We start from the raw sequence: 144,179 nt of genomic DNA, 5'->3' as shown, positions 1-144,179 counted from the left end.
ACAAATAACCCAATTAAAAGTGGTGCACTGAATAGACATTTCATAAAAGAGACTATTTAAATAATGTAGATACCTCAAATTAATTTACTTTAAAAGTTTTTCCTCTTTGACTATGCTTTCATTATGTTTTATTTTCCCATGATCTTCTAAGTGCTTTATATATTTTAAATTTAATATAATAATTTCAGTTGAAGTAAACTTAGTTGTTCTTTGTCAAAGTCATTTTTTCTATTTTAGGTCTCTTACCTTTCCACATATGTTTTGAAAGCAGCTTGTGAATTTCTACAAAATTGCCAGTTGGGACATTAGGGAGCATTGACATTTTTATGGCAGTTTATTGACAATTTATGTACTTCCTTGTTATCTACCATTTCTTTTGTGTGCGCCACTTATTACCTGTGTCAACTCAGACTTTGTGTCTGTGGGTGAGAATGTCTGTTTTGACCATATTATCTTCCACGGGGAAAGGAAGCAGAGTAGTCTTGCTAGAACATCCTTTTGTCATTCCTGGGAAGAAAGCATAAGGTTAAGATGACAGGATTCTCTCTGCCATTAGTAAGTAGGGCAGTACTCATGGTTAGTTCATGGTTACTTGCATTATCTGAAGCCAGTTTCAGTCCATTTTTTTCTTAGACATGTACACATCTAACAAGATAAAGTAAAATAGTGTCCTAAGCAGAAATGTCTTATTCTTCTGGCACAAGAAGCACAATTTCAGTACAATTGAATATGATAAAGTAAAATAAACATTTTCAGAAAGGAGAAGACAGTGCTGTGTAATTGCATCCCCAATCCATCAGGCTTGATCACCACATCCCGAAAATTTCCTGCAGGTGTTCCCTCTTCACTACCATCATACACAGATGAAATGCCCAATTATACAGTTGATCAAATTAGTCTTTCATGTTCCTATTACCAGCCCATGACAAATCTAGGATTGTCTGAATCCACAACAACTTTAGAGGCAATATTTTACATTTCCATATAAGAGATAACATAAAATCTCTCACCTTTAGAGAATTTATAATCTGGAATAAAATACATAATGTAAATGTTTACCTCAGATATTGTGCAAAATGAGCACCTGAGTGAGAGGCAGCAGTGCTATTATAAGAAAACCAAAAAAGAGAAAAGATGATTTGAGGTCTAAAGAGAAGAAATCATGGATATAAATATGGAACGGGAGGTTGTATCAGTGTCCCAGGGAAAACACAAAAAGTACCTAGAAAATTGTATATATTCAGTAACCAAGATGAAGATACTAAAATGTGAGAGACATTGTACCCTGACCTCAAGAATTTGATAGTTCTTCAGACAATATAGGATAAGCTAAAATATCAATGATGATGTCAGGTTATAAAAGTGCACATTGGGTGAAAAGAAGTTGAACAAAACTGCAGCTCCTTTTGGGTGCTGGATTACACCGGGTACTAGGAAAACAAGGATTTGGGAATCTAGCTCCTGAATATTTAGGGAAAGTCTTGTAATGCAATGAGCTAAGTGCAACAGGAGACTTGGAGAACATGAAAATGTAGTTTATGGATGCATAGGATTAATACACCTTGCTCTGTCTGGGGAACCATTTCCTATAGAATTTTGACTGAATACAGAGAATAAAAGAGTTTTTTAAATGACAAAACACATTAACAAGTGATGGGAAATATTCTAAGTAGAAGAAATAGCAGACAGAGAACATATATAACAGCTTTTCCGAGAGTTATAACAAGTGGACTGGTGGGTAGAGGACAGACCCACATGGTGTTTAGAATGAGGAATTGATAGGGTAAAGACTGAGAAATAATGACTTGGATTTTTAAATGGGAGAGTAGATGGAAGGTGGTGCTGTTTTCAGAAATAGAGTGAAGGAGTAAAACAAGACAGATGAAGAACACAATTAGAAAATAAGTTTAAGACTAAATTTACAATAATCTTGAAAAGCCAAATGGATGTGAGATCAGCAGTTTAATTTTACAAAAGTATCTGGACTGGAGATATTGGTGGCATCTATATGCCAGTTTGTTTAATATTCTTCTATCTAAATCTGGTTGTTGAATCATGCTGGAAATATGCATATTCATGCTATAACAAATATTATATTTATTAAGTTTTTACTCTAAGGCAGGGCATTGAGGAGAAAGCAGTGAACAAAACAAATATCCCACTCTTTTAGGGGTTACATTCGGTGGTGAGGAACAGAATAATAAATGAATAAATAAAATATGTCATATGGTGATAACTGTTTTGCAGAAAAATAAGACAGGAATTGGAATTAGCATGAGGCACAGGAGAGTAAATAAGGGAGGTGCTTTTACTGGTCAGAGATGATGGAGAATATGTTCTTAGTGGTGTAGAATAGACAAGCTGGTTATTCTAGTATTTTTGGATAGCTGTCAAAAAGAGGAATAAAATGTAAATTATGTTTGTCTTGATGGTCTATAGGAGAGAGTGGTGGTGAAGATGTGTGTGTTCAGTGGCAAAGAGGAAGTCAGGAGAAGAATGGTATTATACATGAAACTTTATTTCCCCAGAGCACAGGAACACCCTGGATGTGCTCTTAAATATTATGCACCAAATTTTGGAGTGTTGGGAAAGGAAGAAGCTCAATGACGTTTCCTTTCCCTAAAAAGTTCTTTCATTTCAAAAAGATGATTTTAATTCCTCCTTTATATCCAAGCTCAATGTGCACTTTTTTCAGGGAATTCTCTGATTTTTATTACTAAAATAAACCTTTATATTAAATCTGATTAAAACACTCCAATCTATCCCTCTATAGCAATGACCAGAGTTATGATTTTTTTCTATTTTTTTTAGATTTTATCATTTGACCTCAATTATTAGCTTCATAAAGTAAGAGAGACATTTTATTTCTGTTGTCCTTTGGCTTACTTTAAAAAATCTCTTGTGCCTATAAGACTTCATGGTATATAGATGTCATCAATATTTATTGAAACAAATGAAATAAACAGCCTGAATAGAATGGAAGCTAGAAACAAAACGGAGGAAAAGAAGAAAAGAAAGAAAGAAGAAAGGAAGAAAGGAAGAAAGGAAGAAAGGAAGAAAGGAAGAAAGGAAGAAAGAAAGAAAGAAAGAAAGAAAGAAAGAAAGAAAGAAAGAAAGAAAGAAAGAAAGACAGACAGGGTGGGGGGAGGGGGGAAGGACAGAATTAGGAGATATACCTAATGCTAAATGACGAGTTAATGGGTGCAGCACACCAACATGGCACATGGATACGTATGTAACAAACCTGCATGTTGTGCACATGTACCCTAAAACTTAAAGTATAATAATAATAAAATAAAATTTAAAAAGTAAAAAAAGAAAGAAAGAAAGAAAGACTGGGAGAAAATATGGAGTGAAAAGAGAAATGGAAAAATATTATCTCTTCCAAACATATTTAATACTAAGGGCAAGAAGAATGAAATATGAGGGATTGTAGGAAGAATTTATCAGAAAATTAATGAGGGTAATGAGTAAAAAGTAGATAATGCAATATAAAGATCTTGAGTCAATCAATTGCTGTTTTTAAAAACTATAGTTTGAAATGGAGGCTGTGGGACTTGCTTTGTAACGCGAATTATTAAATGAGAAGACGTAGTGTGAAGTAGTGAATCATGCACATACTTCTAGGTTTTTTAAGGCACAGAAAGAAGGCACACACACATAAACACACACATAATCTGAAATGTAACTGCCGATGCTATTTTTCTGAAGTCTTTGAAGGATAAACGTAGAGGTGAAGCGTGCACTGTCTAGGAAGTGTGAGTTAAAGAGGACAGTTCTGAGAACCTTAGAGGTTGTCAGTTCATGTGAAGTGTTCCTAATGTGCTCTTTCAAAGATGAAGCAGGCAGCTACAAGATAAGATAGAAGTTGTCAACTGCACGACAAACGGTGTAAAGTAAGTGGATAAAATTGGGGATTAGGGCAGGTATGAGAGCAGGTGTCTGTGGACTTGAGCAAGTGGGTGAAGGAACTGAGTTCTGAATCCGGAGGGTAGAGGCAGTGAGTAGTAGCCAAATATCCTGCGAAGGAGAGTTGGAGTTTTTGGAAAAGCTAGAGATTGGAGTGGAGATAACTACCTAACCTGTTTTCTACACACACACACACACACACACACACACACACACTCAACTTAGCCGTGGTTCCTTCTCTAAAAAGATTCCTTTTAAGTCACTGTTTAAAAGGAAACTTCAGCTTCACCAAGAAAGACATACTCATGTCCCACATACACACCAATCACATTATCATAGGCAGGTATGAAGCTGATTTGAAAACAAACTTATCTCACCTGTACAATTTTACATCCCTATGGGGTAGCTATGATTTTTCTGTCTGAAAAACTCCTTCAAGTAATATGGTAGCATCTTAACATCTTAATCCCACGTATATATTATATATTTTGATAAAATAAGGTAATGCGTCTCTTTTCTTCTCTAAATGATGCTCCATAACAGTAACATTATGTACGACACTGGGCCTCATCCAGGGTCATTAATATGTTCTTGTTAATACATACAGTATTTCCCCTTTATCCACAGTTTTGCTTTCCAAGGTTTCAGTTACCTGTAGTCAGCCCCAGTCCAAAAGTATTATATGGGAAATTCCAGAAATAAACAATTTATAGGTATTTAATTGTGCAGCATTCTGACCAGCATGATTGCATTTCACACCATCCATCTCCATCCTGCCGTTGATATGAATCATTCCTTTGTCTAGCATAGCCATGCTGTACACACCACCTGTCTGTTAGTCACTTCACAGCCATCTGGAGAATTTGATTGTCACTGTATTGCAGTGCTTGTATTCAAGTAAACCTTACTTTGCTAGTAATGGCCCCAAAGCATAAGACTAGTGATGCTGGAAATTTGGATATGTGAAAAAGAGCCATAAAGTGCTTCCTTTAAGTGAAAAGGTAGAAGTTATTGATTTGATAAGAAAAGCAAATAAATTATATGTTGAGGTTTCTAAGATCTACAGTGCAATAATATAATTTGGGAAGGAGAGAGAGATATACATCATTCACATAATACTGGAGTATATTGTTATTATTGTTCTATTTTATTATTGTTCTTGTTAATCTCTTCTTGTGCCTAATTCATAAATTAAACTTTATCATAGGTATGTTTAGGAAATATTATAATATACATGGGGTTCAGTACTATCTGTGGTTTCAGGAATCCACTGGAGGTTTTAGAATGGATCCCCCGCACATAAGGGGGAGTACTGTAATCCAAATCTCACAAGCTCTAGTTAAATCCTTCTTTGTCTTGTGCTTCCTTTTTTGAATAGGAATAACAACTCATTTTCCCTGGGATTTGCTAGACCAGGGCAGGTGCAAACATGGCAGAAACTTTCTTCATACAGGGTACTACTAATTCTGCAAGTTCACCACTTTTCTGACTAGGTCTATGCCGAGGCTTTATATCCTTTTGAGGCAGTAAAACGATTGCAGTTGTGTGAAACCCTGATCTTATTTATTGGCCAAATCTACAAATGACCATGTTTCCCCATAATGGAGTATGAAATCGCTCTACCATTTTCCATCTTTCTGGAATACTTAAGGATCCACTTGTGTTTTGAACATACGCACGTTGCTTTTTTTTTCCCCCGGGGAAGAAATGTCCCAGAGGCTCTACTTAGATCTAGAGCCAAGAGCAATAAGTAAAGTATTCCCTATTCCCATCAGACACATTGTCTGTCTGTTTCCTTCCTACTAAAACCCCTTATATGCTTCCTAATCTGCTATATCAATAACACTACACAGAAAGGAGGAGAGGCCCAGAGGTGTTTTTCTCTACTCAGGAGGAAGGTGGACAATTCAGGGGAATTAGAATAAAAATAAATAAATGTTGGTGCAACTCATATGTAGTGATTGCCGGAAGCATTGGCTTCCATATGAAGAGTGGGCTCCTGTCCTGTAGCTAAGATGGAAGACAGAGACATTGGAAGAGACCTGTACAATTCTGATTCTCCTTCAGTAACAGAAAAGCAGGTTTTTTTTTATATTCACATGAACCCAAAGGCTGAGAGCAATCTCATGAATACAGAATTGCTACAGATACATGGCTCCTCCTTCCCAGGCAAGTTCTTAATTCTAATTCTTGATTACTCTGGCCATTTATTAACTTATTTCATCCACAAGCATTTATGACTTGCTTGCTATGTAACACCACCTTTGCTAAGTTCTGGTTAAAATAATGTATTCTCCTCCCATATTCTGACTACCCTTCTTTAGGTAAGAAATACATTGAATAAATAATTACTTGTGATGAATGTAACAGTGTAAAATGGAAGGTCAAACAGAAGGTTATAAAAATGAACACAATCTCTCTTGAGTTGGGAGTCATTGAACCATTCTTATTTCAGCGATATTTGTACAAGGCCATAAACGCTTCTAGCAGTTCAGTGAAATGAACCAAAGGGAAGATCCCTGGGAGAACAGCAAATACAAAGGCTGAGAGAAAGCAGGCCCTTTTGAGTTAAATGTAAACAATATATTGGATCTGGCATGCTGAGGGTAATATGTTGGATCAGCACAATGTGAGTTAATCTGAGGTTGGATTTTAAATAGGCAACATAAGAAATATTCTCTGTATTGAAAGTCAATGGGGCTGGGAGTGGTGGCTCATGCCTGTAATCCCAGCAGCACTTTGAGAGGCTGAGGTGAGCGGACTGCTTGAGGCCAGGAGTTCAAGGCTGCAGTGAACTATGATTGTGCAGAGACCCCGTGTCTTTAAAAAAAAAAAGAAAGAAAATCAATGAGAGTGTCATAAGAGTGCCTTAATCAGAACTGGATTTCTGATTCAATTTCCTTACTAGTTAAAGGTCTGTTCAGATTTTCTATTTCTTCATGATTCAGTCTTATTAGGTTGTATGTTTCTAGGAATGTATCCATCTCTTTCAAGTTATATAATTGATTGGCCTGTAATTATGCATAGTAATCCTTTTTGTTTCTGGGGCATCAGTTGTAATGCCTCTATTTCTTTTTTGACTTTTTTATTTTTTACTCTGGATTTTTTAATTTCTTAGTTTAGCTAAGGATTTGTCAATTTTGTTTATGTTTTTGGAATACCAACTGTGTGTTAGTTTTATTTTTTCTAATTTTTAAATTCTCTATTTTATGTTTGCCTGCTTTAATCTTTATTTCCCTCCTAAAATCTTTGGCCTTAGCTTGTTCTTTTTCTAGTTCCTTTAGGTTTAGAATTAGATTGTTTATTTGAAATCTCTCTTCTTTTTCTTAATTATTTTTTAGTCTGTCACCCAGGATGGAGTGCGTGGCATAATTGCAGCTCACTGCAGCCTCGAACTCCTGAGCTCAAGTGATCCTCCCACCTCAGCTTCCTAAGTAGATGGGACCACAGGTGTGCGCTACCATGCCTGGCTAATTTTCTTTATTTTTGGGGAGATGAGGTCTCACTATGCTGCTCAGGCTTGAATATTTTCAAAATACCTTTCTTAGACATTTTTTCCAAGTTAGAACACAAATGTGTTCTTCCAATTTAATCATTATATCGTCTAATATTTTTCCATTCTATTACAGACATCCCCTGCCTTTATCTCCATGTGTTTAGCTTAATGTGGAGTTCGAGCAATTTTTTCCCTTTTGAAATGTCTCACATTCTACATATGAATAATTGATTCCTCTATATCTCTCTAACACAAATGGAATAGTCAGTATGCCTTTTGTAATTTATAATAGGTATGTCAGGGTTTCAGGAAGTTTGAACAGTCACAGATTATTAGGATACTATAGGGAAATTACATGACATCTTAAGAGTAGATAAAATATAAATTTATAAAAGTAGCCTTATCAGGAGAAGAATCTGTGGCTGTAAATTCGCCTCAGGAATGTTTATATTTCATAAACTCTACCATTTTGTTAAAGGACATCTCTGTCCTGAGACTCTTGGAAACATTACAAAAGTTGATCAATTGGGTTGTGACAGTCTGTTCAAACTTCTTTAAACTGTGTGTTAATAGTTCATTGATTATCCATTTATTCTCTCTCCTGAACGACATTCAAAGGCCTCCAGAATAACTTTGTGTTGTCTGGGCCTGGTATCTAAATATGGATCAACCAACTAGCAGATTCACATATCCAAGGGATCCTAGTGAGCCTAGAAAAAAATCCTAAATCCTCATTTAAAAACAGATTAATTTAACAAATGAAAATAAACAAAAACAAATACACCCCACCCCCAATATGTGGGTATATGCACACACATACACACACACACACACACACATGCCTACACACACTTTGGTATGCTGTAATAGATAAGTGAGTTCTTTCTTCTGCACCCTCACAGAAAATAATTAGGGAAATGTGGATAGGCTTTACCATTTGTCTTTCACTATGCATCTATTTCTCTAGGCTGTTGTCTCTTAAATAAGTGAAGGAACATACATACATATGAACATGCATAAATGTTTTTACACCTTCAAGTCTGTTTTCGAGTATTCTAAAATATTTCTTTAGTTACTTACAGTGTTTTTCTATATCAGCCAAGATAATTACATTTATCTAATTGAATTTACAAATTAATTTGATTGTATTATTGATATTGAACCATCCTAGATCTCATAGATCATGTTGTGCTTTTATGCAGCATTATTTTAATACAGAGTTCACATTGATTTACTGTTATTTTATTTTCATGCAGCTAGATTATAAATTGGTTTGTGTGTGTCATTTTATTTTTTTATGCCATTCTTGGTTTTTCATAGCAGCAAAAAACAAGATGTGATTTTCAAGAGTTTATATTATAGGACATTTTTCATCATGGCGATTTGCTAAACTTAGGCTAAAGACCTTAACAAACACCTCACCAAAGAAGATATACAGATGCAAATACGTGTATGAAAAGATACTCTACATTATATGTCATCAGAGAAATATAAATTAAAACAACAATGAGATACCACTGCACACCTATTAGAATGGACAAAATTCAGAATCCTGACAGCACCTAATGGTGGTGAGGATGTGGAGCAACAGGAACACTCACTCATTGCTGGTGGGAATGCAAAATGGTATAGCCACTTTGAAAGACACTTTGGCCATTTCTTACAAAACTGCTCATACTCTTACCATATGTTCCTGCAATCATTCTCTTTGATATTTACCCAAATGAACTGAAAGCTTATATTTACATAAAAATCTGCAAAGAGATGTTTATAGCAGCTTTATTCATAATTGTCAAAACTTGAAGGAACCAAGATGTCCTTCAATAGGTGAATGGAAAAGTAAACTGTGGTGTATTCAGGCAATGGAATATTATTCATTGCTAAAAAGAAATGGGCTATCAAGCTATGAAAAGACATGGAAGAACTTAAATTCATATTATTAAGTTAAAGCAGCCTATCCGGAAAGGCTACATATTGTATAATTTCAACTATATGACATCTGGAAGAAGGGAAACTGTAGAGACAGTAAAAAGATCAGTGGTTGTCAGGGCTGAAGAGAGGAGGAATGAATAGGCAGAGCACAGAGAATTTTAGGGCAGTAATAGTATCTTTATGATACTATAATGGTGTATACATGGCATTATACATTTTTCTAAACCCATAGAATGTACATCAAGACAGATCCCAAACATAAACTAAAGACTTCAGGTGATAATGTACCAATATAGGTTCATCAACTGTAACAAATGTACCACTCTAGTGGGAAATATTGATAATGCGGGAGGCTGTGCATGTGTGGGGACAGAGGCATATGGAAAATCTCTGTACCTTTTACTCAATTTTGCTGTGAAATTAAAACTGCTCTAAAAAATAAAGTCTTAAAAAAATTAACTATACTTTGACAACTGAAGTATTTGTTAAATTTCTTAATCTTGTATTTTCCCAGGAGTAATTTCCTTTAAAATAGGTTTTGAATTCCTTCTGAAAATTTTTATCTCTTTTTCAGTTGATTAGATGTCAGTGGATTCTTTATTTTAAAATTTTGCAATCAATAATCCTTGGATTTACATATTTTTAATGTAAAAATTGAATGAAGTATAATATCATAGGAAAATGTTCACAGATTATATGCATACAGCTTGATGCATAAACAAATTGAATACAACTTTGAAACCAGCAATCAAATTGACTTTATAGAAATGGGATCATTCAGTAAGAGTTATTTTGTGTTTATTTTCTTTCATTCAAGATAATGTTTCTGTCATTTGTCTTTGTTGTTGGTGTACAGTTGTAATGTTTATAATTTCCCAACTAAATAGTATTATACTGAATAAATATACCACTATATCATTCTCCTGCTGTTGAGTATTTTGGTTGTTTTCAGTTTTTTAGCTCTTACAAGTAGCTGTTGCTGTGAACACTCTTGAAAATGTTTTCTGGTTAACATAAATATGCATTTTATTGGGTGTACACCTAGATAAACATTTGTATATATTTTTTTGTGTATATGTTGAAGCTCAGAAAATGATACCCACAAAAGAAGGCCTCAGAAACAGCCTCAGATAGTTTCTCTCCAACCTTCTTCTTCCCTCCTGTCATTCCTCATTCTTCCCCAAGGCTAGCCATGGAAACTAGAATCCCTCTTCCCCGAGATGGGTCACAGAAACCAGAACACCTTTGCCCTAAAACCAGCCATAGCACCTAAACATATTATCTAACTTTCCCCCACCTTTCTATATAAGAACTAGCCATAAAGAAATTCTCTGATCTACCTTGTTCGATTGTAGGTCATAAGACCCTCATTCCAGAAAAGGTCCTGCCCCATACCTCGGGGGAAGGAGTGCTGCACGGAGAGACCAAGAAGAATCTAAACAACAGTCCTTGCTGGGTTTCCTTCCTCAGTCTTTTCCTGTTAGATCATACCCTTTTTGCTGTCCATTCTTCATTGAAGCTAGCACAAAATTTGATAGTTTTCTCTGTATCTTTGTGTCTTCATTCTGAAGGCTTCTGTCTCATGTGGAGCTATGATTAAATAAATTTGTTTTTTTTCTCTTGTTAACCTGTCTTTTGCTGTAGGGGTGTCAGCTGTAACGCTTATGATGGGAAGAAAAGACATTATCCCCTTTTTGCCACTATATATAAACCTAGAGGTTACACTGCTAGGTCATCACATATACATAAGTCCAGTTTTAGACGACATCAATAAATACTTAGATGACAGCAAATATTTTTACTGATTTACACTACCAATAGAAGTATATGTAAGTTCTTTTTCCACACTCCTGCCAACACACGGTGTTTGTACCTTTATCCTTTTAGCCACAGAGTATGTAATGATATTCACATTGTAGTTTTAATCTGCATGTTCTTTGTGACGGTTGAAGTTGATGCCCTTTCATATGTTTACTGTCACTTTGCATATCCTATCTTGTGATGTGCTTGCTCATATATTTTGCCAACTTTTCTACTGGGTTGTCTCCATTGTTGGTGGAGCTGTGGAAGTTGCTTATATAGTCTGAATGTTAGTTCTTTGTCAGACATATAGTATGGAGCATAATTATCTTCTTCCATTTTTGTCACTTGCATTTCCACTAACACTGGTATTTTTTCATGAGCAGAAGTTCTTGATTTTAATTTAGTTCCATTTAGTCTTTTTTTCTTTGTTTTTTTTTATTGTTAGAATGATTTTTATTAAAAATAAAAGAAAGTGTTGGCATAAATGTGAAGAAAAGGGAGTGCTTCCACACTGTTGGTTTTAATGTAAATGAGGACAGCCATTATGAAAAACAAGAGATCTCAAAAAAAAAAATAAAATCAAAACTATTACATAATACAAGAATTCCAATACTGGACATATATCCACAACAAATAAAATCAGGATGAAGAAACATTTGCACTTCCATATTGTTTGCAGCACTCCTCACAATAGCCAAAATACAGAGTCAATAGTCTGACATCTAATGAGCAAATAAAGACAATATGGTATACATATGCAATACTATTCATCTTTTACAAAAGAAAATTCTGCTACTTTCAATAACATGGATTAACTTGGAGATCATTATATTAATTTAAATAATCCAGGCACATAATTAATAACATCTTATGAAATCACTTACACATAAATTCTAAAAAACAATCTTATTGCTGTAGAGAATAAAATGGTGAATGCCAGATGCCAAGGTATTTAGAAGAAAGGAGGTGTTGGAAAAAAAAGAATATAAAATTATAGTTGAATAGGAGGAGTATGTTCAAAAGATTTGTCATACAGCACAGTGACTATAGTTCATTATAATGTATTTCTATTTTTGAAAAATGTTAAGATAATGCCATGTGACCTCTCAACAAAAATGTTAACTATGTGCGGTAAAGCATTAATTACCTAGAATTAAGCACTTGACAATGTATACATACTTCAAAATATTGTTTTTGCAGAATACACATTTTATCTGTCAACTTGAAAAATATATTTTTAGCTTGGCATGGTGACTCATGCCTGTAATCTCAGTGCCCTGAGAGGCAAAGGTGAGCAGATCACCTGAGGTCAGGAGTTCAAGAGCAGCCTGGCCAACATGGCAAAACCATGTCTCCACCAAAAACACAACAACTAGCCAGGAGTGGTGGTGCATGCCTGCAGTCCCAGCCACTCAGAAGGCCGAGGCAGGAGAATCACCTAAACCCAGAGGGTGGAGGCCGCATTGCACTCCAGCCTGGTGTACAGAGGAAGACTGTCTCAAAAAAATAAAATAAAATAAAATAAAAATAAATAAACATATATATATATATATATATATATATAAAATTAACTGTATGCAGTGGCTCACACCTGTAATCACAGCTACTTGAGAATTTGAGGCATAAGAACAGCCTGACACTGAAATGCAGAAGTTTTAGTGAGCTGAGACTGTGCCACTGCACTTCAGCCTGGGTGACAGAGCAAGACTCTTGTCCAAAAATTATATATATATATATATATATGTATTATATATAATACATATACTTATATATAATATATAATTATATATTATAGAGAATATACATATTATATATAATTATATATATTACATATGAGTAACAATGTTTCAAATACTGTGTCTTTGTCATAAAGAGCTGAATAGTATCAAAAATATATAGTTTTTGTGCTTTTTGTCATTTAATTTGTCAGCCATGAACATAGGAACTCTCATACTTATTTAGTTATTTCATTTTTTTTTTAGATGGAGTTTTGCGCTTGTCACCCAGGCTGGAGTGCAATGGCAAAATCCTGGCTCACTACAACCTCCACCTCCCGGATTCAAGCAACCCTCCTGCTACAACCTCCTGAGCAGCTGGGACCACAGGCGCCCACCACCACACCCAGCCAATTTTGGTATCCTTGGTAGAGACAGGGCTTCACCACGGTGGCCAGGCTGGTCTCTCAAACTCCTAACCTCAGGTGATCTACCCGCCCTAGCCTTCCAAATTGCTGGGATTACAGGCATGAGCCGCTGTGCCCAGCTTAAGAACTCTGATATTTAACTGCATTTTCTGGACCCAGCAGAGTGTATGGGAAGAGCCAATGTACATTAGGGCTTTTACTTTGAGCATGGGGTACCTGGAGTTTCTGTTGTTGATAGTGATAGTATGAAAAACACTAAAAGGTGAAGCTGTTGCTTATGGTCCCATGAATGGCCACTCTGTGAACACAGTAAACTAGTTTTTATGCAAAGTAACAGGAAATAGTTTAACCCAAAAGCAGCTGTGTTCTCCAAAAGTTTTCCAGAGAAAATGACCAAGAAGTTGACTACAGTTAGGTGACTAAGAATAAAAATTGTAGACTAGAAAAAATGAGAAATTCCTCCAAATTGTAATATCAACATGAAAACAAAAAATATTACCTTCAAACATCAAATCCACAGATGCCATTTTATTATTTTGCCAACTTTAACATTCACACTTAAAAACTGAAAATTCTGCATAGGAAACATAAGTAGTGTGCTATATGATAAGAAAATTTGAAATTGTTCACTTACAATCAACTCTTAAAAATTAAATTTCTAAGATACATATTTTTAGCACACTATATTTTTCACACTTTGTGTGAGAATCTAATAAGGTTATTTATTTATTTATTAGATGGAGTCTTGTTCTGTCGTTAGGCTGGAGTACAGCGGCACGATCTGGGGTCACTGCAATCTCTGCCTCCTGGGTTCAAATGATTCCCCTGCCTCAGACTCCCAAGCAGCTGGGACTACAGGCATGCACCACCACACAGGGCTAATGTTTTGTATTTCAATAGAGACAAGGTTTCACCACGCCAGCCAGGATGGTCTTGCTCTCCTGACCTCGTGATCCACTTGCCTCGGCCTCCCAAATTGCCAAGATTACAGGCTTGAGCCAACGAGCCTGGGCGGTTTTTCTTTTATAAACAAATAAAACCATGATTCTCTGGTTAAAACCAATTTTTCAGTGCATTAAGAAGTATCAACTTTCTCATCAGAACCTGCAATGTAACATGTGAAATGACATGGCATATAGACAACAGTGAGAAACCTGTAGCCATAACAGGACAAGAAGAAAAAGGGCTGTGATGCATACATAGTTAGAATAAACATAAAAAGTGGGGAAAGAAAAAAGGAAAATAATTAGGAAATTAAAGCAGCAGAATTTATCTTTAAATTCAGCAAGATTCAGCTTTACAGCCTGGAAAAAAGTGTCCTTTCCACGTGAAAAATCAATGTTATATCTTCATCATTGATTTTTTTTTTTTTTTTTTAGACAGAGTCTCATTGTCACCCAGGCTACAATGCAATGGCGCCATCTCAGCTCACTGCAACCTCCGCCTCGTGCATTCAAGCAATTCCTGTGTCTCAGCCTCTCAAGTAGCTGGAATCACAGGCACCTGGCCATCACGCCCGGCCAACTTTTGCATTATTGCAGAGCTGGGGTTTCACCATGTTGGCCGGGCTGGCCCCGAACCCCCAACCTCAGGCAATCCACCCACCTCAGCCTCCCAAAATGTTGGGATCACAGGTGTGAGCCACTACACTCAGCTGAAATTTTGTATATCTGACTCAAAGTTATGAACTAACTTCAGCACAAATATTTCTGCCTTACTATGGAGCATCTGTTACACAGCAAGCACTGCCATGGTTGATATATTCATGTATAAAAACATCCCCATGACTTATGAAACTTCCCTAGCACTTAGCGGAACAAAATGACTCAATAACTAAATTTACTTACGTCAATTATAAAAATTTTTAAAAACACAATAACTAAATAAAAGTAGGCTTCACTGGATGCGGTGACTCACATCTGTAATCTCAGAACTTTGGGAGGCCAAGGCAGGCGGATTACCTAAGGCCAGAGGTTCGAGACCCGCCTGGCCAACATGGCGAAACCTTATCTCTACTAAAATTACAAAAATTAGCTGGGCATGGTGGCAGATGCCCGCAATCCCATCCACTCAGGAGGCTGAAGCAGGAGAATCACTCAAACCCAGGAGGCGGAGGTTGCAGTAAGCCGTGACCGTGCCACTGCACTCTAGCCTGGCTGACAATAGTGAAACTCCACCTCCAAAAAAAAAAAAAAGTAGGCTTATATAAGTTTCTGCACTTAAAAGAACAAAATGGAATGTTCTAACTAAATAAAACTTAATACACTAATGGAATTACATTTGAAAATTATTTTGTGTGTACTACTAAACTTCATAAAAATAATTCCGATAACTGAACAGCTAACATAACAAATACTTTATAACCTATAAAACAAAAGGAAATAAGAATCAAGAAAAATCATGCGTCTGAGTACCAGAAAAGTAAAAACAGGATTTGCATGAAGAGATTGTGAACTGTAAGCCATAAGAATTTACAGCAATAAATTTAATACACTTTAAAGGCTTATATTTTCTGAAAGATCTTTTGACAGCAGTTGCACCTATAATGCTTGTATTAACTCTCTGATGTTAAGATATGAGCAGATATTAATAGATTTGTCACATTCTTTATATTTGTACAATTTGTCTCAAGTATAAATTATTTCCTGTGCATTAGGGTGTGAGCAAAAGTGTGACATTTAGCAAACCAGAGAGTTTGCTTATCACGCTTTAGGTGTGAGCATTAAGAATGTGTCAAAAGTTTTGACTCATTCTTCACACTTGTAGAAGTTGTCTCCGGTATAAAGTATGTTACCTACAATCATGTGTGACAACATATTTCTAGGAGTTCTCACCAGCATTATGTTTAGAAAAGTTCGACATTTGGTAAAAAGCATTGTCACATCTTTAAGCTTTATGGTATCTCTTTAGTATGAATTATCTTATGTCTGTTAAAAATTAAGGACTTGTTAAATGCTTTGCTACATTCTTCACATTTTTAGGGTTTTTCTCTAGCATGAATTATGTTTACTAAGGGTTGAATACTAGTTAAAATCTTTGCCACATTCTTCATATTTGTAGGGTTTCCTTTTAGTATGAATTATCATGTTTAGTAAGGGTTGAGGATTGGTTAAATCCTTTCCACATTGTTTACATTTGTAAGGTCTTTCTCCAGTATGAATTATCTTATGTGTATTAAGAGCTGAGGACTGGTTAAAGGCTTTGCCACATTCTTCACATTTGTAGGGTTTCTCTCCAGTATGAATTCTCTTATGTATAGTAAGGTGTCCAGAGAGGTTAAAAGCTTTGTCACATTCTTCACATTTGTAGGTTTTCTCTCCAGTGTGAATTACCTTATGTCTAATAAGGTGTGAGGACTGGCTGAAGGCTTTGCCACATTCTTCACAGTTGTAGGGTTTCTCTCCAGTATGAACTCTCTTATGTGTAGGAAAGCGTGAGGACTGCTTAAAGGCTTTGCCACATTCTTCACATTTGTAGGGTTTCTCTCCAGTATGAATTCTCTTACGCTGAATAAGGCTTGAGGACACAGTAAAGGCTTTGCCACATTCTTCACATTTGTAGGGTTTCTCTCCGGTATGAATTCTCTTATGTTGAGTAAGGGCTGAGGACCAATTGCAGGCTTTGCCACATTCTTCACATTTGTAACAATTCACACTAGTACGATGTCTTTCGTGTCGAGTTAGGTGTGAAAGCATGCTAAATAATTTGCCACATTCTTTACATTTGAAAGAATTATTTCCAGTATGTCTTATCTTATGGCTATTTGACCTTGAAAATTTATGAAAGACTTTCACATATTTATCACACTGAAATATTGTGCTCGGTGTTGTCAAACGTTGGTTAAGTTCATCATAACGCCATTGGTGCATCTTACACTCATCCACACTTTCACAGCCTTTTCTTAATTGTAAATTGTCATGTCCATATTTTCCATATCTTCTCAGTATTACTTTTTGGAAAGAATCTTTTATGCCCTGCTCTGGCCGTAGGTCTGTAATCCCAGCTACTCAGGATGCTGAGGCAGGAGAATTGATTGAAGCCGGGAGGCGGAGGTTGCAGTGAGTGGAGATTGCACCGCTGCACTCCAGCCTGGAGACTCTGTCCTTTCGAGGCTTCCAGGGAGTCCTGACATCTTAGCTGTGGATCTCCCAATACTTGCAGGTCACTAGTCCACAGAGCTTTTCTTTGTTGTTAGCACTTTTTTGCATCTTAAGAAATCTTTGGTGTATTAATTTTGGAATATTAAGGAATACACCAAAATCATGATGATATTTTCCTAAATATTTTTCAAAATCTTTTTTACTTTGTCTTTCACATTGAGATATGTAATCAATCTGGAATTAAGTTTTGCATATTGTATAAAGTAAGAGTCATGATGCAATTTTTTGTTGGATCCATTATTTTTTGTTTAATACTACTCTCATTGTTCCAGTATCACTTACTGAAAACAAATAACTTTATTCTCTGTATTGCAATTGATGCTTTTGTTATAAACCAGGTGATTGCATATGCCTTGGTGGGCTTCTGTACTCTCATCAGCACTTTGGTCTACTTATCTGTGCTTGCAACAATTACTGCACCTCAGAATTACTATACCTTTATAATTGCTAATTTTTGATAAGTTCTTCAGCCTTGCCTTTTATCTTCAAGAGTGCCATTACTATTTTTGGCCCTTCTCATTTTCATATAAATTTTAGAAGGTTCTCATCAACTTCTACCAGAAAACCTTCCTAGTTTTAAAAATGAGATTGTATTCAATCTATAGATCAATTTCTAAGATTGCAATTTTCAAAATATTAAGTTTTCCAATCCATAAACATAGCATATCCTTGAATTTCTATTTTATAGGTGTTTTTAAAATTTCTTTTTTATAATGCTTGCATTTTTCAGTAAATATATCTTAAAATATTTCATTAGATTTATTCCCATGTATTCACACACCTATTTATTAATGAAGAAAGGACTCAACTATCCTGTTTAAATCTACAACATGGGTGCAAAAAACTGATTACTAATGTTTTTTCTCGTTTCTTAAAATCAACCTCTCTCTTGCTTTGGGTTTTCCTAAAAGCAAAGTATAAAAGCTTGTGCATTTTATACCACAAGGATTTGGGTATAAAAGATTATTTGGGAGCAAGAGAGAGTGAGGAAATGAGGGAATAGGGATAATGTAGCAACACAAAAAAGACAGTAAGATGTGAGTTATTCAGCTGAATGTTAATGTAGGTGATGTCACTCAGTCCCATTGGAACCCTTTGAAGAAATATCTAGAATGTATGTCGGAAATGCCTCTGAATCCCTCCTGCATATATATATATCAGAGTATTAAAAACACACCAAGGACTTAGACTTGATCTGACCAAAATTTTGCCACAACTCTACACTTAACACAACAAACATGACATCGGAGAATGACTTTGACGAGTGATTGGATCATCAGATGCCTTATAAGTTGGATTCCTAGGTATTTTAACTATTTCAAAATTTGCGTACCGTAGCATGCCATTTTGGGGCTTAGAAGATAATGCCCCAAAATATGGTGTTTTGGTATGCTGAGTGCTTGAATTAAAGGAAATAAAAACCCTCAGAACCAAGGTATCTCTCTGACTTTCCCCTGCCTTTCTGATCTTCTTTCTTTTCCAAGTACTGAGAAATTGCCTCTTCTGAGTAGGGGAGCTTCTTTACAAAAGAAATACAATTGTTTTAAGATTTTCTCCCTCGTAATCTCATCAAATAACCAGGAAATATTAACTACCAGAGAAAAGACTGGGAGTCATCACATCCAGACAGGCTTTTCATTTATTCTTCTGAGGGTAACTCAGAGGGGTTACATGGGAAAGTTTATCTACATAATGAAACAACTTTTGTTTACTGTGAAATTCTACTCTTCCCCTTCCTGCCACCTCCCCTAGAGCACATTCTCCCTGAAAATCAATTACTCCTATACCCACTCCCCATCTCACCTTCTTCTATGAAGAAGGGTGTATAAGCATCTGGACCTCGTTGGGTTATTGGATAATCATTCCCTTGAAATTCCCTGGTGTGTATGCACATTAAATAGATCTGTAAGCAAATTTTTACATCTTAAAACATTTAGCAGAGATAGTATCTGATCTGTTAAACTAATTTGAAGATGTTTCTATTTTATTTTACCAAAGATTTAAAAAAGATCTTTACCAAAGATTACTAAAGTCATGTGAACTGAAAGGTATTTGAGTTAAAGTTTTAATTTTTCTGATAAAATATTTGATTTAAGTACTTTTTTCTTTAAGCCAATTAGAGCTCTTTTATGTATTTCAGTAGTAAAATGTTATATACCCCTGACATATATAGACATATAGTAGCAGACCGAAGTGGATCTTATAGATTTATAAGATTATTATTTTGTCAGTTTTCAAAATTTCTCTGCCCCATTGTAGACTTGCAATTTTTTTGAGAGCCTGTCTCATTGCCCTAGGCAATTGTCAGCTAGACAGCTCTAAATTTACATTCTAAAGCAACAACTCTTAGGTGAAATCAGACAGAGAATTTACATCTCAAGGTACAGAGCTAAGAAGTTGGGCCTAAAAGATCATTATATGCTCAAACCAAGGAAATAAAAAAAGAAATGATGTAAGTACATTTTCGTTAAGAAAGCCAGGAAAAGCACTTTAAATGGAGGCCTGACTTATGACAATAAAGAGAAGTTTTAGATTTAAGAATCTCTCTGCTTACAACTCTGAGGGTTCCATGAGGAAAACAGAGGTTCGTCCTAAAATGGAGTTTGTAGCGACTTTTCTGTTTCTCCCAAAGGAATCCCAGGCTGTTGAAAATTATTTTGGGTCCTCTCACGTGGGCATCCAAGATGGCAAGAGGAGAGGGAGGCCAAAAGCCCGACCGGTAAAAACTTTACCCTTATGTGGGCATGTCAGGCTTTTGGGTTCCCTTCCCCTGAGCCCAATCCTAAGCCAACCAGTTTAGGGTTTGGGAAATCAACTCTTTCCAGTTTGGAGAATGCATCTGAGGGGAGTATCCCACAGTATGGAGACACAATTATCAGTGAAGAGAGAACAATGGAGGAGCAAGGAAAAAAGGTGCTTTTAAAGGGAGTCCCAGGATTTCAGGATGCATTCGAGAGGGGTACAGACTGAAGATGAATGGCTACTCATCTAAGAAAGAAGTGTACTGTATGAATCATTATCAATCTATTGCACAGGAAGACATAAGTAGTGAAAATAAGAGTGAGAACTTCCACTAATAAAAAGTGAGAGTCTCAAAGGGGGGAAATGAGAGAAGAGAGACAGACCCTCGCATATTGTTTTATACTCAGAAAAAGAACGAGAAGTGAAACTAAAGGCAGGTAGCCCAGTGCCTAGGAACCAGACCTGAAACCAAGGAACCAGACCCAAAACCAGGCCTGGGCCTGCCTGACCTAAGCCTGGTAATTAAAGATCGATCCCTGACCTAACCGGTTATGTTATCTATAGATTCCAGACATTGTATGGAAAGGCATTGTAAAAATCCCTGTCCTGTTCTGTTTCATTCTGATTACTGGTGTGTGCAGCCCCCAGTCACGTACTCCTTGCTTGCTCAATCAATCATGATCCTCTCACACACAACCCCTTAGAGTTGTGAGCCCTTAAAAGGGACAGGAATTGCTCACTCGGGGAGCTCAGCTCTTGAGACAGGAGTCTTGCTGATGCTCCCGGCCAAATAAACCACTTCCTTCTTTAACCCGGTGTCTGAGGAGTTTTGTCTGCTGCTCGTCCTGCTACACTTACGGGTTTTGGGATAGGCAGTGGAGTTAGGAGCAATGTTTTGCAGGCAGGGGGTGGATCTCACAAACTACATTCTCAAGGGTGGGGAGAATTATAAAAAACCTTCCTAAGCGTGGGAGAGATTACAAAGTACATTGATCAGTTAGGGTGGGGCAGAAACAAATCACAATTGTGGAATGTCATCAGTTAAGGCTATTTTCACTTCTTTTGTGGATCTTCAGTTGCTTCAGGCCATTAATAAGAAAAATAAAACAAAATAGTGGTGAAGTGTTGGGGCAGCAAAAAGTTTTGGGGGTGGTATGGAGAGATAATGGGAAATGTTTCTCAGGGCTGCTTTGAGTGGGATTAGGGGCAGCATGGGAACCTACAGTGGGAGAGATTCAACTGAAGAAAGATTTTCGGGTAAGGGATTATATCGTTGGGTTGTTAGAAGGAGCATTTGTCATATAGAATTACCAGTGATGGCCTGGATGTGGTTTTGTATGAATTGAGAAACTAAATGAAAGACACAAGGTCCAAATAAAAGAAGGAAAAAAATAGGTATTAAAAGAATAAGAATTGGGAGTACCCAGGACATCCAATTAGAGAGCGTCCAAGGGGGTTCAACATTATTGTTTGCTTGGTTGTGAATTTTTGGGCTCTATGCTTGAGTTTTTTTATGTTGTCATATACCAGGCCAGATTGATTTAGGTAAAAACAACACTCTTCATTTAAAAATATACAAAGTCCTCCTTTTTCAGCAGTGAGTAAATCAAGGCATTGGCAGTTCTGGAGGACAACTGCAACTAAAGAGTCAACCTGGGCTTGGAGAACAGATAAAGTTTGTGATATATCTGTAATGTTAGCAGAGAAGTCATTAGAGAGGGTACAGAATGTCGTGGCAGTGGTTGAGATGCCTGCTATTCCAGTTCCAAGTGCAACAGTGGAGGCAGAAAGTCCTAGACCCACAAGTAAAGGGATTAGTGGGATGACTCTTTTTCGTCATGTTGATGTCATGAGGGGGACAGGCAGTTGTTCGTTCCCATCTGCAAACTGGATTTTGGGGGTAAGGAAGACTAGAGTACATGTGCCCGTCCAGTTGGCAGGTAGGCACATGTAGGTGAAAGAGCCACATAAAAAATAGAGACCTTTTGCCAGGCAGAACTGGAAATTTAAAGTGAAAAGGTGAGAGGGTGTACTGAAAGAGGAATCCTGCACCCAAAATCCTAGAGATCCAGCAAAGGCAGCAGCTGTTAGAGGCTGTAATGGGGATTGATGGTGCCACTGTGTAGAGGGAGGGGTTCAGTTTTCATGGTGTATGAGAAAGCACATAGTGTCTACAAGTAACCTTTCACTGCTATTCATGGGGCTGGGTATAAGCAAGGAAGAGGAGGGGCTAGCAGGAGATTCAGATGAGCAGGCGGAGGGTAGCCAAGGATGGAGTGAGATGCAGGGTAGGTATCTTCCTAAACAATAGTCACTGCCAATGTTTTTTAGTTTGTCAGTAATGATAGAGGTCTTATCAGTAATGTGAAGTGGGAATGCTACCATCTGTTGATAATGTGTGTGGCTGGGTTCTGGAGATAAAGAGTAAAGGAACATGTGGACAGTGGAAGGTTGCCTAAAGGGATTCCAGTAGGCTGTTGTCGGGAGATGCACAAAGGAGCAGCAACAGGGATAGGATAGTTGTTTGTGTGGTTAGGGGTCCAAATATGGGGTGGGGGGGGTGCAATTGACATAAGGAGAAAGGTGCTGTAAGTAGATGCAGAGAAGTGTGGCAGCTTGTTGGTGTGAAATGTCTGGGGAGTTCTCACCAAATCTGTCTAGAAAGTAGAGAAGTTCCTGAGGTGGGTAAAGATGAGGGCTATTTTCACTTCTTTTGTGGATCTTTAGTTGCTTCAGGCCATCCGGGTGTATACGTGCAGGTCACAGGGAACATGATGGCTTAGCTTGTGCTCAGAGGCCTGACATTCCTGTCTTCTTGTATTAATAAGAAAAATAAAATGAAATAGTGAAGTGTTGGAGTGGCACAAAATCTCAGAGGCCTGACAAGTAAAGATTTTATTGGGTGAAAAGGAGGGAAAAATGGAAAAACAGAGACTCTTGGTGAAGTGAAAGAGTGTGCTTTCTGCCTTGCAGACTGAATCCCAGGTTCCACCCAGGAAGAGGAGATGCCAGGCTCCTCCCCACTGCAAATGGCATGAACTTCTGTGCCTCCACCCCAGAGTGCACTCCTCCCAGTGTGCAGGCCAGCTGGAGTTTTGCCAGGGAGCCCTTCCCACCTGGCTGTCTCATTATTACCAGATTTTAGCTGAGGCAAATAGCTGATGTTTCTGGCTTTTGAGCATCTTTACAAAGGGTAACCTCCCCAATGAAGCCAATAAGCATTAATAAGGTTATTAATAAGGTTATGACTTAAGTATGGAAGGGCTCATACAATTTATATGATTACTGAGTACTCTGATTGTAAGGAGAAGTTAAGAATAGCTGGTTGTCAGTCTTTATGTTGGTGGAAAGAGGGTTCTCAGATCTCACGAAAGAAAAATTAGGGGTGAGTCCACAGAGTCCACACAGTAGAGTGAAAGCAAGTTTATCAAGAAAGTAAAAAAATAAAAGGGTGGTTACTCCATAGACAGAGCAGCCCTAAGGGATGTTGTTTGGCTATTTTTATTGTTATTTCTTGATTATATGCTAAGCAAGGGGTGGATTATTTGTAAGTTTTCCAGTAAAGGGGAAGGCAATTCCCGGAACTGATGGTTCCTCCCCATTTTAGGCCATACAGGGCAACTTCCTGACATTGCCACGGCATTCTAAACTGTCATGGTGCTGTTAGGAGTGTCTTTTAGCATGCTAATACATTATAATTAGTGTATAATGAGCAATGAGAATGACTAGAGGTCACTTTCATTGCTATCTTGGATTTGTTGTGTTTTGGCTGGCTTCTTTACTGCATCCTGTTTTATCAATGGGATCTTTGTGACCTTTATCTTGTGCCAACCTTCTTTCTCATCGTGTGACTAAGAATGTAGCCCAGCAGGTCTCAGAGTAATTTTACCCATCCCCTATTCAAGATGGAGTCACTCTGGTTTGAATACCTCTGGCACTAACTTAGTCATTAAAGAGAATTTTTAAGACAAAATCTCAATTTAGCTGTTATCCAGGAATGAGGCTCAGGCTAAAACTGCTCTCTACCATTGCAAAAGCAGGAAAAGTCACCTTCCTTTCCAGAAGCAAGCAGAACTCCAGAATGGAACTGTAATAGGAAAATAAACCTTAGATCTCACTCCAGTTTTGGGGGATCAAGGCTTCACTGGAGAGGATGAAGCTCCCAGACCTCAGCAAGTTGTCCTATTCGTTTGAGCAATAAAAATAGCCCAAGTTCGTATCAGGCACTGTTAGGAGATTTGCCACAGGTCAAGGGCCACCTCCACTCAGAATTTCATCATGGTTGCCAATTTGTAAACCAAAATCAGTGTCTCTATTAAAGGTTCATTTTGTCAAGGTTGAGGTTGTCCCTAGGAAGAAGAGACACAAGCCACGGTAGGATCTGTGGCCCACACTTTTTCCAAAGAGCATTTTGAGGGCTTCAATATTTAAAGTGGAAAAAGTGGGTGGGTGGGGAAAGGAGGAAGGAAAAAAAAAGGGAGACTATGATCACATTCTTGTGTGGCTTGGGTTAGCCATCACTGAATCTACCTGTTACATGTGAAAAGGAAAAGATAGAGGAATAGCCAATTATATATTTGTCTTGCACTTCATAAATCTGTACTTTGCTTAAGGTAAAGTAAACAAAGAGCAGAAGTCAAATATGCATTCATCTCAGGGTGGACAGGGGGACAATTTTTAGTTTCCTTTTGTTCCATACCTGTAAAGATAAGCTGTCAATTTACATTGTCAGGGTGAGGGAGGCCCCTTGAGTAGATGTATGTCCTCCTGTCTCATAACTATTTGTTTAGGAACAAAAGTAAAGTCAGCATTTTACATGACTCAGTTTCAAAGGTTTATTTTTCCCTTTGGTATAGTGAGTTGGGGTCCTGAGATTTTATTTCCCTTTCACAGGGGTACAGACACATTGAGGATGAAGAGGTTTCAACCATTTTTCTTCTAAGAAGAAAGTATAATAGACTCTTGGGTAGGACCTCAAAAATTGATCATCAGGAATTAATCATCCCTTTCTACTCCCAATACTTCTACCTTTCTACATGCATATTTGATTTTTAATCACATTTTTTTTTTAAGACAGAGTTTTGTTCTTGTTGCCCACACTGGAGTGCAATGGCACAAATCTCAGCCCCCTGCAACCTCCACCTCCCAGGTTCAAGTGATTCTCCTGCCTCAGCCTCCCGAGTAGCTGGGATTACAGGCACCCACCACCACACCTGGCTAATTTTTTGTATTTTTAGTAGAGACCTGGTTTCACCATGTTGGCCAGGCTGGTCTGGAACTCCTGACCTCAGGTGATCCACCTGTCTCGGCCTCCCGAAATGCTGGGATTACAGGAATGAGCCACCACGCCCGGCCCACATTTCTTAATTGCCATGAATTCTTAAAGGTTTTTCTGAACTCCCAGCCTTTTGAATTCTATGGAAAATTTTTGTTTGCAAGGATTTCCAAAGCAGAAGTTTTTAGCACTTGCTCAGTAATCGTCATGTGCTTCCTTATTATTACTGACAGTTAGTTCCCTTTTGGGTCCTGTCTTAACTTTGTTATACTGAAATGTTAGCTCTTTCTCTCCTCCCATTCTCTGGCAGGAAGAACATCCGTTCTCCGTTCTTTGCAGGTAACAGCATGGCTTAGACATGTAAGCAATGACTCAGTTCCTACTCAGTCTGCTCTTTCTTCAGCTGAGTCATCCTGACACCCACTGGACAAACTGAAATAGTCTTTTAGTCTTTTTTGTGTTGCTATAATAGAATATGTGAGGCTGAGTAATTTTTATAAAGAACAGAGGTTTTTTTACCTCACAATGCTGATGGCTAGAAAGTTTGAGATTGGGCAGCTGTATCTGGTGAGGGCCTCAGGCTGCTTCCAATCATGGTGGAAAATAGAAAGGCAGGTCGTGCAAACATATCACATGGTGAGACAGGAAGCAAGAGAGAGAAAGCAAGGAAGCCAGGCTCTTTTTAACAAACCACTCTCCCACGAACTAATCTATTCCTATGAGAACAAGAGAGAACAAGAACTCGCCCCCACAAGAGAACATTAATCTATTTAGGAGGGGGTCTTCCCTTATAACCCAAAAGCCTCCAACTAGGCCCCACCTCCCAACACTACCACACTGGAGATACAATTCCAACATGAGTTTCAGAGGGAACAAACTCAAATCTATAGCACAGCCCAATGCATTTTTAAGGCATTTTTAGTAACAGATAAACTTGACAAAAAAATAATCTCAACCATCTCTTTGCAACTGGGCAGGATCAGTTCCTTCTGAAGAACTAGACTCCTCAAGGACAGGAAATGGGCCCAGGCTTCCCTCATACTGTTTCATCAGGTAGCTTCTAAGGCTCTACTTTCAAATTGCTTACCTTGTTTCTTTGGGCATATGTGTGAATAGAAGGGCCCAGTGCCTGCATTCTAGTAGTGATATACATTGAGAAACATGTTGTATTCAAATGGAAAAATTGAGATCTATTTCTGTTGTAGGAACTGACGTAGAATTCATTTCAATGTATAAGAAAGCCTTTAGATCTAACTTGAGTCATTCTGGCTGTTTTTAAGCTCATTGAATGTGGAAGTATTTCTTATAATTCATTTGGGGGAGGATAATGCAAGGTAGAAAGAAACCACATGGAAAAATACCTCATGATTAAATCAAAGATTCAAACAATTAACGTTGGTAAATCTGAGGTAATCTAGTTTAATATCTTTAGTCTTCATTCGTTCATGTATTTAGTCACAGAGCGACTCAGGCATAAAGCACTATTCTAGCCCTTGAGGATACAGTAGTGGATAAAAAGGACAAAGATACCTTCCCTCATGAGCTTACATTCTACTAAAGAGAAAGAGACAATGAACACATTAAATAAGTAAACATAAAATGTGAAATAGGGTAAGTTCTATGGAGAAAAATTATGGCAGGAAAGGGGTAGATAGAAGATGTGGGCTGCTGCAGGTGGAATTGGAAGTGGATGAGAACACTGAGGCTGAAAGATGGAGAGAGACTTGTCCAGGGTCAGGAAGCAGGTTGGAGCCATGATGAGACAAGAATCAAGGTTTCTTTACTCTGAGTCCTGTGTAGATTTCTCTATTCCTCCTGCATGTGCCAAGATCAGAAGGCACCCTTACACAGATCACTGCATCCTGACTCACCCTGTTGAAAGTCAACATGTTAAAATGCAGAACAATGTATTTTTTTCTTAAAATGTTGATACAATAACTGGTAAGTTTAGGGAGCAGTGGAATATGAAAAAGAAGTAGCTGTGCCATAGCTGCAACCTGTAAAAAAAATATAATTCCCTGGTATATATTTGACTTGGTTTAGAAAGCACTCTCTTATTCTTTTGTCTGATCTTCACAACAATAACTTGAGAGGAAAGCAACCTTTCTATTATTATCCCCATTTTAAAAAATGAGGAAACTCTCAGGGTGCTCTTGAGATGCCTCTGAATCTAACTAGAGCCAAATACCTGAGCAGAGCTAACTTGAAATAAATACCCAATCCCTAGATTTCAGCAACTCTGGAGACCTTGTTAAAAATTTACACAAATTAGATTTAAAAGAATTTATTTGAGCAAAGAATGATTCATGAATCAGTCAGCACCAATGTGATGGTTAACATTAGGTGTCAACTTGGTTGGATTGAAGGATGCCTAGATAGGGGGTAAAGTATTGTTTCTGGGTGTGTCTGCGAGGCAGTTTCCAGAGGAGACTGACATTTGAGTTAGTAGACTGGGAGAGGAAAGCCCACCCTCAATGTGTGTGGGCACCATTCAGTTGGTTGCTAACTCAGCTAGAACAAAGAAGGTGGGAAAATGTGGGATAAGCTGGCTTACTGAGTCTTCTGGCTTTCATCCTCCTCCCATGCCGGATGTTTCCTCCCTTTCCTCCTGCCTTTGGACATCAGCCTCCAGATTCTTTGGCCTCTGAACACTTGGACTTACACCAGTGTTTGCCGGGGGCTCTCGGGCCTTTGGTGACAGACTGAAGGCTGCACTGTCGGCTTCCCTGCTTTTGAGACTTTTGGACTATTGGCTCTTTTCTTCCTCAGTTTACAGGGGGCCTATTGTGGGACTCTGCCTTGAGATCGTGTGAGCCAGTTCTCCCTACCCAACTCCTTTCATATATACATATATCCCATTAGTAATGTCCCTCTGGAGAACTAATGTTGACTAATGTCAACTCTGTTGACTAATACAACACAGAACCAGACAAAGTTCAGAAAGCTCAGCCAAGCAGTGTGAGCAGTGAGATTTTACAGGCTACACACAGAAGCTGAGTAGAGATATCATCTGATAGCTAGGAATCTGCCTTATTTGGACATGGTGTGATGAAGCATTTGCCTTTTTTGGGCATGATGTGATGAGTTGGCTGCCTGTGATTGGTTGAAGTTTAACTATTTGTAATTGGCTTTTGTTACAAAAAAAGTTCCAGGCATACTCATTTTGTTGTGTTTTATTTTATTGTACTTTGCAGATATTGAACTTATTACAAATCAAAGATTTGTGGCAACCTTGCATGGATCAAGTCTATTAGCACCATTTTCCCAATAACATGTGCTCCTTCATGTCTCTGTGTCACATTGTTGATATTCTTGTAATAGTTCAAACTTTTTCATGCTATGGTGATCTGTGATCAGTGATCAGTGATCCTTAATGTTACTATTGTACTTGTTCTGGGACATCGCAAACTGCCCAAATATGAGGGCAAAGTTAATTGATAAAGGTTGTGTGTGTTTTCTGACTACTCCGTCGATTGGCTGTCCCCCCACCTCATCTTCCTCCCTTTCCTCCAGCCTCCCTATTTCTTGAAACACAACAATATTGAAATTAGGCCAATTAACAACCCTGCAATGGCTTCTAAGTGTTTAAGCCAAAGGAAGAGTCACATATCTCTCACTTCAAATCAAAAGCTGAAAATGATTAGGCTTTGTGAAGAAGCCATATCAAAAGCTGACATAGTCCAACAGCTAGGCCTCTTGCACCAAAGAGCCAAGTGGTGAATGCAGAGGAAAAATTCTTAAAAGAAATTAAACTTGCTACTCTAGTGAACACACAATTGATAAGAAACTGAAACAGCCTTATTGCTGATATGAAGAAAGTTTTAGTGATCTGGATAGATCACATAAGACACAACATTCCCTTAAGCCAAAGCCTAATCCAGACAAAGATTCTAACTCTCTTCTATGAACTTCATAAAACTCTTAGCTCTGTGAAGGCTGAGAGAGGTGAGGAAACTGCAGGGAAAAAGTTTGAAACTAGCAGAAGTTGGTTCATGTGGTTTAAGGAAATACATTATCTCTATTGCATAGAAGTGCAAGGTGAAGCAGCAAAGTGCTGATGTAAAAGCTCCAGCAAATTATCCAGAAAATCTAGCTAGGGTAATTGATAGAGGTGGCTACACTAAACAACGAATTTTCAGTGTAAGTAAAACAACCTTCTATTGGAAGAAGATCCCATCTAGGACTCTCATAAATAGAGAGGAGACATCAATACCTGGCTTCAAGCTTCAAAGGACAACCTGACTCTTGTTAGTGTCTAATGCAGTTGGAGGTTTAAGTTGAAGACAATCCTCATTGACCATTCCAAAAATCCTAGCGCCTTGAGAATTATACTAAAACTATTCTGCTTATGCTGTATAGATGGAAAAAAGCCTGGATAGATGACAGCACATCTTTTTATAGCATGGTTTACTGAATATGTTAAGCTCACTGTTGAAATCTACTGCTCAGAAAAAAATATTATTTTTCAAAATATTACTGTTCATTGACAATGCACCTGGCCACTCAAGAGCTCTAATGAAGATGTAAAAGACAATTAATTTTTTTCATGTCTGCTAATAAAACATTTGCTCTGCAGCTCATCAAGGAGTAACTTCAACTTATAAGTTATATTGTTAAAGAAATACATTTTGTAAGGCTTTACAAAATGGATGGATCTGGGCAAAGTAAATAAAAAACCTTCGGGAAAGAATTCACCATTCTAGATGTCATTAAGAACATTTGTGATTCACGGGTGAAGTCAAAATATCAACATTAACAGGAATTTGGAAATTGTTGATTCCAACCCTCATGGATGACTTTGAAGGGTTCAAGACTTCAGTAGAGGAAGTAACTGCAGATGTGGTGGAAATAGCAAGAGAAATAGAATTAGAAGTGAAGCCTGAAGATGTCATGGAATTGCTGCTTGTGATAAAACTAACAAATGAGGCCAGGAGCGGTGGCTCACGCCTATAATACCAGCACTTTAGGAGGCTGAGGCAGGTGTGTCACCTGAGGTCAGGAGTTTAAGACCAGCTTGGCCAAGATGGTGAAACACTGTCTCTGCTAGAAATACAAAAAATAGCCAGGTGTGGTGGAGTGCACCTGTAATCCCAGCTACTGGGGAGGCTTAGGCAGGAGAATTTCTTGAACCCAGGAGGTGGAGGCTGCAGTGAGCCCAGATCACACCATCGCACTCCAGCCTGGGTAACAAGAGCAAAACCCCGTCTCAAAAAAAAAAAAAAAAAAATGAGCACTTATTTCTTATGGATTAGCAAAGAAATTGGTTTCCTGGGATGCAATGTACTCCTGGTGAAGACGTTGTAAACATTGTAGAAATGACAACAAAAGATTTAGACTATTACATAAACTTAATTGATAAAGTAGCAGTAGAGATTGAGAGGATTAACTCAAATTTTGAAAGAAGTTCTGCTGCGGGTAAAATGCTATCAAACAGCATTGAAAGCTACAGATAAATCTTTCATGAAAGAGTCAATCATTGCACAAACTTTATTGTTTTATTTTAAGAAATTGCTACAGCCACACCAACCATTAGCAACCACTACCCTGATCAGTCATCAGCTATCAACATGGAAGCAAGACCCTCTACCAGCAACAAGGTTATGGCTTGCTGAAGGTTCAGATGATCATTGGCATTTTTTAGTAATTAATAGAATATTTTAATATTAAAATGTATACTATTTTTAGACATAATGCAATCACACACTTAATAGATGGCAGTGTAGTGTAAACATAACTTTTATATGCACTGGGAAACTAAAAATTCATATGACTCACTTTACTGTGATATTTGCTTTATTGCAGTGGTCTGGAACTGAATATGCAATATCTGAGAATTCGCATGAGGTAGTCCTGTGCTCTTAAATTAGGTTGCAGTTTGTTAGAAAGCAACTCAAAGTGCCATCACAGTCTCAGGCTAACAGCCTCCTACTTTTAAATTTTAACAGTCTGTATCCTCTCCAAGCCAGATGAATGCTTCCTCTCCCTCACTTCCCATCCCAGCAGTCCCCACTGCCGTATTCCACCCAGTAGCCTCAGAGGCCTCTCTGTAGCTCAGGAAAGTGATCTCCTAAAGGCTTCTCCACCCATGTCGCTTTCCTTGGAATCAGCTCCCTGTAATGACCTTGGCTTTCCCTGGCCTCCCCTTAGAATTCACTTAGGAACTCCAATTTGCATACATACGCTTGTCACTTTTTGGTTTTTGGGTAGCACTTATGAGCTCCAGCCTGTTTCCTGAGGGATCCTATCTCCCAGATTGGCCTCTCTTCCTTCTACAGGGCTTTCAGATAATGCAGGATAGAAATGCGAGGTAGGAGAAAGTCACGGCTGAGAAAAGTCAGCACTGAAAGGGGACAGTGAAGAATTGGGGGAAAGGCTTGGACAACATGGAGAATGCACGTAACAGAAAAAAAAAGCACTTCTGCTCATGGCCATAGGACCAGAGCTCTAGCCCTGGATGCCAGCCTGCGATCTTGATCACCTTCCTTTGCTCTCTCTGGTCCTTTTCTGTTTCTTTACTACCAGACAACTGGGCTAGTCCTTTTGAATTGTGATAGTCTGTAATTTCCAGCCTCAATTTACCCATTGGGAATGGAAATATTAGCCCCTGCTTTGCTAAGTTCACAGTGTAACAATTTGGTTTACAGCTTGTAAACAAGCCTACAATCTTATCGAGACTGCAGTGCTGCCCTCTGCTTAAGAAACCACTGAATTGCCATGTGTCAAATCCATTTTTCCTAAACAATGCAGCAGCTCTGCCATCCACCCAGCTTCTGTCACTCACATGGGAGAGAAGAGGGAACTGCAGAGTGGCCTAGAAACAATGAGCAGTTGTTCGACAGCAACCAGCCAGTTCCCCTGGAGTGCGGACTCCCTCGTTCCATCGCCCCATTGCTCCTTCACTTAAGGACAGTTTGTGGCTGGGGAGGCTGGCAGAGAAGCCTGGTCCTCCCTGGTAGCCAACGGGAGAAGGTGGAGCCAGGCAGATTCTGGAAAGAGCTAAGGCAGCAGGGGAGCAAGGGAAGCCTTTGTTCTCAGGGCTAATAATAGAACTTGATGCAAAATATTCGCACTCATAAACTCAGTTCTTTCAGAATCTTTGAGGAGGGTTGAGAGGGTAGGGCAGCAGGGGAGCATGCATTGTTTCTTTCTCCCTCACTGGTATTTCCCGTGCAGATCCATTTGTCACTCCTCATGGTCTGTGTGGCCTGAGACTAGAGACTGAGGAAGCCCCTAGGGAACAGAGGAGATTATCTTGACCATAAGCCCCCCACCTCCAAAGTGAGATCTCTGATAGACACACACTCTAGATGGCTTTCAGTTGTCCACTTTCAGTTGTTGAGGAGTAGTGTCTGGCAAAACTGAATGTGGGGATTGCCTCATTCTGCAGTGCCAACCCATTTCCTCATGGAGATGGGATCAAGGATGCTGTTAGTCTCTTAGGTTCTTAACATAGTTTGTGTCACGTGCTTCCGAATGAAGAGACCACCAAATAGGCTTTGTGTGAGCAATAAAGCTTTTCAATCACCTGGGTACAGGCAGGCTGAGTCCAAAAAGAGAGTCAGCAAAGGGAGATAGGGGTGGGGCCGTTTTATAGGATTTGGGTAGGTAGTGGAAATTACAGTCAAAGGGGGTTGTTCTCTGGTGGGTAGGGGCGGGGGTCACAAGGTGCTCAGTAGGGGAGCTTCTGAGCCAGGAGAAGGAATTTCACAAGGTAACGTCATCAGTTAAGGCAGGAACTGGCCATTTTCACTTCTTTTGTGATTCTTCACTTGCTTCAGGCCATCTGGATGTATACGTGCAGGTCACAGGGGACATGATGGCTTAGCTTGGGCTCAGAGGCCTGACATTCCTATCTTCTTATATTAATAAGAAAAATAACATAAAATAGTGTTGAAGTGTTGGGGCAGCAAAAATTTTGGGGAGGTGGTATGGAGAGATAATGGGTGATGTTTCTCAGGGCTGCTTCGAGCGGGATTAGGGGTGGCATGGGAACCTAGAGTGGGAGAGATTAAGCTGAAGGAAGATTTTATGTTAAGGGGTGATATTGTGGGGTTGTTGGAGCATTTGTCGTATAGAATGATTGGTGATGGATGAATTGAGAAACTAAACAGAAGACACAAGGCCCAGATAAGAGAAGGAGAAAAACAGGTATTAAAGGACTAAGAATGGGAGGACTCAGGACATCCAATTAGAGAGTGCCCAAGGGGGTCCAGCGTAATTACTTGCTTGGTTGGCAAGTTTTTAGGCTCTATCCTTGAGTTTTTATGTTGTCATATACTAGGCCAGATTGATTCAGGTAAAAACAACACTTTTCATTTAAAAATATACAGTCCCCTTTTTAGCAGTAAGTCGAGGCCTCGGCAATTTTGGGGGAAAGAGAAATGCAAAGCCAGTGATTGTTTGTTGAAGAAGGATTAGAAATGGCTAGGAGAGAGTGAGTGAGATTGATAGTGTGGTGGAGATAGCTGGGGAGAGGTAGAGGGTTGCATAAGAACAGAAATGAGAATAAGAGTGAGTTTGAGGTAAAGAATAGGACTTCATCTGGGTGAAAGTATTGGAGGGAGCCCTGCCAGCAAGCATTATTTATTTACTTTAAGAGGGAGTTAAGAGTGGTTGTTTGGGGGTAGCACCAGGAGGTATCAGCTGTGATGGCTTGGAGGAACAGTGTAAACCGGCAGTGTAAACAAGAGCAGGGCATTTATGAGTAGTTGAGAATGGTGAATAGGAGAATGGCTAGACAGAAGATAGTAGGGATGACAAGTTTTTGGGGCACAGTCCAAGTTGGGCTGGTGTCTGGAATGAGACTGGGGCCTAATAAAAAGGAGCATCCATACAGGAGCTCAAATGGGCTGTACCCTGTAGCATTCCAAGAACAGGCCCAAATTCTGAGAAGGGCAAGTTGTAAAAGTACTGTCCAGTCCTTTTTAAGTTGGAGGCTGAGCTTGGTCAAGTGTTTCTTTAAAAAACCATTAGTCTGTTTTACTTTTCATGAAGATCGAGGACGTTAAGGGGTATGAAGTTTCCACCGAATACCAAGAGCTTGAGAAACTGCTTGGGTGATTTGACTAGTAAAGGCCTGTTCATTATTGGACTGTATAGAGGTGGGAAGGCCAAACCGTGGAATTATGTCTGACAGAAGGGAAGAAATGACTGCGGTGTCCTTCTCAGACCCTGTGGGAAAGGCCTCTACCCACCAGTAAAAGTGTCTACCCAGACCAAGCGGTATTTTAGTTTCCTGACTTGGGGCATGTGAGTAACATTAATTTGCCAGTCCTGGGCAGGGGCAAATCCCTGAGCTTGATGTGTAGGGAAGGGAGGGGGCCTGAACAATCCCTGAGGAGTAGTAGAATAGCAGGTGGAACATTAAGAAGTGATTTCTGGCCGGGTGCGGTGGCTCATGCTTGTAATCCCAGCACTTTGGGAGGCCGAGGCGGGTGGATCATAAGGTCAGGAGATCGAGACCACGGTGAAACCCCGTCTCTACTAAAAATACAAAGAATTAGCCAGGCGTGGTGGCGGGCACCTGTAGTCCCAGCTACTCAGAGAGGCTGAGGCAGGAGAATGGCGTGAACCTGGGAGGCGGAGCTTGCAGTGAGCCGAGATTGCGCCACTGCACTCCAGCCTGGGCGACAGAGCGAGACTCCGTCTCAAAAAAAAAAAAAAAAAAAGAAGTGATTTCCTTGAGGATAGATTTCCATGATGGAAAGGAAATGAGAGGTTCTAAGAGATGGGCTAGCAGTTTGTAACCTACATGGAAGAGGCTATGAAATGACAAAAGAATAGAATGGGCCTGTGAGGCTGAAAGGAAATATTTTCCTTGGTCTAAGAACCATTTTCCTTGTGTGGGAAGAGATTGATAGGTGGAAGTTTCAGTGGTGGAGTAGGTGGGAGTGACTGATGAGAAGGAGAAAAACTGGCAGTGAGGGACAGAAATTGGAACGCTAGCTGCTTCTTTAGCTACCTTATCAGCATAAGTGTTGCCCTGAGTGATGGGATCTGATGCCCTTTGATGGCCCTTGCAGTGAATGACTCCAGCTTCCTTTGGAAGTAAAGCAACCTTGAGAAGAGTATTTATTAAAGAGGCATTAATGATGGAGGACCCTTGTGTAGTGAAGAAACCTCTTTTTGCCCATATAACAGCATGGTGGTGCCGGATATGGAAGGCATATTTAGAGTCAGTATAAATATTGACATGTAGTCCTTTTGCAAGAGTGAGGTTTCAAGTTAAGGCAATGAGTTCAGCTTGCTGAGAGGTAGTGGAGGGGGGCAGAAAGTATATGCATCAGATGTGAGGAAGAAAACAGGTTTTGGAAGTTATGAGAACTGTAGAGAGTGAGTTGAGCATAGTTTGTGATTTTGAGGGCCTCTAAAAGTATTAAAGCAGTGGCAGCTGCTGCACACAGACATGAGGGCTAGGCTAAAACAGTAAGGTCAAGTTGTTTGGACAGAAAGGCTACAGAGCGTGGTCCCGGCTCTTGTGTAAGAACTCCGACCGCACAGCCCTGCACTTCGGCTGTGTGTAATGGAAAGGGAGTGATGAGTTAGGGAGAGCTAGTGTGGGAGCTGTTTTTTAAGGAATGGAAAGGGGAGTGGGGAAAGGATTTAAGATCTATGGGGCCAGCTAGGTTTACCTAGAACAGAATAATGTGTTGTGGAGGGAGGTATTGAGGATAGGAGAGTATATGGGTTTGACACCAGAGGGTGGATAGGCAAAACAATTTGGTTGATAAGGTGCAGATCCTGACCTAACCTGTAAGGCTTGTCCAGTTTTTGGACAGGTAAAATAGGGGAATTGTAAGGAGGGTTTATAGGCTTTAAAAGGCCATGCTGTAACAGGTTAGTGATAACAGGCTTTAATCCTTTTAAAGTATGCTGTGGGATGGGATATTGGTGTTGAGTGGGGTAAGAGTGATTAGGTTTTAGTGGGATAGTAATGGGCATGTGACCAGTTGCCAGGGAGGGAGTAGAGGTGTCCCATACCTGTGGATTATGGTGGGAAGATACAAGGGTAGGATGTGAAGGAGGATTTGAACTGGGGAAAAGGGCAGCAACGAGGTGTGGCTGTAGCCTAGGAAGAGTCAGGGAAGCAGATAATCTAGTTAAAATGTCTTGGCCTAATAAGGGAGCTGGGCAGATGGAGATAACTAAAAAGGAGTGCATGAAAGAATATTGTCCAAGTTGGCACCAGAGTTGGGGAGTTTTAAGAGGTTTAGAAGCCTGGCTGTCAATACGCACAACAGTTATGGAGGCAAAGGAAACAGGCCCTTTAAAAGAAGGTAATGTGGAGTGGGTAGTCTCCATATTGATTAAGAAGAGGAAGGACTTACCCTCCACTGTAAGAATTACCTAAAGCATCTGTGATGGTCCAGGAGGCTTATGAGATGATTGGGCAGTGTCAGTCTTCAGCCACTGAGCCAAGAAGATCTGAGAAGGAGTCAGTCAGAGAGCCTTGGGCCAGGGTTCCAGGGGCTCTGGGAGTGGCTGCCAGGTGAGTTGGATAGTCCGATTTCCAGTGGGGTCCCGCACAGACTGGACACAGCTTAGGAGGAATCCCAGGCTGTGGGCATTCCTTGGCCTAGTGGCCAGATTTCCAGCACTTGAAACAAGATCCTGGGGGAGGAGGTCTTGAAGGAATGCCTGACTGCCATGGCTTAGGTGTTTTGAAGTTCTTGTGTGCTGGAGATGTGGCTGGAGTTTCTCTCACAGCAGAGGCAAGTAATTGCAACTCTTCTGTATTATCATACACCTTGAAGGTGAGGTTAATTAAGACCTGTTGTGGGGTTTGAGGGCCAAAATCTAATTTTTGGAGCTTTATTTAATGTTGGGAGTAGATTGGGTAATAAAATGCATATTGAGAATAAGATAGCCTTCTGACCTTTCAGGGTCTAGGGCTGTAAAGCATCTCAGGGTTGCTGCCAAATGAGTCACGAATTGGGGTGGGTTTTTATATTTGATGAAAAAGAGCCTAAATGCTAACTGATTTGGGAGGGGTCAGAAAAAGAAAAAGGAGCATTAACCTTGACTATGCCTTTAGCACCAGCCACCTATTTAAGAGGAAATTGCTGGGCAGGTGGGGGAGGGCTAGTCACGGAATGAAACTGTAAGTCAGACTGGGTGTGAGGAGGGGAGGTGATAGAAAGATTATAGGGTCAGGGAGCAGAGCCTGAGGAAGAATTGGAGCCTGATTCAGCCTGGTGGGGAGTGACCTGAGGAGGAGCAGTCTGGGGATGAGGGGAGAGGTCAGATGGGTCTGTAGAAAAGGAAGATTGAAAAGACCCAGTGATGCTTGGGGTTGGGAATGAGGGGAAAGGTGGGAGGGAAAGAAGGAGGATTTGGGATGAGTCACATTGGGAAAAGAGACTAGGGAGGGACCCATGTGTAAAAGAGTGCCTGGACGTCAGGCACCTCAGACCTTTTGCCCATTTTACGACAAGAATTATCTAGATCTTGTAGGATGGAAAAATTGAAAGTGCCTTTTTCTGGCTATTTGGAACCATTGTCGAGTTTGTATTGGGGTTAAGCAGCATTGCAGAAGAAAATAAGGCATTTAGGTTTTAGGTCAGGTGCGAATTGAAGAGATTTTAAGTTCTTGAGGACACAGGCTAAGGGAGAAGAAGGAGGAATGGAGGGTGGAAGGTTGCCTATAGTGAAGGAGGCAAGGCCAGAGAAAAGAGACGGTAGAGACATGGAGAGAAGGGGTGGGGGGTGCTTGTGCCCCAGGAAAGTGGTGTTTGTCACTAACGGTAAAGGAACAAGGCGGGCATCCCCGTGGTGATCAGACACCTCTGAAACGTGGCTGAATAATCAAGCAGGCATCCCCGCAGTGATTAAACACCAAGGGAAGACTGTCTTCCTGAGTCTGTGACAAGCACCGGAGTTTTGGGTTCATGGATAAAACGCGTCTCCTCTGTCTCTACCAGAAAAGGAAAGGAACTGAAATTAAGAGAAGGGAAAGATTGAAGGATGGTGCCAAGATTGAAAGGAGAAAGAGGTGAGAGAGGTTGGAGAAGACAGTAAATAGAGGCCACTTACCCAATTTAAAATTGATGAGGTGTTCCTTGGGCTGGTTGGTCTGGGGACCAGAGGTCGTAGGTGAATCTTTCTTATGGAGCAAAGAGCAGGAGGACAGGGGATTGATCTCCCCAGGGAGGTCCCCCAATCTGGGTCATGGCACCAAATGTCACAGGCGTCCGTGTGAAGAGACAGCCAAACTGGCTTTGTGTGAGCAATAAAGCTTTTCAATCACCTGGGTGCAGGCAGGCTGAGTCCGAAAAGAGAGTCAGCAAAGGGAGATAGGGATGGGGCTGTTTTATAGGATTTGGGTAGGTAGTGGAAAATTACAGTCAAAGGGGGTTGTTATCTGGTAGGCATGGGTGGGGGTCACAAGGTGCTCAGTAGGGGAGCTTCTGAGCCAGGAGAAGGAATTTCACAAGGTAATGCCATCAGTTAAGGCAGGAACTGGCCATTTTCACTTCTTTTGTGATACTTCACTTGCTTCAGGTCATCTGGATGTATACATGCAGGTCACAGGGGATACAATGGCTTAGCTTGGGCTCAGAGGCCTGATAGCTTGGATCTGTGTCCTCACCCAAATCTCATGTCAAACTGTAATCCCCATTGTTGGAGGTGGGGCCTGGTGGGTGGTGATTGGATTACTGGGTAGAGTTTTCATTAATGGTTTAGCACCATCTCCCCTTGGTATTGTATTGTGAGTTCTCACAAGATCTGGTCATTTAAAAGTGTTAGCACCTCTCCTTTTCTTTGTTCCTCCTGCTCACACCATGTAAGATGCCTGCTCCCACTTTGCCTTCCACCATGAGTTAAAGATTCCTGAGGCCTCCCCAGAAGCTGATGTTGCTATGCTTCCTGTACAGCCTGCAGAACTGTGAGCCAATTAAACCTCTTTTCTGTATAAATTACCCAGTCTCAGGTATTTATTTATAGCAGTGTGAGAATGGACTAATACAGTTCTTTAAATGAAATATTGTCAGATATTTCTGTTCTCTTGTGACCAAGACAGCCTTAACTTTCCCCTCAGCTTGACCAAATAGGTTTCTTTCTGACTTCAGGCCCCTGACCTCCCTTAAGAATATTTGCTTTAGAAAATTTACTGTAGTTCTTTCTATTTCTTGAGATGTAAATCTTCTCCCAGCCTCTTCCCAGTTTTACAACTCAGGAATATCTTCCTCTAGGACCTGAGAACCACCTCTTTGAAATATAAACATCAAGGAAGATAGTTCCCCTGTCTCCTGGTTTCTGTGGGTGGGAAGGGTAGGAAACTTGGAGTGGGGGGATTTTCCCAAATTGTAAAACTATCTTTTATCATGAAATACGGAGAAAGTTCATTTTTTTCTTTTGGTATGGTGAATTAGTAAACACAGATGGTTTAAAATTTTTTCCACTCTGCCTCACTAGGTATCAGACTTAGTTTGTGCCTTCTCCCCTAATGCTGGCAATAGCATCAGAACAAAATCAACTTCTGTTTATCATGTCTGGTGTAATTTTTTCCTTTAAACTTTTGGTTATGATTTCCCTCAAATTCCCTCAAGTCCCTCTCTTCCTGTCTTTTTTTTTTTTTGTCTCACAATTTATTAGGCAGCCAAATAATACACTTCTGGAAATGCGTGTATCTTACTTCTCCCATTCTATTAATACTAATATTTTCTCAGGGGAGAAATGTGTCCAAGATGCTCTGAAACCACATACTGCCTAAGAGAGCACTGCATGTGCTCAAGCCCTGTTTATTGACAAAACATTTAACTTCCAACTACAACTGTTAATTAACTTTAAAAGAAAAATTAAAGTTGTTTAATTAACTTTAAAAACATCTCATGATTTTAAAAAATTATTTGTATTGTTTTCTGCCAGCAGAAATAGCGTCTTTTCCCCCCACGATGGCTAGGAGAAGAGACTCTGAATCCTACTTATCTCTTTTTCTATAAAGATGCAAAATTTTGGGTAGAGAAAGAAATTGGATTTAAGGAGGAGCCTCCAAGTTGATTTCTTCAAAGGAGGTCTCAAGGAGAAAAATAGGACTCTGGTGTTGTGGAAGATTTTCTGGAATTTAGTTAGGAACACAAGGATGAACAGAGGTGCAGAGGGAATCTTACTGCGAGATGCACCACGCTTTTAGAGCCAGAAAGTGAGGTGTCCTTCCTCTCTTCACTTGGGCCTTTTGAAAGTATTAGAAAAAAACTTGCCCCCTAAACTTGATCCTGAAGTCTCCTAACTGCCCTTGGCAATGTCAAAGCTTGGGAGAAAATTAAGGCTTTGTTCAGTTTACTATTGTCCACATTATATATTTTAATACACACATAGTAGAGAAACCAGTGTACAGAGAAATGAAGTGATGTGCCTAAGGTCTTTTTGCATGCAGCTTGTGGCAGCATTAGGATGTGGATTCCAAATCGCTCAGTCTGGTCTTCCTCTCCATGTGCAATGCTGCCTTCCTCCTGCAGAGTTTAGGGGTTTGGAGGACCAAGGAGTAGGGGCTGGATGTTGAGGGCAGTGCAGTTTCCTGCAAGAGGTGGCTTTTAGGTTCTTCTATGAAGCCACTTCTGTCAGACCACATGCTGTTGTGGTGGCGGATAAAGCCTGCAATGGGAATAAAAAAGATACATATCATGCATTTTTGAAATAACTTCGGGTACTGACGTTGGTAGGAACTTTCATACCTCAGCTGTGGAAATGTTTCTCAGTATTATAAGTGATATTTAAAGTTATTAGCAGCAGCAGCAAAGAGTCATGTGACTTAGGGTTTCTGCTCTTTTCATCATGAGGTGAGATTCCTGCAAGAGTTTACCTCTTACTGTTTAATACTTATAAAAGCATATATTTATACCTTTTTTTGTATAGATTGCTGAGCACTGTTGGAGAATATCACTAAACCACTATCAATTCATGTTCTGCACCTTGAAATGAGCCTAACATTATTCACCTATTCAACTAGCAATGCATTTTCTATTAATAATTATTTCTCTTGTTTTTTCTACATAGTAGAATTCTCAAATTTTTACCATTCTTTTCCCGACTCACACTTTTTAGTAATGACCCCACAGGAAAAAGAGAGAAAGAAATAGGCAGAATTTTTCTTGACTTCCTCCCCAGATGACCAATATAACTATATTGACACTTAAAATTTTTTCCATTTTTTCTTTCCTTTAATCTCAGAGAAATATCTGTCACACTATTTTATGGCTAGCTACACCCTCCAAAAGTGCCTTGGATCTCATCTCATCCCAGTTCTCAGTGACTTCACACCATCAACATCCCTGATATGGTTTGGCTCTGTGTCCCCACCCAAATATCATGTTGAATTGTGATCCTGAGTATTGGAGGTGGGGCCTCATGGGAGGTGATTGGATCACAGGAGCAGATTTCCCCCTTGCTGTTCTCACGACAGCGAGTGAATTCTCATGAGATCTGGTTGTTTAAAAGTATGTAACACTTCCCCCTTCTCTCTCTCTCCTGCTGACCATGTAAATATGTGCTTGCTTCCCCTTCCCCTTCTGCCATGAATGAAAGTTCCTGAGGTCTCCCTAGCCATGCCTCCTGCACAGCCTGTGGAACCATGAGCCAATTAAACCTCTTTTCTTTACCCACTCTCAGGTAGGTCCTTATAGCAATGTGAGAACAGACTAATACAATCCCTTCCCTCCTAAACCATAGCCTTTCCCATTCTATTGATTCTTTCCTTCCAGGGAAATATTTACTGTATGCTTAAATTTTCACCATCCTAGAAAAAAATTATTTACCTACTTTCGTTTCATCATTTCTTATTCACTTTTCATATTAATATTTTAAAGCCTTGTCACCCAAATAAAAATATTCTTATCAAGGTTAATAATTGTTATCTAGTCACAAATACAATGGTATCTTTGCATTTTCCTTCCTATTGGATATTTTATGGTAAATGTTACTGAAGACTACACCCTCCTTCTTGAGAGAAACATCACTTGGTTTCTATTTGCAACCTTCTTTTTCTAATCAATATTGCTCCTTTATATACATTGTTCCTTGATAAAATTTTAAATATTAATATTTCTAAGTTTCTTTTTTTTTTTTTTTTTACTTCAGGTTCTGATTCTGCGTACTTTCTTGGGTGAGCTATCTTTCCTCATGCCATCACCTATTATAAGTAAGCCTTGAACTCCAAACAGCTCAGTGCCTAGATTCCTTTATCCAACTGCCTTATGGACTGTTGTTTGAGTTTGCCCTCCAAAATTCATGCTGGAATTTAATTGCCATCGTGACAGTATCAAGAGGTGAGGTCTTAGGGAAAAAATTAGGATTAGATAAACTCATCAGGGTGAGGCCCCATGATGGGAATCTTGGCTATATAAGAAGAGGAAGGGAGACCTGAGATGGCGTGCTCTTGCTTTTTTACCATGTGATATCCTCTGCCATGTTATGATGCAGGAAGAAGGCCCTCACCAGATGTGCTCCCTCAACCTTGGACTTCCCAGCTCCCAGAACTGTAGTAAATAAATTTCTTTTATAAAGTAAAATACCTAGTTTGCAATGTTCTGTTATAGCAACAGAAACCAACGAAGACATGGACCTCTTTATCATAGTATTTTAGAAGTACCTTACACTCACCATGTTCAGATATGAACTCTTTAGCTTTTTCTAAATAGTCAAACAAGATGACTAGATATTCTTTCAGTACAGTGTTAATCTTGACTTTCTATTTACACTGCTATTTTATAATTTTGCAAGGGCAGAGATTACCTTAGTGATTTATGTTGGGTAGAGATGCAAATAATTTCCATCCAGTGGAACCAGTAATCCCAGAGATAAAATTTATGCTGTTATTGGATATTAACCAGTTTTGTATCTAATATGGCAATCTATTAAATTATCTCTCTGTATAAATTGACTTCTCAAATAGTCTTTGGACCAGGTCAAGCATATTGCTGGTGGCTTCAGTAATGAATGAATTGAGTAAAGTCTTTGAACATGTTTATCTACATTTGCATGAGAGTCATTTTTTTTACCTTTTTGAAAATTATACTTTAATATATTTGCTTTCCAAATTGTTATTCCTATTTTACTTCATTCTTAATAAAATGATATTTACATCCATTTAGTTGCCCAAGAGGATACCTGTATGCCCTATCTTTCTGTTCCTTATTCCATTTTTCTTAACACAAGTCTAATCGGTCCTGGCTTAGACATTTCCCCTCCTAAATATCTCAAAATCTCACTCGTCCTCCCCTCCATTCCCATTGCCTTCAGCTTGTTTCTGATCATCACATTTCTCCCTAGGTTTCTGTAGTAGATTCTTAACTTATTTTCCTTACTCCACCAGCTTCCTACCCAGTCCATCTCCCATACTTCTGCCAGAATAATCTTTCTAAAAGACAAATCTAATCACATCTCTTCCTTTGTAAATTTTTCAGTGGGTTCCTACCTTAGACTAAATCAAAACACTTAAAATAACACAGGAGATTTTGTTTTATAACTTCCTTTCTATTTATCTTTCTTATTTTCAGTTTTGATCTTTCTCCAGCACATCCCCTTTCTCCCACTAGGCATAAGGTGTAGTTTCATAAGATATTGTGGTATTCCATTCATCTGTCTTTGAACTTATCTCTCTCTCTGCCTAGAATATCAATATTCTGCTTTTCCTTTTTCTACTCTCCTCAGCTACCTTCTCCCTGTTCAATGTTGGACACATCTGTCCAGACTTACCTTCTCTACATCTTTTTTTTATTTACTTTTTTTTTTTTTTTTTGAGACGGAGTCTCGCTCTGTCGCCCAGGCTGGAGTGCAGTGGTGCGATCACAGCTCACTGCAAGCTCTGCCTCCCCGGTTCATGCCATTGCCATTCTCCTGCCTCAGCCTCCCGAGTAGCTGGGACTACAGGTGCCCGCCACTACACCCGGCTAATTTTTTTTGTATTTTTAGTAGAGATGGGGTTTCACCATGTTAGCCAGGATGGTCTCGATCTCCTGACCTCATGATTTGCCCGTCTCAGCCTCCCAAAGTGCTAGGATTACAGGCATAAGCCACCGTGCCCAGCCTACCTTCTCTACATCTTTGCCAATACACATCATTAAAAAAAAGTAATGTCATCTTCTGAAAGGTTAATTTCTGGTCCCTATGGCATTTAATGAAAATTATTAATAATTACTGATTTTCTTGTCATGTTTTTCACTGAACTATGAGCTCAAAGCATCCTGTGAACATTTCTGCTTATTCTGTATAATGCTCCTCTTGCTGGTAACTTTATAAGAAGGCAAGTACATTTCAGTGGTGACAAAGGTAGTGAGAGTATTGGTACTTAGCTTAAAGGGTCAAGGTACACAGTAAATGAAGGTCAGATCCAAGTACAGGTAGTGAGGCTTGCCCTGATCCACAGTAACAGCCTAAACTTCTGCTCAATCAGGGCCATATGCTCTGATGAAAACGGCCTTGGCTTGGATCTCAGGAGACCTGGGCCCTAGTTCTGCCTCTGATACTAACTAGTTGCATGATCTTGCTAAGTCCTTTTCTCGAGCCCATTCAAGTATAAAATGGATTTCAGGTAAATGAAATCACAAAATGCAAAACGACAGACAAAAGAACACTGCTGTATCTTCTTTTCTCTTCCTCAGTCTTCCCTTTATCTATACTGTCTCCTTCTTTCTTTGGCTGTGGAAGGCAGAAAGATAATCTCTATCTGCATTGCATGATCCCCATTTTCTAAGTTGTAGTTCAAATGGATCACCAAGATTACTTCCAAGGCTGCCAAGGCACACAACATCATGTGTCAACATTCACATAGAAAGCAATGTAAGAACTGCTTTTGAGGATGTGCAGAGAAGAGGAGGTCCTGGCTTCATCTACACCACTTTACACAGTCCTTCTGGTAGAAAGAGCCTCTAGTAATTATACTGTATAGCATTTTCAGAAATATTGTCTCATATAAGTCTTATATAGAGAGATGTCCAAAAGATTCATCCATGCCATCACATACTGCACAGCTTCTTTTCTTTTAAAGGCTGAATAATATTTCACTGTATATATATATATGTCACATTTTCTTTATCCATTCATCCACTGATGGACATTGTTTGTTTCCACATCTTAGTCATTGGGAATAGCGCTGCAGTGAAAATAGGAGTGCTAATGTCTCTTCAAGATCCTGATTTCAATTCTTTTGGATGAATACCCAGAAATAGGATTGCTACATCATATGGTAGTTCCACTTTTTATTTTTTGAGGAAACTTAGTACTCTTTTCCATAGCCGTTGCACCATGTTACATTCTTACCAACACTGTACAGTAGTTCCAGTTACTCTACATCCTTGCGAACACGTATCTTTCTTTTCACTAATAGCCATCCTAACAGGTTTAAGGTAATATTTCATTGTGATTTTGATTTGCATTTTCTTGACGATTAGTGATATTGAGAATCTTTTGATATACCTGTTGGGCACTTGTATGTCTTCTTTCAATAAATGATAATTCCAAAATATATAAGAAACTTCTTCAACTTAATAACAAAATGAACAAATAGATCATCCAATTAAAAAAATGGGCAAAGCTTGACAGCCATCCCTTTGAGAGGTAATTATCAAGGAAGGTAGCACCTCTCTCTTCCGGTCTCCATGGGCAGGTGGGCATCTAACTTAAGCACTTTGTTTTAACTTGCAAAACCACTTCCTGTCTTAAAAATATGAGAAGTGTATTTTTTCTTTGCATAAAGCCAATTGACTGACACAGATGGCCACTCAATTACCAGGTAAGTCCAGGGCGAACTGTGAGTGACAAACGATTCTGTTAAGTCTTCTTACTTGAGGACAAAGTATTGTTTATTTGACAACAGCCAAGTAATGGGTTGTATCTGCTTGGCTATGTACAAGGGTAAGATTTCGTTCTGTCTTTGCAATCTGTTTAGTGGATGTTCTGTAATGCATATCATAGTCTGCTTCAATGGTATTCAAAAATAAAACTTTCTTTCTTTTACACCGTTGTGGAGTGATTTCCTGGGGTGGGAGGAGATTTTGTTTTTAATTATATTTTCCCAACAGAGGCAAAACAACCTTGGTAAGAATTGTAAATGAGGTGGAAAAATATTCACATTTTCATGATGTTCTCCTGCTATCCCTCCCCCTTGTCTAATCTCTTCCTACACTTCACATCTGACAGTCCCTCTTCAGAATTTATTTTGATATAAAAATAACTGTGTCCAGTATCATCATCTATAAAATGGGGAATAATGAAAGACTTTATATCATAGGATGAAATGATTTAATATCCATAAGTGCTAAAGATACTGTCTGGTAGTATCTGGTAGTAATCCCTATATATATTGTTATTGGTAATATTATCATGCAGGACAATCTTACATCAAAGAGAAGACTGTAGCTACCCAACTTACACAGGTTCCACCAAGTATAAAACAGATAGTGCTTTGAGTTACCCACCATTTGGGGGTATCTCAAGCTAGTTTTCTTCTTTGTCTTGTGCTCTGAGCGAGCATTCCCACCTAGTCCCTCCTGTCTCTTCTGCCGCCACCAGCAGGGTTGACCATAAAAATGAAAACTTCCACCTCTAGATATGGTCACTTCACAAAGAGAATAAATATTGACCTGTGCTACCTCAGATCTGGTGAAAGAAACAAAAAGAACAACAAAAAATAAAAATTTTCTCCTTGGTTCTGCCTCTTATAAGTGTGATAAAGGTCAAGTGGTTTAAATGTCAACACAGGAAACCAATAGAAAGGGCTGTGAATTTGACATTTTTGAGCATGGTGGAAATTATGAGGAAAGATGTGGGTCATCCTTTCTCAGGAACTTGGAGGAAGATTAAAACCTCTTTCCCAGCAGAGACTAAATGAGAAGGTGGCAAGTGAAGAAAGCTGTTGGCTGGGGGTCAAGGTCCTCTTTTAATATAAAAGGTGCCCATTTGACTTCATTTCGTGTTGCCATAACAATACCACAGATAACGGCAATTTTTAAAGAAAGGAAATTTATTTCTTACAATTCTGGAGGCTGGCAAATCCAAGGTCAAAAGCCTGCATCTGCGTGAGAGAGCAAGAAAGCAAGACACAGCCAAACTTGGTTTTATAACAAGCTCACTTGAGATAAGGAATCCTCTCCCACAATAGTGACATTAATCCATTTACGAGGACACAGCCCTCATGACCTAATCACCTCTCAAATGTCTGACCTCTCAGCACTGCATTGGGGATTAAGGTTCCAATATACCAACTTTGCGAGACTCATTCAAACCACAGCAGTGCCCTTGTGCTAATTACAGAAAGGCACTCACCTTATGTGAATGAATTAGAAAAAAATGGAGCTCACTCTTAGAAGATGAAAGCCCTAGAGTTTTTGGATGGCAAGCTCAGTAAGGCTGGATTCTAATTCCCATTTGCCTACTCAGCTGGGTGTCTCTGGGCAATGCGTGGGCTGCACAACGCTACACGGTGGCTGGCTGAGTGCTGCTACCACTTCCTATCCACTACTAACAAGTAGTAGTTAATACCTGGGACTTGAAATGACATTACAATGGAAGATCATTAATCTCCAGGAAATAATTACAGACTCTGAAAAAGGGAGAAGTGGGACTATTTCCCAGCAGAACTGAAAAAATTATCCCACTTAGCTCTGCCTTCGATTGTGGTGAGTGAACTTCCCCCTTCCATATTTATCACACAGGCTTTAATATTGGCAGTACTGAGCTGTTGCTATAGCTCTCTCCGCTTCTTGAGATTTCTTAAAGGGTAATAGAGGAGTGGATTGAGAGAAATAGGTTATAGCTTTGTGAAAAGATGGTTAAGCAAATGCACAGGACATTGGAAAAATTTGGGAGCTACTGTGAACCCTTCCTCAGCCAAAGACCGTGTCAGGAAAGAAGAGATCTCTTATTCTTCTAGGTAATCATAGAAAAAAAATCACAAAATATTTTCCTAATTTACTTGAGAGAAAAAGTGCATTTAATTTATAAAGCTATTCTATGTCATCAATTACAATAAACCATTTTTTGTAAGACTCAATTATTTTACATTCCACTTAAGGAGGCAAAAAAAGACAACTAAATTGGCTGACACTATGAATTTTAAGGCACAACCTAATTTCAGAGATGGTAAAATGTGGAAAAATGTGTGCCTTAGAATCAATAAAATACAGCATTTTAAACCATTACCTCTCCTGCTGTAATGAAGCCCCATCACTGGCAGAAAATGGAATCTAGTTAGGTACTTGAAATGTATGACTCCTAGCAATACTTTCTCCCTAGCAATTCAATTCTGATATTTTAAAATACTGACCTTTAGACAAAGTTGGGACAGGTTTGTGAGAGGAACTTGTGTTCTGGGCGTTGCATAGATTGCCCAGAAATGTGTAACCATATAAATCCTGCACACAGCCTGCTTTGCGGAGCATCTTGGCATTTTTTTTCTTGTACAAGGCTGACATCTGCTGGACAAACAACCTTAAGCAAAGCGTTGCATTTTAGAGTAAATTCAATTCTTGGCAAGAACCTACTTGTGGAGTATATACTACACATTTTCTGAGGAGAAGTTGCATGTAATTCTTATCTTTGTTCTTTTATAGGTAAGGTTTTTTTCCTTCTGGCTTCTTTTATGATTTTTCCCTTTACCTTTGATTTTCTGTAGTTTAAAAATTATATGCTTAGGTGTAGATTTTTGTGTTTTTTTTTGGTGCTTATTCTTTTCGGTGTTCTCTGAGCTTTCTGGATGTGTGGTTTGGTATCTGACATTCATTTGGGGGAAATTCTCAATTATTATTGTTTCAGATATTTCTTTTATTTCTTTCTCTCTTTCTTCTCCTGGAATTTCCATTATGCATATGTTACACCTTTTGTAACTGTCCCACATTTCTTGGATATTCCATTTTTTTCAGTCTTCTTCTCTTAGCTTTTAAGTTTTGGTGGTTTTTATAGCTATGGTCTCAAGCTCAGAGATTCTTTCCTCAGCCATGTCCAGTCCACCAATAAGCCCATCAAAGGCATTCTTCATTTCTGTGACACCATTTTTTATCTCTAGCATTTATTTTTATTCTAAGGATTTCCATCTCTCTGCTCATCTGTTCTTGCACACAGACTACTTAATCCATTAGAGCCCTTATCATTTTAGTTGTTTTAAATTTCTAGTTTGATAATCCCAACATCCCTGTCATATCTGAGACTGGTTTTAATGTTTTCTCTGTTTCTTCCACCTGTTTTTGCCTCTTACTGTGTCTTTTTTTTTATAACTGGACGCGATGTACTGAGTAAAAGAAATTGATGTAAATAGGCTTTCAGTAATGTGGCGATAAGGTTTAGGGAGAAGGGAAGTGTCCATGGTCTTATGGTTGGGTCTCAGTCTTCCAGTGAGCCCGTGCCTCTGGACTGTGACTCTCACCTGTGCTTCTCATCCTCTCTGTCCCCTTTAATGGGACGGGATGGCTAGAGCAGGCTGGAGTTGGGTGTTTCCCTTCTTTCAGGTCGGTTAGTCTCTGATAAAACCTCATCCAGTTAGGTTTTCGGTATCTAGTTTCTCCCGAGGGAAGACTTTGTTAAGAGGAATAGAATGCTCTGCTGCATTTCAAAATGGTTCCTTTCTCCCGTACCCTGCGGGAAACACGAGGGGATTTTTCTCCAGTATTTCCTGTGAGAACCTGGCTGAGCTCCTGGAAGTAAGACTCCTAGAAATCAGGGGCCTCGCAGTGACTGGGTCTCCCTGGAGTTTTTATTTCTCAGACTGGTCCATGCTGAGCATTCAGTAATTCGTCAGTTATTGTCCGGGTTCTCTGCTGTGGTTCTGATTCCTGGGGGAGTTTATGCTTTGGGGTTTTTGCTCTAACAAGTCATAAATCTTTGCATTTGCCTGTTTCTCTAATTTGAGGAGAAGTGGTTTGCCCTGTGACCCACTTCTCTGATGGGTCCAGAACGGTTACTAATTTTTCAGTCTGTTCAGCTTTTTACTTGTTGTTCGGGTGGAGTGGCCGCTTCTAGCTCATAACGTGCCAGACCAGCAACTGAAACCATCTGAAACTTCTTAAAGTGCATATGACGTATTGATGCTTCTTCTATTTACCTCTTTTGTGAGTGACTAAATATACACATATGATTCATATACCCTGAGATGTAGGTAGTAGGTAAGAGAGAAACAAGAGTGATTAGATTCCTAAAACCACAGAGAATTAGAATTAAAACAGTTAGAATTGTAAATATCTTTGTGTGTCTGAGCAAGTACCGCTGAAATTTTGGAGTATTAACCAAGAAAACAATTAGACTAGAAAATGCAGAAAATGGTACCAAGATATCCAAAATAAAGGAATCTCTAAGCAAGATTTATTTACTTAATTCAATAAAGATTTTAATTTATGCTATCTGGGGAAAATACCATTATCCCTTATGCCATTTTCTTTGTGGTTGCTGTAGATAGGTGGTTAAAACTACAGAAAGACTAATTTTCATTAGTTTAAATAATAAATTAATGGCCAAACTATTTAAAGGTATAAGAGATATCTCTGAAAAAATTAATACTGAAAAATTCATATCTGGAGGAAAGAAATTTTAGCTGCAATAAATAACAATGTGAAATTCATTTCCTGCTTTGAGAAAGGGACAGAGAGCTACCTTCATCAGACCATAGTTGCAGAAGGGAGCTGAGACCCTAAATGAGCATAGATGTGAGGTACATTGAGGAGTCTGCTCTGAGTCCAATGATGTGGGCTGATTGGAACACAGCTGAAAGCAGGTATTGGGATATTGATTTCCATGGCTGGTCCTCACCCGCTACAAAACTTCTGCTACAATGAGTTTCAAACTTCAATATGCAATCAATTATCTAACCTAAAGATCTTGGTAAAACTGTGATTCATTAGGTCTGGGGTGGGGGCTGACAGTCCACATTTCTAACAAAATCCCAGGGGATGCTGATGCTCCTTGTATCTGTAGACTGCGGTTTGAATATTAAAGTTCTACACAATGTCTCCTGGAACAGCAGTTCTCAGACTGTGATTACCAGACCAGCAGCAATAGCTGAGAACTAATACCTGAGAACTTCTTAGAAATGCACATTTTTTGGTTCTATCCAGGCCAAATCAATCAGACATTCTGGGAGTTGGGATCTGGTCATTTGTATTTTAACAAGCCCTCCAGGTGATTGTGATGCCTGCCAAAGCCTGAGCATCATTGATCTAGAGAGGTATTTTCCAGCCATAATAGAATTACCCGGAAGCTTAAAATAATTAGTCATCGGTTTCCAATTAAATCAGAATTACAGGATGTGGGACCCTTTATTACGGGTTTAAAAAAAAAAAAAAACCTTCCTCATTTGATTACAATGTGCAGCCAGGTTTGAGAAATGCCTGAGAGAGGCCCACTTACTTCACGAGTCTTTGCCAGCAAAAGTCTGGTGGTGGGGGGGGTGCCTGGGTCTGCTGGGCCAGCGACTCTGACTCTGCTCCTCTTCACAGTTGCTTTGCACCTGTAACCAAGATCCCACAGAACTCAGCCAGCGCCTAGGGGGAAAGAGGGTAAGGAAAGGTGCAGGTGGCAGGTAGCTGTAGGGGAAGGAGGCTGAGTGTACTTGAGAGACAGCCTCTTCTGTGGTGTCAGGGACACAGTAATGAGGAAGGCAGGAGCAGAGGTGTAGCTCTACATTGAAGGAGAGGTGACATACATGCAAATGATATTTCAAATAATCACGGCTTCTTTTTGTGGCAAGGATTTAAAAACTTTTTAAAGAGATCCCAACACTTCGTGGAAGTACCTTCCATAGACCCAGGCAAGAGGAGTTCTGAGTCTTAGAGGGTCAGAAGAGTTGGTGGACTTAGAGAATGTGCCCACCTAGTCCTGCACTATTCCTTCTAGAACGTTCTTTGGTTACCCAGAATCACAAAGTTTGCTGGTCAAATGGCCCCAAGCCGGTTGCAGGAATGTGCGCTGGTTTTGCCTGATGACTGTTCTCTCAAGGGCTGACCTCTCCAGTAGTGTATGCAGCCTAGGCCCAAATGATGACCAATGGCTGTTTGTGTAGGTGGGAGCTTGTGGCATTTGGATGTGCAGGCTCGGGTGACCAAACATGGACATGCAAGGTCCCTTATGGTATAGGACAGGTCTGGGCACGGGAAAAGAAGAGCACAGGTCAGGAGCTGAGGAGTGGTTCTGCTCACACTGTCACATTCTAGCACAGAAGTCCTAAGAGTCTGAGAATCCTAGATTGAAATCTGGACTTCTAGATCTTTATGGTTAGATATTTGTCAAGATAAGGGATAATTTATTTTACTTAAGAGTGGTTAGCTTTGTGTAAAACTGCTCTCCATTTGTAATCTCATGAGGACCACAACAAATGGTAATGACAGGTGTACTTAATGAGAATATTAAATGGCAATCAGATCAGGTAAGTATTACAAAAGGGGCTCTGAAAACTCGGCTGCTCTTAGGAAGCCAGGCCTCTTTCTCTTTCTCCCTGTATATTAACCCTGAATTCAAATCAGAAAGTGGTATATTGGGCTAGGACAGGAAGCCTGGATTTTTTTTCCCCCAAGGGTCCTAACCCTTCATCTTCTGGGAAAGAATCTACAGCCTTTCTCTGCCAGTCTCTCCCTCACCTCCAACCCACTTACCTCCTCCAAGTCAAAAGTGTCCTGTGGCTGCTGGCTTAAAGACCGACGCAGTTCTGGTCTGTCTACACTCTGCTTCCATTTCTGCTGGGTGATGGACAGGTCCAAGGACTTAACCTTTCTGCCCATGAGATTCTTCTGGAACAGGCTCTTTCTTGCTCTGCTCTTTCTTTTCCAGAAAGTCTCATCCTTGGCTGGATGGGTTTCCGTATTGGTGGCTGGTAGACTACACAGCTCTCTCCTTATCTGAGCTGGGTCTGTGCTCCACTGTGGATCTTCTATGGGCAGAGAATGTGTGCAACAGGGTAACTTGGGGTTCGAATCCAGAGTTTGTGATGGTGCCAGCACTGTGGACATCCCCTGCTGTGTTTCCGCTTTGCAGCAGAGGACACATGGATAGGGAGAAGTGGGCAACTTTTTACCCTCAACAGGGGGCACAGGATCTTCCTGTGAGAATTGCCCCAAATCAGAGTCTTGCTGGAGGAACTGCTTCTCTTCTTTCACTTTGTCCATCACTTCCAACACAACTTGGTCCAAACTGTTCCTTTTGGGGGTGTTGTGGGGTAGTGGTGGCCGATCTCGGGGGCATGTGTACAGACACATCTTGGAGATGGCTTTCCGAAGGCGGTCTCTGGGTGAGTGGGGTTCAGGCTCTCGGGACAGAATCCTGATGGATGGCACATCCGATGGATGGTTGCAATTCCAGAACATGTGGGATGGTGTGAACTTTTGGACAGGTGTCTTAGACACATAGGAGTAGAGACAGAAGAAGGCATCAGCAGTGACAGCCAGTGTTTGCACCTGCTTAAACCTGCCTGGGTACAAGAATTAAAGATGGTGAGTCTGGGGTTCATCAGCAAATGTTCTAAAATCTCTCCCTTCAGAAGGCTCCCCAAAGCTCAAAATTCAGGGAGAAGCTTCCAATTTTCCTACTAGTGTTTCTCCTTTTTAGATTTCTAACACTCTTTTTCTGGAATTTCCTGACTTCTTGACACCCCATCCCATGTAGATATTCCAACTGGGAAATAAAAAAGAGGGAAAGATTTATAGACATAATGCTGATATGATTGACTGAAAGGCAAGAAGGCCTAAAGGAAGCAGTAGTGGCCTGAAGTCTCTTGAAGGCTATTTCTTTAAGAGAAAGCATCAGACAGAGTTCTCCATCTTCACTGAAGACAACATAAGAGGAAATAGATACAATAGGCAAAGGGTTAAAGATAACCAAGAGAAAGTGGGATTTGAAGCCACTGAGCCCTGCTATGAAAATCTAAAGGAAAAGGGAAGTAGAGCAGGTGCCTGGGAGGGACACTCACTGGCCAGCATGAGGCAGGGGTCTTCCATTTCAATCCTCCGCACCTGGGACTTCAGGAAGAGCTGGAAATCAATGCCCTTGGCCTGAGAGGGGGTGGTGAAAAATCGGGCGGGTATCCGAGAAGTGTCTTTGTGATCCTCTTGGCCAAAGCCCAGACTGAAGAGGACATCTTCTGCATCTTCTTGCACTTTGTCCAGAATTTCTGAGATGCTGAAATGAGGGAGTTTGGGTAAATAAGGGACAACTTTGAGACATGTGGTAATTCAGAATATCAGAATATCTAATAAAAGTGTCAGAAGACTGAAATTCTTTTCTGTCCATTTCTCTACTTTTCACTGTGACTTTGAGAAAAGCTTTCACTTCTCTGAACCTAAGTTATCTGTCGGAAACATGGAAACTACAATCCAACCCTAGTTATAAAAACTGAATAAAATTTTAGTACAGTACTTTGAACAACTTATTGCAGATGAATAAAAATTTAAGTAAATATGAAAGGATTTTGAAAAATAAGAGGAGTATAGATACAAATAAATTTCACAGTTGCATCATTAAGTGCTCAGTTCCCAAATTTGCCATCCGACTTGCCCCAGTGGTTGTTGCATGGGACAACTAAGCAATGAACATGTAAGAAACATAGAACCCCTGAAGGTAAACACTTTTATTCTTGATCTTAGGGCAAAAAGTAATCAATAAGTACATCCAAAACCTGATTTTGAGAAGTATGCTCCTTTCTAGCACTATTTTCAGTACAGAAGTCCTGTGTCACAGAAGATCGCGTGCACGTGCTCTCTATGGTATCAACCCGGATTTAAGTCTAAATCGGAGTTCCACCAACCTGGGTGACACTAGAGCTTAGTAATTGTGTTTCAGACAGTGAGGCTAAGGGAAGCTATTATTATTTGAGGCTTTGAATAATCACTATCACTCTCTTCAGAAAGTATGCTGGGCTTTTTGATCAAATAGGGACCATCTTGTTTAGCTAATAGCTGGACAGTCAGAATCCCTGGATCTACTCTTGTGCTTGCCAGCTTTTATCTTCATGGTCCTAAGTTTCCCTATCTGTGAATTGTGGGCATAAAACTAGATCAGTGTTTCTCAACCATGGCTACATGTTAGGGTCACCTTTGCAGGCTTTAAAAATGCATATATTTGAATCCCATCTCCAGACATTCTGATTAAATTGAACTAGGGTATTGAACTAGGACTAAGGCTCAGTGAGGATAAATTACCAAACTTGGTCATGTGACAAAATTTAAGTCTCAGAACCTGGTCTCAAATTCAAATTTTGACTTCAAATTTCAGATACTTTTCATTATATCGTACTAGTTTTCCCGACTTTTCATCTTTTTTAAAGAGTTATTTGTGTGTATATTTTGTCCACCCTATTAAATCATTCAGCTCCTGGGATCAAGCTATTCGTCTGCTTCATCTTTTCTGTTTGTCTTTTTATTTTTATTTTAAGTTCTAGGGTACATGTGCAGGAAGTGCAGGTTTGTTACATAGGTAAACGTGTGCTAGGGTGGTTTGCTGCACCTATCAACCCATCACCTAGGTATTAAGCCCAGCATGCATTAGCTATTTTTCCTAATGGTCTCCCTCCTCTCACTCCATCCCCTGGCAGGTCCCAGTGTGTGTTATTCCCCTCCCTGTGTCCATGTGTTCTCATTGTTCGGCTCCCACTTAGACGTGACAACATGTGGTGTTTGGTTTTCTGTTCCTGTGTTAGTTTGCTGAGGATAACGGCTTCCAGCTCTATCCATGTCCCTGCAAAGGACACGAACGCCTTCCTTTTTATGACTGCCTAGTATTCGTGTATATGAACCACATTTTCTTTATCCAGTCTATCACGGATGGGCATTTGGGTTGATTCCATGTCTTTGCTATTGTGAATAGTGCTGCTTCATCTTTTTCAAATTCCATAGTCATTGCCTGGCCTGCCTGTCCGAATGAATTAATATTGTACTGCTTCATTCAATCAACAAATTAGTCAATCAATATATTGTTTACTGAGCACCTACTCTGAGTCTTGGAACTGTGATGGTACCAGTACTATACCTCCTCGGGTACAAGTTTCAGTGGGAGGAGACACCTGTATTTTACACATAGTATTCAGCTCTGAGAAGACTCCCCTGCATCTTTCACAATTCTTGAAACAAATATGGTCACATTTTTCAAGTATGCAGTAAAAGTGCATAAAAGCTCCAGTAAGATATCCCAGAAAAAACAGGCAATGGCTCTTGGTTCCATTCTCCTATGCTCCTCATCTTCTCCACCCTTCCACCCTGCCAAACTTCAGTACCTACCTTGAACTAGTCTTGTTGGTCCCCCCAGTCATGCTGCTGGAAGCCAAACTACAGCCAAGATCAAGTAGCTGGCAAGGCCTGGCTGTCTCGAGGAAACTCCTGCAGAGATCAAAGCTGATGTCATACAAATCTTGTTTCCAGTCTGCACCCTGGCTTCAAGAAATCCCCCTGAAGGGTACCTTTTAGTCTATGCAATGGTTGTTCGTTGGAAAGTCTCACTCTCTAATGTGAATCTTTAGCTCTTTATTTTAATCTCTTTGACCTACCCCAATTCACTGATTCTTAAAGGAGACATCATTCACCCTGGCTGAACCTAACACTTACCTGGAGAAGAGTTTGCCATTGGCGGCCAGTAATGTGGCTGGACAAGAAACAGAGAAGCAAAGAGCAAATCAGAAGGGAAAATGAAAATCACCTGTGTTGCCCCTCTGACCTTAAAACTCAGTCCCCTCTGTTTCCTTTTGTGACTATGACAGGCTAGCTGGACCCCATGAATTCTGCACTTCTTGGGGCCTCAAGATTACCTAACACAGTTCTGAGATAGGGACAGATATGCCAGAGAGTAACTGGCCTTAAGCCTCTGAACTTCTGACCCATGACTGATGTCTAGGCAAGAGCCCCTCTGTCCTAAAAAGGATAGAGTCATTTGGCCTTCCTGGCTAGTGTTCCTGTCCCCCTACACAAATCTTTACAGGTCCCAAGAGACGCTGGTAGGTTGCTGTGCTTTCGTTTTTTACTGATGTCCTTCTCCTCCTGCAGTATAGTCTCTATTTTATACCCAATTCACAGACTTGTTTGGAGTTTCTGTACAGAAAACAGTCTTAAAGCTACCTGGGCAGCAAATGTTATAGTAATTTTATATGTTATCATCCCAGGGGCCAAAGGAAAGTTCCAGTGATGAACCAGTAGGAGTCATGGCAGGCTGATGAGGAGGTGTCTCTGGGCATGTGATGCCTTCTGTATTTTACATTAGATGATAATGAGACTGCCCTTTCCCTGTAGATAAGACCCCAGGGATGGGCTGTTTCTTTTTGAAGTTTTGCACTTCCATACTATCCTGAATTCATCCAATGTATATCCTGTTTTCTCATCCCAACCTCAGAGAACTGTGCCACTTACCCTCTGCTCCCAGGGTCAAGTCATCTTCAAAGCTGGTTCCATGGCTGCAGAAGCCTGTCCAATAATCAGGTGAGGGTCACAGAAAACCAGGATGGAACATATACACATGCACACGCACACCCCTGCATACACTAACATCTTCACGTGCCCTTAGACTTGCACAACCAGATAATCATACTAGATACCCACATTTGTCAAATTACCACAAACTGTACATATATCACCTCAGAAGTCATATTCATTTTTGATTCAGAAAGAATCATACATGCATTCACCTATAACCTTTCCCCTATGTCACATAGTTATGTACACAATCCCCTGCCAAACAGCAAACACACGGGGGTGTGCACTCACACCCATATCAACACATATTTTATAAAGTTATCTTCCTGTAGCAGTGGTTGTTATCTGAGCAATCACTAGCAGAAGATAGCCTGTGACTGTCAGTGAGCCTGTGAGCTCTGAGCCAGCACTTTCTTCTGGATTTCCTGAAGCCTTGTGACCACGAACAGTGTTTTGCAGCCAGTTTAAGAACACTCAGGGACTCTTTTGCATGCCTATGCATGTACATGTGCATAAACACTCACATACACACACGCACAGGTATATCACTCTCCAGGTAGAAGAAAAATAGATGGACAGAACCTATACTCACCATTGTATATAAACTGTCCTGCTTCCTCAGAAAATCCTTCTTCAGAGTATCTAAACCAAAAACAGTCTTATAGGTTGAAGTCACTTACTACATTTTCCAAGGAGCTTTTTCATGGAAAAACTCACACATATTCATATTCTTTTCCAATGAGAGTCAGTAGTATTTAATTTGCTTTTATGTTGGAGAAAACAAAGACAGAGTGGTTACTTGTCTGAAAAACTCATAGAAGTAGTTGGGGAAACTGGGGCTGGAATGCACTATATTTTAGATTGTGCTTCTGCTGTCCTGGCCACAGGACTAAAGGACAAAAGTCAACTTAGCAATGATTCTTTGGTCTTCAGGTAAAATAGGAAAGAAAGAATATTGAAGCAAAACTGGAGAATTACATTCATAGAAGCAGGGGTTTGCATGCCATAATTTCCGAATCACAAATACAAATTTCTAGGTTTTCTTAAAACTTTTAGATCACCTTAACTACCCACATTTCCTTCCTTCTCTCTGAACCATGTTATTGCTGAATATCATGTCATTCAGGAAACAGCAGAAATTGTATCCTGGTTAGAGATATTTTAAAATTTTCAGACATGGTCTTATCAAACATTTACCATCTCCACCAGAAGAACAAACAGAAATCAGCACAAATGGTGGTGAGGGACAGCTCAGTTTTACAAACAAGAAAGAAATTCTCTCTGTCCAAAACAGGTGTGTGAAGTAATCTGTGACAGGGCTTTGAAATGCGATCAGCACATCTAGATTCTAGTCCTGGCTCATTGTGGCTGTTTTGTTCTCAAATATTATGTAAGGGAATTTGGATCACTAGATATTATCATCATCTAAATCTACTTCAAACACTAATGTGTTGTGAATTTTGTGGAGTTTGCTTTCCTAAAGCTTTTTACATGGAAGTTGTTCATGGTGCTTTAAATGTAATCTCAAGTGGAGGTTGGAGGGGAAAAGGGTCAGTAACGTGAGTTAGCAGAGAAACTGAAGTGCATCCACTGGTGCTGGTCCTAAAGGAGCTTTTCTCTTTATCAGTCTCCAGCAATCCAGATTACTCTCAGGCCACTGGAGTATCCCTTCACGGCGTATAACAGTGGGAATAGGCTTACTAACCAAATATCTCTAGGTCAAGTTCTGCCTAAATTTTACAAAATAAGTCACTACATATATATATATATATATATATATATATATATATATATATATGTGTGTGTGTGTTTGTGTAGATAGATAGAAATAGATATATCTTTTGCTTGTAACTCCTTTCAATAGCAAAAAAAAGCCATGTTTACCAAAATCTGAATTTTCATATGTCCTTATGAAAAATACTACATCAAAGGTTCATTATAAAATATGAAATAATAGGCAAGCTCATTAAGAATAGGTAACTCTAATAATGCATCCAGAACTATAAATATATTTTTCTCTTCCTAATATATAATTACATAAAATATGTTGTGGTATAATACTACAAACATGTGTAAATATAATATTTACTATTACTACTAAAAACAGCATGATAGCTAATATAGTCAAGTACTAGAATATTGCAATTTACTACTGTATTTAATGCTTGTGTTGTAGCTGCACAGTGGTGCCACTACTAAGGCCTACTAGTACTAGAGGTAAAATTTAAATAGACTACAATTCCATTTCTAGGTTGTACCCAATGGACATGCCTGCATAGGTTCCCCCAAGTAAATACTAGTCATGATAACCAAGAAATGGAAGCCTCCAAATCCCTATTTATTATAAAATTAAACAATTATATAATAACTATACAACTTAATATTACACAATAATAAGAATGAGTTACTGCTGAATGCGAATACTTGGATAAGCATCATAAACATAATGCTAACCAAAAGAAACACACATAAAACAGTACATGTTATATGACTCTATTTCTATAAAGTTCAAAATAATCCCAAACATATCTGTGATGTTACAAGTCAGGGTATTTGTTACCCTTGGAGGCAGGATAGTAAACGGAAGGGACGGAAAGGAGGTGTTTGGAATGCTGGTGATGCTCTGCTTTAGGTTTCACGGGTGTATTCCCTTTGTGAAAATTCATTGAGCTATTTAGGTATTTATTTATTTGCCTATTATTTATTCGTTGACAGGGTCTCACTCTGTCTCCCAGGTTGGAGTGCAGTGAGAATAGCTCACTGTAGCCTTGAACTCCTAAGCCCAAGGGAGCCTCCTGCCTCAATCTCTTGAGTAGCTAGGACTAAAGGTGCTGCCATGCCTGGCTAATTTTAAAAAACTGTTTTTTGTTTTTTTTTCTTGTAGAGATGGAGTATTTGTACGTTGCCCGGGGTGGTCTTGAACTCTTGGGCTCAAGCAATCCTCCTGCCTTGGGCTCCCAAAGTGCTGGGGTTACAGGCATGAGCCATGCGCCTGGCCTCAGCTACATATTTAATACTCATTTATTTTTCAGTAAGCATATTATACTTCAATATAATTTATATTAAAAAGGAAAATGTTACTGATATGTAGGCTGAACTTCAATACAATTTACATTTAAAATGTCACTGATAAAATTTCTGGTTTGTCCAAAGCAAAACTCACTTGTATTCATTGGATACAAGTTTTTATTGGGTGCTTATCCTACATTTCTCTTCTTTAGTTATAATGTGCCAAGTATTTCTATTCTCTTTATGAGGAATAGCCCCTGGTGGGTCTTGGGGCAGTCTGTGGAACCTACAACAGCAGCGTGGACATGGGCCTGGAGCTATTGATGCTTTCTCACCGAGCACGATGATTTGAGACTTTATGTCCATCACTCAAGTCCCAGGCCTTCCATGGGTTATCGATAGGCCATAAAATCAATGACCAGGGACTAGATCTATAGCTGCTCCCCTCTTCCTACCCTTGCATTGAAAAATTCCTTAGCATCATTTTAAGTCTCAAATGAAAGAGCCAAGGTATTGCTCTTTCTGTATACGCAGTTCATAAACAAATAGTAGGGAGGAGGGGTTGGATTGTGGGAAGAAGTGTATGGCTATTTTTAGCTTCTTCTAGATGTTTCCATAGCTACCTGCCTGCAGAGATTTAAGCTGAAGCCCACACAGATGATTTTTGGGCTCCCAACCCCACCTCTGGTGATTCATGAGCAACACAGTCATGTCCCAGAAAATCCCGAGAGCTTAGGAGGAGAAAGAAAAAAGGAGAGGCATAGTTTGCAAAGACATGCATGATCAGATCCTGTGGCAGAAGAGTTGGCCGCTAAATTCAATTGCACTGAGAAACATTGACACTAAATTGCCTGAGATGTTGGTGGACTGTCCTGCAGAGCTTATCAGAAAAGAAGATGCTCTTGCTACCAGAGAATGTTTGGATTTGGAAAGAAAAATGGAAACTATATGGTCTTGGAACAAAATTTGAAAAGTGCCCATCAGGGCACCTGGCAGAGTGGATAGATAATCAGTAAATGTGGGCTCCTTGTTTATCCTCTTTCCTCTGTGGCCTTGGAGCATGGAATACTGTGGTAATTCAGAATCTCATATTTAGAATGCGTTTTCCCTCTATCTTCTTCATTATCTATTACCAAAAGTCAAGTGTACTCTCACTATCAATCATTGTCATTATCGTCCTTTAATTTTTCTAGCTTTTCCATGCAATTAAGAAGTATTACACACTTAGACAGAATTAGAAAACAGAGAAAATTGGAAAATGTTCTGACTCCAACAATTCCCCTTCCAAAGACAAATGCAAGTATGCTGATTAACTCTTTATGGCCGTTTTGAAGTTTAAATATTTGAAACCTTTTCAAAACACAGATATATAATGAAAATGTAACAGATACCCTTGCACTGGTCACTCTATTTTCACACATGTAAACATTTTGCCATATTTGCTTCAGAAAAAATAAAATATTAAGTAATATATAATGTAAAATAAAAAATTAAATATTAAAGATATAACTAAAGTCTTATTTTACTTCTAAAGTCAATTCTTTTCCTTCTTCCAGATAATCACTATCCAAGAGTTAATATGTATCATTTCTGGGAATATTTTTTTCTGATAAATAAACAGATGTAGATAGATGGACATATATAGACAGACATTTTGTGGAATTATAGGTAGGTATAAACTCCTCCTTTATAAAATTCACCAGTCACTCACTATTAAAAGCATAAAGCACATACACATATATCATCTCATTTAAACCTCACGAGAACCCTTAGACTGTATTATTTTAAGTGTCCCACTTTATAGCTCAGGTGTCTACAGTGAATAGAATTTAAGTTATTTGCTTATGGTTGGTTAAACACGTAGTAGCACAAGAATTAGGCTCAAATCTTGGAGACTTTTCACTAACCAGACCACCTTTTTGTCATAGATTTTGGTTCAGGGTTTATCTTTGTAGAGCATGAGTGAAGAAAGATGATTTCTAGAGTTTATTATCTTGTATTTCTGTGAATTTATTATTTTCAATTAGAATGAAATATGTTCTAAGTCAATGAGCATATTTTAAACTACTTGGCACTCCTCTAGGTTATTCAGATAATCAGACAGCAAAAGCGTAATTAATAATTGCTGACATGAATTGATGACTCAAGAGTAGTTAATGAGATAAGGACATTAACTGAGCTGACTGTTTCCCCTGTACATATCTGGTAAGTATTTTAAATCCTAGGACAGTTCTTATCCTAGGCTTCTCACCCAAACCTGCAAACATTCTGATTACCACCATTCTTTTCTTCCTGTATTTTGTGGGTCCTCTAATTAACTTTGAAATCAATGAATTGTGAATAAGATGAGGGCAATGAGAACAATAGGTTTTTTCAAACAACAAAACAAACACAAAATAAGTCCTTTCTGGCACTGCCTTCTTGGGCACAGGTGAAATAAACAACCTTGGATTATTTGGTGCTATTTATTTCCTACCAAATAAGCAAGAATGGATTTCTTTATGCCAATTAATGGATGAGTTTAGATTAAAGGCTATATAAAACTTGAGACATTCCTGGAGGGAAAATAAGGAGCTGGCAGAAGTTGTCCATTCTGAGAATTCATTATTACACAGAAGACTAAATAGATCACAGAATTCTTCCTTTTGTGTCTGGGTATACTGAGCCTAAGAACGGTATAGGCTGATGGGCTGTGGGGTCTCATAATTTAAAGTATCTCTGAGGAAAGAGATAATGCATTGCCTTAAAGTGCCTGCTCCAATTCTCCCCTGCTTTGAATGACTGTCAAAACCCTAAGCTTCTCCTGTGCTCTGCAGTAGAAATAAATAACACAGATGAATTGCTCTTCAGCAAGAATGATCAGGTTTCCGATTCCTTTTGTTACATAATTTAAGACTCCAATCTAAAGGGGGAAGTCAGGGGAGTAGGGGTCTGGAACTATTCCCCATCCACTCTTAGCTTTAGCTCAAACCCAACCTCTATTCCTAGACCTCGTGCCTAATTTAGTCTTAGCCCCAAGTTGCACTTCATTCACAATTGTGATTACCAGTTCACCCTAAACCCTCAACACCCCTCCAACCACCATCTCAACCTTACTTCTAATCTTTAGGCCCAAATCAAATCCATCTTCCTGTCTCTGAGTTTCCAGGAGTTGTGTCTGTTAGCAAATTCAACCATCAGCCACATACCACCCCATTGCCCGTCCAGCACTTACCCGCAATCCTGCAGCCAGTCTTCAATTTTATTGATTGAATTCCCTAGAAAAGTCAGACACTAGATCACTGTGAGAACTGAACGAAATCAGACCTCCTCCCTGCAACTAATTCCATTCCACAAGTTTATTCTTACATAAGCTGCGTCATGAATCTTTTTTTCTACATAAAGCTTTTCTTTAAGATATGAGAGGAATACACCGTATATAAAAATAGTAGATATTTCTTCTCTCTCTCTGCTTCTTTTCTCCCTTCCTCCCAAGAACCTGGAAAGTGCCCAAGATGTCAGGCCCACTGCTGTCTTTGGAGAGTTCCTTTCCCACAAGGGTGGATCCTTCTTATTTAAAAAGAAAAAGAAAAAGAAAGACAATCTTGTTTTTGTGCTTTTTGCTTCCTACCAAATAAGCATTTATTTCCATCAGAATTTTTGTTTTACTCTTATGACTGTGGTCTCATTTGAACCTCAAAGAAGCTCTGAGAAGTGTAGGAAAGGTACTACTACTTCAATTGGACAAATAAGTCTTAGAGAGGTGACTGACTTCCCAAAGGCCACACAGCTTGTTAGTGACAGCATTGTGGCCAGAGTCCAGGCATCCAGCTTGGGTGTGGTCTTGTTACACAGACAAAATAGAAACACCCCAAAGCATTCATAGAGAGCTCCAGCCTCGGGTTCTTACAGAAGCTTCTCAGGATGATGCAAAAATGTGCCCTTCCCTTTTTCCTAATCTTATGCCTGTCTCTTTCTCACATAATTCATATTTTGTATTACTTTAGCTTTTATCCTAAACATATTTAAACCAGTCAAAACAGTCCTCCCTGAGGGCCTGGCTAAACAAGGAACCTGTTCACACTCTGCAGACCTGGGCCTGCTGTCACCTTTTGCCACCAGACAACATAGACGTCTGTCTGATGTTCGTCTCTTACCTTCTTGGAAAACGTCATCCAGGCTGGAAGGCTCAGGATCTGGGACATCCTGCAGGGCGGCGGCAGCCTCCTCTTCTAAGACCTGGGTCTGCCAGTTACGGCTCTGACGGAGCCAGGCCCGCCGTTTCTCCCAGGACGTGGGGCTCAGCACAGAGGCCTCCATGGCCCTGGCTCAGACTTCAGGGCCTCCCGAAACAGTAATGCCGTCCTAAGAGTTGAAAAACAGTGATACTCCCTCATCATGTGCTCAGAAACCACCATGATGCTCAGGGTTGCCTCCCGAATTTTCCTGTGTCTGCCCAAAGGAGCTTGGTCTCTCTGAACATTCAAAAGCAGAGTGGACATGCCTAGCTCATTTTCTGTCTCTCCTGCAAAAAAGGAATGCTCTGAAAACTCTAAATATCAGGGTAAGTCTTTCAAGTCAGTAAGTTTGAAAGCTTCAAATATCACGATTTAACGGACATTAAGAAAACTCTTCTGACTTAAAGAATCTCTGTTTCTCAGGGTAGCTGAAATGCTGTATTAGAAAACATTTTTTCTTGTCCTTGCGATAGTTTACTGAGAATGATGGTTTCCAGTTTCATCCATGTCCCTACAAAGGATATGAACTGATCATTTTTTATGGCTGCATAGTATTCCATGGTGTATATGTGCCACATTTTCTTAATCCAGTCTATCGTTGTTGGACATTTGGGTTGGTTCCAACTCTTCGCTATTGTGAATAGTGCCACAATAAACATACGTGTGCATGTGTCTTTATAGCAGCATGATTTATAGTCCTGTGGGTATATACCCAGTAATGGGATGGCTGGGTCAAATGGTATTTCTAGTTCTAGATCCCTGAGGAATCGCCACACTGACTTCCACAATGGTTGAACTAGTTTACAGTCCCACCAACAATGCAAAAGTGTTCCTATTTCTCCACATCCTCTCCCGCACCTGTTGTTTCCTGACTTTTTAATGATGGCCATTCTAACTGGTGTGAGATGGTATCTCATTGTGGTTTTGATTTGCATTTCTCTGATGGCCAGTGATGATGAGCATTTTTTCACGTGTTTTTTGGCTGCATAAATGTCTTCTTTTGAGAAGTGTCTGCATGTTCTCACTCATAGGTGGGAATTGAACAATGAGAACTCATGGACACAGGAAGGGGAACATCACACTCTGGGCACTGTTGTGGGGTGGGGGGAGGGGGGAGGGACAGCATTAGGAGATATACGTAATGCTAAATGACGAGTTAATGGGTGCAGCAAAACAACATGGCACATGGATACATATGTAACAAACCTGCACATTGTGCACATGTACCCTACAACCTAAAGTATAATAAAAAAATTTAAAAATAATAATAATAATAAAAAAAGAAAACATTTTTTCTTTAATCCTTGAGAATGTTGTCTGCCAGAATCTTCCATTATGACTAAAACATCTTTAAGTTTACAACTTATAAAATTCACTTCATTTTTTTTCCTCATCAAGACATACGAAAAAATTTAGGGTCTCAAAGGTAAAACAGGTTTTCTAAGGTCTCACAACCAGGGTGTCACTCCAACTATAGGAATTCTGGGTTTTGTTTGTTTAGTTTTTGTCTTGATTTTTTTATGTTCCTGTTTTATATATTAGGAGTCCACATATGATTTCTCTCAGAAAAAAAAATATCCTGTGATTAAAAGCAAGGAGGCACTGCCTTAAGCAATTAGCAGCCAGTACCTTCAGGATAATGACTTTCTAATTTATCAACTTGTGCTTCTACCTATGAATTTATTCCTCAGCTCATCAATGCAATTACTAATCCTATAGATTCATATTTCATGTAACATTACTAAATAGGGATGTATTCTTCCAAGAGACACAATGATGGCACTAGATACACATTCAAAGAGGAACAGAGGGGAAGAATCATTCAATCATCCAAATAGAGCTTAAAAAAGCTTGAGGCTAATGTAATATTCATTGGCTCATACTCTGTCCTGCTGCCTCTCCCCCGCTGGCCACACTTGCATCCCACCACACTGAGCAAGTAGGAGTGGGGCTGAAACTCTCCAGGTCTTATCCCCCTATTTCCTTGAGCTGCCATAAACAACATCATCTTAAGAGCTACACTTTTAACTGTTGGAATTAAAATAAAGAAGACTACCATTTTACAGAGACTTTTTTTCCTCCAACACTTAAAACCATTAGTGAGGCATCCAACAATATAGGCATTAAAACAGCTTTTTTGAAAAGAACATCCTGAACATAAAATGCATTCCTAGGGCAGTAAAATTGTTTTTAATGCCTCTGCTTGTTACAGACAAAACATACCTAGGAAAAAATAATACGTAATTACTGTTGTCTAATCTAACTTCCTTCACTTCAGGTCCAGTCCAAGACATATTTTTCTTCCAAGTGAGACGGTAGTTAGCACTATGAGACTTTGCTTGTTGACCCCGGGCACCTGGCTCTTTGTGCCTTTTAGAGAAAATTATATCATTGAATTACGTTTGTGTCATAAAGAAGCCTCAAAGAGGAGTAGCAGAGATGACTTGCTATTCTTTGTTCAGAGCTGTCGTGAGGAGATAATGTCCATTAAATCGTGATGTTTGAAGCTTTCAAACTTACTGACTTGAAAGACTTACCCTGGTATTTACAGTTTTCAGAGCATTTAATGCAACTGCCACTAGAATGACCTTAGGACAAGAATCTAAAAAGCCTTGATCAGTTTGTTTACCTAGTCCTGTGATCCAAAATATTTAATAGATTGGTTCCAAAACCCAGAGAAGAAAATCACAAAGGCTGACTTGCCTATTGTTTTTAATTCCCGAAGGAAATGGGCCTCGCCTAAATCACTGGGAATCTTCAGCTCACAGAACATTTTTGGTAGTAGAGCTCAAAAGGAAGGCAGGAAGCCAGGAAGCCAGGAGGGCAGGAACGCAGAAGGGCAGGAGGGTAGGCAGAGAAGGAGGAAAAGAAGGAGGGAGGGAGGGAGGGAGGAATATCTGGATTCCATACTTTATTCTGCCACTTCAAATGGTATAACCTTGGAAAATTTCATCCTTTTATTTGATCTCAGTTTGTCAATGAAAACATTACAGCCCTAACATTGATGCATCTAGTACTACAAACTTCTGGATATGCTATTTTACAGTCGAACCCCTATAATGCTTAGCACAATTCCAGAATCTCACTAATTGAAACGGAGGTGGGGGGTTTCAACATCCTCTGTGATATGAATCTATTTTATATTCCTCCCACATCTTCAAAAATATATCGCAATAATATAGGCTAATCCTCTGCATCCCCTGAAAATACTTACCTCTTTTTTTAACCTCGGTTTTCTCCAATTCTTTCCCTCCTTTCTTCATCTTCCTCAGTCTTTGCCACACTCACCCTGCAGTGTCCAGCTCTTAACCAACCTCCTCCATGGAGCCATGCCTGCCTTCCACAGCCTACCTTAATCACTTTCACTGAGCTCTTTCTCTGCTTGACTTTTTTCTCCTTAGGTATCGTCACTAACATACTTTACATTTTATTTATTTACCCAATTTATTGTTTACTCTTCTGATTAGAATACAAGCTCCAAGAGGACAGAAATCTTGGGTCATTTACTGCTGTGTTTCTAATGCCTAAAACAGAATCTAACACATTGTAACCACTTAATAACACTCATTGTCTAAATGGGTGGATGTTTAGAAGGTGACCATTCCTCACAGGAGCCCAGTGCCTTTCAGAGTCATCAGAGACGCATGCAGGGAGATCAACTTCAAAACAGTAACAGTAAGCTGGTAACTATGTGCTTACTAAGCATGTAAAAATGTTGTGGGTTGAAAGTTGGAGAAAAGAGAGATGGTTATTCTAAGACTTGTTTTTATCCTAGAAGTTCCTACAATTGAGAACAAAAATTGCATTTTCTTGGCTAATCCCTATTTATTGCCTGTCTCTATGTCCTATATACAGAAGTTTTACTTAATGTTAATTCCTAAAGGAAAATGCCCATGAAGACAGAATCCTTAATGCTTAAGAGTTCCAAAGAAAGGCTTACAAATAAATGGCAATTGTAGGTATGACAATAAAAAGACCAGACAGGTTAAGTGTTCACTGAGAATGACAGACATTTTCCTGGCAATCTGGGTGAGAATGTAATAATTTTTCTACTTGAAAAAGTAATAGTGATCTCAAGTCTTGAAGAAAAGACACAAGGTAGATCTAAGCTAATCTTCACAACTCTAGCACACAGGATAGAGGACTGGGAAATTGCATAAATAATTTTTTTCCCAATCTCAGCAACACTTGAGTTGTAGAGACCTGTCCACGGAGTGTTATATGGGAATACTATAAGTACAGCAATATCAAGAGGCAAGAAGAAATGGTAGTGTCTGGTTAGTGGTAATAGGAGGAAGCTGCACTGCTGGGAGATAAGAAACCGTTTTCTTTCTCTTTTTTTTTTTTTTTTGTGGAAATCTGCAGGAAGCGGCAAATGATTATCAGACAAGCACATCAGCCATGAGAGTGTTAGACAGAATTAAAAAACGAGTGCACACAGATGTCAAGATAGCAGCTTAGTAGGTCTTGGGGCGCCTTGTAATAGCGACAAAGACATGGAGATGTTTCCTCCAAATAAGTCATTCAAAAACGTACACTGATGATACAATGGAGTTTGGTGCAGCGAAAAGAAAACTGACTAGAAATCAGGAGACTTGGACATTTTTCTGACTTGTCCAATTAATTGACTTATGGCATATCGGTTAGGCTTTTTTATTACAGTTTCAGTTTAATCCTCTAGGAAAGGGATTGGCTGGATTCAATGTTGTGTAAATTTACTTCCAGTACCAATGTTTATTAATTTATTTAGGTGAGTTTGAAATATGCATAGGAATAGTATCCATAAAAGAAAGTGCACTTATACAGTTTTCCCCATTAAAAATTGGGAAATGCTTCGGTGGTCTCTGGAGTTACTTCCCATACACCAAATTCCCTTTCAAATTAACACCAACATATGGAGCGCCTGCACATGTGGCCTTCACACTGGATCCAGGAAAGTGGTGAGCCTGAACAGGAAGGCCATACAGGAACTTATACAGGGAGTCAGTCAGGTGCTGCTCATTGACTCTCAACACTGCTTGAACTTTTCTGCTTTTTTGCTTTAGCTTATAGTTTCATCTTCCTTCCTCTCTAATCAAACGAATTCTTTCTACCCTTTAAGGGCCTACTTAAGTCATCTCCTTTCTCTGTCCTACCTGTAGCAACCAACACCCATGCCTGCACCATATGCAACAAGACAGTAAGTGGCTACCTCTCTTGTCATCATTCACCACTACTTGTAACTTCTCCCCTAAACCCATCATAGAACATAGCACAGTACTTTGCAAGAGAAGGGACTCCATAAGTGCCGTACCTGCAGAGGAGCAAGAATCACTCTGGCACTGGGAAATTATCCCCAATTAGTGTTCATCATAGGACAGGTGCTCCTGAATGTCCTCATGGCCTTGGATCCTAATGTACATTTTGGCACAGCTTGTAGTGAAGAGGAAAAAGGCTTGGAGCATAGTCTTCCAGTCCTTTGTGGATATAACACAAGGTCACCCAAGTCTGACTTAATTTATGAAGCTTGAACTACCAAATTCTTCTATTTAAAAAAAATATTTTCCGGAGTCTTTCATTTCAAGTTTTTATTCACTTCTTCATCAAAATTTCCTTCTGGAGTTTATCTATCATCTCTCCTGATGCTGCTTATAGTATATGATCATATTTAATCTTCTCTATGAGGATAGAAATATAAAGCCTGTAGATATCTGTTCTCCAATTTTCCCATGAAACTAAGAAATTCCCACACTGGTACTATTGCTTATTGCCTGAATCAGTCCAAACCCTTATTTACCCCCTCTGCTACCATTTCCAGCCTTTTGTTCTTTCCTCTTTTTTACATTTCTCTAGAGGTTCATTCCATAAATCCTTCTCCACAATCTGTCAAGAGTTCTGGAATCTGGTTTCAGCCAAGTGGAGTAAGATAGAATTCTTGTTCTGAGGATGCTATAGCTAAAAGCAGAAATTGCAGCAGATAGGATTGAGGTTAGACAGGAGGAATATCCTCCACTGGTTTAAAATTAGGGAGTTAAGAGCTGTGAAATGAGTATCTTCCAACAAAAATTATTATCAGAGGCAGTAACTGTAGCAGCAGCAGAAAACCTGTAGAGGTATGTCATAATTATGACACGAAGAATATCGCCTATTTCTAGTCTCTGTTTTCCAAGGGAAGCAGTTGGGGATTCACTACACATTGACATGGGCAAGTCAAAGGTAGGTACTCATAGTAACTGAAATGTATAGAGTGCTGCATATTTATGCATAAAACTTTCCTGTAAACTGCTTAACTTAATCCTGACAACCACTTTAGAGCTAATTACGGAAACCTGACACTCATAAAGATACATTATTTGTCCAAGGTCACATCCCTGTAGTGCTGAGATTTAAACTCAAGTTGGTCTGACTCCATGTTATATAGTTTTTCCACTGACATTAGAATAAGAAAATGGCCCAATGTCACCATCCAATGTAATTTGGGATTAAAAAAAAAGGAGAAGTTATTTTAGTAAATTCTCCATTTTGCATGCTATGTAAGCTCTCCATCTTATAGTCTAGTAGAGAAGAGGCAGCATAAACACAATGTAATTTATATTTGGTTCTGTGACAATCTTAGTGCAGGAAGTGTTGCTTTGTTTGTGTTATTAGAAGTTTCCTGTCTGACTCCAGCTAGGTGATTATGAAGCCGTTTAGCCTTCCTCAGGCTTACAGAGTGGTTTTTTTGGCAAGGGCCTACCTAACTTCTAGTTGGGAGGAGAGAATCTGCCTGGAATTCCACATTACTTTCAGGTCGTTGTGGCATTCAGAATATTTCATAATGGTTTGGGGCACCGCAGAGCAATGAGAGCTGATACCATCACAGCCCTGTGGTGGAGCCCCGCCCGGTACATGGCTGATGTGGCCTTGAATTTCTGGGGCCTGTCTGGGGAGTCTTGAGGAAAGAGCTGGGATAGCTGGGCTGGTCATGGGCACTCAGAGGGCTTGGGAAAGTGGATAATTATCATTATTAGACATATTTTAATATTTTAGCAACTATTAGCCTACCAATTTGCACCTGACAAATATCAGCTTTGCTTACAGATACTTCACCATGGGGAAAGTTTCAAGGGGCTCAGTAAGGATGACCAATGCTTCCTCTTCTTTAAAGGTCAGAGTGTTATTTAGAAATTAAAGAAAAGGAAAACTGTAGAGAGAGTTTGGGCCTTGGAATCAGAGTAAGCCTAATTTGGAATCATAGTTCTGTCTACTTTCTGCATATTTGTCCTTGGTAACACTATGTTTTCTTCTATATACCTAAGTTTCTTTTTCTTTTTCTTTTGTCTTGCTGTGTTACTCAGGCTGGTCTCGAACACCAGGCCTCAAGCAATCCTCCCACCTTGGCCTCCCAAAGTGCTGGGATTATAGGTGTGAGCCACCACACCTAGCCTATACCTAATTTTCTTCATGTGCAAAATAGATACTGTGCCAAACTAGTTGGGTAATTGGCAATTGTAATCAAGTAACATATATTAAGTCCCTGATGTATAAAGGTGGTGCTTAATAAGTGATAGATATGATTATGATTATGAATCTCCCCTCAGTCTAAGATGTTCACTAAAGTTGAAACATCTTGAGGAATAAGGAAGGAAAGAAGGAAGGAAGAAGGTGTGAATTGCAGGGTACAGTTGACAGTATAAAATCAAGATGGTGAAAAAGATTTTTTTAATCTGTGTTAAGCAGAGATAAAAAGTAAGCAATGAAAAGTTTTTCTTTCCTGGGGCCTGTCCTGGGGTGGGGAGGAGGGATAGCATTAGGAGATATACCTAATGTAACTGACGAGTTAACGGGTGCAGCACACCAACATGGCACATGTATACATATGTAACAAACCTGCACGTTGTGCGCATGTACCCTAGAACTTAAAGTATAATATATTAAAAAAAAAGAAAAAAGAAAAGTCTTTCTTTCTTACCTAATTCCCAAAGGGACCAGAGAGATTATTTAATCCTGGTCACTCATTTTGTAGTTGAGGAAACTGAAGAGAGAAAGGAGGGAGAAAGAGAGAGAGAGAGAGAGAGAGAGAGATAAGCAGGTTTGCCTGGAGTCACAAAGAATATTAGTGGTTTTAAATGGGAACCAAACTCACAAGTTCTGAGTTCCAGATGCATGCTTTCTTCCTTTATATCATACAGCCTTCCTCCTGCCACACTTGGTTTCCAAGGCCCAGTCCCAGGTTTGTCTTTAGTGCTCTGGGGGACGTGTATGAGATAGACCTCTCTTCTCTTCTGTCTGTTTTGTACCTATGCCCCAAGCAGTGCCTGTGAGTTGAGACTGAGAGTGAGAACCAGTGTGGGAGGAGAGAAGAAGGAAATGGGGTTTCCATGATGTGGCCCATAAGACCTTCTGCATCCACAGCCAAGATATGCATCATTACCATCGCAGAGCCGCGGGAAATCCCAGAGTAGCTAACATTTCTCTGTTCATGAACTGGACAAACTCCACCTCAACCCAGGTGGATTGTCCCCCATTTGACGTACCCCAATCTGCAACAAATTCTCACATTCCTTCATAGAACTGTCTTCTAGCTCCTAACCCTCTTCCATGTCACTCAGGTTAGAAGATCATCAGAACAAAAATTCCCCTGAGTATAATATTTGAGCATTCTGAGACTTCTATTGTCTAAGGAGCAGTTCAATCTGTTCAGGGAAAAGGGGAGATGTTACTTGGTAAATAATAGAAAGAAAAAATGCTCATTAGTCAATAGAACTCCTATTCTCCTCCCTTTTCATACTCTTTCTCCCACAAATAAGGGTAGCTGAATAAACACTGAAAGAAGACCATCTAAGACCTTTTTCCTCTCCTTCCCTTTCTTCCTTACTTCCACTTTCAGGATATGAATTTTAAGAAAGCCTTGTATAATTGCTACAGGAAATATTAAAGTTGTGGATTTGGAAAAAAAATTAATCCCATGTTCTCAATGTAGGGAGACATCAAATATCTTCATTTGAATGGGCAATAAAGACATCAAGAAGAAGAAACAGCAGTTTATCTCAGCTGATTTATAGATGGTTTCATCAAGAGAAAATAGGAAGAATGAGCAGATTTCTCAACCATTGTGGTAGCTCTGTGAATTTGTATCTTTAATTCTTCAGTTTTATTTCCTTGGTAATAAGCTCTGTCCTGCATATACTCATTTTTCTTCTTTCCCGCTTTTCTTTTTCAACATCTACACACTCTCTTCTCCTCGTCCCTCTACTTATTTGACTGAACTCTTTTCTCAATCTAAAATCTGTGTTTAGGCCGTTCTGCATCAGGCCTGGGTGTGGTAAGGCACACAGTACTGTGGGTACTGGAATATCCACTTTGGTCTTGTCCCTTAGGTGGAAAAGAGAACAGTTGTTAGTTTGCAGGTGTAAATAAATGTGTGATCTTTTTCCCTTACTGTAGCCCAGAAGGAATCTTGTAAGTCACAGTATTGGCTGAGACGAGACCTCCATTTAATTCTCTACTAGAATCCAAATCAAACATTGAACTGAAAATGACGGTTGGGCCTTCACGTTCACTACATAATGCTGAATCGCAGGGTTCCATCTTAATTTTCAAAAAACCCAGGAGTTATGAGAACATGTTGGTAGCGTGGCTGTAAATGGATTCTAAACACCCTGGGGTGCATGCGAATAACTCAGATGTTAGATTGCTTTCTGTCCCTCCTGCTATATCTTCAGCTTGTCATTTCTGATAATAGTCTAAGTAGAGACAGACAATAAACCTGACTTCCTTCTTCCTACTAACACTTCATGCTGCAAGAGAATAATACGAGATCTTTCTCTCTAATCACTCAGCTGAACAACTATTGAGTCTGATACTTGGACACACAAGTTGAAGGTTCCTACCTCCAACCTCCCATCCTAGGTACTGCCCTGCACCATCTAGAAAGTCTCCTTACCTCTCTACTCAGGACCATTTGTGGTATACAGAGTCACTAGTACTTCCCTGGATATCTCCTGTAAATGCTCACAGTTTTGTCAAATCACTTCTGTGGAACTCTCCTCTCTTGTCCTTGCCCTGCCCTGGGGACCCACCCTTTTTCTTCCACCCACTGGTGAGCTTAGTGGCACAGAAGGGGCATGGGAAAACCCCAGGGTGGAGGATCTTTCCACTCCTCCATCTATCCCAAAACTCATGTAGGTGGTGACATGCTCTGCCTGCTACCACTGGGGCAAGGGGTGTTGGAGGAGCAAGAAGCCCCCAATATTATGTAGGTCACTGAGAGGGCAACACATCCATCTATCTGTCTTTGAGATGTGAACCCTGAAATCTGGTCCTGATGGTGGCTATCCATCTATCTTGAGCCTCCCTGTGAATCTGACCTTGCCTCACTTAAGTGTGTACATCCTCCCTCATAGCTGACCTCAATATGTCTTGCTGCAGTTTATCCCAACAAGTTTCTTCTACAGCTTCTGAAGAAAGAGGTCATACCCACAGAAAGCAACGTTGATTTCAGCCAGGTACTCTCAATGGTTGGAGCTATGGACACTAGAGTAGGGCCTGAAATGAAACCGGGAAACTTCTTCTTTGAGAACTTTTCAATGTTATAATCAGATGGAAATTGCAGCAACAATGAGTTCAGCAAGACACAGAGAGGAACTTTGCAGGTGAGAAAGGTAAAAAAAATTCCTAAAATAGTTATTCAAGTCATCAAAGAGACCCAAGTTTTGAGAATCTAGAAAGATTACCTCTCTGATAATAAAGAGAAAACAAACAAACGAAAGCAAAAGGGCACCCAGCATCGTTCTCCTAGGCATAATGATGGATGCTTTTAAGGTTGAAGTAAGAGTGGTGGGAGATTTTCCCTTGATTTTCCCTTGACTCGACAGCCTGATTTTTCTCTGACATGTTTCCTTCTTTCTCCTAGCATCACCCGAAATCAGTACAGCCTTGAAACTGAGATAAAGGCTGTGCTTACCTGTCCGCTGGTAGAAAGCTGAGTTTGAGGCAAAGCAGTTTTGGAAGCTGGGCCAAGGCCTTCACAGGTGTGGGCACAGAGGTGAAGCGAGTGAGAAAGTATCATGTTGTAGATTATGCCTTTCTCCCTGAACTCATTCAACTGCTGTTGCCTGCTCAAAAGGGGAAGCGGAAATGAGAACACGCCACACACACACACATCCACACATGTAGACGCAGTCCCCCCCTCCTGGCCCAGCCACATCCTTTGCTCCGGCTCAGGAGACTGAGAGAAGGACAAGCCATCTGTAGACACAGTGCTCACAACTAGGAAGACCTTCCTGCCCCAGAGCTGCCTCTGTCTTTCCAGAAAAACAGGAGATCTTTTCCTATTAAGGCAAAGGTACAGTCCGTTTAAAGAGGTGTGTGCAGGAGTCTTCCTACCATATAACTAGAATTCCACTGCTGCAGATAAATCCTTCTGTCCTCAGGAGAGCTGTCTGAAGACGGGAAAGCTCTCTCTCATAAATGATCTGGCGTTTATCTCAGAGATGCTTCCAGCCCTATCACACACTTGAGAGGGCTCTGAGCCAGTCGCTCCATGTTGATAAGTTTCATACTCTGGTAAATTCCCCCGAAGCTTGTTTTTGAATACTGCCTACTTTTTTTTTTTCTGTTAGTTTCTTAACTTTGTTTTTATGTTCAAACCACTTCAAAGTTTTCGTTTTTGTAATAAATGACTGCTTTCCCCAACGTTTTCAAAGCTGAACTTTTAAAATCGGTTACACCCTGAAGATGTCTTCAGTTTACTGGTTTTCAGTTTGGAGAAGGCTTGTTGAACTCTAAAAGGTTTCTCCCAGCCCTCAATCACTTTCACCCACCGGGGGCATCCAGCCCTGCTGACTATCCCTCCTCGCTTCTCCAGTATCTCCAAACACACTTTCCTCTCTGTAGGATGCTGCTGCATTTTGGATATCTTCTTTCTCTCTCTCTCCTGATTCTACTGTTCCCTTCTTTAAATCATTTATTTATGAATATATATCACAATATTTATTCTACAAGGCACTCCTCTAATGTGTTAATTGTGACTGATTTTCACCTGTTCGTTACCTTCTTTCCGATCTTTTGGCTATAAGTATAGTTAAATTGTTTTTTACCATGTTTCTAAATTCCATTTCCAAGCATCAATGGGACAACTCCATTGAGTATCCATAGTATAGCTATACTATGGTAGAAATAATCCTAAATAAAATTCTTGCTTGGCAAGTTAAGTTCTCAAAACATTATTTTCTTCAAGTATAATGTGAGGAAAATAACAATTCTGTCTGTTTCTCACTCAACCCTTCTCCCACGCTATTCCTTTTACATAGACATGAAAATATCTAACATATTTTCTCAGGACATAGTAGATACTAAATATGTGCTTCTCTGAGAATTAGCTTCACAGTCAACAAGTAAAATGCTAAATCCAACACGTCCTAATTCTCTTTATTTACTATTCTTTTCCGTACAAATTAACTGTAAAAACTGAACTAATGGAAACTTGACAACTCTTTTAAATCCTAAGTTTCTAGAATTCATTGTTTTCCTTAACAGTTGTTTTTCAATATGTTTGGGAAATGGAGAATATAACTTCTGTAGGGAGTTTGGAAATATGTGAGGGAGATTTAATTTTCAAAGGAATGGGAAGCTGATACTGGTATTTAGTACCTGAGGGCCAATGATGATAAGGGCTTTTGAAGGGATGGGACTGTTCAGCACAAGGAATAATTGTCCTGGCCCAAATGTCAACATTTTGTTAACATGGATAATTTGATACTTAGTTAGGAGAGCAGGCTTTAGAGTGAGGCTCTGGCATCAAGTAGCTCAGTAGTCTTGGATACATTAACGTCTCTAGGTCTCAGTTTGTTAGCTGCTAAATGGGGATTACCTTACAGGAGTGGTCGTAGAGCTGTAAGAATAAAGGAATACAGAGTATTTAGTCCAGCGCCTACCTTACAGCAAATGCTCAAGAAATTGCAGCTATTTTTAAGACTCTTGAAATATAATAGTTTCTTTTCTTTTAACTTTTATTTTAAGTTCAGTGGTACATGTGCAGGTTTGTTACACAGGTAAACTCCTGTCATAGGGGTTTGTTGTACAGATTATTTCATCACCCAGGTATTAAGCCTAGTACCCAATAGGTATTTCTTTTGATCCTCTTCCTCCTTCCACCCTCTACCCTCCCATAGGCCCCAGTGTGTGTTGTTTCCCTCTATGTGTCCATGTGTTCTCATCATTTAGCTTCCACTTACAGGTGAGAACATGTGGTATTTGGTTTTCTGTTCCTGTGCTAGGTTTCTAAGGATAATGGCCTCCAGCTCCATCCATGTTGCTGCAAAGAACATGATCTCATTCTTTTTTATGGCTGAATAGCATTCCATGGTGTATATGTTCCACATTTTCTTTATCCAGTCTATCATCACTGGGCATTTAGGTTGATTCCATGTCTTTGCTATTGTGAATAAGTGCTGCAGCGAACATACACGTGCTCGTGTCTTTATAACAGAATGATTTATATTCCTTCAGGCATATACTCAGTAATGAGATTGCTGAGTCTAAAGGTATTTCTGTTTTTAGGTCTTTGAGCAATTGCCACACTGTCTTCCACAAGGGTTGAACTAATTTACACCCCCACCAGCAGTGTATAAACATTCCCTTTTCTCTGCAAATTTGCCAACATCTTTTATTTTTTGACTTTTTAATAATAGCCATTTTGAGTAGTGTGAGATGGTATCTCACTGTGGTTTTGATTTGCATGAAATATAATATTTTCAATTTATCCAGAATACTATGCCTATCTGTCAAAATTACCTCACTCATTAAAGATACCATTTCACAAGCAATTGCTAGAGAATTTTTTGTTAATAAAAAAGATGTATTTATTTTTGGTTTTTACTTATATTTATTCTTAATTTTTGTGAGTACGTATGTAGGTTTATATGTTCATAGTATTTGTGATTTATTTTTTGAAAGAAACATTTTTCTCTTCTACAAGCAGCTTCTGAAAGACAAAGATGAAGATGATATGATTCCCAGGAGGAGAAGGAGGCCCAGGGTATTCCTCTGTTTATCTTCTTTCTCAGTTGTATAGTCTTTCTCTTTCTTTTTTTCCTTCTTTCCCTTCCTTCCTTCCTTCCATTCCTTTTCCTTCCTTCCTTCCTTCCTTCCTTCCCACCTTCCTTCCTTCCCTCCTTCCTTCCTTCCCTCCTTCCTTCCTTCCCTCCTTCCTTCTTTTTTCCCTCTTGTTTTCCCTTTCTCTTTTTTCCCTCTCACCTGCCCTTCCCACCCTTTGAAAACGTTGTCTCTATATCTTTGGCACCACGAACTTCTCTGAGCATATATTCCAGGTGCTTCATGAAAACAAAATGACTTGTTATTTTTATACTAGATGCAGTAGTTCAGGGTTTTTGAAGGTTTTTTTGTGAGCTTGTTCATTTTTTTCCCTTGGTTAAAAATAAAAACCCTTATGCTAACTGAGATAATGCATTAGCTCTCTACTGCCTATGTGATTCAGCAGTTTGGTGCCTCGTCATAGGGCCTATTTGTCATTCCATGGCTCCCTCTCTTGTGTTTTATAGAATTTAGTAAAAACACCGAACTAGGGGTAAAAGAGCAATCTGAGTTTAAAACTATAGCAGTTACTTAATTTCACTGGATATCAGTATCACCTTCTGACAAACAGAGAAATATTTTCCAAGATCCTCTTGGCTTTAGATGTCTATAACACCTGTACAGACTATTTTTCTCTACCCTTTTACAACTACATGTAGTTTATTATGGAAAATGAAAATATTAAGTGACAGATATCTGGTAAGAAATTATTATAAAGGTAGTAGAAAAATTATTTTGAAAGACTCTTTTCCATTGAAAAGCAAAGTAAATATTGCTTTTGAATAATATTATCCTCTAGACATGTAACCTGATAACACTGATAAATAAGAACAATTTCTGAACGCTGATGTGCCCATCAAACAGATGGGCTGTAGTGAGTATAAGTTCTGGAGCTGCAGAACTACAGGCTGAGCTGGCAGGTTGCCCAGACCTGCGGCAGAGCCAGGACAGCTGTCCATAGAGGCTGTCCCAAGACAGAGAAGCTGCTGCTCAGAGCCACTGCTCTGGGCTGAGCAGCTGGGCCCCTCTGCCCAGGCCCAGATGCAAATCATCTGCCTCCATTTCAGCTCTCAACCTTCTTCTTTCTCAGATCCTGGGGTTTGCAAATGCCATTTTTGTTTTGTTTTGTTTTGGCCGTTTTGTTTTTTTTTTCTAGGAGTCTGTTCCTCCAAATTGCTGATGTGGAGTTTGAGTGAGTTTGTCTCCTTCCTGTACCAAAGGCTCAAAAGTAGAAAGAGAGAGTGGATAGAATCATAGGGGAGAGAGCAGTGGTTTAACTCACCATGGATTTTCTGAACTTTCTCCAGGCAGAAAAGTGTCCACAAAAGTCATCTTGTTCTTTTCTCTGCTTCTGTGTTCTGGTTGTTAAGGATACAAACAAAAGGGATTCTGTAACTTTTCTAACCTACCCATTCTACTAAATTACTCCACTCGATGCCAGAAAGTTCTTCCTTCTGTCTGGCTGTATCTTCCCTCTGTAAGAGTCCAGCAAAACAGAAGAGCAATCCATCTCAGGCTTCTGCAGAGGGTGTTCTTTCAGTGATCTGGATTGTAATTCTACCCAGAATGTATTTTATTGGATAGCTTCTGAGTGTCAGAAATGAGATAGATCTGGGGAAGGGGCTGAAGGGAGTGTAGAAAGAGAGGAAGATATACAAGGGGGAGAAACAGTATCAAATACTATCCCTTAGAGGGCTTATTTTCTAGTATGATCAAGTAATTTGGGGAAATACAGGGTTAACAAAAGACAAACATGTTCCTTTAAGGCAGTGGTCCACAACCTTTTGGCATCAAGGACTGGTTTCATGGAAGATAATTTTTCCATGGGAGCAGGGGGAGGGGGAGGGTTTGGCGATGAAACTGTTCCACTTCAGACGATCATGCCTGCCACTCACCTTCCTGCTGTGAGGCCAGGTTCCTAACAGGCAACCAAACTGTGCTGGTCTGTGGCCCAGGGGTTGGGGCCTCCTGCTTTAAGGCATAACTTCTTGAGGCTTTTAATAGATTAACATGAATGGTGACTCTCCTAGAAGGAGAAAGTTTTGTACTTCCCAAATGTATTGGCCTATGGATTCCCCCCCACCTCCCCTCGCCTCCCCTCCCCTCCCCTCCCCTCCCCTCCCCTCCCTTTCCCTTCCCTCCCCTCTCCTTCCCTGCCCTTTCCTTATCTTTCCTTCCTTTCTTGGAACATCCCAAGGAAATTATTTTGGAAAAGTTTTCTTCCACTACAGCCACTTCTCTGGATTAAATCGTGACTTTAACATCTTTGATTATATTCAGATGGCTATGAACACAGGGTTGACTTCTCAGTGAGCCTATGTTTCATCTTTCTTTTGATCAAGCCCATTTAACCCAGAATCACAGGTCTTAATTGAGTTCTTCGCGTGATTTGCATGGTGAGTGCTCAGTGTTTTGTAAGCCCATGGAGGAGGACAGAGCCTGGATGTGGGTGTAAGTGCAGTGGAAGAGGAGAGATCTGAGGGTTTCGTAGGATGGGAGGCAGGAGCCTTTCAGGCCTAGAGAGAGATCTATCAAGAAAAATATCATGGACTTGACAAACAAGAAATGTGGAAGAGTTTTAAAACTTGATCTCTCTACCTAGAAGAAAAGAGGGCTTCTAGCAGGGCTCCTCCCTACACCGGGGACCTGGTACAAAGCAAACACTCATAGCGATGGTATAATTATTGACAGAGAAAGAAAGAAGAGGAGGAGTGAAAAGCAGTCAAAATTTTTAAATGAAAGAGGATTTAAGGTGGCTTGAGCTATTACCTTAGTATGTTCATCTGCTACAACAGAGAAAAACCCATAAAATGGGTGATTTACAAACAACAGTAATTTATTTCTGGCAGTTCTGGAGAGATGTCCAAAATCAAGGTGCTGGCAGATTTGGTGTCTGGTGAGAGCCTACTTCCTAAGTCATAGACACCTGTCTTCTCACTGTGTCCTCATGTGATGGGAATGGAGAGCTAGTTCTCTGGGGTCTCTCTTATAAGGCACTAATCCTGATCATGAGGGCCTAATCTCCTCTCCTGACCTAATCATTTCCCAAAAATGCCACCTCATGATACCATCACCTTGGGGGTTAAAGTTTCAACATATGAATTTGGGGGGCTGGTATGAACATTCAGACTATAGCAGCCTTGGAGAAGCCATGAAGGAGCATCGGGGGTTAGTGACTTCATGGATTTGGGGAACATTTAAAACTGGGTTCTTCAGACCCAACACTCTAAAGCCTTGAAAAGGATAGGCATCAAAAGACACAATAGCAGGTAAAATTTGGGCATTGTTGTAGATTTGGTATAAGGGAAAAATAGGTAGGGTGAGTGAATATGGGGTTAGAGCTTAGAGGTAGAACATGAAAACTTGGGTTATTGTGAGAAAGGGGCAGGAGGTCACAGATTGGAGGAAGGGGCAGATTTTTTTTTTTTTAAGAGCCTAGGTTCTCCTTTCATCTCCACAAAGGGGAAGCCCTGAAGTCTGAGGCCACTCTACCAAAGTCAGACTGCACTCGCTGTCCACAGGAGACTGGAGACTCTGGTGCGCAGAGTGGACACAGGTCAAAGCAGAAGAGGGTGTGGGGCAGAACCCAGCAATGAACTGCAGAACAATAGACCAAAGTTTCTGGAAAGATGTTAAGTGTTTCCTCAGTGTAGTGTCAGTTAATCAGAGGAAGTGGGACAACTGCGGTCTTCTGATCAGAGGGATATCTGCAGGTGGCGAGATGGTTCATGTGGCACCCCAGAGTATGTTCTGCACGCGGGAGTGTCAGATCCAAGGAGAGTTCTCTCTGTTAGGTTTGAGAAAGAGTAGGAGGAAGAGGTGGAGGAGGAAAAGAGAGAAGAGAGACTGAGTCAGAGAGAAGCAGAGAGAGAATCTGAGGGAAATGATTTACATGCAAGAGAAAGTGAAACTGAAGTGTAACCACCCACCCAAACTGCAAAAGGCAACTTCTCTTGTCCACCCACTGGAGGAAACATCTCATCTTTCTCAGACACCTGGCCTGGCAACGCTCATCCTCCTCCCATAGCCTGCCCTGCCTCCCTTAGAAGGTAGGAACAAATGAGAAAGTGGGAGTGAAAGAGATTCAAATGACTTAAAGTGCTCCACAGCTACATATTATAATTTTCACTACACTTATATTGAACCTGTCTCTTTTGACCTACGTGTTAAGGAGTGAGAAGTGAAAAATCCTGTCCTTTAGGCCTTACTCTGCTTCTTTTCTGGGTTTTAGATTCCTTAAACGTAAAATGAGGAAGTAAAAATAAATTGTCTTTAAGGTTCTTCCCAGTGTAATGTTTTATATTTCTAATAATACTATCATTTAATGAGTGAATACTCTGCGAAAAATGACTAATACATCTTAACTTGAATCCCGAAAACAATCTCAAAAGTGGATATTGTGATCCACAGATGAATTAAGTGAGATTGTGTCTCTTTCTGACTTTCCCCACCCTGCAAACCTCTGTCTTCACAGACGAACCCCCAAACTGGTACACAGTCATGCATCACTTAGTGACGGGGACATGCTGTGAGAAATGCGTCCTTGTGTGAACATTATAGAGTGCACTTACACAAACCTGGATGGTACAGCCTACTGCACACCTTGGCTATGCAATGCAGCCCATTGCTCCTCGGCTTCAAATCTGGACAGCATATTACTGTACTGAATGCTGTAGGCAATTGGAACACTGGGAAGTGTTTGTAGCTCTTAACACATCTTAACGTAGAAACAGTACAGTAAAAATATAGTATAAAAGATAAAAAATGGTACACCTGTATAGGACACTTACCATGAATGTGGCCTGTAGAACTCGAAGTTGCTCTGGGTGAGTCAGTGAGTGAGTGTTGGTGCCCATGAAGGTCTAGGACATTACTGTATATCACTGTAGACTCTATATACACTGGACACTTTAGCTACACTAAACTTATTTAAAAATATTTTTCTCTCTTCATTAATAAATTAACCTTAGCTTACTGTAATTTTTTTACTTTATACAATTTTAAATTTTTGACATTTTTGTTAATAACACTTAGCTGAAAACACACATTGTACAGCTGTACAAAATATTTTATTTATATCCTTATTTGAAAAGCTTTTTAATTTTTAAATTATTTTATTTTACTTTTCAAACTTTTTTTAAAAATTACGACACAAATACACACATTACCTTTGGCCCACACAGGGTCAAGATAATCAATATCGCTGGCTTGCACCTCCACATCTTATCCCACCGGAAGGTCTTCAGGGGCGTGGAGTTGTCACCTCCCTATGATGACGATGCCTTCTGGAAGAGGTCCTGAAGGACCTGCCTGAGGCTGTTTTACAGTTCACTTTTTAAATAAGTGTAAGACAACAATAAAAAGTATAGTGCAGTAAACACATAAACTACATAAACTATACATAACTATACATAAACTATACATAAACATATAGTGCAGTTTAGGATATGTATAGGTACATATACCTATACATATACATTATGCATACATGCAGTATACATAAAAGCATAGTGCAGTAAATACATAAACTACATACAAAAACTGTCATTCCAGTAACAGTTGTTTATTATCATTATTAAATATGTACTCTACATAGATGTATGTGCTATACTTTTATATGACTGGCACGCAGTGTTTGTTTACACGAGCAATCAACACAAACATGCGAGTAAACGTGAGTAATGCATTGTGCTACCACATTACCATGGCCACGACGTCACTAGGTGATAGGAATTTTTCAGCTCCATTGTAATCTTACGAGACTGTGGTACATACGGTCCATCCTTGACCAGAATATCGTTACGCAGCTCACGACTGTACTCCTAATAACCACCAGGTGGCAGCCTATACCCATTCTTTAATCTCACAGTTACGCAGGTGGAAATCTGAGATTAGCCCACTGCCCAGGAGGTTGTCTAACCCAGACTGATGAATTAACCCAATTATGGAGTATCTGGACAACCCCTGTTTGTCTGATTTGTATCACAGGAGATTGAACGAATTTAGGAGCTGAATAAGCAATCGAAGATTTCTTCCTTTGATTTTTTTGGATTTCTTTTTCATCTTTGGAGACAGGGTCTCCCTATTGCCTAGGCTGGAGTGCAGTGGCACAGTGATGCCTCACTGCTGCCTCGACCTCCTGGGCTCCAAAGATCTTCCAACCTCAGCCTCTCGAGTAGCTGGGACTAGGTACCACCACCATGCCTGGCTAATTCTTTTGTAGAGACAGGATCTTACTTAGTTGCCCAGGCTGGTCTCAAACTCTTGGGCTCAAGCAGTCCTCCCGCCTCAGCCTCCCAAAGTGCTGGGATTACAGGTATGAGCTACCACCACGCCCGGCTAGATTGCTCATTTTAAATTAAAGAATGTTCAAGGTTGAATATAATTTCAAAAGGTTAAGGAGTAAAAAGAAGTCTGTTCTGGCAGAGGGTTCTGAGTGAGCATAAGTATCAAGATGGAAAAGTATAGGGTATGTTTGGGAAAAATCAAGTAGCTCAGCATGGCTATACTGTGAGTTGTGTTATGAGAAAGAGTGAGTGGAACCTAAGATAATTAACCTAAATTAAGTTTAGATCTAAGAAATCTTGGATGCCGTATTTTGGGATATGAACTTTGTTTTAACTTTGTGTTCTTTTGAAACAGAGAACTTCTGTACACCTGTCACTCTGACTTAAAATTGTTAATATTTTGCTTTATTATAATATATTTTTCCCAACATTTTGTGAATCAGTTGTAGATATTACGCCCCTTTGCCTCTTAAAATTAAAGACAATAATTTTCATAACTATAGTATAATTATCAAAATTAATAACATTAATACAATCATCTAGTTTACAAACTCTATTCAAACCTGATTGTTTTTCAAATAATATGTAGGATCACACACTGCATATAGTTTTCATGTCTGTTTTGCCTCCTTTAATCTGAAATTCTTTCTCTACTTTATCTTTCATGGAAATTGACTTTTTTTCCTTTCCAATTTTTGTTTTAGGTTCAGGGGTACATGTTACATGGGTAAATTGGGTGTTGTGGGGTTTGCTGTATACATTCTTTCATCACCCAGGTAATGAGCGTGGTACCTGATGGTTAGTTTTCTGATCCTCACCCTCCTCCCACTCATCACCCTCAAGTAGACCCAAAGTTGCTTCCTGCTTTGTGTCCATGGTGTACTCGATGTTGATATTTTTAAAGAGTATAGTCCTTCTATTCTGTAGAGCATCTCTCAATTTGATTTATCTGCAGTTCATGTGATTCAATCTGGGCTAGACAATTTCGTCAGGATTACTACATGTGATGATGTCTCCCCAGTGCATCACATCAGGAAGTATGTGGTATCAGTTTTCCTATTATTGGTATATAAGGTGGTATTCTTTTTTTTCCACTGTAAATTTATAATTTTCCTTTTTAAATTAAAAAGTACTTTTAAATATTTTTAAACTATGTCACTATCCTATTCCTTATTAAGCTTTCAACTCTCACCTACTAGTTTTGGTATTTTATCTTCTTAAGAGTTGGAAGTCATCAAAAATATATTGAGTTGGATAGGATAAAATCAGAACCATATTTAGAAATGTCACCCTAGAAACTGTGAGTGTGTGATTTTAGTATCTTCAACTCTGACACATTGTAGGCCTTCCTTTTTTTTCTTTTTCTTTTTTTTTTTTTTTTTTTTGAGATGGAATCTCGCTCTGGCTCCCAGGCTAGAGTACAGTGGTGCAATCTCAGCTCACTGCAACCTGTGCCTCCTGGATTCGAGCAAATCTCCTGCCTCAGCCTCCCAAGTAGCCGGGATTACAGGCGCCGGCCACCACACCCAGCTAATTTTTGTATTTTTAGTAGAGACGGGGTCTCACCATGTTGGCCAGGCTGGTCTCCAACTCCTGACCTCAAGTGATCTGTCCGCCTCAGCCTCTCAAAGTGCTGAGGTTACAGGCATGAGCCACCGCACCCAGTCAAGGCCTTCCTTTTGTCTGGGACTCTGGTACCCTGGTACCCAAGTTCTGACCTGCTCTAGGTAAACTTTTAACCTTGAGTCTAGCACATACGAATCTTGGTAGACTGGGGATGCCCTCCTATCAGGCCAGTGCAGCCCAGGCTCAGATCACACATTTTGGATGGATTTGTTCCTTTGGGCAGACTCCCTTGTGCAAGGCACGACCAGCACAATCATAAGTGCAGAGACCTAACGTCTCTGGATTAGATTTGGGGAACATTAGAATCTGGGAGAAAAGAAACGTACATTAAGCTCTTCCAACTCACCCATTTCTCTTCTGGTTGTTTCTCTGTACATCCTCTCATGTAAACCTCACAGCAACCCTTGAAGGCAGGCACTAGCATTCCAGTTATACGGATGAAGAAACTGAGGTTCAGGAGTCTCTGTAGAAGGCCACAATTGAAAGCTTGATGTCTCTGATTCTGAAACCTACATGCATTATACATGCTACCTTAGAATCCATTGATTGCAATGACAATACTAAGAGCAAACCCTGTCACTGGCTTGTCACTGACATACCAGCTTTTTAAATACACATTTTCCTCACATTCTCATGACAAGCTGTGGGAAATGGAGAGCAGATGCCATTTGTCTCGTCTGATAGATGAAAATCAATGCCTGCACAGCTAGTGGGAAAATCAAGCCTTTTGACTTTTAGTCAAGAGATCTTTGTAATTTTATCATGTGCCCTTTTTGGGCACATGAGGATTTAGGGGAGTGAGGGAGAAGAGATAAGGAGAAAAATCTATAGGAGTGAGGACATCAGCAGGAGGAGAGCTGTACAATCAAGATGGCTTCCTCAACGTGAACTGTGGGGCTGCCCAGCGATGCCCGCGGGCTTCAGGATGCAGGACACATCTGCGCCCCGGTTCCTCTTGCCAGAGCCCAGGAGATTGGCAGGGACCCTAGGGAAGACCTACTTCTGGGTGCAGGGCAGATGCTGAGCAGCTGAGCAAGCAGAACTCCACAGGCGGGCGTGGGAGGTTCTCCTCTAGCTAACTTGGGTTTCCAGAGGCCTGAGAGCACAGCTTCCATATCTTCCTCCTTTGGGAGGAGGAAAGCTGGCTTCTCTTCCCTCTGACTCCCAGTGGTTCTCAAGGCCCCAGTGGGAGGTATTTGCCTGGGAAAAACAGAGCTGAAAGAGCAACAGAACCTCAAGGTATGAAGGAAAAGGAGAAACTGGCTTCTCCTCTGCTTTTTCTTATAAGACAAGAGGCAGTTAGGGTAGGGCCAGAATGATTTTGGGAGTCCTTGGAGGGGAGAGGAAAGGTTAAAAGCCACAGGGAAAATTAACTCTGAGGGTAAAGAAAAAGTTCCCCAGTGTATCCCTACATGTCTACCTGCTCTCTGCAATAACAGACAGACATCTGAGTGCGACTGGCTTAGGTTTGTCATGAAGAAAGATTTCTATGGCTCTCCAAGGTTTTCTGACAACGGGAGGGATGCGATGATGCCTGGAGGGGCCGTGTGTTCCATAGGGAGGCAGTGACTAGAGAATGGGCTGTCTGGGTTTGACTCCTTGCTCTGTCATTAACCTGCTATTTGAATTTGGGCAAGTTACACAGCCTTGAAGCCTTCGCCTTCTCATGTAACATGAGACAATCATAGTGGTGACCTCAAAGTGATGTGCAAGTGAAATGAGGGAGTACGTAAAGCTTAGTATACCATCTAGTACATAAGAAGGGAGCAGAGACTTTAGCTGTTGTCACATTTGTCACTTACAGTGAAAGACCATTGGGTTGAGGGTGAGGAAACCTGGTTTCTATTTGTTTCTTTCTGTATATCCAGCTCTTTCCTTGGCAAACAACATCTTCTTCTTTTCCCCCATCTGTCCTCTGGTAAAGAGGCAGTATTGCGTGACATCCAAATTCTATTTTAACTTCTGATAGTAACTCACATTTTGAGCGAATGCAAATTACTTTACCACTCTGAGCCTCAGTTTCCCGTTATATAAACGGAGAGGATAATAGCTATTTGGAGTTGTGGATTATTAGCATAGGGTTTAGAGTCAGACAAGCCTGGATTTGAATCATACCTTCAAAACTTACTAGCTATATGACTGTGGGCATTTTACTTAAAGTCTCTGAGCCTCAGTTTCCTCAATTGTTACATGAGGATTATAACACCTAACACTTTTGTTGAGCTTGGCAAGGACTGCTTAAGACAGTAAGTATAAGCTGCTTAACCTAGAGCCCAGCTGAAAGTAAGTACCCTGGCAGCAAATTTGTAGCTGGCGGCTTTCCTGTATGAATGAATGAAATCACCTGAGGAGTATTCTTTTAATCACATTTCTTCTGCCTGAAACACAAAAAGGAGATAATACATGTGCAAATTTCATGTCCTCATTCTGCTTCCCCCATTTAGATCGATCCACTGAAAAAGTATCTAAGAATATTTGTCCCAAATTCAGCCATAACCTGCTCCAACATCCCCCATCTATTCCCTCCAGGGTAACTCATGAGGCCCATCCATCAACTCTCAAGCTCACCTTTGTCATGCAGAGTGGACCAGCCTGGAGCTACAAATCCCCTTCCCCCAACACCCAACACCCCAACACACACACACTCACACACACACACACACACATATATACTGCACACTAATTTCTCAAAAGCCAAATTAAAGTCACCGTCCATCCACTGCCAGAAGCCCCTTTCCTCTTCCTTACTCCCAAAGGAATCCTCGCCCTCCATAGACATCACCCTCCCCCCCAGCTCCATCCTCTGTCACCAACACACACTGGTCACCATTCCACTTCTCCTCCCCTTCTCTATTGCTCAGTAATTATATTCTCCGCCTCCCAGTGTTATGCTAATATAAGCTCCTGGCACAGCTGCCCAGATTAAATTAGAGCCCAAACCAGCAGGCCGACTAATTATATTTTCTGGGATGGAATTGTCTTCCCCCACCTTTGGGGTATGGGGCCAATAAAAAGTAAATGAGCACTGCCAATATTTGCAGAGGATATTTGACTCTTCTTGCCTGGGTGGTTTTGTCTTCCCCAACCAATCTGGGCCCTTGAATTAGATTACACCAGAATGAGAGAAGAGAGTTTTACTCAAATGACCCTTCTAAGTCCCATCCATTGTCCTGCAGTTCAGCTCAGCTGGGCCTGACCACCACCATCAGGCCAAGGAAGAGAAAATGGCATGGAACTCTTTCTCGTGAACAAGACTCTTCTGCTACCTTTGTGAGTCCCTCCCTCGTTCCCAGCACCAAAATCTTTCTTTCAGATACTCACTGCAACCTGTCCTGAAATGATTGTTGCTGAATTCTTTTTACTTCTGTCTCATGTGAAAAAGAGTGTTGCTTCCCTTACAGAACACTGTTTCAAGGCTGATTCTTCAACTCTTACCTTTCCTTATTTATGGCTGGAACAACATAAAAGTTTCAATTGTGAAAAGACATATTTTAGACAAGTTAAATTTAACAGAGCTTAATAGACTTTTTAATTAAATTTTTTTTTTTTTTTTTTTTTTTTTTTTTCAGAGACAGCGTCTTGCTATCTTGTCCAGGCTGGTCTCAAAATCCTGGGCTCAAGCAATGCTCCTCCTTTGACCTCTCAAAATGCTGGGATTACAGGTGTGTGCATTGTGCTGGCCAACAGAGTTTAATTGAACAAGAAAAAAAAAAGATTCATGAATTGGGCAGCCCCCGGAATCACAGCAGATTCAGAGAGGCTCCAGGGATGCCTGGTGGTCAGAGCAAGTTTATGGACCGAAAAAGGAAAGTGATTTACAGAAAACGGAAGTGAGGTACGGAAATAGCTAGGCGGGTTACAGCTTGGCATTTTGCCTTACTTGAACGTGGTTTAAACAGCTGCCTTGTGAATGGCTGGAGTATGGCTACTGGGATTGGCTGAGACTCAGCTTTTGTTACAGAAGCATACTCCTCAGTTAGATTTCCACCCTGCCTACCTACTAAGTTAGGTTATGGTTCATCCATAAGCACTTAAGTATGAAAGTACGGAAGCTTTCCAAGGCCAGGTTTTAATTTGATGTAAAACAATTTCCCTAGAGACAAGGTTTACATAATTTCTTGATCCCACAAACATTTATTGCGCACTTGCCATATGCCACATACTGAGATGGGTATTGAAATATGTAAAGGCATAATCCTTGCCTTCAGAAAGATCAGGGCCTCATGATGGGTCTAAATGTGTGTAGATGTGCATAAATCAAGAAATCTGTGCAAGGCGCAGGGGCAGCACAAGAGGCTTGCAATAAGAATCAGAAAAGGCATCATTGACGAGGTGATTCTTGGTGAGGTTTTGAAACATTGTTCAGAAGGCCAATAAAATAAGGATAGGAATTCTGGGTAGAGAGAGAAAAGATATAGGGACAAGAAAGTCATAGCAATTTCATAACCTGCACGCATGAAGGATAAGACAAAAGGAGTAGCCAGAGACGGCCTTGAGCAGCTGAGGGATGTTTTACTTCTGGAGTTTTCTGGACCCCAAATTCATGTCCTCCTAACTGAGGGAGAGCAGATCTGCCTCTTAAAGGTCTGGTCAACCCCAGTTAGGGCCCTTTCTTTTGCCACCAACTTTCCTCTCAAATTTGCCTACAATAATCCCTCCCACAAATAATTGTCCCATTTTTGTGTGACTACTTCCTTTGGAAGTGCATTTAAGGAAGAATCTGATATTTTCAAAACATCGAAGGAAAAAATTCTGGTAGTAGAATTTCTAAAAACAAAAGAAAACCTCTGACTGGATCTCTGATGTTCTTCCATATACTCAGCAACTTTATCTGCCTCTTTATTCATTCATTTGTTCATTTAGCACCAAGTTTTCAGCACCTTACCAAGCACTGCTCTAGAGATGATCCAGGGTAGAAGAAAAGGAGAGTCTTTCCCCTACAGGAACTCAGTCTAGAGAAAGAGAGACAGATACATAGATAATTAGAAAGAAGTTGCAATGAGAGCTCAGAGGAGGGGCATTGTGTGTGTTTCCAGTCACTGCCATTAACAAAGTACTGGAAATTGAGTGGTGTTTATTGTAGGCTAGCAGCCTGAAATCAAGGTATCAGCTGGCCACATCCCCTGAAGCTTATAGGGGAATTCTCCCTTGTCCTCTCCTAGATTCTGGTGGTGTGCTGGCAATCTTTGGCATTCCTACGCCTGTAGATGCAATACTCCAAATCTCTGTCTTCACATGGAGTTCTTTGTGTGTGTTTTTGTCTTCACATAGTCGCCTCCTTTTTTTTTTTTTTTTTCAAGATGGAGTCTCCCTCTGTTGCCCAGGCTGGAGTGCAAAGGCGCCATCTCAGCTCACTGCAACCTCTGCCTCCCGGGTTCAAGCAATTCTCCTGCCTCAGACTCCTGAGTAGCTGGGATTACAGGCACGCGCTACCACACCCTGCTAATTTTTGTATTTTTAGTAGCAATGGGGTTTCACCATGTTGGTCAGGCTGGTCTCAAACTCCTGACCTTGTGATCTGCCTGTCTCGCCCTCCCAAAGTGCTGAGATTACATGCGTGAGCCACCGCGCCCGGGTCATACTCGCCTTCTTATAAGGACAACAGTCATATTGGATTAGGGTCCACCCCACTCCAGTATAACTTCACCATCATTTAACTAATTACACCTGCCATCGCCCAGTTTCCTAATAAGGTCATATTCTGAGGTTCTCATTAGGATTTCAAAGTATCTCTTTTGGGGGAAACACAATTCCACTTGTAATGGGCACCTAATTTTTCATAGGTGTATCAAGAAGTTTCTTAGAAGCAGGAATGATTGAACTAAGTGTTTATTCCAGAGAGTCAAGTAAAAATGAACTAAAACAGTGATTTAGAGAGAAATGGTCCCGTGGAGGAAATGACATGAGAAGAGACATGAGCGTATAGAAAAGGCACAAATAGACCAGGGCAGTGTGAAGAACTTCCTGTAGCTATAGTATACAGTATTCAAAAACAAAGTGGTGAATGATGGGATGTGAGAAAGGCATGCGGATCAGATAGTTACGGGCTTGGTAGTTGTTTTATCCTGATATCAGTTGAGACCACTTCTTACTTATGGACTGACACCACCGCAAAGCAGGAGGCTGAGCAGTTAGTAAGTGTGATGTGGGAAAGGAGAAGTGGGAGACAGCTCTGTCCTCAGCAGCTGCAATGGTCCCCCTGCTCCCCTCCTTTCCTTCCAGAGCAGGCACAGCCATCATCACTAGACTTTCCTGTGAAATGTAAATCCCATCAGAAAGAGACTCTGTTGTATTCATCCATATATTCTCAGCACAACAGCTGGCCCAGTGTACACACTGAATTTAGATTGGTCGAATGAATGAGTAGATGGAAAAGTACATTTAGCCCAGCAAGACCCTGAGCAGGCCCTGCTGACCAAGTAATGCACCTAGGCGGATGCCATTTACGCATCCTGGTGCCTACTTTACTTCTCTTTGCTTCTCTGTCTTTAAGATTCCGTCAGGGAAGATCTTTCAAGTGATAAAGAAAGACTCGCAGAAGTCTCTAGTAATCTGTGTTTACTACAAGGCTATGTGGGGAAGTGAAGTAGCAAGGGAGTACACAGCAACAGAAGCCTGATTATTCCGAGTCCCAGGGATGCCAGGACGGTGAGCACAGAGAGGGAGAATGAGATAATTAAGGCACCAACCTGGACTTGAACTCACTTTCTATGTATACTTACTATTGTTACTTCCTAAGAGAGGATCTGCTAAGTTCCCCTCACTAACATCCTAAATGAAGCATTTCTACTGGTGAGAGTTTTGCCTTCGGCCCCTTCAGAGGGGTTTGGTCTCCACGTCAAAGCTAGACAAGGTCTTCTTTGACCCTTAGCCCAATCAGCTACACTGTTGGGCTTTAATTTTTACACACCTATATTATAATTTTAGAGAGAATGAACCACTGTTCTCAGAAAGGGACAGTAGACTAAACAATTTATTTTAAGACCTCTCTTCAGAATAAACCACTGACTGTATCAGCATGATATAGGTCTGGAATTCCATAGCCCTTGAGAATTTTTACACTTCTTTACTAAACACATGCCTTATATGGACATATTTCTGTCTTTCATGCTGTCTTTCAAGCATTTCCTCACTCAGTTATCTATCTCCCCAACCACTCTGAGCAATGAGAAGATCATGAACATTGCAGTCAGGCAGTCAAGGGTTAGAGTCTTGCCATGGCATTTAATAAGTGTGCACATTGGGTGATTAATGTTCCTCTTAGCTCCTCAGTGTCCTTATCTGTTGTAAAAGATCAATAGGCCAGGTGTGGTGGCTCATGCCTGTAATTCCAGCACTTCCGGAGGCCGAGGCAGACGGATCATGAGGTCAGGGGATCGAGACCATCCTGGCTAACACGGTGAAACCCCGTCTCTACTAAAAATACAAAAAATTAGCCGGGTGGGGTGGTGCCTGTAATCCTAGCTACTCGGGAGGCTGAGGCAGGAGAATCTCTTGAACCCAGGAGGCAGAGGTTGCAGTGAGCTGAGATCGTGCTACTGCACTCCAACCTTGGTGACAGAGTGAGACTCCATCTCAAAAAAAGAAAAAAAGATGCAATAATGTTTCTTCATAATTTATATTGAGTATTAAATTAGAAAATGGTGTGAAATTAGCTGAAGACATGCCAATTTTCTTTCTCATTTCCTTAAGAGCAAAGATAATTTGTCAGAGTTCTTGGTAAGCATTTTTCTAGGACCCGTTTCAGAGCAGGCACACGGTTTGCTTATTGATGGACTAAATCAGTTTGGACATATGTCTGAAAGAACATAGCTTACAATGTATAACAAACATTATAGCTACTTACAACAATGAATCTGCGTCTGAAGTTCAAAATTGTAAGTGTTTCTGGCCAGGCACGGTGGCTCGCGCCTGTAATCCCAGCACTTTTGGAGGCTGAGGCAGGCGGATCACGAGGTCAGGAGATCGAGACCATCCTGGCTAACACGGTGAAACCCCGTCTCTACTAAAAAATACAAAAAATACAAAAAAATTAGCCGGGTGTGGTGGTGGGCCCCTGTAGTCCCAGCTACTCAGGAGGCTAAGGCGGGAGAATGGCGAGAACCCGGGAGGCAGAGCTTGCAGTGAGCTGAGATCGCGCCACTGCACTCCAGCCTGGGGGACAGAGCGATATTCCATCTCAAAAAAAAAAAAAAAATTTCAGTGTTCCTGCTTTCAGAATATGGGAAAGGCACATATAATTTATTTCTTGACTAATTTTGAAAATGCTGCAGCGCCTGAGCAGTTTGCTAGATTTGCTGCCTCATTAGCAGTTCTTCGTGTCCCTTTGCTGCTTTTTATGGCCAATTTTTTCTGTACATGTATCCACTCAGCCAAAGGATGAGTTATCTAAGAGCAAGGTATGGAGAGGAGTAGAGAGGATTGGAGGGGAGGAAATCATCCAGGGGAAGGAAGAGGGCTGATGGGAGAAAGGGGGGCGGATTCTAGACAGACAGAGAAGGCAGAGTTCTACATCTTTCTTCTCACTTTAGGCCATTCTCCTTTCTCTTTTTTTTGCAGACTGACTCTTCAAATAAATTATTTGACCTCTTGCTATGTCCTCCTGCCATGCATGTATATTCTATAAGACATTTAATTCAATCATTTCCACAGTGTCTTAAGCATTTTAAAGCCATATGCTCCTTGAGGCATGGGACAAAGGTACTTGTTTTGAGTAAAGAATTCTCAACAATAACTTCTCCCTGGAAAAGAGAAATAGGATTTCTTTCATAATAGGAGGGATCTAGGACAAGCTGAAACCAAGGTAGAACATCTCACTGTGTCAGGAGATTTTTTCCTAAGAACAGCTGTGAAATTTAATTTTCAATTTTGGATTTAAACATAAACAATATCATTCAATTGGAAAGAAACTCGTTAGTCCAATTCCTCCACTAGATCCCCAGTGCCTGGAGCAATGCCTGGGAATCATAAATACCTTGTAAACATTTCTGCAATGATGTGAGGTTGTCACATCAATAATGTGGGGATTGTCGAGATAACCAGAGTTCTGCTCAACATATGTAATAGTGTACTGTGTTTTGTGTTGCAGAGACTACATTGAGGAGTATGACAAGTTTTCAGCTTGAGAAGGGCTTGCATTCTGTAGGAGAAATGAACAAACAGCATATTAGGTGATGATGCAACATGGAACAAGTGCTATGACAGAGATTAAAAAACAAGTGCTTGTTCATTTACTGGAAAGACAAAAGGCTGATTCAGCCGGAAAGAAAAATCCCTGAGAAGATGGTATGGACTAAACAAATAAATGGGATTTTAACAAATAAAGAATAAAAATTATTTTATTTTATAAAGGGAGGCAGAATATGATCTGGATGTGAGTAAGGGTTGCAGGAGGTGAGGGAGGGAGTGTATAGATATCTGGGGTAAAAGCATTTCTGGCTGAGAAGACAGCAAGTGCAAATGCCCTGAGACAGGATCAGGGCTTTTGAGGAATCACAAAAAAACCCAATGATCTTGGAGTAGAATGTGCAAGCCAAAGTGGGTCCAAGACGAGATCAGAGTGATAGGAAGGGGAGGGGCCAGAATATGTAGAGCCTGGGATGTCATTGAAAGAACCTGGGTTTTTACTCTGAGCAAAATATGAAGTCATTAGAACTTTTGGAACTAAAAAGGAGCAGAGCTGTCTCTCTCACTGCTGTGTTGAGAATAGAATGAAAGGATCAAGGACATAAGTCAAAAGACCGGTCGGGAGACTATGGCAGTATTCCAGGTAAAACATGATGTGTCTCAGACGAGGGTGGTGGCAAAACTAGTGGGATTCTTAAATTTTGGAGGTGGGATCAATAAAAATGTGTGATGGATTGGAAGCATAAGAGAAAGGGCACCCAGGAATGACCTCAAGTTCTTGGCCTTAGCAACTGGAGAAAGGAGGTTGCCAATAGTAACTGAGAACCTGAAGCTTGGAGGAGGAGTGATATAGGGGATGAGCAGGAGCTCAGCTACAGACATGCTAAATTTGAGATATGTTTCAGTCATTGTTTGGTGATATCAGGTTGGCAATTGGATGTACTGGTCTAGAGTCCAGGGTGGGGTCTGGGCTGCAAATGTGTACTTGGACATCATCACTTTTTGGCAAGATGGCTTTAGAGCATAATAATATACATTTAGTTGATTGTAGAAGGAAGATAGAATTGTGATGCCAAAGTTTGTGGCTTGCTCCACCATGGTGAATTGCTTTCTAAATGATTTTAATGTTCTCTGTGTTGTAATGATGTGTAATGTTTATTGGAATTTCACATTTGACTGTTAACTTACTGAAAGTGGTAAAACATTTTTACTCTAAAAATAAAAAATTAAAACAATCACACATAGCCTACTGCCTAAGTGATAATCATTGCTAAAAGTCTGTTATATTTCTTTCCCATCTTTTTTCTTTGAGTGTTTCTACATGTGAATTTTCTAAAAAGTCTACCAAAATAAGTTGTTGATAAGACAAAGCTGAGTTTTTTTTTTCATCAACTTTTATTTTAAGTTGCAGGGTACATGTGCAGGATGTGCAGGTTTCTTACATAGGTAAACTTGTGCCATGGTGATTTGCTGCACAGATCAACCCATCACCTAAGTATCAAGCCCAGTAGGCATTACCTATTCTTCCTGGTGCTCTCCCCCAACTCTGACAGGCCCCAGTGTATGTTGTTCCCTGCAGTGTGTCCACATGTTCTCATCGTTCAGCTCCCACTTATATGTGAGAACAGGTGGTGTTTGGTTTTCTATTCCTGCATTAGTTTGCTGAGGATAATGTCTTCCAGCTCCACCCTTGCCCTTGCAAAGGACATGATCTCATTCCTTTTTATGGCTGCATAGTATTCCATGATGTACATGTACCACATTTTCTTTATCCAGTCTGTCATTGCTGGGCATTTGAGTTAACTCCACGTCTTTGCTATTGTGAATAGTGCTGCAATGAACATACCTGTGCATGTATCTTTATAATAGAATGATTTACATCCCTTTGGGTATATACCCAGTAATGGGATTATTGGATCAAATGGTATTTCTGCTTCTAGATCTTTGACGAATCACCTGACTGTCTTCCACAATGGTTGAACTAATTTACATTCCCACCAACAGTGTAAAAGCATTCTTATTTCACTGCAGCCTCACCAGCATCTGTTATTTCTTGACTTTTTAATAATTGCCATTATGGCTGGCATGAGATGGTATCTCATTGTGGTTTTGATTTCATTTCTCTAATGATCAGTGATGATGAGCTTTTACCATGTCTGTTGTCCACATGAATATACAAAGCTGAGTTTTTTGCTGGCAAGAGAGATCACTATCTTGTCAGAGTTTTAATATTATTTTTTATGAAGAGAAGGAAGAGTCAAGATATTTATAAGGTTTGCAGGCGTAGTTTAAGAAGGAGCTTTCAATGTGAGGAATGCATAGAGCTGAGTAAGAATAATAATATAATACTTTAGAATGGGGAGAGAAAGCAAGATAAGAGTCATGAGGTGAGAATTTTGAAGAATCTTGGATGGTAAACAGTCACTTGATGTTCATTTAATCTTTTTTTGTGAATTCCGAAAAAAATTTATTTAAGACATATTTTTGGTCAGGCATGCTGGCTCACACCTGTAATCCTAACACTTCGGGAATCAGACGGATCACTTGAGCCCAGGAGTTCAAGACCATGCTGGGCAATATGGTGAAACCCTGTGATATGGTTTGGCTTTGTCCCCACCCAAATCTCATCTTGAATTGTAGCCCCCATAATTCCCACATGTTGTGGGAGGGTCCCCAGGAGGAGATAATTGAATTATGGGGCAGTTCCCCCATACTGTCCTTGTGGTAGTGAATAAGTCTCACGAGATCTGATGGTTTTGTAAGAGGATTCCCCTTTCACTTGGCTCTCATTCTCTCTTTCCTGCCGCCATGTAAGATGTGCCTTTGCCTTCCACCATGGTTGTGAGGCCTTTCCAGCCATGTGGAACTGTAAGTCCATTAAACCTCTTTTTCTTTATAAATTACCCAGTCTCAAGTATATCTTTATCAGCAGCATGAAAACGGACTAATATACCCTGACTCTACAAAGAAATACAAAAACTAGCTGGGTGGGATAGCATGTGCCTGTAGTCCCAGCTGCTTGAGAGGCTGAGGTGGGAGGATTGTCTGAGCCCAAGAGGTTGAGCCTCTGGTCAACCCTGTCTTAAAAACAACAACAACAACACAAGACATTTTTCTTCTGGGCAAGAGCTTTCTGGAATTGTAAAGCCATGTTAATATAGATGATAAGCTGTATGGGTGTAGAAAGATTTCAATTCGTAGTATGCCTCATAGGAAATTGTGATCATATTGTATACATAATTTTGTATATTATGTTATTTTTATTTATTTTATGCCATTTTCTATGTTGTGTGTATCTACTCCAAACTCTATAGGTAAAAGCTATGAAGTTTCATGTTTTGAACTTACCTAAATTGAATTAATGATTCTACTGAGCCCATTTTAGTTATTCCCTATTTTGACTTATACAGACAACAGATGAATTTACTTGCACACAAGAATAGTTCTGAATATGGGACTGTTTCCTGTAGATAGAAACATGTAAGGTAAAATATAAGATAAAAGGATTATAGCCACATCTTAACTCCAAAGAGGCTATAAACGGTTTGATTTTGTTTGTTTCCGGATAAACTCCACTCACATAAGTCAAGCCATCTTAGTGGGTAACTTCATTCAAGTCACTATGGGTATATTATTTTTTCTTTTATTTTCATCCACAAAATAATCCAGACTTTCTGCCCAATGAAGGAAAAATAAATATAAGGCAGACATTTAGAGGTCTTGACAAATATGAGTTTGATATTCTCTCTGACTCCAAATGATTAGAATCTTAAAAGCTAGCACTATTATGCAATACTTTTCCCAGAAAACAAATATTTGCATTATCAACCCCACTCAAAAATGATATACCAAGGAAATCTGCTGACTTTCTCCAGTCCTCACAACTCTTCCACACCAAAATCAAAAATAAAACACCTAAGTTTTAAAAAAATCTTCTTAAGTTAAACTTGTGCAAGTTTACTTACACATGGTACCTAAAGTAGGTTACTGTGAAGCTTTAGAGAAAAATTCATGTAAATATCCAGACCATACATGGTGCGAGTTAATGGGAATACAGTACAAAGCTGCATCTGTCTCAAAGCACAGATCAAATTTCACCTCCTACTGGAACCATTCTCTGAGCCATGAGACGTCTTCTCTTAGAATCCTAGAGCATGTTTTATACTCATCATACTTTTTCCTCTATTAAAGTTATTCGTATGTGTGAATAGTTTCCATTGGACTATGAAACTCTGGAATTCCTGAATCATTTCCTCTTTTATTCACATTTGCATCCCCAGCACCTCACAGGATTTGAACAAATAGATATGTGTTGAATGGGATATAATTTTGGATTATCAGGTGATTGGCATTTTCTGCATCACTGCTCCCAACCATCAGTGTGCCTGATCCTGACTTTATTGATAACCCGATGTCCTGTTGCATCAGTAAGTCTTAATTATGTAGCCTCAGGCACCCCAGGAGGAGAGCAACTTCACTAAACAGTACTGTTCCACTGACTTCAGTGACTTCAAAGGCTTTCCTTGAGGGGATAGCAGGAATCAAGTTGAGTGAGCGTGGGGGAGAGCAGGGAAAATAGAGGCCTCCAGCTAGGGCTGAAGTGGGCTGAAGTGGGGAAAGGGAAGTTTACCTAAATCTTCCACAGCTCTCTTAGAAACTGCCCACAGGGAAGAGGAAAGGGAGGGGGTGATGGCTGGGGGCCAGAGTGGAGATGGTGAAAGGCTGACAGATGCAGTGCTCCCTTTGAGGGCTCTCTAAGGACCAGCCGTTGCACAGCCACACAATGTACAGAAGTAAATCAAATTGAGGAACATGTGCACTAAAGAAGAAGAAAGAAGGGAGGGGGAAGAGGGCACACAGTAGGGAGGGGGCTGCGAGGGAGGTGGAGATACCCAAAAGCCTGAAGAAGAGAGAGTGAAGGGAGTTAGTTAGGGAGAGGGAAAAGAAGCTCATAGATCTGGAGGCCTGCATTTTTCTGGAGCCATCTGGGAGAAAAAGGGAAGATGTGGACAGGGAGAGCAGACCTATCATATCTTAAGGTCTCAGGGAACTTGATTGGGCATTTCATTCATTCTTAAGGGCCAGATAAAATCCTTAATACCACAAATAAATAACTATACATGAGTGTGTACAGGCGAAGACTCCACCAGCACCCTTAATAATAGGGAGCAACATCTCCCCGCAAATTACCACAGGAGGTTCCTAGAGGATAGTGCAGTGGTTTAAGCCTGGCCTCAGCTGGTACCCACAGGAAATATTCAGAGCCTCAATTTAGCTATTAAAGACATTAAATCTCTTTTAGCCTGGGGGAAAACAACTCTCACCCTTAAAGCTGGATTTGGGCTTCTAACTCCTGGATTCATCTGGGTGAAGGTAGGAGTGGGGACTGAATATAAAGAGAATATTTTTTCACTGAGTCACTGGATAGGGTAAAGAGAGCTTGGTTTTGTTTTTGCCTTTTTACTTCCCCTCCCTCACCTTACTTTTCCAATTCTCGTTTTAATCATCTTTTATTTGTTAAACCCTGAGGCCCCAATATCTCTATACTCCTCTAACTCCCTTCTTCATGACCCTTTTCAGCCTAGCAAGGATGAGACAGAGATTTTTCCTTTAATGATGGAGTTAACTAGGATGAACCAGGGAGCGTTATGGTCCTAAAGTCAAGGAATGGGCAAGTTTGGTACTTCGATGCACAGTGTGAGTGGGGGACAATACAATATATATACAAGCTGTGGTATTTTAAAAGTCAATGAAGCTCTAAAAATAATTAATAGGCATTAGTTGATCTATAACAGGTGGTAACTATGACTGTGCTAAGCAAACCAGAACTCATTGTCACCCTGGATGTGACAAAATTGTCATGTAACCATATAGTTGTGCATTCTCTCTCTCTCTCTCTGTCTCTCTCCGTCTCTCTCTCTCTGTGTGTGTGTGTGTGTGTGTGTGTGTGTGTGTGTGTGTGTGTGTGTGTGTGTGTTTGCGGAGAGGGCAGGGGTGGGTTGCGGAAACTATTCAACTTGCCATGGAGAATCTCCCTTTATGGTAACTCCCTGGGAACATTACTTCCCTTTATCTAACCAATGTTACTCCTTGGAGGAGATGGGATTCTGGAATGGGGTATTATTTCATTTTTATTAAAATCTATCCTTCCAGTGCTTAAAAATAAAGGGAATAGAATAATAATAAAAGTAAATAAAAGACGCATAGAAATACACAGGCTTTCAAAGTACAGCATTTATTTCCTGGTTGTGTGATCTTGAACAAGTTACTTGTCCTTTCTGTTTTGTTCACTGATACATCCCCAGTGCCTATTGCGCATAGAAAGCACTCAAATCTTTATTGAATGGATGAATTAATGGACCTCATTCTCCTCATCTCTTAATAAAAGTGATAAAATAGCACCCATCCCAAAGAGTTGTTACAGCAATTAAATGAGGTAATTCAGGTAATTAGATGAGGTAATGCTCTCAACTGAATGTAAAAAACTCAGAAAATGCTGGTTATATGTATTTCTAAAGGAGATGATAATATATGCAGACTACTGATACAACAATCGTATGGTACAGACCCTTAGAAAATGTCAGTTTCTTCATTTATATTTATCCATTTTCCCACCCTAAAATTCTGGTATCTTAAAATACTCACTTTTGAACCCCAAAGGGCTAGTACAGCTTTGTGTGGCATGTGTTGCCTCTGTTTCCTGACTCCCTGCCATCCTAGTTCATACCAGCATTAACGTGTCTAGAAGTTAAAGTAGTTGTAGCTGAGAGAATAGGAGGACAGGAACAAGGGCAAAGTGAGAATTTCAACTAGGCCTTGTGGTAAAAGAATCATTTATAGTAGAAGCAAAATGTCAGAGTTGAAGAACTGGGCTATGTGAATGTTTCTTGTATTCTTTTGCTATTTTTGATTCCACAGAACATGGCTTGCTTCTACAACCAGCTCCCATAAGGTTCTCCTTTCAACACTCTAATTGGCTCAAATCCTAAAGGGTTTAGTATTCTATTTTCATGAGACAGGTTATTCTTTCTGCTCTATATTCATGATTTAGAGTCTTCAGACATGAGATTAAGGAAAGGTAGGGCTCAGGGAAGGGCCCATGAGTGGGAGGATATGTTTCTTATTGTAGGAGCATCTAGGAACCAAGATACTACCATCCCCTCATGTTGCATTGTGAGCTGTGGTGGTGAAAAATCTTTCCTAAAATTGAATCTCCAGCAAGCATATTGTGGGCAAAATATGGCTCTTCTGAACATATTCTGGACAATGGGGAAGCAAATGAGGATGCCATTTCACCAGCTGCTTCAGGATGAGTCAACAGAAGAACTACTGATAATAATTTTACTTTCAGCATCTCTCCTAGAGCATCTGTGGGATTTGGATACAAGTGCTATGATGTTTAGCAAACAATTTTCTCTGTATCCCATTAATTCATTTATAAAACAGAGAAAATAATAATAATACCTACCTGATATGGTTTGGCTGTGTCCCCATCCAAATCTCATCTTGAATTCCCACATGTTGTGGGAGGGACCCAGTGGGAGGTAATTGAATCATGGTGGCAGGTCTTTCCCATGCTTTTCTTGTGATAGTGAAGAAGTCTCAGGACATCTCATGGTTTAAAAAATGGCAGTTTCCCTGCAGAAGCCCTCTCTTTTTGTCTGCTGCCACCCATGTAAGACGTGACTTGCTCCTCCTTTCCTTCTGTCATGATTGTGAGGCCTCCCCAGCCAAATGGAGCCGTGAGCCAATTAAACCTCTTTCTTTTATAAATTGCCCACTCTCAGGTATCTCTTTATCAGCAGTGTGAAAATGGACTAAATACAGTAAACTGGTACCAGTAGAGTGGAGTGCTGCTGAAAAGATACCTGAAAATGTGGAAGCGACTTTGGAACTGGGTAACAGGCAGGGGTTGGAACAGTTTGGAGGGCTCAGAAGAAGGCAGGAAAATGTGGGAAAGTTTGAAACTCCCTAGAGACTTGTTGAATGGCTTTGACCCAAGTGCTGATAATGATATGGACAATGAAATCCAGGCTGAGGTGGTCTCAGATGGAGACGAAGAACTTGTTGGGAACTGGAGCAAAGGTTACTCTTGTTATGTTTTGGCAAAGAGACTGGCAGCATTTTTCCCCTGCCCTAGAGATTTGTAGAACTTTGAACTTGAGAGAGGTGACTTAGGGTATCTGGCAGAAGAAATTTCTAAGCAGCAAAGCATTCAAGAGGTGACTTGGGTGCTGTTAAAGGCATTTAGTTTTAAAAGGGAAACACAGCATAAAAGTTTGGAAAATTTGCAGCCTAACAATGCATCAGAAAAGAAAATCCCATTTTCTGAGGAAAAATTCAAGCTGCCTGCAGAAATTTGCGTAAATAATGAAGAGCCAAATGTTAATCACCAAAACAATGGGGAAAAATGTCTCTAGAGCATGTCAGAGACCTTTGCAGCAGCCCCTCCCATCACAGACCCAGAGGTTTAGAAGGAAAAAGTGTTTTTTTTTTTGGCTGGGCCTAAGGTCCCCATGCTGTTTGCAGCCTAGGGACTTGGTGCCCTGTGTCCAACTGCTTCAGCTGGGGCTGAAAGGGGCCAATGTAGAGTTCAGGCCATGGATTCACAGGATGCAAGCCTGAAACCTTGGCAGCTTCCATGTGGTGTTGAGCCTGTGAATGTACAGAAGTCAAGAATTGGGGGTTGGGAACCTCTGCCTAGATTTCAGAGGATGTATGAACATGCCTGGATGCCCAGGCGGAAGTGTGCTGCAGGGGCGAGGCCCTCATGGAGAACCCCTGCTAGGGCAGTGTGAAGGGGAAATGTGGGGCAGAGCATCCACATTGGGTCCCTACTGGGGCACTGCCTAGTGGAGCTGAGAAAAGAGTCACTGTCCTCCAAACTCCAGAATGGTAGATTCACTGACAGCTTGCACCATGTGCCTGGGAGAGCTGCAGACACTTAATGCCAGGCTGGGAAAGCAGCCAGGAGGGGGGCTATACCCTGCAAAGTCACAGAGCTGCCCAAGGCCATGGGAGCCCACCACTTGCATCAGCATGACCTCGACATGAGACATGGAGTCAAAAGAGATCATTTTGGAGCTTTAATATTTAACTGCCCTGCTGGATTTTGGACTTGCATAGGGCCTGCAGCCCCTTTGATTTGGGTAATTTCTCCCATTTGGAATGGTTGTATTTACCCAATGCCTGTACCCCCATTGTATCTAGGAAGTAACTAACTTGCTTTTGATTTTGCAGGCTTGCAGATGGAAAGGACTTGCCTTGTCTCTGATGAGACTTTAGACTGTGGACTTTTGAGTTGATGCCAAAATGAGTTAAGACTTTGGGGGACTGTTGGAAAGGCATGACTGGTTTTGAAATGTGAAGACATGAAATTTTGGAGGGCCTGGGGTAGAATGATATGATTTGACTCTGTCCCCACCCAAATCTCGTGTTGAATTCCCATGTGTTGTGGGAAGGACCCAGTGGAAGGTAATTGAATCATGGGGGCAGGTTTTTCTAATGCTGTTCTCACGATCGTGAGTAAGTCTCAGGAGATCCAATGGTTTTAAAAGTGGGAGTTTCCCTGCACAAGCCCTCTTCTCTTATCTGCTTCCATGTGAGACATGCCTTTCACCTTCCCTCATGATCGTGAGGTCTTCCCACACACGTGGAATTGTAAGTCCATTAAATCTCTTTCTTTTGTAAATTGCCCAGTCTCAGATATGTATTTATCAGCAGTGTGAAAACGACTAATACACTATCTCATAAGGTGGTGCAATGATAAAATGATACATGAAAACACTTTTAATAGCATTTGACATCTGGTAAGTGTTCTGTAAGGATTAACTATAATTTTTACTGTTAATAATTAGTTTCTTCTCACTGGTTTCTACCTCCCTCAATTGATGAGTGCTTAGGAGAGATGGCATGACTAGAGCACTGGCCTAATGGAGCAGACCACCCAAAGCTACCATGCATGCAAGGAAACTGCACTTAATAGAGCTTTGACTTTAATCTGAGAATGCTCAGTGTAGTGCTCTGTTTGGTCCTTTCAGAACACTGAATGCACCTTGAGGATAGTAGTTGGTTTTAATAATCTCTTTATCCTATTATTTTTGCAGTGGTATAAATTAAGTCTGCATTCTCAGGAAATTCTCACTGCCCTCCATCAGATATTTGTCAGGACTTAAGAACCTCTTGATCGAAGCCTTTTAAATTCAACTTAAAGTTTGCTCCTAAGACTGGGCAAATGTTCCTTGGGCTGAGTGTATAAGGAGAGAGTTGTTGGAAGCCAGCATGGTAATCTTTTCACGAAAGAGTCGTATCAGCTTATATATATATTCCAGTGTTTGGTGACGTAGGGGGTGGCTATCAGATTATTTCCTGAAAATAAGTTTGGCTATGAGTGGGGAATAGGATTTTAAAGATAGCATTTTTTAATTATGTTTTAAAATCAATTTTGCACTCACAAGTTACATATGGATAGATTATACTTGTGTAAAAAAAATTTCCCTCAATAACTACCTGATCTCAATGTACTTCATGTCAGTTCTGAGATTTCCTGAGATAAAGACCCACTGTTATCAGTTCGTGTGTGTGTATATGTGTATATGTGTATCTGTAAAATATATGTATTATTTGATGCATGTGTGTACATTAAAAAAATAAGTATATCATATTGAACCTATAGTTCTATAATTGTTTTATATTTCCCCCTCAGCATGTTAGTATATGTGGTATATTTTTGTTAGTATAGATAAATGGCATATCTTACTTTGGCTAAACCACTGGTCACTTAATGTATTGGTAATAAACTTTTTCGTTATTAAAAACAATGCTGCAATTAATATCTCTGATACATAATAGCTCCCTGGGCACATTATGTTAGAAAGTCAGACACAGAGAGGCCAGGCGCGGTGGCTCATGCTTGTAATCCTAGCACGAGGTCAGGAGATCAAGACCATGGTGAAACCCTGTCTCTACTAAAAATACAAAAAAAAAAATTAGCTGGGCGTGGTGGCGGGCGCCTGTAGTCCCAGCTACTTGGAGAGACTGAGGCAGGAGAATGGCGTGAACCAGGGAGGCAGAGCTTGCAGTGAGCCGAGATTGCGCCACTGCACTCCAGCCTGGGCGACAGAGCGAGACTCCGTCTCAAAAAAAAAAAAAAAAAGAAAGTCAGACACAGAGAAGAGGTTTTAGATATATTTATATATTTAGTTTACTGCCTCTGCCACTGTACTGAAGGTTGGTTAGGAATGAGAAGTCTTATGGCGCTCTGTAGTCCCAGAATCTTGCACGGTGCCTGGGACTTTATGCATAAACTGCATTTGTTGGGTAAATTAATAGTGTGGTCATTATTATAATAAAGGAATACCTGGATTGAGATAGGAGCATAAAAACAGGGCCTTTATAAGGAGATCCTGATAATAGCTTTTCTTTGATTTCTAAGACATACAAATTTGATTTAAATGTTTAAGATAAAATACCAATAATAACTATCATTTATTGAGCACTTGCTAAGTGCCAGACTGTATACTAGTTACTTTGCATGTATTATTTCACACATATTTATCAGAGCAAGTTCATTGAATAAGCATTAATACCTCCAACTTACAGGTGGAAGAACTGAGGTCCAGTGAGATAAATAACTTGTCTGAAGTCACGTGGTTAGTAAATGTCAATGTTGCGATTCAAGGATTCAGTTGAATCCCAGAGGACCTTGCTCTTAGGAATTAGATACAGCAAGTGCAGAAATGGATGCTGGAGGATAGTACAGAGCTTTTAAAGGTAGAGAAGTTTCCCAGCAGATCTAAACAAATTCAGGCAGTTTTGTGTAGCTAAAAACTACATAATGAATGAGTCACTCTATATACCCTGCGAATGCGCAAATGTATAGCTCTTGAATGAATGTGGTGCGAGAAGGTTGAATCAAGTGTTCTTCTCAACAGGGACCAGTAATCTAGATGGAAAGAGGACACCCAAATTTATTACCTGGTTTCTAGACCCACTTTTGTCATTAACCTATTATATTGCTTTATTCAAACCTGGGGACTCTGTCTCCGTACCTTTGAATGGGCAAGTATTATTCACCCTCAAAAAAGAATTGGGACACTTAACTATGTTATGTCATTGAGTATCAGAGCTGGAAGGAACCTGAGGATCATAACCCAAGCTAATCATTGCCTAATGAGGAATGTAAGGCCAGAGAAGTTAGATAACTCATCACAGCCACACAGAGGCAGACTAAGATTTAGAAACCAGGATTCCTTAGTCCTAAGCTTTTCCCCCACCCCACTTCGCTACGGAGTTTTTTTATTTTTTTATTTTTTTTTTTATTATTATGCTTTAGGTTTTAGGGTACATGTGCACAATGTGCAGGTTTGTTACATATGTATCCATGTGCCATGTTGTTTTGCTGCACCCATTAACTCGTCATTTAGCATTAGGTATATCTCCTAATGCTGTCCCTCCCTCCTCCCCCCACCCCACAACAGTCCCCGGAGTGTGATGTTCCCCTTCCTGTGTCCATGAGTTCTCATTGTTCAATTCCCACCTATGCACTGTTGGTGGGACTGTAAACTAGTTCAACCATTGTGGAAGTCAGTGTGGCGATTCCTCAGGGATCTAGAACTAGAAATACCATTTGACCCAGCCATCCCATTACTGGGTATATACCCAAAGGACTATAAATCATGCTGCTATAAAGACACATGCACACGTATGTTTATTGCGGCACTATTCACAATAGCAAAGAGTTGGAACCAACCCAAATGTCCAACAACGATAGACTGGATTAAGAAAATGTGGCACATATACACCATGGAACACTATGCAGCCATAAAAAATGATGAGTTCATGTCCTTTGTAGGGACATGGATGAAACTGGAAAACATCATTCTCAGTAAACTATCTCAAGGACAAAAAACCAAACACCGCATGTTCTCACTACGGAGTTTTCGAAAAAGCATGAAGCACTTCACTTTGCTACTGTAAGGGAGGGTTATTGAATCTCCCTGGTGCTATTCTCCAAACTATTCATAAACCCAACTGACACCTCTGTGTTTTTCTCTAGTCGTTATTCAGGAGAGGTTCATGTCACAAATCACTTTTTGTTTTAACCTGTTTCACAATTATTTTTGAACATGTATTATTTCCCTACTGGAATGCTGAACTTCTCGAGGTCAAGGACTATGTTTTGTTTACCTTCTCCCCCAGCCCTCACCCCATCTCAACCCCATCCCAACCCCATCCCAGGCCCCAGTGCCTAAACCTTGGAGAGCAACTTTAGGGTCTGCTCAAGTCTAACCTGAATATGGGCAGACTGAATCATTTCTTCCTTGGAAGTTCACCTTCTTGCTCTCTACAGTTCCTGATATATGTCCCTGGACTCCATTTGTTGGTCGCATTTAATTTTAATTCAGCAGAAGCTAGTGATCTCCGATGGGAAGGTGAGAAGGAGAGACATCTGGGGACCGTCAGCAACAGGATCTGTGGCTTGAGGCTTAGCACCCTGGGGCCTAATGTCAGACATTGGTTTCAGGTCTTCAGTGTCTGAATGAAGAAGGCAGTTTCTACCCCCCTTAGGGGCCCACAGGCAGGTCTCCTTTGGGGGTCAGGATTACTGGGAATACTAATTAATTCATTAGTGGGGTTGATGGATTATCAGGCTGTCTCCTGGCAGAGGGTCCTTGGGGGAGGGGGGGAACAGATTGCTGCTCATAAATCTGCCTGTTGCCTCCCCTCTCTCTGCTTCAATGGCTCCCGGGCGTTAGGCCTGTGGGCCAGCAACTGAGTACTGGTCTCCTTTTCCCCACTCAGCAGATGGTTCTTACAGGTTAGCTCAGAGCTTTATAAAAAGCAGCAGAGAAAGAAGGAAGGGCTGGGGATTGGCCCTCTGGCCCAGGAACCATGTGGGGGGAGGAGAATGCATGCAAATGCCTTGTATTCTCCTTTCCTAGGGCAGTCACCACCCCTTTTCCTTTGCTGACAGCCCACACCCCTCCTGCCCCTTCCTGCCCTCTCAAAGTTGAACAGCCAACTGTACAACTGTCAATGAGTTGTGACGAGGGTGACCCTGATGAAATAGATTCCATCCATCCCTCTGCAAAAAGCAGCTCTTAAAGAAAATTTGGCACTCACAACTCTCTCCCCATCTTCAGGGGTGTGCACGTTCACACGTGCGTGTGTATGTGTGTGTGTGTGCTCACATACACACACACACACACACAAATGTATTTTGAAGGCTAATCCTATTGTGTCCAGTCCCTTACATCTGTCAGAGAAAGCAAGGAGTCCTGCAGAATGTTTTATCCCCACCCTCATCTTTGTCTCAATATGTTCACCTTTCTGCTAATCTGCTGTTACTCCCTGCCCCTGAAAATTTCACAGGCATCAGTGCCATCAACTTCTAAATATCCATGGACAGGGTTTTGAAGACACAAAGCAGGAGATCAATTCATTCAATAAGTGCTCATTGAACAATGATTAAGCACCTCTATCCTAGACATAAATTACCTCATAGATAAATTTCCTGTGGCAGAGGAGTGAATTCTGATTTGTTTTTTAGAGATCTGCTATTCCCATCATGTGTTGTTTAATTATTCTGAAAATGAAGTTTATTTTCCTGAGCAGATATTTTTCTGGATAGGGATACAAATAAAGGTAAGTAAGAGATTAAAGAGCTGCTGAAAATAAATAACTTCCTATGAAAACTGAAAAAAGTGTTAATTTTTATTTTCTTGTTTTCTGTGAAAAACAAGAGTCATATGACATTTATATCAGAATTAAAAATAACTATTTTCAAACTTAAGATGCTCTTTTCAACTTTATGAGCAGTGAAACTATCTTTTGTTTCAGCCCTCTACAGTTTTCCTTGCACACAGGCATATTAATAGTTTTTCATTTCTGTTTGACGCATGTGCTAGTTATGTTGTTAGACCACGTGATTCTCAAAAAGCTGGGGATACTCTGGTTTCTTTTCAGATTGTATAAATATTTTGCCTTTTGCCAAAACGCCTGAGGAATTATCCTTCAAGTCAATTTCTAAAAGAAGTTGAACTTGGATTCGTAGCTCTATCAAGCTATGATGGAAAAACTCATTTTACAGATATGAAAACTGATGCCCAGAGTGAAGTTGACTTACTCAAGGTCATTCAGCCAATTGCTTAATCTGAGCACCTTTCTTTTTCCTTGTTGGAAACACAAGATGATTAGAAAATCTTTGGTATCTTAAGTTCACAATCATTTATTTTTCCTTGGTGAAGTTTTAAATAAGATAGTATGAAAATCTATATATTTAAATTATTGCAGATGTAGTTTTCTTTCTGTTTTCTAGCAATTTAATTCAACCTCCTAATACCAAAGGAGTTTTAGGAATTATTATGAGCCTTCTCTTCTTCTAAGCTTATTACTACTCAGGTGGACTTTTTCTACGTGAATGCTTAATGATGTATTTTTGAAAAACAATAGTAGATCTCAGTTTGTAACTCAAGGAACTAAATGTCCTTAAAATGAAGGATTTTATTAATTTCCTTTTTGTTTTTATAAATTTCAAGTGATCAGAAAGTTGAAAGAATAGTACAATAAATATAGCTTCATCTATATTCACAAATTAAAAGTTTTAATGAGAGTAGCTTTGACGTGCTGAAAAGGTGGGAGAGACATACTTCTTCCTTCTACTTTTAGAACTCTGAAGTTTAAAAGCCAAAGACCCCAGTCCACATGTGTAAGGAAGCAGCCACTGATGCTGTGTCCTTGACACGCATCTGTCTCACCTTTCGATTCTTTTCAGACGTAGGTCAGCAGCTTCATCTGCCCTTTTCAGCTCTCTCTCCAAGTCTATCCCCAATTTTCTTTCTCCATTCTGTCCACACTACTCCGCTCCCATTTCTTACCTTTTTAATCACAAAGGTTTCCAATCCACTTTTTCTTTACTCCTTAACTTCAGCAACTCTCCTTCCCTGCTCCCCTTCCACCAAACCCAATCTCTATTTAAACAAACAAACGGGCGGCAAAACTGGACCTGGCCAGAGGAGCCTTTCAAGTGGGCGTGTCCTTCGGCTGGGGAAAGGGAGGAGTTAGACTCTGGGCAACATCACTCCTCCCTGGTCAGCTGGGAGAGCAATCAAAACTGCAGCAAGTCAGAGGCTCCGGCCAGACAGCAGGAGCTGCCCAGAGGCTGTGGTCCTGAAAGCTCCTCTCCGGGGAGCTAACCAGGGAGAAGAGGTACTGAAGAGCGACTAAACTGGCTGCAGCGGAGACATCAGCCCGAAGGCGTCCTTGAGGAGCATACGGAACTCCAAGGAAGAAGTAGAATAAGGAGCAGGCAGAGAAACCAGACCCGGTGGAATCTCTAAGAGGTAACAACTGGGTTTAACATGGATCGCTGAAAGCATCTCTTTCTCCTACCATCTGGATGGTCAGGGAGACTTGGCTTCTCTGTCCTCTAAGACGCAGATTCACAGAGTTCACTCCAGGAACTGCCAGTGACCGAGGTGAGCCAGTGGTTGGGGTGGTAAGGGGGCTAAAGTTTCTGTGGGAAGTTCCCACTCACCTAGAGGAGCAGTTGGGGTGAGGAAAGTCTCTTTTGGGTAAGGCAGGAGGAAGTGGGACTTAGGAAACTTGGAATGTAGAAGCTAGTGAGTTGGAACACTTAGGGAAAAATATAAACATTTTAAATAATTTTATTAAATTTTATAGCACTTGCTACCCAAAGTGAAACACATAGACACTCACAATCATTTTAATAAAGTGAAGAATACAGATGATCTCCCCCAATTCCTGTCAAAGCCACTCTTTCATTTTGCCAGTGGTGAAAATGTCGAAAAGTTTAACTGCTTTTCCAAGGTGGCCCAGCAAGTAGGTTGGAAGAATTGACCCAATCCACCACTCTGCTCACAGCATTTTAGGGCTATGCAAGGACAGAGGGGGAGGCAGGGAAAGGAAAACAGAATGAGGAATCAGAGAAGATTGTGGAAAGTCCTCGGGATAGATTCTCACCATTAACTATTTTGTTTACTAAATATGCTCGAATAGTTGACACAGGGTGGGGGAAATTTCCTTTTCGTCAGCCCTTTCAGATGGGAAATTAGAAGAAAAAGATTGTCCAAGTATATTTTTCCTTTCTCTGCTTCACACTCATCATTTGCCCACAAAAAGGTATACTCAGAAAATACTAATGAAATGTAAAATACCCACCCCCATTTTTTTGACAGAGGAAGCAGAGGTGAAATGCTGAGCAACATGCAGGGAAAAATAAGGGATTGAGTAACTTCTGTTAACTATTAAGATCTGAGGCAATGGCACCTGAAGTATTACATGGCTTTGCTGGACAAAATGTGTGTGTATGTGCATGCATGTACACGCATGTGCACATATATTAATAAAGGGGAAAATAGAGTAGAAAAGAAGAGCATAGAACAACCTACTGGCTTTTTCCAAGCAGTACAACTTGTGAACATCCTGGTCTGGATTCTGTCTTTTTAATGCCAAGACTGTGCAACTCTGGGAAAAGAATTTAGTCTATTTAGTTCTTAGATTTCCTAGAAACTGGGCTGGACGGCCCCCTTTCTGTTGTATTTAGTCATCAGATCAGGAGGTAAAGAGATTATTACCAGCTTTTAAGAGGAAAGACACCATCTAACTACCACAAATCCACATGTGAGTTCCCCTTACATATTAATTAGTTGAAACATCTCCACAATAAATAAAAAATTTGTAAAAGTGTAGAAAGAATTCCAGGACAGCTTCACATAGTAGTAATGCTTAATGACTTTGGCCTGAGTAGTAAAAATATTGGGCAGTAACAATCATTGCCTAAGCAAACACTTTGCTAGAACAGATTTAAAATTTTTAAAAATATGAGAACTATTTTGAATTAAAGAGAACTGGCCAAACTTGAAATTTCACTGAAAGATCCCATAGAACAAGGAAAATTCTGTCATATTATGTAGGTATAAAAGACAATCCAAATACCAAATGGCTAAAAATGGACTTTGTAAGACCAGAATGTGTTTACATGTATGGGTAGGGAAGGGCCAGATTCTGCCCCTTGAGCCAGTATTCATTGATTTTTGTCATATTCGAGCCTACTTCCTAAGTAATTTGTGAGCTAATTTCTTTCCTAGGAATTGAGGCAACCTTAAGATGGTATATCATGATGCTTTGTGAGATAGTGCTACAGGCTTTCTCAAACAGCTTCTGTAAAACAATTGCCAACCTTCACATTGGCATAACAATTTTACAAAGTACTTGTGCTCTCATTATCTCCTTGTTTTTCATGAAAACTTCTAAATGATGTAGGAAAGACAATCTTATTGTCATTTTGCCCTAAGGGTACAATAATTACAAATAATTACAAGAATTTTTGTGTGCTCATTTAATGAGTGCATGATGAAAGAGTCTTGGTTTCATGCTTCTTTCAGTACACCTCTGAGATGGTTCCTTAACAGGCTGAACGCAACATTAGATTTAGGCACCTGTTCTAGAGAAAACCCTTGGTTTCTTTGATCACAACTTTTGTTGTGATCAGTATGTGTGATCACAGTACACATATTTTCAACACTCAAATTTAAAACTAGATGTTTCTATTTTTTTCCTGTTAACCCTTTTGATGCATTGAAAATATTTAGGTGAAAAAAGTCAGATAAACATTTTTCTTTATATTTCATGAGTCTTGGCTTTCACTGCTTTCACTTCTCTTTGATAGACACTGTATGTATATTATCCTCAGAGCTCTGCCATTTGGCTTTGGTGGGAAAAATTGTATTCCCAATACAGAAGGTTCATGAACCTGAAAATGTATGTGATTGAATAGGAGTGTCAAACCAACTGTTTTCTCCCAATTATAAGACAGAGTGAAAGTCTGGGAGCTAACTTCCATCTTGAATATGATGGAAGAGTTCTAGTCAACTCAGTGGAGGCAGTTGATAGGGCTTGGTTTCCTCACCTCTTGCCGCAGAACAAAACTTTTGATTTCAGTTTCAATAGGAGATTGGAGGAGTAGGTGTATTGGGGGAATTTTTTCAAATAGATGTTGAAATGAAGCCATTGGCTTTTGTTGATACAAATCAATATTAATAACAGATTCTAATTATACCTATTCTTGTCCAAGTGGCCAGAAAAATTCATGGTGATGTTTAGGAGAACAATACCTAATACTTCACATGAAATTCATGCTGTATGACACTATTCAAAATGCTTCAAATGTATCAACTCATTTTATGCTCCTAATAATCCTATGAGGTAGGATTGTTATTATTCTCATTTTAAGGAGGAGGAGACTGAGGCAGATAAGGGTTATGACACTGGCCTAAATTCATGTATCTGGTGAGTAGTGGAGCTGAAGTTTGAATCCAGGTAATCTGACACTGGAGTCTGTGCTGTCTATCCCACCATGGGAAAAATGACAGGCTACTGAGTAACTGTCAGATGATTTTCTAAACCAATCAGAGGTAATATCCAGATAGTAAAAGACACACTAGTTGATACAGTCTGTTTTATTATTCATCTGTGAGAAATAATTTTTATTTTTGAATAAGCAAACGTGTGTGAATAGATTAGATAAGAAAACCCAAGAATAAACAGGAAATAAATGTATAGATGTTTTATAGCATTTACAGCTATAAAATTCTTTATTATATTTTTATTTCTCTTACAAGAATCACATAACCTGTATGTTAGCCTTATTTTATTAGAGGAAATGGAAGAACAGATAACTTTATATAATGTGTTTGGGATCAACAACCCAGGAATTAGGAGAATTGGGACTAGAGTTCACATTTGTGTTATTCTAGCTTCCATTCTTTTGAAACCATACTATATACTCATGGGATTCTCTTGGAAGTTAATGGACCAGCACCTGTGAGAACAGAGGAAGTTAAACTGAAGCCATCTATGTCCTTCCCATGATTAGTAAGAGAACAAAGGTGAAAGAAAACTGGTTGACCTTTTCATTGCTTTGGCCAAAGCCAGTTCATTCTTTTCCTTTATACCCACCAACAAGCTGATTGGAAAGCAGCTCCTTGACTCTTACAGAAACCATTAAATATGTTAGAAGTAAAAGATGGTCTATTCTATCCTCCCAATCTCACTTATTTTGATGTGTGTGAATATTGACAGATCTTAACAAGAGTCTAGAAGTATAGAGGTAGGGATGGTGAAAAAGGCTAAATCCCCCACCTAGGATGGTATTCAGATCCAGGGACAATTCAGGAGACTCTCCTCTCTTGCCCCTTCCTTCTTTCCTTCCTTCTCTCCTTTTCATGCATCTCAGTATGAGCCAGTGATCATAATGATAATGAAGATAAGAGAATGAGGATAAGGAGAAAAAGGGGGCAGATGAGGAAGAGAGGGAGGGGGAATATATGGGTGAAAGCAACAAGAAAAACATTTGAAAGATGAAGAAATCCTGGAATATGAGCATTAAAAGGCACCTCAAAGAACACCCTTTGGATGATGGTCACTCCTGTTGACTCAGTTCTATTGCTGCACCTCTCCTGAAGCCAAAGTGCCTTTCTTTCTTCCTGTAGCTGTGACAGAAGAAGAACAAGGAAAAGAAAAACATAAAACCTAAGATGTAAAATAAGGAGAATTGATTTTATGTCCCGCTTCACCAGCACTATATCTTTGCATTTCCATCACTTACACTACCCGACCCACAGTGACCTTGAGTATAAAATGAGCATAACAATTTCTATCTCCCTCAAAGGTTTACTATAAGAAACATACAAATTAATGGATGCAAAAGTGCTCTGTAAACTTTAAAATGCTATACAAATGTTATTATAATTATATGGGCAGCATTAGGTTTCCCAAGCCCACTCCATCCTTTTTGGCCTTAGAGTGCACCTGCCTCTGGAAGAGCTGTGTTACTTTAACAGAAAGTTAATTAGGTTCTTTACCCTCCCTCTGGATATCTGCCTGAGTTAGAAGTGCAGCTCAGCACACAAGCTCTATCATCCATATTAAAAGTGGGATTTTCTGAGTTGGCCTGGGCAGCTAGTTGACCAATAGGTTCCAATGTGTGTTTTCAATAAAGCTGCTTACCCAGGAAGCCTTATTAAGTGAGTAAGTCAAGCTGACATGATTTCCGTGCTGATTAACATGAAACCTAGGCTGTTTTCGCAATGCAGTTACATTAATTATTTATAGGAGGTAAATGAGGTTACAAGGAAAACAAGCTCCAATTACCAGAAACAAATCAAATAATATATCTTTATTTTTAAAAGCTATGTACTAATCCCTGGGTTCACTGATTTGAGGCTCAAGCTTCAAAGAACAGAAAACATTTATTACATTCTCCTCTTTCTCATAATAAAAGGTGATGGTGGATTTCATATTTCAAAGAGTAGCTGGTAAACTGGGATGCCCCAATGGAGCTTATCAGATACTTTTATTTGGTAAACCATATGCCTAAAAATTGCTTAGCAAGCTTTAAAACAATTCAAACTCTTCCAGAATTGGATGCAAAATGTTTACTAAATCACCAGTCTCTTCTGGTTTTCAAATAGTGAATTTTGCATACAAAATTCTGATTAAACAGTGTGTTAGTGAATTAAAGTAGTCAGGCTATTCCTGTGTTTGCCTGAAATAGTCCTCACTTGTGTTAGCAGTCGCTATGTTCTGTTCCACTAGTTCCACTAGTATTTGTTCCAGATTTTTCATTTTAAATAAAGTATTATTATAGTAGTTGTACTAAACCTTGGATGGGTTTGGTAGACCACTGGCTGCACTCCTAGCTGTTGCCATGGTCTTGTCTGATGGTGTGAGATGCATGTGCAAAGAGTTCGCACTTTAACATATGGGCAAATTTGAAAGATGAGCAGTGATAACCCTCCTTTCTTTTCATGATCCTTTCAAGATGCCATGTCACTAACACTTCTAACATAACTCACACTAGACAGAACACAAAGTGCTTACTGAAAAACAGAATGCTCCTCTGGTGATAGTGAGAGTAATGTTTGATGGTCACGTGTTGGACCAGCCAGTTGTGTCATGGACAACTTGAAGGAGATGATTGAGGCCACCAATTAGCAATACTGGTGAGAAACATAGGGTATTATCGGCTAGATGGATGTGAAATGCTTCTAAATACGGGTTGAGTAGTCTTTTGTAGAACACATACAAAGTAGTCTGAATGATCTGTCTACAGTTTTTTATTTTGTATGGTGTAAATATACAACAGCGTGCTTGTTTGACTATTTGATGGGTTTTTTATTTTGTAGTAACAATAATTATTACACACATATACTTATTTTTAGCATGCTCTTTCACTTTCAGAAATTTCTCTATTTGGACAGTAATTTATATACTCACCTCATTTTTCCCCTTTTATGTTCTGGATTCTGGAAAGAAAGAAAAATATATCTTTGGACAGGTATATCAGTCATTTTGTATAAAACATTCATGAGATAAAAAAAATCTAAGAATAAAAAGAGTTAGGCGCTAACACTGCAATGAATAATCAAGTCAATTTTCTTTTTCTATAGTATATTTTCTTATACTATGCCATAACTAAAGAGTATTCTGGGAATTTCTTTCAGTTTTGGATTTGTCATTTAGAATGGAAGACCTGGACAAGATAATTACATATAAAAAACTTTAGTTTCAAATAAAATCAGGTACTCACAGGAATTAACCTTTGATATTTCCCTTTTCCAGAGTCTGGAAATGTCAAAAACTTATGTGAAATCCAAAGAGATGGGAGAGCTAGTCAACACACCATCCTGGATGGATAAAGGTCTGGGCTCCCAAAATGAGGTGAAGGAGGAAGAGAGTAGACCAGGTACTTATGGGATGCTCAGCAGCTTAACTGAAGAGCATGACAGTATTGAGGAAGAAGAAGAAGAGGAAGAAGATGGGGAGAAACCTAAGAGAAGGGGTCCCAAGAAAAAGAAGATGACCAAAGCTCGCCTTGAGAGATTCAGGGCTCGAAGAGTCAAGGCCAATGCCAGAGAACGGACCCGGATGCATGGCCTGAACGATGCCCTGGATAACCTGAGGCGAGTCATGCCGTGCTACTCTAAAACCCAAAAACTTTCCAAGATAGAGACGCTTAGACTGGCCAGGAACTATATTTGGGCTTTATCTGAAGTCCTGGAGACTGGCCAGACACCTGAAGGGAAAGGATTTGTGGAGATGCTGTGTAAAGGGCTCTCTCAGCCCACAAGCAACCTGGTGGCTGGATGTCTCCAACTGGGCCCTCAGTCTGTCCTCCTGGAGAAGCATGAGGATAAATCTCCTATTTGTGACTCTGCCATCTCTGTGCACAACTTCAACTATCAGTCTCCGGGGCTGCCTAGCCCTCCTTATGGCCATATGGAAACACATCTCCTTCATCTCAAGCCCCAAGTATTCAAGAGTTTGGGAGAATCGTCCTTTGGGAGTCATCTACCTGACTGCAGTACGCCCCCATATGAGGCCCCACTCACTCCACCCCTGAGCATCAGTGGGAACTTCTCCTTGAAGCAAGATGGGTCTCCTGACCTAGAAAAATCCTGCAGCTTCATGCCACATTACCCTTCTTCAAGTCTAAGCTCAGGGCATGTGCATTCAACTCCTTTTCAGGCTGGTACCCCCCGTTATGATGTTCCTATAGACATGTCCTATGATTCCTACCCCCATCATGGTATTGGGACCCAACTCAGTACAGTCTTCACTGAGTGAGCCAGTAAGTTCAATGTTTCAGAGAATGACGTGGAGACGTTTTCCATAATTCAAGTGGTTGAGCTAAAGATTCAATGACCTTAAAGGATCCCTATGGATATATATCAAACAATATTTCAAGTCCATTTAGGCTTTCCTTCACCTATCACCTCTTTTCTCATCACCTTCTCACATTGCATTGATTTCTTTATAGAGTCCTCAAGTGAAAATATTTGATGATTTAACAACCATGTGAAAATAGAACGGAAGACCTGGGCCCTATTCCAGTGGTGCCAAAACTCATTGCATAATCTATGCCAATTAATTTTCCATTTCTGGCCTTTGTTTATTTACTAGCAATTGTAAATAAACAAATTGTATTTATATGAGGCAACTGTTCTAAGTCCAGATGATTTCTAAAGTCCTTCACAGTTCTGAAATTCTATAACTGTGGTGATCACTCTTGACAATTTCTTGAAACTGAAAGAATAGAGAAATAATAGGAAGGGGATGCTATGCATAGAATGATCAAATTGAGTAATCAGAGGGAACACAAGGTGCATGTCTCTTGGCTCACAGAATGCAAAGCTTGTTTGGATTTAATGATAGGACTTCTTTGTATCTATTGAAAAATAGCTTCTGGAAGCTAAAAGTCTAACATGGCTGTCACTGTGAAGAACAAAACATGTTCTTTAAGAGATTAACTTTATTTGTTATTAGACTAAAAGTTGAACATATCTTCCTTATGATTTGAAGAACCATAGTAGAGAACCGTAATAGAGGCCTCTTGCCAACTTTATTCTTGATAATATTTCAAAACCATTTTTCTCAGTACTAGAGGTAGGGCAAACAAGTCACTGAAGCCTCAGACTCCTATGACTAATGGGACATAGAGAAGTCTTTTAGACCATGACCTCCATAACCAGAGGGCTCCGGAATTTCTGATGAAGGAAGCTCAGGTGCTGCTGTTAGAATCAGCACATAACACAGGTTTATATTAAAGAGCAATAAAATAGCTATTGGCTATAATAACTACCATAGTGCAGGGACCCTCTCCAGCTCACAGTTGCTCATGGGAAAAACCAATGGATTTTTTTTAAGCAAGATGAATTTCATTTGGTTAAACATGATTAAAACCATCCACCTCTGTCCACACCAATACATTTTCCAGAAGCACAAGCACCAATCAATTTATTGACCAAGGTTAAATGTTTCCAACATATATGTAGTTCCTTAACTCTCCCCCTACACCAATTGTTACCTCTTCCTCACTTCTAAGACAGAATATGTTATTACATATTGTAAATAACATTTCTGGTGACCAAACTTAAGGATGCAGAAATGAAATCCAAGGTTGGTGAATATTTTTACCAACTATGTCTTCATCACAGGTTTAACCCAATTTGCAGAGTGCTTGTTTTTCTTTATGTAACTCCTTTTTCCTTTATATCAACACTAACTTCATCAAGTTTGTATTTTTTTCAGAAAATGAGACCTGAGAAATTTTCCTATCATGTTCAATCAGCCAGGACAGTTATTTAAGTCAAACCAGAGCCTGAATGGCTTATTTAATAGTAGATCAGGTCCTGCTCCTGCAAAAAAGGGTAAGTTTAACATGCAGGGTACATCAACAGTGCCAATTTAAAAAATGATAACACATATTAGTATGTCATTTTCTATAGCTCAGCTATACCCTAAAATCTGCCAACTATATGTGTATCTTGTCTGCTTACCTCTCTTATTTATTATCTCCATAGAGTATAAGTTATTTTTTTTTCCATTTTGCTCTCAGCACTTACCTTGCTGTATTTTGAACCCTTGGTTTGTAAATACACTTGAAAGTAGCCTTGCAGAGAGATCTTAAGCCCCATCAGCCGCCAAAGTGGTTCCCCTTATCACAATCTGCCCCAGAGGAAATAGGCAAGTAAAATGATGTATAAAGTCATACTATGTGCTTTCTGAGTATATACTGCACTTACCTTTGTGAGGGGCTGTGGGAGGGTCTATCCTCAAAGCTAGCATTTTCTGGCATTTAAGTTTGTAGATAATCACTGTTGTCTTGAGTTATTTATTAGATATTATTTATTTAATTTATTTCTCTCTTCCTTTCATGAAAATTCCTTTAGCCCCATAGATGTGCTTGCAAACCCTTCCTAAAATTTTATTTGGAAAGTAGCTCCTAATTTTGCCAAGAACTGCTGAGTTTTGGAGTGAGGTGAAAGGAAAAAATAGAGAATTACCTCTTTGATAACTTTTATAAAAAGCAGCAATAATTCGAATGGCTATGCAAGTTAATGTTTTTAGATTCTTTCCTTCAGTCTGAAATGAGCCAGAGTTATTCTTTAATAATCTGCTGTTTATGCCTTTGGGGAGTATGGTACCCATGAGCCAGGCCTCCCTGAAATTGTACAGAGGGATTTTATAATTGAATTAAAATTTAGGAATGCAATAGCTTGTAAAGAGCCTGCTCTCCAACCTAGGGTGGTCTCATTCTTCTGGAGACTTTTTTAGATAAAGTAAAATAATTGTTTAAATATTTTGTTTAAAATATGACTGTTTTTCCTCCCTTTTTCCTAGCAGAAATAAAGCTGTAAGTCTTATTAGATGTTGTGTTGTGCTGTGTTGTTAGTCTTCAAAACTTTCATTCACTCTCATTTATTCCTTTTCTTGGGCTCTATGTCCTACAAGCAGCTAGCTGAGCGAAGACTGGTCCGTCAGGAAGATTTACACATCCCCTAATTCAATTGATCTTGCTAGAATATTCGAAATATGCAGTTAGAAGTCTAGAAGCACTGGTCTCTGCCACTCATATAATCAAGTATAAAATCTACAGTTAAGAAAAAATAATCTTACAGATTACAGGGCTATGGGCAGTCTAAGCAATCAAACCACAGATAAATGGGAAGATGTGCTATTATCTAAAGTAGGTGGGCTGAACAACTTTTCAAAAAAATTATGAAATATGTTTTTTGGCAACTCTTCCTCTTGATTTTTTTCTTTCAGGTTTCTCTAGTTAAAACTTTCCAGGATCCCTTCTTGCATGTATAAAGTGATAATAATAAAGAAATAATAGTAATGATATTATTAATAATAAATATAAATAGAAAAGTTAGTTAATCAAGGTAGGGACTTGGCTTAAAATATTTAAGAAACAAAAATATAGCATAAAAGTTATCTTTCCACCCCTATCTTCCATCTTCCAGTTCCCACTCTCCAACTAGAAAATACTTAAACATTTTTTTAGCTTACTAGTTATCAGAGATCTTTTATGGATATATAAACAAATATTAGGTACAAATATTAAGGTGTATTATTCTCTTTTTTTCCTTCAAGTGGTAACAATATAACACATTTCTGCATATTTTTTTTACATTTAACCACAAATCTTGGGGTATTTTAAATAAAAGTTTCTTAATTCTTTGTTATAACTGGCTAGCATTCCATACTAAAATAACATAATTTATGAAATTGAGTCCCATAATTTAGATTTTTTTCCATCTCTTGCAATATCAAATAAATGATTATGTACACATGTCATTTGACACATTAGAAGAATCTTTATTTTGCAAAGAATGGTCCAGAGGGGCAAATAGAAACTGACAGATAACAACGACCCCATCTAGCAGATAGTGGATGCTTACTACGTAATGTTACATTTCTAAGTGTCTTACACGTATGAATTCATTCAATCCTAAAGCCACTCCTATAAGGTGGTCACTATTAGTATTCCCATTTCACAGATTAGGAAACTAATCTGTTTAGTTTAGTGAAACTAAATGAATCATGGTGGAACCAGGATTGATTTGAGCTAGTTGGTTTATCCAGAAGATTTGAAATGATCCTCAGTAGCTGTTTGCCTGGTAGGTATATGAGGATGTCATATCTGTGTAATGCTGGAGCCAGCAAAAGTGGAATTAGTATTTGACACCCCTCAAACTGTCCTTTACATATGATACTCTGTTACATCTATGACCCAGGCTGACCCATGTCCACACTTTGCAACAGAATCTGGAGGAAGGCCATCTTTCCCTTGATAGAAGCTCAATTTTCTATTCGACTTTGCCCAGGTAGACCACATAGTGTAAGCCAGATCACATACCAGTGCCTTGTTGCTTGAAAGTACCCATCTTTGAGAAGGCTTAAATCCATTTCAAGCTTTAATCTCACGTATCTTTAGAATTTAAGAAAAATGTTTTAAAGGGGAATTATGGATATGAAAATAACAAAATATTCTATCAACATAGAAACACCCTATCTTCAAGATTATTTTAAAAATCTATATAAATTTGGAGTATAGTTTGGTGTAGTAATTACAAGCACTGGCTTTAGAATGAAATAAATAATACTTAAGCTATGCCACTTACTGATTGAATGATCCTTGTTAAATTGATTAACCCTGCAAAGGCTCAGTTTTCTTGATTTTTTAAAAGTTTTTATAAACAAAAAATAATTTTATAGGTGCTAACATTTTTTCTACATTCCCCCCCTTTGGCTTTTATTATTATTATTAATTGACACACAATAATTGTGCATATTTATGCAGTATAATGTGATTTTTGGTACATGCACACAATGTGTAATGATCAATTTGAAAATAGCAATCATAGTAATGCCTTCCCTTCAGGTTTATCATGGTGAAGTAATTGAGGTAATACATCTGAAGCACGTAGCAAGTATTTAGCAAATGGTAATTATTACCATCTATGTTCTATCAATTATTCTTTGATTACAATGATGTTACCTTTTCTATTTGCCTCCAATATATGGCTAGGGGAGTGCTGATGGTGACAACAACAGGCTTAGGGAGTCCATAGAATTATGGAGTCAAACAGACTTAGATTTGAAGTTAACTGGTTGAGAAGTCCTAGGCAATTTATTTAATGTCTCTGTCTCAGTTTTCTTCTTTATAAAAAGGGCATACAATACCACCAATCCGTAGAGTCGTATGAGGATTAAAAATGATGATAATGGCAGTGAAGTGTTTATCTGAGGTTCTGGAACCTGGGAAGCACTTTACTCTTATTATTATTATTACTGGGAGTAGAGTGAGAATAGGTGAGGTAATTGAGAACCAGAGAAAACAATAGATTCTTTTCACTGAAACAGTAAATAATTTACTGGAGCCAACGACAAAATCCAAGCCTATTGGCCAGTATTCCACATGTTGGACATGCCATTTTCCAACTCTTCATGGGGACAGTTCACACAGAAATCTTCGAAGGCAAACTTTCTGAATTTGGAATATAGGAAATATTGAATTTTTCTTTCTTTTCTAAAAATTGGCATAGAGCTAAAAGGAGGCTTGTAGTAGCTCTTTGCTGTCATCTGGCTTAAGACTATGTAGAGAAAGAATACTATTATCTCACAAATATATAGTACTATGTACTTGATTTCAATTTAATTTTTTCAAGTAGTAATAGTTACTGAGAATTTCCTCTGGGCCGGGAACTAAGCCACTCTATCATAGCTAAGGAACTCTGTCATAGCTGTCAAAATACACATGACAATAAAGATGTTTGGTCAATGCCTTACATGTAAGTAAGTGAATTCAGTTATTAAATGTGAACAAGAAGATTTTAGAAACTAATAGCTAAAAACTCAGGGGAAAAGGAAATCTCTGTTTATTGAGTATCTTTACCATGTACAAGTCATCAGGTTAAGTTCTCCATATTGAATCAGCCTTCAAAATAAACCATTGAAGTAGGTTCCAGATGTTGTAGAAACCTACATAGAAATGTGCAAATAAATATGAGAACATGGAAAGTCACGTAAATCTCAGAAGTGCCTGAGCTTCTATTTTCTCATCTATAGAGTGAGATGATTGTACCATTAGACATCCGAAATTTCTCTCATCTTAGTATTTTAACAGTTCCATAAGCAGCTAATGTCCATTTTCTCTCTGGCAGAGAAGCACATGCACACATTCTTGGAAAAAACAGAGTGAATAAGTGATTGAGTAAAAGCTAAAAGATGAGGCAAAAATTGACTACAAAACATTAAAATCAAGGTGGTGTTTGGATGCCTTGTGTGGTTTGCTTGCTGGTCAGCTATCTTAAGGAACTGGGGTGCTTTCAGTTTATCTATTTAGAAGACAGTTTTCTAGGCAATGATCTTATTCTCTAGAGACAACTAACTACTCCAACATGTTTAGCAATTAAAAGGCCTGAATCTACGTTGAGCTAAAATAACTTTACTGTAAATCAAATTGAGGAATTATACTATTTCTAGAATTGTACAATTGCCCCTTTTCCTTCCACAGTTGGAAATAATAGGAAGATGTTGACTATATTATCTACTTGATTACAAATACAGTAAGTTCTCAGTTATCCATATGAATAATCTCTGTTGAGGATTATGGAAAGAAAATATTTTATATAAAGCTTGTTTCTCCATGTCAGCTGACATGTTTCTAATTTTTGTTTTTCTTTGTGTGTGTAGACACATATATTAATATATGCATATTTGAGAAAATATATATGAAGGTATATAGATGTATGTTTATCTATATATCCATATATATATATCCATAAATATATATATTTGAAGACATATATATTTAAACACATACACTTCAGTACATGTTGAATACATACACATATAGGTGTATATATATAATTTGACATATGTATTTGAATGCACTCTAAAGTCAAATGGAAACACTTTTTGTATCATTTAATTATTGGCAACCCTACAGGCTGAGTTCTTTCTTTTATTAACTCAGTGTTAAGAACTGAGCTAGAAGGTTAGGCACTGAAAAAGGAGGTGGAGGCAGAGAAACAGGAAGGAAGCATGCTGGGGGTCTAGTTTTTTCAATTGGGATAGACCTGGAGGGGCAGCCTGGTAATGGAAAACGTTCTTTCTTGATCTAAGCCTGTGCGCTCTCTTCCTTTGAGAGCTGGCCCCTGAGCTGAGGCAGATCCAGGGCAGGCAGGCACGTGGCTGGCCCACTGAGGGCCGGGAACAGCCGCAAGCTGCTCAGGGAGTTGGAGCAGACTATCCCCTGGCTCCTGCTCAGCCCACTGCTGCCAGCCGGCAGCTTCCCTCCTGCCAGACCCCTGGGCATGCTGATGGGAATGGCACAATTACTTAATCCCTGCCCAGGGAGATCTAGGACACATGCAGACAGATGGAGGACCAGGGGGATTCAGAACTATTTAGTATTGGAGAAGCAAAGGACACAGGCCTAGGAGCAATAGGCCAGGCTTGAAAGGCAGTCCTGAAACCTCTTTTCTCCAAGCAGCTCCAAGGCAAGCTGTTTTCTCACCTGAACAGAAGCTCTGGAAGAAAGGACCTAGACCTTCCCTTAGCTGCTGGCAAACAACCTGAGAAAGAGCATTGACCCAGTGTCTGGGTTTCCACAAACAATAGAAGGTCACGGACAGGTACTGAGGAAAGAAGAATTGAGGAGAGTCAGAGCTCCAGAAAGGCCCATACAGAGGTGGCAATATGGAATTAGAGATACAGAGATTAAAATAGCACATGCATGAATTTACCACATGCATGGATTTAAGAGTGAAACTGCTATTTCTACATCTGTCTCCTCTACTAGTTTATATCCTTTCGTGTTCCTTAACCCTCACTCATGCATTCTCCCACTCACTGCCAACTACCCTGGTTCAGGTATTCACTATCTGTCTAGATTCATGTAATAGTGTTCTTCCAAACCTCCAATCTTTTTGTACCGAGTACCTCCTTCCTTCTACAATTCATCCTAATTGACTGTCTTAAAATAAAGCCATGACCATGTCATTTCTTTGGTCAAAAATCTGCATTAGTTTTCTCATCATTATAGAATGAAGTCCAAGCTTCCCAAGCTAATATTTAACCTGCCTCATCACAACTGGTCTTGGTCTACATTTCCAGGTATATGTATACCACACATTCTTCTCTCACTTTCCTCGAAAGCAACCCATCCCACTTATCCACCCCATTTCACCACCCTACATACACTTTTGTGTTGCCCACCTGGATTACTTTTTCTCTAATCAATACGAAGGGAAATTTTCCCTTACCTTTGCTCCTGGCAACACCTTTCCCTGGAGTGCTGTCTCCTCTATCTTCACTTACTGAAACTGTGTTGATCCTTCGGGGCCTAGCAAAAATCTTTCTTAATAAAGCCTTTACAGACTACCCCTGTAAGAATCATTGCCTTCTTCTTTTCTAGTTTAGGGAATTATGACAATTGACACTAAGAGTGAAGCTGCTATTTCCATATATAGTGAAGCTGCTATTTTTCCTCTACTGGTTTATAAGCTTCTTGAGAGGAGAGGCTGTTTTATCTACTTGTTATATTGACAACTCCCAGTGCAATCGTGTGCACACAGTAAGGAAGAGATAAAGAAAATTTGGGTGGACAAACACGTAATCAGGTGTTAGCATTGTGATGTTACAACATTCTAACAATCTTAAATAAGTTTAGGAGAAAGTGTTTTCTTTTCTGCCTTAGAGAAGATCACAAGGAGATTCAGATAATGTCCAACTCTATTCAGTTCATAAAAAGGGAGTGATGGAAATTGTTATCTACGGTTGTTTTTATGTCAGAGTGACTTTTGCACTAATATATGCGTGAATTAAAAAGCGTAAACATGGCCAGGTGCGGTGGCTCACTCCTGTAATCCCAGCACTTTGGGAGGCCAAGGTGGGTGGATCACCTGAGGTTGGGAGTTCAAGACCAGCCTGACCAACATGGAGAAACCCCGTCTCTACTAAAAATACAAATTAGCCAGGCGTGGTGGTGCATGCCTGTAATCCTAGCTACTCAGGAGGCTGAGGCAAGAGAATCGCTTGAACTGGGTAGGTGGAGGTTGCAGTGAGCTGAGTAGCGCCATTGTAATCCAGCCTGGGCAACAAGAGTGAAACTCCAGCTCAAAAAAAAAAAAAGAAAGAAAAGAAAAAAAGAGTAAACATTTCATGAATTTTGTCTACCCAATGTCCACTCAACTACTGACTATATTAATATGAATAACTTGGGTTAAAAAATTTTGCTTAGCCAAAGCAAGAGTGGCCAGTTGAAATAGTACAGAAACAAAAACTAACAGAGAATCAGAATTTCAGAAATGAAACCAGAGAAACAAAATAAGCCAAGTTAGGGGGAGGGAGAGAGCAGGAAGCCACAAGAGGAAGTTTGAAAGAAAAACAGAATCAAGGCAAGATAAAAGATTGTGGGTGCGAATTCTTCAGTAGGGACATCTCATGCATTTTTAGGTGTCATCCCAGAGTGCCAAGGGCTTCCATGAAAGTAGGTGGAAGGTGAGGGAATCGCCATCAAGGAATAGGAAGCTGTTGCCTCTGTGTTTCTCTGGTGGGAGCCATGTGTCTTGATTCCTGTTGTACTACAAACCCTGGGCACGATGATTCTCACCACCAAGCTTCCTTGAGTACGGTCCCTTGTTATCTGTCTTCAGAGCAGCCGAAAATCACAATCACTTGTTTTGGAGAAGAACAAAGATTACCAGTTTCCCAAGTTTTCTTATTCACCAAAAGACTTATTTTGCAACATGAAAGTTTCTGTTTGGTTACTGGATATGTCTTCTTTTATGAGAAGGCACAGCAAACACAACATTGTTTAGTAATGGTGTGGATGAACACATTTCACTAGCTCCCACAGCCATTGATGGTCTAATGATTTGTTTTGAGCTGGTGAATCCAACAAATTCTGTGTGAATGCTAGGTTTGCCATTGACTCTGGGCAAGTAAACTAGAACTTCAAAATCTTTATCTGCAAAATGATGAGAATAATATCTTGCAGGGTTTTTAAACACTAAATATAATTGGGATAATACATGTGGCATGAGGCCTGGCACCTTATTGGTGTTTAATAATCGGTAGTCATCCCTTTTTTCTTCTTCGTTATCATCATCACCATCATTCCCTCCTATGTGGGTGAGATCTCCATCACACTGGTCTGGTGGAAACAGAGACTAATGCAGAGGTGGACTATTGAGAAAAGGTGACCCATGGGGGTAGAAGCAGTATTGAGTAATGATTAAAACCATCAGAAGGAATTACTGGGTTGCAGTCTGGAGTGTGTGACTCAGCTGGAGTCTGAGTACAAAGGTCCCTAAGCAGAAGCATCAGGGACAGACAGGGGGCAGCTGATACTGTGCCCACAGTTGGCACAGTCCAACAAGATATTCAAGGATAAATGGGAAGAAAAAAAATCAGTCCTGAGAGAGAGCACTGCTGAACCATGTTGCCCTGTTTCTGAGCAGCAGCTGCAAGCAGAGCTAGCAGCTGCAGCTGTTCTTAGAAGCCTGGATTCCCAGGGAAAGTGGGCATCAGGCAAAGCAAAAGGGAAGGAGAGGCAAGCACAGAGTAATACCTTGCGTTCCCAGGATGGGAGATTCCACCGCACAGAAATAAGGGAACTGGGCAATGAGGGAGGTGTGAGGGATGACAACGACTGGGCGTTCCGTATGTGAAATGATGCCGATTATTGAAAGCAAGCTGATGGATCCATAGAAAGAGCTAGACTGGGGATCAGGACCTTTCTAGCCATTTATATCTTTAGAGTGCTACATAAACATGGACCAATAATTACTAACATGAAGTGAGTGCTAAGCAAGCACAAGAAATGTTCTTAATCTTTTACAAACGTGAAACTGTGTAATTCTTACTACAATGTTCTGACATCTGAAGCACACAGGGGTAAAGCAACTCTACCAGGCTGTATAACCAGTAAGTGTCAGAGCTGAGATATAACCCCAGAAGTGTGGCTTCTGAGCCTGCATTTTAATCCATCACTCTCAACCAGATCTGTCCAATAGAGCTTTCTGCAATGATGGAAATGTTCTGTAACATTGAGCACTTGAAACTTGGCTAATGCAATGAGGAGCTGAATTTTAAATGTTATTTAATGATAATTAATTTAAATCGAAGTAGCCTTATGTAACTCGGGACTACACAATGGGCAGCACAGCATTATATTGTCTCTCTAAAGAGACAGATCTCTTTACGAACCTCAGTTACTTATTTATTTTCTATCTGAAAATTGCGGGATTGTACTCAGGCATGGGAAATATGTGAAATGATTCTGACTAATTTATCTTTACCTGCCCATATAGACACCATGATTCAAGCAGGAATCTCTTTACTACTGAACCTAGACATTCCTCTGGATCTGTCATAACAGAGGACTCTAGGCAGTTGCTGTCAGGAACTTAGACTCTTCATTGAGAATAAGGCGATATCCATCTCTGAGCAGTGGGTGGGAATTTCTGAGGAATGACTAGGCTTAGGCCTCAGAGGGAAGGGGCTACCTGGGAGAAGTGTCTCACTCAGCCCTCACATGCCAGCAGCACTGCCTTTCCTTCCTCTCAGACAGTTGTACCCCCACCAAGTCACTCTTCTCCCACTTCTTAAGTCTAAATCTGGGGGGACCCACATATTGTTGTATACTTGAGTTTTTCATTGGTTTTTTGTGGGGAAAAGAAAGAGAGATCAGCCTGTTACTGTGTCTATATAGAAGGAAGTAGACATAAGAGACTCCATTTAGTTCTGTATTTGAGATGCTGTTAATCTGTGACCCTACCCCCAACCTTGTCCTTGCAAGAGACATGTGCTGTGGTGACTTAAGGTTAAAAGGATTTTGGGCGGTGCAGAATGTGCTTTGTTAAACAAGTACCTAAAGGCTGCTTATGGTTAAAGGTCATCACCATTCTCTTAAATCTAGAGAAAAGAAAAACATTTGTCTTCTGCCCGTCCCTGGGAGATGGAACATCTCAAAGCACAGCACCGGTGATGGTAAAGATAATTGTGAAAACCGCCTTTAGGAATAAGGTGGGGCTTGCTGGAGCAATACTGCTAAAAGGTTTATGGAGATGTTCGCATATACATCTCAAAGCACAGCACCGGTGATGGTAAAGATAATTATGAATAAATACTAAGGGAACTCAGAGGCCGGTGCCAGTGTGGGTCCTCTGTAAGCACAGCACCGGTCCCCTGGGCCCCGCTTTTCCTTCTCTACACTTTGTCTCTGTGTCTTATTCCTTTTCTCAAGTCTTTCGTCCCACCTAACGAGAAGCACCCACAGGTGTGGAGGGGCAGGCCACCCCTTCAGTTTTTCTCAGAATCCCTGATCCAAATCGTTTCTGCTGCACTGATTGTCTATTTTCCTTTCAGTGGATGTGAACTGGCACAAAAGGAACACTTTTTTTCCTTCTATACATATCACTGAAAAAGTTCTCTACCAAGACCCATGCAGGAAAATGCTATGTCCTGCAGACACACAGGAAGCAGCAAGCAACAGTTCTCCATATAATTCTCAAAACTGGATTTTTATTTTGAGCCTTGAGATCCCCTGAATAACTCATCATTGACATCAGCCTAAGCCTCTGGAAGCTCCAGGGCCTTATTGGACAAGTATTTTCCTGGTTGGTTCCTAACTAACTTATTCTCTCTGTTTGGAATGTTCTACCAGCTCCCCTGCCTTCCCTTGCCTTCTTGCCTGTCAAGCTTCTACTTAGATTTCAAAATGCAGCTCAAATGTCACTCGCCCTAGAAAGCCCGTTTGATTCTGCTCCCAAAACACACTTCTCCTAGGCTGGGTGAGGTTCCCCTACTCTGTTATAACTCCTTTTCTCACCCCTACAAAGCATTTTGTTCACACCTCTAACAGAAGAGCATTTAACTAATTCTGCTGCAATACTGTTTCTAAATCTGTCTCCCTGAAAGCTCTTAGCTCATCAATAGTAGAAAGATAAATTACAGATTGCTGTCCCTACTACCTTGCAGAGCTTGATATATAGCATGAGTTAAATAAATATTCATTGAACGGACAGAAGGATAAATGAGTGAGCTAGACAAGATCAGACTCGCGTGGCAGAGCAGATCAGTGTTACTGACAGACCAAACCCAAGGTCGGGAACAAAAGAGCCTGTTCCCTGGCCAACCTGACCTTTTCTGCTCTGAACAGAATAATCAAGGATAGACTCTCTCCTCCTCATTCCCTGACACCCCCATAAAAATTCAGCCATTCTAATTTTATCCTCACATTTGCCTTCCCCCCTCACCAAATCCTGCACAGTTCCAAAACACTTGGCTTCTCTCTCCCTCTGTCCCAATTGTTCCTCTTTCTATAGCATCGGAATCTCATTGTCCTCCCTGCCCTATTCCCTCCTGACCTCTCAACCGCCCATTGTAAGATGTCAGGAGGACCCGGGTGACAGCTGGGCCCCAGCAGGGCAGGCCTGGCATCCCCAGGGCATCCCTGGCAGGTGCTGGAATACTCAACAGCCGGGCTTGTTATCACCACCCCCCTCTCTCTTTCCATAGGTTTCCTGTCCCCTCCCTCAAGCTCCAACTCCCCTTCTCAGGGGTTGTTAGGGACTGTGTGAGCAGCATGGCTGGGTGCAAGTATAACCAGAGGAAACAGTCTGATCTTTTCTCTGGACTGTGTGCACTCCTATGCGTATCTCTTCTCAGATGGACGTCTTGTATGCTATTAGCCTGTGTGTCCCCGAGAGCAACTCGGAAGCGCTGCTGTTACCTCCCTCTGCAAAACTCTCACTACCACAGCATTTGAGTCCTTCAAATGTTGATCAAATCATTCAGATCTCTACTCCACAAGATAGCCTTTTTCAAGCATCTCCACCTTCTATGACCTTTTCTGGACCCTGAGTATGCCTCTGCTAGGGCACGAATCCCACTGTTACCTCATTACAGTTGGTGTGTGGGATAGTGACCAACAAACTTAATTCAGTGCTTGACACATAAGAACTAAATACTAATACTAGATACTATATATAGTATTTATCAGGAAGTTTACCCTTCCTTATAATTTCATTTAGTTTGATTCTTATAATAATCCATTGCAGGGATCTTATTCCCATTTTACAGATTAGGAAACTGAGACGCTGTGTTTATATTATGCCTAGAGTCACACAGCCAAAAGATGGCAGTCAAGACTTGATTTTTAAGGTTTTACATCACCTGATCTCTACTAAAGTTTACCAAACATTTAATTAAATTTTATTAATAGAATTGCTAAGTTTAAAGATAACACAGATATCAGGGACACAGACTGAATGGGAGAATACAGTTTAGATATTAAGAAGGACTCCCTAATTGTAAGAGGGAAAACTGTTTATCTCCTTACCGTATTCTGAGAAAAGAATAGGAAATTCCTAATTTTATGGGGATGGATTAAGTAGTGACTTAAGATAGAGGGATGGATAAAATGATTTTTAAAAAATTCTTTCACTTCTCATTTGAACTCTTCACAACCGTGCTTTCTCCTCACTTCCAATGAATTAATAGCAATACCAAGTAATCAGTGATCCTCATACTTAGGGAAGTAACTTCTCCATGAAATGAGAAGTTTATGCACTTCCTTTTTTTCCACCTTTATCCAACCTTTTACATCCAGACACTGAAGTCCATGAGCCTTCTTATTTGGCAAAATGATACTTGCTAAAACACATTTAATCCCTGAAAGAGGTCTGGTTTATTTATAAGCTATTTACTCCAAGCCTCCTCAAGGCACTAATGTGTCTGAATGAAATCACCAGTCAGAATTCAACTCTAGACTTGACATCTGGAGACTTAGTCATCGTCTTCCTTGCCCCTTCTTTGATACTGCTAGGTCCTGGACACTTGATTGGGGTGTGAAGGATGTGGGAAAATCAAGTGCAGTGAACGCTTTACTCTCTTCTACTGGAAATGAAGAAGACAGAAATTTGATCATGTTGATTCTTTTCCAGGGCCCAGCAGAGAGGGTTGTGGGGTCTTAGTCCCTCCTGCATATTCATGTTGGCTTAGGGAGGCAGCCAAGCAACTAATTGGGTAACTCCTCAATAATTTGTCCTCTGAGGAAGGCTGCTGACTCACTCGGGGCTCACAGAATCAAATGTTCAGGTTCCAGTCTTTGATTTGAATTGTACTCAGAGGTGAGACATAGACAACTTGTTGATTCCCTGGGGCAAGAGAATAGATTTTTTTGTAAAGATGTATAATAGCTGGAAACTCATGGTTCTGGGCAGGGGGAAACATATTTCCATTCTCAGCTAAGGGCTGCTTCTTCTGCCTTCGCCTCATTGCTACCCTCAGACCCTCCTCCCAGATACTTCCCATTTCTACACCAGTGTAAGGCAGATAAATGTGGTTTTGTAAACCAAGTTGTATCTTAATGAGTAATATTTGAATGACTTCTGTATTGGAAAATTTTAACTGCCGCCTTTCCAAAGCAAATTCTCCTTATTTTCTCTCTCTGTCTTTTAAAAGAATGATTATAATTTTCTTTTAAAAAGAATGATTCTTTAAAGAATTATTGAGCCTTTCTTAAAATGGGTCAGACCTGTATATCTATGATTTCCCTGATACAGCTTTCCCATTTTTTGATTCCATTAACAACAATTAATGATACTGGTTGTATACACATCATTTTCCCATGCCTCAATTAGCACATCCGGAAAAGAAGAGGGGAGAAATGAATCTCTGTTTTTCTATCCCTAAGAAAACCAATCCAATAATAATTATGCATATTTCTAAAGAAATGCAAGGTGGCATTAAAAGTAATTTGGAGCACAAGTCTGTAAGAGTCCATCAATGTGATATAGATTAAATTTTATCTTTTTAACCTGTTTTCCTGAAGGAAAAATCCCACTGGCATCCTCTTGCCATGAGGATTAGACTGCACACCACAAAGCTCCAGCTCTACTGCTTCAATAGCCTTAAGCAAGTCACCTTCTGCTCAGCTCTCCTCTAGAAAATCATGGCATTGACTTGAATGGCATCCCCTGAAATAGAGTCTAATTAGTGATATTTAAACTTGTCTATACAATTTTTTGTTAAAAGAAAGTTTAGGAAGAAGAAAAATGGATATATTCTTGAAGAATAGCATAGACATAAGCAGATTTAGCTAGTTTGTCATCCCTTCCATCAGCCTGTACTTTCTGCCATTCATCTCCCCAACTTTTCCAGAGGGAGGCCTGCAGAGCAGTTTGAAAATCACTGTTGTGGACTCTAAAGGACTTAGATCTGTGCTCCTCATCTTAAGAAAGTGGATAAAAATAGGGAGTGGTGCATAGTATAAAATAAAAATCTACAAGTCTGTACTGATGTAAATAAATAATTGAATAAATAAATAGATAAATGGGGGCAAATAGACAAACATATTGTGCAGAATAATTTTAAATAAGTTATGTAGATACTCTGTTCTCAAGGAGGTAGAGCAGAACTTTCTACTCTTAAATGTAAACTGTGCATAGTGACTTCCTTTGAAAGAGTACATGATGAAAGGGGGTAAAGCGTGACTTTACAGTAAGGAAACCTGAAAAACACTACCTCAGCCAGGTGATCAAGGTTAATATTTGTAGTGATAGTCATGACAAGTCATTATGTCAACATTTCCTTGATGTAATGAGAATGACACTTTGCCTCAGCAATCTTCCTACAAAAAATAAAACTCCAATCTAATAATGAGATAACTATCAGTTAGATTGCTATTGAGGGACATCCTACAAAATACGTGACCATCACTCTGCAAAACTGTCAAGGTCATCAAAAACAAGGAAAGTCTGAGAAGTCATTATAGCCAAGGAGCTTAAGGAGACATGATGACTAAATATAAAGTGGTATCCTTTTTTTTATACTTAAAAAAAAGAATTGAAAACAGATATTCAAACAAAAACATATATATTTATAGCAGCACTATTCATAATAACAACAAAAAAAGGAAACAACCCAAATGTCCATCAAGAGATGAATCGACAAGCAAAATTTGGTATATCTATACAATGGAATAATATTCAGTCACAAAAGGGATTGAGGTGCTGACACTTGCTACAACCTGGAAGAAGCTGAAGACAAAGGGTCACATACTATATGACTCTGCTCATATGAAATATCCAGAATAGGTAAATCCATACAGAAAGCAGGTTAGTGGTTACCAGGGGTCAGAGGGAGGGCAGATGAGGTCACAGCTGCTTAATAGGTAGGGTACTTCCTTTTGGGATGATGAAAATGTTTTGAAACTAAGAGCTGATGGTTGCACAATATTGTGCATGCACTAAATGTCACTGAATTGTACATATTAAAACAGTTAATTTTTTTTTAAAAGTGGCATCCTGGATGGGATCCTGAAATAGAAAAAGGAAAATAGGTTAAAAAGAAGAAAATCAGTGCAGACTTTAGCTAATAATAATGTATTAATATTGGTTCATTATTTATAACAAATAAACCATACTAATGTAAGATGTTAATAAAAGGGGAAACTTAGTGAAGGGGATACAGGAAATATCTATACTATTTTCACATATTGTTCTGCAGATCTAAAGCTGTTGTAAAATTCAAAGCACTTTAAAAAAATTTAAAAGGAGGGTGGAGAATTAAGTTTATAAGAATACAGAGAATTGTCTGCTGAGGAGACAACTGGAGTGGGCATCACATTTCCGAGGTTACTGGAGAAGAGTGACCTGCTGTGCTGCATCTCCATGGGGGACAACGCAAGAAAAGATGCTCTTCAATTACAGGAGAAGGATTGAAGTCAGGGGCAAGAAATCACTTTCCAGCTTCAGATACCTTGACTTTAAGACCTCTCTCCAGGGGAGGGATTGCTATCTACATATGGATGGGGTCGGGGGAAGGATGAGCTCACAACTGCTCAGGGCAGGCAAAGATGATCCTTATTTTGGGGATGGACAGTTAGGTAGATCAGGAAAAATGTGTGAGGTTCAAAGAAAAAATTGTGGTACTGTTCCTAGCTGCCCCTGTGCTTCCACACAGCCTAGTGACTTATATCAATAATATTGACCTCTAGCAAGAGACAACATCTAACTATCCATGTTACTTAGTATGTAGTAACTAAAAGCATTCCCAGTCATCTTCGTGGTGTTTGGCATCTCCTAGGTGTTCAATTAATATTTATTGAATGAATAAATCTATTGTAAGGTTAATTTTTATTTCCATTACTTAAATAAATTCCCCATTGATGTAATACTTTCTCTCTTTCTATTTATTTTAGCTTCATAACAACTCTGAAAGATAGGCTATGGGTATAAACAGTGAGACCTCAAACTGTCAGCCCTGAGCACTGCCTGGTGCACATCCAGCTCCTTTCTTCCTGGGGTGACAGAGTTTGGTGTGTGAACTGATCAAACCAACATGCATTGCACCACTAAAGTGTCCGCATATTTTTGGCCCTTGCAAAGCCTTCCTTTTTCTAGGACATATGGGAAATGAGGGTAGAGGGGATTACCTCATAACCCTCTATAATCATCCTCCTGGCAATTTTTCCTCAGGATTATGTGCTCATCCGAGCTCATCCCAGTTTGCAGTCGAGCATTGTCTTTAGTCCATTCAGGCTGCTGTGACAAGATGCCTTAGACTGCGTAATTTCTAAAATGCAGAAACTTATTGATCACTGTTCTGGAGTCTGGGAAGTTTAAGACGAAGGTGCCAGTAGATTCAGTGTCTGGTGAGGATTCCCTCTCTGCTTCAAATTTGGGCCTTCTAGCTGTGTCCTCACATGTTGGGAAGAGCAAAAAGGCTTCCTCAAGTCTCTTTTATGAGGGCACTAATCCCATTCATGGGTGCAGAGCCCTCATGACCTAATTACCTCCTACAGGCCCTATGTCTTAATACTATTGCTCTGAGAATTAAGTTACAGCATAAGAATTTTGGGGGGACACAAGCATTTAGGCCATGGCAGGAACATCTCTCATTTCATAGCTCATTGCTTGGGACTCATGGACACTACCGGATGCTGCTCCTGTGGGTCAACATTGGAGAGGCCACAAAGCAAGGCAGACAACACCTTCCTCTACTCTTGCATAGCTTCCTCCTAAGGTCTTCTCCTAAAGAATTAAGATAAATTAGGATAAATATAACATTAAGGGAAGAAAGATTAAAATTGTCCCCTAAAAATGAGTGCTCTCATAGGCCACACGAAAACTATTCCAAAGTACTTACTTCACCAAAGGCCCCCTTCTCAGTGTTCCTAGTTTCTAAACTTGTTTCCTGTTCTGCTTATGTCTACGAGGTGAATTATTTTCTTTTTTCATAGTTTTAAAAATGTTTTTTAAATTTTTATTTCTATGGGTTTTGGGGAGAACAGGTGGTATTTGGTTACATGAGTAAGTTCTTTAGTGATGATTTGTGAGATTTTGGTGTACCCATCACCCGAGCAGTATACACTGAACCCAATTCATAGTCTTTTATCCCTTGCCCTCTTCCTATCCTCTCCCCTGGAGTCCCCAAAGTCCATCGTGTCATTCTTATTATGAGGTGAATTATTTTCTTACTGCGGCTTTATGCATGTGATCTTCCTACCAACACGGGCTGGTCTCAATCTAGGATCCATCTTCTTCCCTGAGAACGTACCTTTCCAACTCTTATTCTATCAAATCTAGAATAATATCCTAAGGTCTCCAGTAAGTGAATTCCTGGAGGTTTTTTATAGTATTCAGGGTGGACACAAGCACTCCAAAGCAAGAATCCTTAAAAATCTTTCTAGGAGCCTGTGTTATGATACACATTTTAATTATTCCAATTGTCAGCAATTAACTGTTAGATAAGTACTGTACCAAATAAGTAACATACGTGTACACACATATCACACTCACACATAAAATTCATAAGACAAATGAGAATTCTCAAAAAGAATAGAGGCCAATATCATAAGAAGGATGATACATATATTTTCTGTTTTGAACTACACGTTCCTCTCTCTTCACACAGAAACAGGCCCAATTCTGTGCCTTTTGCCTACTAATGGATGCTACTTTAGCATCAGGAAAAATAATACAGCTTGTAATTGTTCCATTAAGTACTTAGACATGAGCCACCCTCCTTCCACTTGGAGAGCTAGGGGTTGGTGGAATGAGGAGTAGGGTCAGTGGTGCCATTCTTCCTCTTAGGCGTGATTGGTGAAAAAAATATTGCTGTGTGCCTTTGAGTTTTCCTTCCTTTGGCTCTGTGTGATCTTGGGAAAATTCACTCAATATATCTGGGTTTTAGTTTCTTATTTGTAAAATAATGATAACAATAAACTTTCCTACAGATTACTTAAAAATCAGAATTAAAAGGGATTACATGTTTGGATTAACAGGTAACATGGATGGACACAGTGAGTGTCCTCCCTTCTCACCCTCTTGCTTCTCCCTCCTTTCTCTTCCACTGGTTAAGATTTTGTGAGAAAGAAGGATGAGTTAGGTTAGGTAGAGCATTGTGGACAACTGGGACATGCACATCCTGCTAGAGTTTTCTAAATTCCCTGTTAGTTCTGAAGAATTTCAACAATCTTTCAGAATTAGGATTAGCTCAAGAACTCTTTTTTTTAATCCTGGTGTCACGGTATCACCTGCTCTGTTCCTGAGCATAATCTTTAATTCAAGTAATATTCTCTCTTCTATGCTTGGCCCATATTCCTGAGGCAGAAGAAACACCTAGGCTGGGTGCGGTGGCTCATGCCTCTAATCCCAGCACTTTGGGAGGCCGAGGCAGGTGGATCAAGAGGTCAGGAGACCCAGACCATCCTTGCCAACATGGTGAAACCCCGTCTCTATAAAAAAAACAAACACAAAAATTAGCCGGACGTGGTGTGCATGCCTGTAGTCCCAACTACTCCGGAGGCTGAGGCAGGAAAATCACTTGAACCCGGGAAGTGGAGGTTGCAGTGAGCCGAGATCGCGCCACTGCACTCCAGCCTGGTGACAGAGTGAGACTCTGTCTCAAAAAAAAAAAAAAAGAAAAGAAAAAGAAAAAAGAAAAAAGAAAAAAAAGAAACACCTAGAAGCTATTCTGTTACCAATTAACTGTATCATCTCATGATGGTTTTCAATCTTGATGAGATACATTAAAAAAAACCCGGCCGGGTGCGGTGGCTCAAGCCTGTAATCCCAGCACTTTGGAAGGCTGAGGCGGGCGGATCACGAGGTCAGGAGATCGAGACCATCCTGGCTAACACGGTGAAACCCCTTCTCTACTAAAAATACAAAAAGTTAGCTGGGCGTGGTGGCGGGCGCCTGTAGTCCCAGCTACTCTGGAGGCTGAGGTAGGAGAGTGGCGTGAACCCGGGAGGCGGAGCTTGCAGTGAGCCGAGATCGCGCCACTGCACTCCAGCCTGGGCGACAGAGCGAGACTCCGTCTCAAAAAAAAACCACTGAATTTCATGAATTATAGTCTAATATAAATGACTTCCAGATTTTACACTAATGAGTCTAGTCCTCAAAAGTTTATACATAATAAGTTGCGTTTAAATTCAGCCGATTGGTCTCTGACTCCTAGATCCTGAATTGAATCACTATAGGTAAGGAAATGGCACTGGGAGAGGAGAGAGGTGACTGCTTTCCCTGACCTGGGCAAATGGAGACAGAATGGTAATCCTCACTTAATATCATGCCTTGATGCACTGCTCACTGGAAAATTTGCCACTGAGTCACTTTGCGGAACTTTCACAGAGTTTATTAGACACAACACAAATTACTCCTTATCCACGTTTGCCAGGGGGAAAAATACCCCAGAAACTTATGGGAATGAATTTTGCTAAGGAGGAGAAAAACAAGTTTCTTACGAAAGGCCTACAGGATCCATTCCCCCCCTCAAAGCCGACATAAATCCTTTTTTTCCCCCTCACTGCTTTAACAAGGATAGACCTCGGCCTTCAGATAGACCCCAAAACTCTTGATTCAATAGGTGTGTGTGCATATGAGAACGCCTTTGTGTGTGCATGTGTGTGTGTGTTTATTCCTTCAGCAGATGCCAAAGCTTACTCTTTGTTTATATGTTTAGCCATGCCATTGACTGAATCTCATAGATTTTAGACACACAAAAATAAATACCAGTTTCCTGAAGCTAATGAACCATAATCCCCTCCCTGACCTAATTCTTTGTCTCTAATCCCCAATAATCAAAATGCTTAATACATGGTAAGTCTTCAACAAATCTTTGTTGCTAGGATGATCAAAAAGATAGCTGACCCAGGTCTAAACACCATGTCCTCCACAATTCTACACAATATCAGGAAGGAAAGTGGGTGTAGGTGGTGAACCTGCTTTTCTTGGTGGTGTCATTCTTCCTCTTTATTTCTCTCTTTTAATTAGTTAAAAAAAATCAGTGTGGGATTGACTGGAATTTGTGCATCCGCAGATGAAAGCAAGACTAGCAACATGAATACTTTGTATTTTTCACTCCGTATCACCTGAGGCAGCCTCCAGTGACTGAGAATAAGGGACATGGGAATGACAACCAGGTAGGTAACCAATAATGTCTGCCAGAGTAACGTTTAATCAAAGCTTGCAACAATCTCAAAGTTTACAAAGTATTGTAAAGTATTCATTTTTTTTCTAGAAAATATTTTTTCTTACTTGGGAGTTGTCCTACACATAAATTTTAATGAACTGTGTTAATCTGATCCATCACTGTTTAAATTATGCAGACCTGTTACGAAAATAAGAAATCCTCAAACTTCTAGCTGTGTTTATTTTCTATGAAGTCTGGGCAAATAAAATAAAAAGTGGCTGTTGTGGACTTAAATCCCAATACATCTGATATTTTCAATAGCTGCACTGAGAAACATACTGAATAATATAGAAAACAGGAACCGTTAGCTGCGTCATCCATTTTTCAACATTGTTACAGAATAAAGTCAAGCTCATTATATACAGATTGCAGAATTTTTCTTCTATTGAAAAGCATGGTAACATTTTCTCATCTCAGAAGTTCCCTAAATATTATAAAGCAGTGATTCCCAACTTTTTTTGGCTCCAGGGACCGGTTTTGTGGAAGGTGAAAGACAATTTTTCCATGCGGGGTGGAGAGTGGGGGATGAAGGTACAGGGGAAGGTATTAGCTCTATGTAGGGAGCGTGCAATCTAGATCCCTCGCATGCGCAGTTCACGATAGGGTTCACGGTACTATGAGAAGCTAATGCGGCTGCTGATCTGACGGGAGGTGGAGCTGAGGCCATAAAGCTCGAGCGTCCACAGCTCACCTCCTGCTGCGCGGCCCAGTTCCTAACAGGCCAAGGATGGGGACTGGCCCACGGCCCAGGGGTTGGGGACCCATGTTATGAAGAGCAAGCACATCACCAATCAGATTTTCATCTTTATTTGGCACTACTGTTTCGAGAGGCTTAAGTTTACTTAACACAACTCAGTGCTCTCTGATCATCTTTTCTCCTTATGAGCTTCGAAGTTCACCTTCAAAATATTTATTTTCCTGTATTTTCCAGACTGCTTTCTGTAGTGGGTCAGTCGGAAGTAGAATTCTGCCTTCTCTCTGCTACTTGTTAGAATAACTACATCTTCACCAACCAGCACCTAACTCTTCCTTTTTTATCTTCTTTCATAAACCTTGGCTTATAATCAGCCCCCTTTTTACTGGGCAGTATTTATGGCCATAGTATTATTTTGTGTACAAGTTTGAATATAGGATCCTTATTCCGAACATCATGTATGTCTTTTTAACTTGAGATTTTTTAAAGGATCCTTATTGTCATATTGGTTCTTTGTAAGCCTGGAGAAGTGGAATTGGGATTTGTACCCTTATAGTGAAACCCTGGTTCTGATACACAGTAGGTTGATAATCCTTATTGAATCATTAATCTTATTTGACTATCAGTCCAGGTTTATTATTTGCTTTTTCATTGGCACTATAAGGATTTCAAGTTTTAAAGTTTTCTGTATAACTGTGTGGCCATCTGAGGACTAGAATATAATGTTATTTTAAATAATTCAAAAGAGAAATGTGTAATATAAAAAAGTTCTTTATAACCCATGCCCACTGCAGATAACTAGTACGTAGGGATGTGTGTGTGTGTGTGTGTGTGTGTGTAACTGAAAGGAAGGTAGACTATATATGATGGTCTGATATTTAATGGCACTTCAAATTTCTTCTGTATTTGTAGTGATGGTTTCAATGTTCCTTTTTTTGAGGGAGGATGGATCATTTTGTCCTATGTGTACAAATAGCCAATTTCTTCTCTTCCTCACTGTCAGAAATTATTTTTCCTTAACGTTTACTGGTTTACCTAGTTTAGGATTGCTGGCTCAATCCTGGCTAGAGTATCTGGGCACTCTGACTCCATGGTCAGCTTGACTTGGTCTGTAGCATCCTTGGCCATGCCTATGGTTTCCATTATGCATTTCTGTCCTTCCGTGGACAAGCCACTGCCTCATAGTTTTGGTATAATGATATCCTTAAAGAAATCATACTCTGTTTCCCAACCCTAACTGGAAGTTTCCCATGAGGGAACATATGTAATATCTTCTTAAGTTGTTTAGGATCAGGGAACACTTTAGGGGTGAAGAAACAGCAAGTTTAGGTAATCCATTAAACGTCATAGATCTTATGAGTGGGAGAGCTGGGTCTACACTGAATGTTCTAGGACTCTTCTGTGGGTGGCGCTGCTGAGCTTGCATACTTGTGGGCAGCAGGGTGAAAAGGCAGAGGTAGCAGGGGATGCACCACAGT

General features: G+C 40.0%; 2 protein-coding genes and 1 long non-coding RNA gene across 15 annotated transcripts; 2 read left to right on the top strand and 1 right to left on the bottom strand.

Annotated features, from left to right (window-relative positions):
- Nucleotides 1-40,743: 40,743 nt before the first annotated feature.
- On the bottom strand, nucleotides 40,744-76,574 carry TESPA1 (thymocyte expressed, positive selection associated 1). Of its 13 annotated transcripts, XM_063621435.1 has the most exons (15): nucleotides 76,396-76,574; nucleotides 75,974-76,124; nucleotides 73,154-73,325; nucleotides 72,980-73,042; nucleotides 70,343-70,505; nucleotides 64,969-65,176; nucleotides 64,047-64,089; nucleotides 58,416-58,465; nucleotides 57,761-57,814; nucleotides 56,966-57,002; nucleotides 56,642-56,740; nucleotides 54,340-54,548; nucleotides 53,030-53,841; nucleotides 51,789-51,888; nucleotides 40,744-41,054 (listed from the first exon to the last, which is right to left on the bottom strand). In XM_063621435.1, the coding sequence occupies exons 6-14, from the start codon at nucleotides 65,129-65,131 to the stop codon at nucleotides 51,790-51,792; spliced, it is 1,566 nt and encodes a 521-aa protein (XP_063477505.1). In that variant the 5' UTR covers nucleotides 65,132-65,176; nucleotides 70,343-70,505; nucleotides 72,980-73,042; nucleotides 73,154-73,325; nucleotides 75,974-76,124; nucleotides 76,396-76,574; the 3' UTR covers nucleotides 40,744-41,054; nucleotide 51,789. The 13 variants fall into 13 exon arrangements, with proteins under 13 accessions (XP_063477505.1, XP_063477502.1, XP_055103740.2 ...); XM_063621432.1 differs by lacking the exon at nucleotides 72,980-73,042 and having other exon boundaries at nucleotides 76,396-76,573; XM_055247765.2 differs by lacking the exon at nucleotides 76,396-76,574 and having other exon boundaries at nucleotides 70,343-70,983; nucleotides 73,154-74,382.
- Nucleotides 76,155-97,383, top strand: LOC129465566 (uncharacterized). Its single transcript, XR_010116621.1, has 3 exons — nucleotides 76,155-76,354; nucleotides 90,587-90,852; nucleotides 96,106-97,383. It is a non-coding gene; the product is annotated as an uncharacterized lncRNA (long non-coding RNA).
- A 14,899-nt stretch (nucleotides 97,384-112,282) lies between these two features.
- Nucleotides 112,283-122,376, top strand: NEUROD4 (neuronal differentiation 4). The gene is made up of 2 exons (XM_055250621.1): nucleotides 112,283-112,621; nucleotides 118,788-122,376. The coding sequence occupies exon 2, from the start codon at nucleotides 118,797-118,799 to the stop codon at nucleotides 119,790-119,792; it is 996 nt and encodes a 331-aa protein (XP_055106596.1). The 5' UTR covers nucleotides 112,283-112,621; nucleotides 118,788-118,796; the 3' UTR covers nucleotides 119,793-122,376.
- The last annotated feature ends 21,803 nt before the right edge of the window (nucleotides 122,377-144,179 follow it).

This window comes from Symphalangus syndactylus, chromosome 17 (assembly GCF_028878055.3).
Source record: "Symphalangus syndactylus isolate Jambi chromosome 17, NHGRI_mSymSyn1-v2.1_pri, whole genome shotgun sequence".
Lineage (NCBI taxonomy): Eukaryota > Metazoa > Chordata > Mammalia > Primates > Hylobatidae > Symphalangus > Symphalangus syndactylus.
The sequence above is the reverse complement of the archived record's forward strand: the minus strand, read 5'-3'. Positions and strand labels throughout refer to the sequence as shown.

Bases quoted from the DNA above. Each gene is read 5' to 3' on its own strand.
- TESPA1 (XM_063621435.1), bottom strand. From the start codon at position 65,131: ATGGAGGCCTCTGTGCTGAGCCCCACGTCCTGGGAGAAACGGCGGGCC. The intron at 64,090-64,968 runs GTAAGAGACGAA...TGACTTTTCTAG, and splicing joins GGATGACGTTTTCCAAGAAG to GGAATTCAATCAATAAAATT. The intron at 56,741-56,965 runs GTAAGTGTTAGG...TGATCTCTGCAG, and splicing joins AATGGCAAACTCTTCTCCAG to GAGTTTCCTCGAGACAGCCA.
- NEUROD4 (XM_055250621.1), top strand. From the start codon at position 118,797: ATGTCAAAAACTTATGTGAAATCCAAAGAGATGGGAGAGCTAGTCAAC.